This window comes from Saccopteryx bilineata, chromosome 1 (genome assembly GCF_036850765.1).
Source record: "Saccopteryx bilineata isolate mSacBil1 chromosome 1, mSacBil1_pri_phased_curated, whole genome shotgun sequence".
Taxonomy (NCBI): domain Eukaryota; kingdom Metazoa; phylum Chordata; class Mammalia; order Chiroptera; family Emballonuridae; genus Saccopteryx; species Saccopteryx bilineata.
In genome coordinates, this window is record NC_089490.1 from 2,865,334 (window position 1) to 3,004,643 (window position 139,310).

Sequence of the window (139,310 nt, forward strand, 5' to 3'; positions counted from 1 at the left end):
AGTGTAGAAATCAAAACCTTAATCCAATATACAAAATAGGGAAGTCTCTGATACAGTCGCTTATCTGAGGCATAACTGGATTGCACCACCCCATATCAAAAAGGGTGGGAAAGGCTTAGTCCTAAAACCAAACCCCAGGCTACAAGGATCCTGCCTGCCCACAGCCCGCAGAGACACACATTAATATCACCTGGGCAACGGCCTCCACATGAGCAGCGCCATCTTTAACAAAGTGAGCATAATACATTTTATCTGCCCAACAGTCCCCATCGTAGGAGTTCAGAAAACTCACTCCTCCAGTCCTCTTGGAAGCTAGGGCACAACTATGGGATCTAAGTTCCACCAACCAAACTCATCTCAATTCAAAACTGACGAGGAGGAGGAGAAAGAGGAAGAGGAAGAAAAAGAGAACAGCAGCTTGCAGAAGCGTGGGACAGCTGCGACGTGGGTGATCAGACCTGTGGGGGAGGGACCACCTTATTCTGTTTGTAATAAACAGCCCGTCTGTTGTCCCAGCCTCTCCACTCTAGACGCCTGTTGGTCAAATAAGTTTGTAAACATGATATATATGTTTGCTCGCTTGTGACTTATAATGGGTGTGGGGGACAGGCTATAAGCAGGCCAGGTTGTTGTAGCCTGAGGTTTGGTTTTGGGACTAAGCTTTTCCCCACACCCTTGACTGATTGTATGATCTGGGTGGTGCACTCTCATGAGAAATCCAATTATGCCTTGGATAAGTGACTTTGTATCGGAGACTTCCTTGTTTGTATATTGGATTAAGGGATTTTGGTTTTCTACACTATAAAGTGGGACAGACCAGGAGCTCAGACACACAGTTCCTGCTATCACAATTGCAGGGGCTCCCCTGATCCCTTGCCCTTCATGGGAAGAGCTGGTTTTCTGCTTTTCCCTTGTCTTCTTTTGTGGTTTGCCTGTCTTGGTGAGACACCAATAAATAGGATGGCCCCCCATCCTCTGACTCCGCCATTTCTTTATCGCCTGCCCGAATCCAATGGGAACCTGCATGTGAATGGTCACGATGACGGCTCCTGGCCTTACAATGCCTAATTCTGAGAGAAACGGCATTTGTTAAGACTCCTCAACGTTTTATCAGGCCAGTTAACCAGTAAGACTACAAAAGACTTGATTTCAAAGAGTGGTTGCCACACGAAGATGTCGGTAGTCAGGAGAAATTGCTAACTCAGACATTCAGAATGACGACTGCCCTACAGGGCAATAAAATCACAACCTTGGCGTTATCTTCTTTCCCCGAGTAGAAGCGAAGCCACCACACCCTATCAGCTCTCTGCACGCTAACCTCTAACAGGGCAGGGCCAGCCGGTTCTGTCTATTCAAGTCCGAATCCCTAACACGCTCAGGTTCTGATTAGGCAGGGCTCTGAAAAACAAAGATGGTCAAGTGTGGTGTTACATAACCAGGCAACCACAATTCTGCCTATTGACAATTTTTAGAATATTTTTCCTACACAATTCCTGCCCCTAGGATACAGAATTGACCAAACAAGATTTTTTTTCATTTTTTTTCTTTTTTTTTAAATTTTATTTTTTTAATGGGGCGACATCAATAAATCAGGATACATATATTCAAAGATAACAAGTCCAGGTTATCTTGTCGTTCAATTATGTTGCATACCCATCACCCAAAGTCAGATTGTCCTCTGTCACCTTCTATCTTGTTTTCTTTGTGCCCCTCCCCCTCCCCCTTTCCCTCTCCCATTCCCCCCCCCCCCATGTAACCACCACCACACTCTTATCAATGTCTCTTAGTTTCACTTTTATGTCCCACCTACGTATGGAATAATGCAGTTCCTGGTTTTTTCTGATTTACTTATTTTGCTTCGTATCATGTTATCAAGATCCCACCATTTTGCTGTAAATGTTCCGATGTCATCATTTCTTATGGCTGAGTAGTATTCCATAGTGTATATGTGCCACATCTTCTTTATCCAGTCATCTATTGACGGGATTTTTGGTTGTTTCCATGTCCTGGCCACTGTGAACAATGCTGCAATAAACATGGGGCTGCATGTGTCTTTATGTATCAATGTTTCTGAGTTTTTGGGGTATATACCCAGTAGAGGGATTGCTGGGTCATAAGGTAGTTCCATTTTCAGTTTTTTGAGGAACCACCATACTTTCTTCCATAATGGTTGTACTACTTTACATTCCCACCAACAGTGGATGAGGGTACCTTTTTCTCCACAACCTCTCCAACATTTGCTATTACCTGTCTTGTTAATAATAGCTAATCGAACAGGTGTGAGGTGGTATCTCATTGCCGTTTTGATTTGCATTTCTCTAATAGCTAAAGAAGATGAGCATCTTTTCATATATCTGTTGGCTATTTGTATTTCTTCCTGGGAGAAGTGTCTGTTCATATCCTCTTCCCATTTTTTTATTGGATTGTTTGTTTGTTTGTTGTTGAGTTTTATGAGTTCTTTGTATATTTTGGATATTAGGCCCTTATCTGAGCTGTTGTTTGAAAATATCATTTCCCATTTAGTTGGCTTTCTGTTTATTTTGCTATCAGTTTCTCTTGCTGAGCAAAAACTTCTTAGTCTGATGTAGTCCCATTCATTAATTTTTGCCTTCACTTCTCTTGCCTGTGGAGTCAAATTCATAAAATGCTCTTTAAAACCCAGGTCCATGAGTTGAGTACCTATGTCTTCTTCTATGTACTTTATTGTTTCAGGTCTTATGTTTAGATCTTTGATCCATTTTGAGTTAATTTTTGTACAGGGGGAGAGACTGTAGTCCAGTTTCATTCTTTTGCATGTGGCTTTCCAGTTTTCCCAGCACCATTTATTGAAGAGGCTTTCTTTTCTCCATTGTGTGTTGTTGGCCCCTTTATCAAAAATTATTTGATATATATATGTGGTTTTATTTCTGGACTTTCTATTCTGTTCCATTGGTCTGAGTGTCTATTTTTCTGCCAATGCCATGTTGTTTTGATTGTCGTGGCCCTATAATAGAGTTTGAAGTCAGGTATTGTAATGCCCCCAGCTTCATTCTTTTTCTTTAGGATTGCTTTGGCTATTCGGGGCTTTTTATAGTTCCATATAAATCTGATGATTTTTTGCTCTATTTCTTTAAAAATGTCATTGGAAGTTTGATAGGAATTGCATTAAATTTGTATATTGCTTTGGGTAATATAGCCATCTTGATCATATTTATTCTTCCTAGCCAAGAACAAGGTATATTCTTCCATCTTTTTCGATTTCCCTTAACAATGGTTTATACTTTTCATTATTTAAGTCCTTTACATTCTTTGTTATGTTTATTCCTAAGTATTTTTTTTTGTTGTTGCAATCGTGAAGGGGATTATTCTTTTGAGTTCGTTCTCAATTGTTTCATTGTTGGCATATAGAAAGGCTATTGAGTCTTTCTGTATCAATGTTTCTGAGTTTTGGGGGTATATACCCAGTAGAGGGATTGCTGGGTCATAAGGTAGTTCCATTTTCAGTTTTTTGAGGAACCACCATACTTTCTTCCATAATGGTTGTACTACTTTACATTCCCACCAACAGTGTATGAGGGTTCCTTTTTCTCCACAGCCTCTCCAACATTTGCTATTACCTGTCTTGCTAATAATGGCTAATCGAACAGGTGTGAGGTGGTATCTCATTGCCGTTTTGATTTGCATTTCTCTAATAGCTAAAGAAGATCAGCATCTTTTCATATATCTGTTGGCCATTTGGATTTCTTCCTGGGAGAAGTGCAGCCCCATGTTTATTGCAGCATTGTTCACAGTGGCCAGGACATGGAAACAACCAAAAATCCCGTCAATAGATGACTGGATAAAGAAGATGTGGCACATATACACTATGGAATACTACTCAGCCATAAGAAATGATGACATCGGAACATTTACAGCAAAATGGTGGGATCTTGATAACATGATACGAAGCAAAATAAGTAAATCAGAAAAAACCAGGAACTGCATTATTCCATACGTAGGTGGGACATAAAAGTGAAACTAAGAGACATTGATAAGAGTGTGGTGGTGGTTACGGGGGGGAGGGGAGAATGGGAGAGGGAAAGGGGGAGGGGGAGGGGCACAAAGAAAATAAGACAGAAGGTGACAGAGGACAATCTGACTTTGGGTGATGGGTATGCAACATAATTGAACGACAAGGATAACCTGGACTTGTTATCTTTGAATATATGTATCCTGATTTATTGATGTCACCCCATTAAAAAAATAAAATTATTTAAAAAAAAAAAAAAGAAAGGCTATTGACTTCTGTATGTTAATTTTGTATCCTGCGACCTTACTGTATTGGCTTATTGTTTCTAGTAGTCTTTTTGTGGATTCTTTGGGGTTTTCGATGTATAGGATCATATCATCTGCAAAAAGTGATACCTTTACTTCTTCTTTTCCGATATGGATGCCTTTTATTTCTTTGTCTTGTCTGATTGCTCTGTCTAGAACCTCTAGTACCACATTAAATAAGAGTGGAGAGAGTGGACAACCCTGTCTTGTTCCTGATTTAAGGGGGAAAGCCTTCAGTTTAGTGCCATTTAATATGATGTTAGCTGATGGTTTATCATATATGGCCTTTATCATGTTGAGATATTTTTCTTCTATACCCATTTTGTTGAGAGTCTTAAACATAAAATTGTGTTGTATTTTATCAAAAGCCTTTTCTGCGTCTATTGATAAGATCATGTGGTTTTTGTTCTTTGTTTTGTTGATATGGTGTATTACGTTAACCGTTTTACGTATGTTGAACCATCCTTGAGATTCTGGGATGAATCCCACTTGATCATGATGTATTATTTTTTTAATATGTTGTTGTATTTGATTTACTAGTATTTTGTTTAGTATTTTAGCATCTGTATTCATTAGAGATATTGGTCTGTAGTTTTCTTTTTTTGTGCCATCCTTGCCTGGTTTTGGTATGAGGGTTATGTTGGCCTCATAAAATGTGTTCGGAAGTATTGCTTCTTCTTCAATTTTTTGGAAGACTTTCAGTAGAATAGGAACCAAGTCTTCTTTGAATGTTTGGTAAAATTCGCTGGTATAGCCATCAGGGCCTGGACTTTTATTTTTGGGGAGGTTTTTAATGATTTTTTCTATTTCTTCTCTACTGATAGGTCTGTTTAGGCTTTCTGCTTCTTCTTGACTCAGTCTAGGAAGGTTGTATTGTTCTAGGAATTTATCCATTTCTTCTAGGTTGTTGAATTTAGTGGCATAAAGTATTTCGTAGTATTCTACAATAATTCTTTGTATATCTACGGTGTCTGTGGTGATTTCTCCTCTTTCATTTTGGATTTTGTTTATATGAGTTCTTTCTCTTTTTTCCTTGGTAAGTCTTGCCAAGGGTTTGTCAATTTTGTTGATCTTTTCAAAGAACCAGCTCCTTGTTCTATTAATTTTTTCTATAGTTTTTCTGTTCTCTAATTCATTTATTTCTGCTCTTATTTTTATTATCTCCTTTCTTCAGCTGGTTTTGGGTTTTCTTTGTTCTTCTTTTTTCTAGTTCCTTAAGGTGGGAAGTTAAGTGGTTCACTTGGGCTCTCTCTTGTTTGTTCATATATGCCTGAAGTGATATGAACTTCCCTCTTATCACTGCTTTTGCTGCATCTCATAGATTCTGATTTGTCGTATTGTCATTTTCATTAGTCTGTATATATATCTTTTGATCTCTGCACTTATTTCTTCTTTGACCCATTCATTTTTTAAAAGTATGTTGTTTAGTTTCCACATTTTTGTGGGATTTTTTTCCTCTTTTTTGCAGTTGAAATCTAGTTTCAAGGCTTTATGATCAGAAAATATGCTTGGCACAACTTCAATTTTTCTGAATTTGCTGATGTTGTTTTTGTGGCCCAACATATGGTCAATTCTTGAGAATGACCCATGTATACTGGAGAAAAATGTATACTCAGTCACATTGGGATGAAATGTCCTGTAGATGTCTATCATATCCAGGTGCTCTAGTGTTTTGTTTAAGGCCACTATGTCTTTGTTGATTCTCTGTTTGGATGACCGATCTAGAGCCATCAGCGGTGTATTGAGGTCTCCAAGTATGATTGTATTTTTGTCAGTTTTTGTTTTAAGATCAATAAGTAGCTGTCTTATATATTTTGGTGCTCCTTGGTGGTGCATATATATTAAGAATTGTTATGTCTTCTTGATTCAGTGTCCCCTTAGCCATTATGAAATGGCCATTTTTGTCTCTGAGTACTTTTCCTGTCTTGTAGTCAGCATTATCAGATATGAGTATTGTTATACCTGATTTTTTTGGATGTTATTTGCTTGGAGTATTGTTTTCCAGCCTTTCACTTTGAATTTGTTTTTATCCTTGTTACTTAGATGAGTTTCCTGTAGGCAGCATACAGTTGGATTTTCTTTTTTAATCCATTCTGCTACTCTGTGCCTTTTTATTGGTGAGTTTAATCCGTTTACATTTAGTGTAATTATTGACACTTGTGAGTTCCCTATTGCCATTTTATATCTTGCTTTCTGTTAGTTTTGTGTCTTGTTTGATCCTTCTCTTTCGTTTTTCTATCTTTTGTTTTTATTTGGTTGTATTCCATACATCTTTCCTCTGTTGCTATCCCTTTTATCTCATGTGCTTCTGTGGTGGTTTTTTCAATGGTGGTTACCTTTGAGTAATGAAAAGGGTCCCTACCCTGTTCATTGTAGCGAACTATTTTGTGAGTACTTTTGCACTCCATCGTCCTTTGCTACTGTTAATCTCCATCTTCTCCCCCTCTTTCTTTTTGTTGTTGTCACAGTTTAAATTTGGTTTTATTGTGTTCTTCTTGGAGCTTTTACTTGTGGCTCTGTTTTTTTTTTGTTCTTTGTATCTGATTGGAGAACCCCCTTTAGTAATTCCTGGAGTGGGGGTTTTCTGGTGATAAATTCCCTCATCTTCTCTGTATCTGTGAATGTTTTTAATTCTCCTTCATATTTGAAGGATAGCTTTGATGGGTATAGTATTCGTGGCTGAAAGTTCCTCTCTTTCAGGCCTTTAAATATTGGGGTCTACTCTCTTCTAGCTTGGAGAGTTTCTGCTGAGAAATCTGATGATAATCTAATGGGCCTTCCTTTATATGTTGTATTCTTCTTTTCCCTGGCTGCCTTGAGAATTTTTTCTTTGCTGTTGGTTTGTGTCAATTTCATTATGATATGCCTTGGAGTAGGTTTGTTGGGGTTAAGAAAACTCGGAGTTCTGTTTGCTTCTTGAACTTGAGGCTTTAGTTCTTTCCACAGGCTTGGGAAGTTCTCATCTATTATTTGTTTGAGTATGTTCTCCATTCCATTTTCTCTCTCTTCTCCCTCTGATATACCTATTATTCTTATGTTATTCTTTTTGATGGAGTCAGATAATTCTTGTAGGGCTATCTCATTTTTTTTAATTTTTGAGTCTCTTTCTTCTTCTCTCTGTTGTGCCTCAAGTTGCTTGTCTTCTATTTCACTAATCCTCTCTTCTATCTGACCTGTTCTATTAGCTAAGCTTGTTACTTCATTTTTCAGCTCGTGAATTGAGTTTTTCATCTCTGTTTGATTTGTTTTTATAGTTTCAATTTCCTTGGACATATATTCTTTGTGTTCATTGAGTTGTTTTCTGAGCTCCCTAAATTGCCTTTCTGTGTTTTCTTGTATATCTCAGAGGATTTTTAGGATTTCTATCTTGAATTCTCTGTCATTTAACTCCAAGGTTTCCAATATATTAAATTTTTTCTCCATAGATTTTTCCTCATCTAGCTGTGTTACCTCTCTTTCTTTTGTATCCATGATATTTGATTTTCTCTTCCTTAATGGCATCTGAGGGTGGTTTTGTTGATAGTATTAATGAGATTTAATAAAGAATAAAAAGTTAAAAAAAATAAAAAAATTAAAAATCGAAAAGAGTTGTTTTTTTAAAAAAAATTAATAATGAAATAAAGAAAAATAAAATAAAATAAAAATTTTTAAAAAAAGGAAATTATTCCCCCCCTCCTTTTTTCCTCTCCTCTCCTCTCCCCTCTTTCTTGAGAAAATCTTGTGGTGAGCTGTGAATTATAACAAACAATGCCTGTGATGGAGGGCCTGAATTGGGGAAAAGTAATAAAGGGGCAAAAAAAAAAGAAGAAGAAAAAAAAAAAGAAAAAAAGAAGGGGGTATGGACCCACAAAAAGCAAATAAGGAAAAAATTTGGGTCAAGAATAAAATGATTTGCTTTTAGGTGTTGGTTGTCTAAGAGTTATGATGAGAGGAATAAGAGGAAAACAGAAAAATGGGGGACAAATTAAAAAATTACTATTGTATTTAGTGGAACAAGAACTAGATAAAATGGAGAGCCAGGGATGGGAGCACTGCTAGTGAGTTAAAAAGGTGAATTAAAAACCCCCCAAAATGCCACAAACATAAGTTTGAGTCCCAGATAAGATAATTTGTTTGTGATTGAGGTTTGAATGAGAGGACATGTAAAGGAGAAAGGAAGAAACTAATATAGAGGGAGAAAAGAAAGAGAGAAAGAGAAAAAAAGAGGGAACCACTAAAAGAAGAAAAAAGAAAGGAGAGAGAGAGAGTTAAGGGTTTTGGAGTGCAACCCTCATAGAGAGAAAGGAAGAGGAGAGCAAAGATAATGGGAGATGTAACACTTATGGGTGTGTAGTTCAAGGAGAGGAGAGAGTAAGACCGGCAGAGAGTTAATCAGCCAAATTGGAGGAGGAAAAAAGTATCAAGAATGAAGATAAGAGAAAGAAATGAACAAATATAATAAAATGGGATAGGTTATAAAGTCTGCAGATTATTCTTGATTTTGAGAGGTTATCTTCTTGCTTTTTCTTTTCTCTCCCTCTTCCTGGTCGGTGACTCTGTACCCCGGGTTCTGCCCCTTTGGCACGCTCAGGTAGAGGTTTGCAGTTGATAAGTCTCTATGGCAATGTCATGTATTGTGCTTTAGTCTCGTTGGCAGTTGAGGCTCATTAGCATTTATAGGCTCCGACAGTGAGAGAGTCCGTGTTCCTGGAGCCTCTTTCCTAGTCTTTCCTTCCTCAATTAGTAGCCTGATAATCCAGCTATGGGGTTGCTGCTGCCTCTGCCTGGATACTACAAGGCTCAAAGAGCTGGCAACTCCCCACTCTATTTCCACTCAGCACAGGGCTCTGGGTAAGGCTCAGTCAGTCAGAGCTGCTAGCATAATCAGGCGGGGTTTCCGCCCACTCAAAGACCTCTGGCTCTGCCACTCTGTCCAGTAACACAGGCAGGCGCCCACTTCCGGGGTGCTTGGAGGAAACTCTCACTCACTGTCTGTGCCCGCAGACCAGGATATCCGGCCAGCAGTCTCACGCTCTGAGTGAAACCCCCAACCGCATGGAAAAGTTGCAGCGTTGGAATTGGCTCTCGCTCCGTCCCCGTGCGCAGCTTTTGCAAGGTGCTGGGGCAGCCCGAGATTCCGCTTTGGCCCACACAAAGGCCCCTGACTCTGCCCCTTTGTGCGATAACATGGGCGCGCACTGCCGAGTCACTCAGAGTAATCTCTCACTCCCTATCTGCGCGCGCAGACCAGGATATGAGGCCAGCTGCGTTTCCCTCTGAGTGAAACCCCCACCAGCACGGAAAATTTCCACCGTTGGATTTAGTTCTCGCTCCCTCCCGTGCGCTGCTTTCCCAGGGCGCTGGGGCTTCCCAGAGATTCTGCTTTCGGCCCACAGAAAGGCCTCTTACTCTGCCTCTCTGTGGGGTAACACGGGCACCCACTCCCGGGGCTTAGGAAGAAATCTCTCGCCCACTAACTACGCACCGACCAGGAGATCGGGTAAAATGGCTGCCCCGCTTGTCTTTCTTTCTTTGGGTTTGGCACGAGTGTTAGCTTGTATTGCCCGGGTTGCCACAGGATCAGTTTTTCCTCGGCTTGGATCTCCGTGCCACAGCCTGGTTCAGCCGTTTGTGCCGCGGCCTGGATCTATTCACCCCCCTTGCCCGCCTCAGTTTCTATATTCACAGTTACCAGAGAAAGCCGCCCTGTTTAGGTTAGTGAGGAAGGCGGAACATTTCTTACTCCCTATTTCCTTCGGGGTTTGGTTATATATTTAGCCAATTTTTCACTTGACCATACCTTCGGGTGTATTGCGAAGCATCTGGAGGCTCCAAGTATAGGTTTTTCTGTTTCTGGTTGAAGATCTTGTTGAGTTTTGGGGGAGATTTATTGATATCGCTTCCTACCCCGCCATTACTCTGACGTCATCCCCAAATAAGATTTTTTTTGTAAAGAAATGTTCTAATTCAGTATCATTAATTGGATAGTCTCTTTTTATGTGGCCTGTTTTAGGATTAGGACATAAATACCTCCTTGTTGTGTGGCTAACAAAACAAAGGTCTCACTGTATTCAGGCTAGAGAGTTCGCATCTGTCTGGAAGGGTTTAGCCCATAAGGTCATAATTATTTTTATTATTTTTTTTTTAGCAAGAGAGAGAGAGAGAGAGGGAGGGAGGGAGGGAGGGAGGGAGGGAGGGAGGGAGGGAGGGACAGATCTGAGAAGCATCAGCTCATAGTTGCGGCATCTTAGTTGTTCATTGATCTCTTTCTCTTTTATTTTTTAGCAAGAGTATAAGATCATAATTTTAATCTCTTCTATTATAACCAGAAATGTTTATCTTGCCATTCATCAGCTCATTTATTCTGAGAACTGCCACGACCTGCGTGACAAGTATACTCGGCGGTGCCAAGCAGGAATGGTATGGAATTGATGAAAATAGACATAAGGAATTAAGACATGTCATATATATAAGATGGGCTCAGGGGGGGCTCCACAGTTCTCTGCTAGCTTTTCTAGCAGGAAGAGATGGCCGCTCCAGAGAACACCTGTTCCTTTAATACAGTGGTGGTCAACCTGGTCCCTACCGCCCACTAGGGGGTGTTCCTGCTTTCATGGTGGGCGGTAGCGGAGCAACCAAAGTATTATATAAATAAAAAGATGGATTTAACAATAGTAAGTTGTTTTATAAAGATTTATTCTGTCAAACTCAGCGAAAATCCGACATAAAGTATTTGGTAAGTAATTATTATTGTATGCTTTAACTTGCTGTAACTCTGCTTTATAAATTTTATAAAGTAAAGTGACTTCCCTACTTTATAAATCACCATGACTGTGGAACCGGTGGGCAGTTAGAAAATGTTACTACTAACAGAGATACAAAAGTGGGCAGTAGGTATAAAAAGGCTGACTACCCCTGCTTTAATATATAGGGCAATGTGGGCCATTAGCAAATCAATTAGGTTTCCAAGGCAACTCAAGACAACGCCCATCATACTAGTCAACCTAGCTTCACACCAAGAAGAAACATGCTTCCAGTCCTTCTGGGGAACATGGGCGGGCAGGAAGAGCATTGAGGCACAACCCCCCACAACTCAATCGGGCAGGTGAGGTGGGGGTTGGGCCCAACACCTCTGTCCCCCAGATATCCAAACTGCAAAATAATACCCTGTTGGCTTTTTTGGTGCCCGACAGGGAACCCTCCCTCAACTCACCTCTGCAGAGTTCTGCTTGCAGTGACCACACCTGTGGATGAAAGCCCACTTTCTCTGAGACGCCCAAAGTCCACCAGTGATCCTGGCTGCTGGGAAGTAGCGACCTTTCCCACCGGTCAGGTGGGGACTTGAACCATCAACCATATGCTGGGAGAACTCTGTAAGCCTTGTTTCCACATACGCCTGCTGTCCTTTTACGAACTGCAAGTCCTTAAACAGTGACTTGTCATACCCAACTGAATAAGATTTTTCTTAAAAGGTGATATTTCTGGCATGATCACGGTCCCAATTGGGAGCTAGAATGTTGAACCACTGCCCATCACAACACTGACATAAAACCTAAAGCCACCCGCAGCAGCACTTTGCAGAGTATTTGCAGAAAAGAACTATATACTGTATTCTCTACAGAATCATTGTACATTCTACCAGTGACACCGTCTACGAAAACGTTTGATTGTTTATAGATGTGCGGTAGTCCTAAAAAGCAAAATTTCACTGAAGGCCCCTTCACAAAGAATAACTGGGATTTTCTTAGCTTAAACAACTGTAGAAATATTTCTCAGAATTCCTATTAACAGGGTCATCGTCATCTGTAATTTCTCCTGTTATTCACGCTTTGTGATCTATATTAAGATTTACTATAGGATATTTTTTCCTGAATTCTGAGGTTCCATTGGGGGGGGAAAAAAAGACGCCATTCGAAGAACATCTGGTTTCAGTTTCCACAAGCATAGGCCAAAGTTGAGGGTTATGGATAGACAAATCAAGATGAACACTAGGCCCTAGCTGGATAGCTTGGTTGGTTCGAGCATTGTCCCAAAGCACAGAGGTTGCCGGTTCGATCCCTGGTCAGGGCACATACAGCAGCAGATGGGTGTTCCTGTCTCTCTCCTGCTCTCTCCTTTCTTCTCTCTAAAATCAATAAAACAAACATTTAAAAAAAAACAAATTATTTTTTAAAAAAGAAGAAAATTAGTTTTCCCATTTGCTTATCAAAAAATAAAGCATTTAAAACAATATTCTTTAAAAACTTATTATTGTTAATTATTAGATAACAATCTTTTCCTGTCTTACCTCTTATTCCGCTGATTTGGGGCTAACAGATGCTTCTGTCCCGAGAGGTCTATGAATCCCAATGCTTAACCTGGGAACCTGGCTCTCGTGATTCTCCTCCCGGAAATAACCCTAGCAGAGTCATTTTTGCTGAGCCTTTGAGATTGTCCTTTTCTATTATTTCTCTCAGAAAGCCCAATTTTTTTTTATTTTATTGTATTTTTCTGAAGTTGGAAACAGGGAGGCAGTCAGACAGACTCCCGCATGCGCCCGACCAGGATCCACCCGGCATGCCCACCAGGGGGCGATGCTCTGCCCATCTGGGCCGTCACACTGTTGCATCCAGAGCCACTCTAGCGCCTGGGGCAGAGGCCATGGAGCCATCCCCAGCGCCCGGGCCAACTTTGCTCCAATGGAGCCTTGGCTGCGGGAGGGGAAGAGAGAGACAGAGAGGAAGGAGAGGGGGAGGGGTGGAGAAGCAGATGGGCGCTTCTCCTGTGTGCCCTGGTTGGGATCGAACCCGGGACTCCCGCACGCCAGGCCGACGCTCTACCACTGAGCTAACCGGCCAGGGCCAGAAAACCCAATTTTTGATGATAGCTGGGGCAGAGGCCCCGGGCAGGCAGGAGAGAACCAGAAGACCTCTCCCTGCTCGGAACAAGACTGGACGGCACTGTGTCCTCCATCGCAGTTCCCCACGATATCCAAACGAAGGGTAGGGTCTTCCACGCACCGCTGTTTCACAGGCCGACGCCGAAGGTCAGCACACGTTCCCAACCGTGAGGAAGGACACTGACCGCCGCCCACAGCCATACAACCGTCCTGTGAAATAGTATTAGGAATCCTGCTCATTCCTGCCAATTCTGGGTATCTTCAACCCAGAAACACATCTTCTCAAAAATGAGTGTGTTAACACCCAATTTGGAATGTGAACAAGAGTAGGCTTTTACCTGTTCTGAAACATTTAGTCAAATATTTTTAACTGGACAAAGTTAACCAAGGCAAGTGTGTGTGTGTGTGTGAGCTTTCTCCACATTGTGGGTTTGATACACAAGGTAGCTCTGTTGAGAGTATAGAATTCATTTAAAATATACAAAACATGCCAAGTCACTTAATTACTTCTAGCCCCTTTCATTTTATAAGATTAGCCTAAAAATAAAAGCCTCTCAAAGTGAGAGGCAACAAGCACTCAGCTGAGGTCAGTAAGGATAGCTAGTCAGGATGCACCGATTCCGGCGGAAGCCCAGACAGTCTCCCAGTCAGGAGACAAAGGCCCCGGGTATTGATGAGAAGGGAAGGGGAATAATTATACCAGTAGCAGGAAGGCATTTCTATGGGTGCAGTCAAGCTGACTTACTGATGTTAACCCTACACAGTGTTTGAAGTCCCACAGACCTCATTCTGGTCAAAATATCTGCTTTCCTGCTGTCTTTGCAAACCGTCCTCTGGGAAACAATGTTGCTCTAGGGGGAGTATTATTTTGCCCTGGTTTTTTTTGTTTTTTGTTTTTGTTGGGTTTTTTTTTGTATTTTTCTGAAGCTGGAAACGGGGAGAGACAGTCAGACAGACTCCCGCATGCGCCCGACCGGGATCCACCCGGCACGCCCACCAGGGGGCGATGCTCTGCCCCTCCGGGGCGTTGCTCTGCCGCGACCAGAGCCACTCTAGTGCCTGGGGCAGAGGCCAAGGAGCCATCCCCAGTGCCCGGGCCATCTTTGCTCCAATGGAGCCTTGGCTGCGGGAGGGGAAGAGAGAGACAGAGAGGAAGGAGGGGGCGGGGTGGAGAAGCAAATGGGCGCTTCTCCTATGTGTCCTGGCCGGGAATCGAACCCGGGTCCCCCGCACGCCAGGCCGACGCTCTACCGTTGAGCCAACTGGCCAGGGACTATTTTGCCCTGTTTTAACACTCCAAAGGTTGGAGGCATAAGACAGGTGTGCGAGGCCTCTGGGGTGGCAGGTCCAGCTCCATTTTGAAATGGCTCCATTAATATGTATATTTTTTACAAGGTGAAAGATCAAGCCTCTGGTGCTCCCTAGTGGTCAAGTGAGTAGTGACGGCCTAGTGGTGAGATAAAAACAAAGGGTATTTCTGTGTGTGTGTTTAAGAGTAAAAGATAGCGTGATGAACATAATCCACAGTTCAGATGCTATAGAAATATTTGCCTGAAAGCTGTGTAAACTTATTGATCAATGTCACCCTGTTAAATTTAATTTTCTAAATAAAAATTTTGAAACGTTTTTTTCCTTAAATTTCAGTCGTAATTTAGAATCTAGTATTATCATAAGTAAAGAAACAGTCATCTGAACTTCAAGAATTCTTTTGGGTTATTTTGTATTTTCCTATTCAAGTGAAAATGAATCTTTCATTCCATTTGCTTGTATCTATCTGTATATCTGGCTTTCATTAGACATAGGCTTAGGAAGACGGCTGGAATAATAATCACCCCTTAAAACAATGAGAATAACCCCATAATAGTTGTTTCTCGGTGGAGAAATGCAAGATGCGTGTTCCCTCTTATCTTGGTACTCGCTCTGTATTGATTGAATTTTTGGTAACAAGTGGATATCACTTTTTATAAAAGCACCACATTGTTTCAAAAATTAAATTCAGGCCTGACCTGTGTTGGCACAATAGATAAAGCATTCACCTGGAACCCTGAGGTTGCCAGTTTGAAACCCTGAGCTTGCCTGGTCAAAGCACATACTGTACCTGTTTCTCTTTCTTTTTCTCTCCCTCCTCTCTCTAAACTCAATAAATTAAATAAATAAATATTAAATTCAATAGTTTGAATTAGGATTAAGGACATTGTGAGTAACTAGGTGGAACTCCTAAGTGGTGGGAAGAAAGGGGGAATTGGAAATTCAAAAGGATGAAAAGAAGAGAGGAATTTTCCCTGAGTGAAATCACTGACAAGTTGTGGCCCACAGGTGTCAGCACAGACCCAGCCCAGGGTGAGAAAACGGTTGCCGCGGAAGTAGCGTTCACATCTCACTCTGTGTTCCTCCCCCCTCCGTGTCTTCACCTGGGCCCTAGGTTCTTACAGAGTCCAACACGGACCCAAAGCAAATGCTTCCTTTTTTTCAACCTACTTACTGAAGATATTTTTGTTTTCTGACTTTTTTTCAGTTTGTTGACCAGTTCTGGCAGTCTAATTTGGTCTTTTTTTCTGAAGTACTTTTTGTCTGTGACATATGATGAACACTTTTCTTTCTTTCTTTATTAATTTTTTTTCCTGAAGTTAGAAGCAGGGAGGCAGTCAGACTCCCCACATGTGCCCGACCGGGATCCACCCATCATGCCCACCAGGGGGCGATACTCTGCCCATCTGGACCGCTGTTCCATTGCAATCGGAGCCATTCTAGTGCCTGAAGTGGAGGCCATGGAGCCGTCCTCAGTGCCTGGGCCAACTTTGCTCCAATGGAGCCTTGGCTGCGGGAGGGGAAGAGAGAGACAGAGAGGAAGGAGAGGGGGAGGGGTGGAGAAGCAGATGGGTGCTTCTCCTGTGTGCCCTGGCCGGGAATCAAACATGGGACTTCCACACACCAGGTCGACGCTCCACCGCAGAGCCAACCGGCCAGGGTGATGCAGCACTTTTCTTACTGGCGTGTGTGTGCATGTGCCACACGGAGCACACAAAGGACCCTTTGGAGTGTGGGAAGAAAATATCAGAAATTCCATTTCTACTTATTAGGCGACATTTAAACTTTATATTTGTGTGCATTATAGCATGTACAATCAAATCATATTACAGTCACAAGCATAATGTAGGATAATTTATAAATAAATAGGCATGTGTTGTATAAGTGCTCAAATATGCTTTGCTGGGAGAGCTGACTTATTTCATTCAAGCTGTGAAAACTAAATGCCAGAGGCCGGGTGGCTTAGAAACACCAGACACTTATTTCTCCCAGCTCTGGAGGCTGGGGGTCCAAGATCAAGGCGCCAGCGTGGTCTCATTCTCAAGAGGGCGCTCGGTGAGGGGGGTCTCTTTCATGAGAGCACTAGTCCCTATGAGCCCTCCACCCTCAGGACCTAAGCTAAGTACCTGCCAAAGGCCCACCTCCTAACACCATCGCGTTAGGCACTAGGGTTTCAACATAGGGATTCGGGGGAGAAACGCAAATATTTAGACCATAGCAAAGGTTTTGCCTTTTTTTTTTTTTTTTTTTTTTTTTTTTGGGAAAAGTTTGAACACTACAGTTCAAATGGGTGTTTAGTCCTTTGTCTACATAATGGGAGTATCTGCTCTTCCGAGGGATGGCGGTGCCCTGCCTCTCTTACTCTGCCCAAAGGTCCCTGGAGTCCAGGTGTCAATAAGTGTTTATCGAACTCCGCTGACTTACAGTTCAGCTCCTCAGACCGTTGGTCTTCGGGCTACCCTTTGAACACGCTTTGGAAACATTTTCATTTAAGTCAAGGATGTCTAAGAAATGTTTAATTAAAAGTTAAAACTAAAAGGGGAAAAAGAGATGTTTTTCTTTGCACCAGCATGAAAAAAAAAAGGACTTTGTGAAAAATAAACTTGAATAGCAAATGGAAAAGGTACAAATTTCCAGTTACAAACTGAGTAAGTCACAGGGATGTGACGCACAGCGTGGCAGCGGTAGTTAACAGCGCTGGATTGCGTCTTTGAAAGTGGCTAAAAGAGTCATTTTACAGGTCCTCATCACAAGGAAAAAGATTGTAACTACGTGTGGTAGCGGATATTAACCAGGCTTATTGTGATGACCATTTCATGATATATATATATATATCAATGTCAAATCATTATATGCGCCTGACCTGTGGTAGCGCAGTGGATAAAGCGTCGACCTGGAAATGCTAAGGTCGCCGGTTCGAAACCCTGGGCTTGCCTGGTCAAGGCACATATGGGAGTTGATGCTTCCTGCTCCTCCCCCCTTCTCTCTCTCTGTCTCTCCTCTCTCCCCCTCTCTCTCTCCTCTCTAAAAATGAATAAATAAAAAAATAAACTTAAAAAAAATTATATGCTATACCTGAAACTAATATAATGTGTGTCAATTATACCTCAATTAAAAAAATAAAAACAAAACAGTAAATGTAGCAGTGATGCTGAGAGATAGCAGAGCAGCTGGGAAGTGTTCTGTAAAGTCATCATCAGCATCCTCAAACCAAGGAAATGTCCAATTACCCGTGTTAATACACATTTGGTGTAATTTTTCCTTGATAAGAATAACTCCTAATTAATACACCTCGCTTACCTGTGCTTTGTGAACCTTGGTGTACGTAAGAATCACTAAGAGTAGGATTAACTGTAAATTCTCGGGCTCCAGCCCAGGGATTCTAACTCAGCAGGTCTAGGGAGTCCAGAGGTCAGCATGTTCGAATGCTGGTTACCTGTGACAAGCAGGTTCTATCTTGCTACGGGCCATGAGAACTTGACCACAGAACCAGATCTAAGAGCCCATGTAAGCCCTGGCCAGTTGACTTAGTGGTAGAGCATAGGCCTGGCATGTGGATGTCCCAGGTTCAATTCCTGGTCAGGGCACAGAGGAGAAATGACTTCTGCTTCTCCACCCCACCCCTTGCCTTTCTCTCTCTCTCTCTCTCTCTCTCTCTCTCTCTCTCTCTCTCTCTCTCTCTCTCTTTCTCTTTTTCTCCCACAGCCATGGCTGGATTGGTTTGATGAGTTGGCCTTGGACACTAAGGATGACTCCATGGTTTTGCCTCAGGCGATAAAATGGCTCAGTTGCTGAGGAACGGAACAGTGGCCTCAGATGAACAGAACATCAGCCCCAGACAGGGGTTGCCAGGTGGATTCCCGTTGGGAAGCATGCTGGAGTCTATCTCTCCGCTTCCCTGTCTCTCACTTGATTTTTTTTTAAAAAAATCAATACCTTTTTAAATTGCTTAAAAATGAAATATTTAGGTGAAAATCATTTGTTTTTCTTTTTTGTGAGAGACAGACAGACAGACAGGAAAGGAGAGAAATGAAAAGCATCAACTCATAGTTGTGGCACCTTAGTTGTTCATTGGTTGTTTCTCATACGTGCCTTGACTGGGGGTTACAGCCAAACCAGTGACCCTTTGCTCAAGCCAGTAACCTTGGACTCAAACCGGTGACCTTGGGCTTCATGCCAGCAACCCTTTGGGCTCAAGCCAACAACCATGGGATCATGTCAATGATCTCATACTCAAGATAGTGACTCTGCACTCAAGCCGGCAACCTCAGGGTTTCAAACCTGGGTCCTCAGCATCTCAGGCTGATGATCCATCCACTGCGCTCCCAGGCTTAGGTGTCAATCTATCAAAACATTTGCTTGCACTGGCCAGTTCACTCAGCAGTAAAGCGTCGGCCTGGCATGTGGAAGTGCCAGGTTCAATTTCCCACCAGGGCACAAGGAGAAGCACCCATCTGCTTCTCCACGCTTCCCCCTCTCCTTCCTCTTTGTCTCTCTCTCCCCCTCCAGTTGGCCTGGACGCTGAGGATGGCTCCATGGCCTCTTCCTCAGGCGCTGGAATGGCTCTGGCTGCAACAGAGCCACGGCCCAGATGGGCAGAGCATCGCCCCCTGGTGGGCATGCTGGGTGGATCCTAGTCCAGCACTTGCGAGAGTGTCTGACTGCCTCCCCGCTTCTCACTTCAGAAAAAATCCCCCCCCCAAAAAAATCCAACAAACATTTGCTAACCCTGTATGCTGAAAACTACACACTGCTGATAAAGGAAATGAAAGAATATCTAAATAAATGAATACATGTCACGTTCATGGATTAGACTCCACATAGCAGAGCTGCCGATTCTCCCCAGATTGATATGCAAGTTCAATGCAATTCCTATTGAAATCCCAGCAAGATTTTTTTTACATAGCTAGAAAATAACATTGCAAATTTTATATGGAAAGGCAAAAGGAATCACTGAAAAAAATCTTGAGAAAGGGTAAAGCAGGAAGATTCAGTCCATCTGATTTCATTTTTATTGACTTTAATTTATTATGTTTACATAGATTCTAGTGTTACCCCCAATGCATCCCCTCTCCCCAAAATTCCTATCAACATCGCCCTTGCCTCCTCCCCCTGCACCTTCCCCACTTCCCTTCAGGTTTATCCCATCCTCTCATCCCCTTTCCCTCTGTCCTCTTTCCCTCTGGTCCCTTTGATCCCTCTTCTGCCTCAATTCCGTTCCTCAGTTCACATTGTTCATTGGATTCCTCAAATGAGTGAGGTCATATGATGTTTTTATTTTTCTGCCTGGCTTGTTTCACTTACATAATAGTTTCCAGGTCCATCTATGCATTTCTCTAATGATTAGTGATGTTGAGCATTTTTTCATCTGTCTATTGGCCATCTGTATGTCCTCTTTGGAGAAGACATTTCTATTCATTTCTTTTGCGCATTTTTGATTGGATTGTTTATCTTCCTAGTGTTGAGTTTTACAAGTTCTTTATAAATTTTGGTTATTAACCCCTTATCAGATGTATTGTCGAATATGTTCTCCCATTGTGTAGTTTGTCTTTATATTCTATTCTTATTATCTTTAGCTGCACAAAAGCTTTTTAGTTTGACATAGTCCCATTTGTTTATCCTGTCTTAATTCACTTGCCCGTGGAGACAAATCAGCAAATATATTGCTCCGAGAGATGTCGGAGAGCTTACTGGCTATGTTTTCTTCTAAGATGCTTATGGTTTCACAGCTTACATTTAAGTCTTTTATCCAATTTGAGTTTATTTTTGTGAATGGTGTAAGTTTGTGGTCTAGTTTCATTTTTTTTGCAGGTAGCTGTCCAATTTTCCCAACACCATTTGTTAAAAAGGCTTTCTTTACTCCATTGTATGCTCTTACCTCCTTTGTCAAATATCAGTTGTCCATAGAGCTGTGGGTTTATTTCTGGGTTCTTTGTTTTGTTCCATTGATCTATATATGCCTGTTCTTATGCCAGTAACAGGCTGTTTTGAGTACAATGGTCTTGTAGTATAACTTGATATCCAGAAGTGTGATACCTCCCACTTTATTCTTTCTTTTCAAGATTGCTGAGGCTATTCATGTTCTTTTTTGGTTCCAAATAAATTTTTCGAATATATGTTCTATATCTTTGAAGTATGTCATTGGTATTTTAATTGGTATTGCATTGAATTTATAAATTGCTTTAGGTAATATAGACATTTTAATGATGTTTATTCTTCCTAACCATGAGCACAGTATATGCTTCCATTTGTTTGTATCTTCCTTGATTTCTTTTATCAATGTTTTGTCATTTTCTGAATATAAGTCTTTAACCTCCTTGGTTAAATTTACTCCTAGGTACTTTATTTTTTTGGTTGCAATAGTGAAGGGGATTGTTTCCTTAATTTCTCTTTCTGACAGTTCATTGTTGGTGTATAAAAATGCCTAGTTTTTTAATAACTGTTTTGATCTCATTTGTTGTAATCAGTCTGTTTAGGTTTTCTGATTCTTCCAGATTGATTTTTAAAATATTATATGTTTCAAGGAATTTGTCCATTTCATCTAGGTTGTCTAATTTTTTGGCATACAGTTCTTCATAGTATTTTCTTATGATCCTTTGTATTTCTGTTGTGTCAGTTGTTATTTCTCCACTCTTATTTCTAATTTTATTTATTTGAGTCCTCTCTCTTTTTTTCTTAGTGAGTCTGGCTAAATCAGGGGTCGGGAACCTATGGCTCATGAGCCAGATGTGGTTCTTTTAATAGGTGCATCTGGCTCACAGACAAATCTTTAATATAAAAAAATATTAACATTAAAAATATAAAACATTCTCATGTATTACAATCCATTTATTTCCTACTGCTCATGTTCATGGTTGCGGGTGGCTGGAGCCAATCATAGCTGTCCTCCGGGACAACACCAAATTTTTATTGGATAATGTGTAACGTACATGGGTCATTATGAGGTCAGGAAGTAAAATTTCCTTTTTTTAATCAAGTAGTCAGTTAGCTAATTGCAGAAACCCTTTCGACAAAGAAGATGGCTAAAAGGAAAAAAGATGAGGAGTATTGTACTTTTTAGCAGGAATGGACAGAGGAATTCGCTTTGTGGAGAAAGCAGGTTCTGCAGTGTGTCTCATATGCAATGATAAAATTGCATCAATGAAACGGTCAAATATAAAGCAGAACTTCGACACACACCATACTAGATTTCATCAAAATATCCAGCGGGGGACAGCAAGAAGAAAGCATGTCAAGACTACTGTGCAGAGTGCAAGCTAGTCAGCAGCAACTCCGTGTTTGGACCCAACAAGGTGACTGGAATTCAGCTAGCTTTGCTGGTGCTTTAGCAATTGTGAGAAACAGAAAGCCATTCACAGAAGGGAGTATGCCAAAACATTCATGCTTGATGTTGCCAATGAACTTTTTGACGACCTTTTGGATAAAGACAAGATAATCAAATGAATAAAAGACATGCCTCTGTCGGCAAGAACTGTTCACAGTCGTACCATCATGATGGCAAATCAAATTGAGGCGACACAAGTGAAGGACATAAATGCAGCACCATTCTTTTCCCTCACTTTGGATGAGTCAACAGACATAAGCCATTTGTCCCAGTTAAGCATGATTGCAAAGTATGCTGTCGGTGACACACTACATGAGGAAAGTCTTGCTGTTTTGCCTATGAAAGAGACAGCAAGAGGGGAGGATTTATGCAAGTCTTTCACTGAGTTCACTAAAGAAAAAAATCTACCAATGGATAAACTTATTTCAGTGTGTACTGATGGTGCTCCATGCACGGTGGAGAAAAACAGAGGATTCGTGGTGCTTCTTCGAGAACATGAAAAGAGACCCACCCTAAGTTTTCACTGCATCCTACACCAGGAGGCACTTTGTGCTCAGATTGTGGTGAGCAGCTTGATGAGGAGATATCGCTGGTCATTCAGGTGGTCAACTTTATTGTTGCCCAAGCTTTAAATGATCACCAGTTTAAAACACTGCTGGATGAAGTTGAGAATAATTTATCCTGGTCTGCTTCTGCACAGCAATGTGCATTGGTTGTCAAGAGGAAAGGTGCTCAGCCATTTTGTGACTTGTCTGAGCAAAATCTGGACTTTTCTTGAAGTGAAAAAGGTTGAGCATCCTGAGTTAGCTAACACTGAGTGGCTCCTGAAGTTCTACTATCTCGTGGACATGACTGAACATCTGAACCAGCTCAATGTGAAAATGGAAGATGTTGGAAATACAGTCTTATCCCTTCAACAAGCAGTGTTTGCATTTGAAAACAAGCTGGAACTCTTCATGGCTGACATTGAAACAGGTCATTTACTACACTTTGAAAAACTGGGAGAATTTAAAGATGCATGCACAGCAAGTGACCCTGCTCAAAATCTTGATCTCCAGCAGCTAGCGGGCTTCACATCTAATCTCCTACAGTCATTCAAAGTGCACTTTGGAGAATTTTGTGAGCGCACTCATCTTTTTAAGTTCATCACCCATCCACACGAGTGTGCAGTGGACAGCACTGACCTGAGTTACATCCCCAGTGTCTCCATCAGAGATTTTGAGCTACTAGCTGCTGACCTGAAGGCCTCAAATATGTGGGTGAATAAGTTCAAGTCACTGAATGAAGATTTGAAAAGACTTGCACAACAGCAAGCAGAGTTGGCGAGCAAACACAAGTGGGGAGAAATAAAAAAACTTCAACCTGCGGACCAGCTGATTGTCAAAACTTGGAATGTGCTTCCCGTCACATACCACACAATGCAGTGTGTGAGTATTGCTGTACTGACAATGTTTGGCTCTACGTATGCATGTGAGCAGTCTTTCTCACATCTGAAGAATGTTAAGACCAACCTACAGTCATGTTTAACAGATGGAAATCTCAATGCTGCATGAAGCTTAACCACACCACGTATTAACCAGACTACAAAGCCATCAGCAAAACTATGCAACCAGAAGTTGCATTAATGGTAAGAAGTACTTTATTCATCATTGGTTAGCAACAGCATAACAATGTTATTTTAAAAATTCAGAGATTTATTGTACTTTAAAAGTGTTGGTCTTACATAAAATGCACACATTTACTTGTATTTAGTGTTGTATGGCTCTGATGGAATTACATTTTAAAATATGTTGCGTTCATAACTCTCTCAGTAAAAAAGGTTCCCAACCCTTGAGCTAAAGGTTTATCGATCTTGTTTACCTTTTCAAAGAACCAGGTCCTTATTTCATTGATCCTCTATATTGTTTCTTTAGCCTCTCTGTCATTTATTTCCACTCTGATCTTTATTATTTCCTTCCTTCTACTACTTTTGGGCTTAACTTGCTGTTCTTTTTCTAGTTCTTTTAGATGCAGGGTTAAGTTGTTTATCTGAGCTTTTTCTACCTTCTTAAGGTATGCCTGTAATGCTATAAACTTCCCTCTCAGTATTGCTTTTGTGGTGTCCCATAAATTTTGAGTTGTTGTATGCTCATCATTATTCATTTCTAGGAATTTTTTTATTTCTTCTTTGATCTCATTGTGAACCCACTCGTTATTTAATAACATGCTATTTAGTTTTCAAGTGTTTGAGTATTTTCCAGTTTTTTTGTTGTGGTTAATTTCTAGTTTCATGCCACTGTGATCAGAGAAAATGCTTGATATTATTTCAATCTTCTTAAATTTGTTGAGACCACTTTTGTGCCCTAACATGTGGTCTATCCTAGAGAATGTACCATGAGCACTTGAAAAGAATGTATATTCTGCTGATTTAGGGTGAAAGGTTCTAAAGATATCTATTAAATCCAGTTGATCCAGTGTGTCCTTTAAGTCTGCTGTTTCTTTGTTAGTTTTCTTTCTTGAGATCTATCTAGTGATGTTAGTGGGGTTTTGAAATCCTCTACTATTATGGTATTGCGATTGATCTCACCCTTTATATCCATCAAAGTCTGCTTTACGCCTGACCTGTGGTGGCACCGTGGATAAAGCATCAACCTGGAAATACTGAGGTTGCCAGTTCAAAACCCTGGGCTTGCCTGGTCAAGGCACATATGGGAGTTGATGCTTCCTGCTCCTCCCCCCCCCTTCTCTATAATAAATAAATAAAATCTTAAAAATATATATATATTTATAAAAAAAAAAGTCTGCTTTACATATTTAGGTGCTCCTATATTAGGTGTGTAGATATTTATAATGATTATATCTTCCTGTTGGATTGCTTCCTTTATCATTATGTAGTGACCTTCTTTATCTCTTACTATAGACTGTTTTAAAGTCCATTTTATCTGATATAAGTATTGCTACCTCAGCTTTTTTTTCATTTCCATTTGCATGAAATATTTTTTTCCATCCTTTTACCTTCAGTCTACGTGCATCTTTTGTTTTAAGCTATGTCTCTTGTAGACAGCATATGTATGGGTTCTCTTTTTTTATCCACACAGCTACCCTATGTCTTTTGATTGGATCATTTGATCCATTTACATTTAAGGTTATTATTGATATGTAGTTGATTATTGCCATTTTATTCTTAAGCTTTTTTTTTTTTTTTTGTATTTTTTCTGAAGCTGGAAACAGGGAGAGACAGTCAGACAGACTCCCGCATGCACCCGACTGGGATCCACCCGGCACGCCCACCAGGGGCAACGCTCTGCCCACCAGGGGGCGATGCTCTGCCCCTCCGGGGCGTCGCTCTGCCGCGACCAGAGCCACTCCAGCACCTGAGGCAGAGGCCAAGGAGCCATCCCCAGCGCCCAGGCCATCCCCACTCCAATGGAGCCCTGACTGCGGGAGGGGAAGAGAAAGACAGAGAGGAAGGAGGGGGGGTGGAGAAGCAAATGGGCGCTTCTCCTATGTGCCCTGGCCAGGAATCAAACCTGGGTCCCCCACACGCCAGGCCGACGCTCTACCACTGAGCCAACCAGCCAGGGCCTGCCATTTTATTCTTTAAAGTTGTATTCCTCTTTTGCAATATTTTTCCCCCTTTGATCTGTTTACAACAGGCCCCTTAACATTTCTTGCAGCATTGGTTTGGTTTTAGTGAATTCCTTGAGTTTTTTTGTCTGGGAAACTTTTTATTTCTCCTTCAATTTTAAATAATAGCCTTGCTGGATAAAGTAGTCTTGGGTGTAGGGTGTAGGCTCTTGTTCTGCATTACTTTGAATATTTCTTGCCATTTTCTTCTGGCCTCAAGTGTTTCTGTTGAGAAGTCAGATGTCATTCTTATGGGGGTTTCTTTGTAGGTGATAGCCTTTTTTTCTCTAGCAGCTTTTAGTATTTTCTCTTTATCACTTAGCTTTGGTATTTTAATTATGATGTGTCTTGGTGTAGATTTCTTTGGGTTTCTCTTTAATGAAGTTCTCTGTGCTTCTTGAACTTGTGAGAGTTTTTCCTGCCTTAATTAAGGGAAGTTTTCAGCTATGATATGATTGAACAAAGTTTCTATCCCTTGTTCTTTCTCTTCTTCTTCAGGAATCCCTATGATGTGGGTGTTATTTCTCTTCATGTTGTCACAGAGCTCTCTTAGAGTTTCCTCAGACTTTTTGAGTCTCTTTTCTTTTTTTCTACTCTGCTTTTGTGCCTTCATTTATCTTGTCCTCTAACTTGCTGATTTGATCCTCAGCTTCATCCATCCTGCTTTTAATTCCTTCCATTGTGGTCTTCATTTCTGATATTGTATTTTTTATTTTTGACTGATTATTTTTTATTATTTCAATGTTATTTTTTATATTTGCTATCTATTTATTTAGGTGTTTGTAATGACTATCTATTGTTGTTCTAAGATCTTTGAGCATCCTAACAATCATTATTTTAAACTCTACATCTGGTCATTTGGTTATATCTGACTTATTCAGGTCCTTTTCTGGGGATTTCTCTTGATTCATTTAGGTTGCATTTCTCTGCCTTCTCATTTTCTCTGTGTATAAGAAGATCTTGGCCACTGGAGTCCAATAGGTGTGGCCTTTGTGTTCCCTAGATGTGGTCTGTCTTCAAGCCCACCACCCCCTCTGCCACTGCCTAGGGCTTTTGGGCATGGGCCTTACCCTCGCTGGCCTCCACGGGAGAGGTTCTGTTCACATGCCCAGTCTATAAGCCTCGGTGGCCTTGCCCTCTGCCCTGCCCCTGAGGGTCAGTTTATGCTCCCTGCCTGGGCCACAAGCCTCAGCACTGAGGAAGGGCTGAGCATTTTTGCTTAGCAGCAGGTCTCCACAGGTTCCCGGACTCCCACCCTTTCCCTGTAGTCTGGAATGCAGGTGGGCTGCAGCTGGGCCAGACTGCTATCATGCATCCCTTCCTCCCCTGCCGGGCAAGACTGAGCTTATGCCCGGGCTTCAGTCATGGCTGACCGGCTTCTACCCTCACCAATGGAACCGCACTTCCACCTCCCACTGCCACCTGCCTTCCAGCAAGCCCTCAGCCATGTGGTTGGGGGCGCTGCAGCTCAGACCCCAGCACTCAATATTGTATTCCTGAAAGCTCCCTCCTTCTAAGCAACTCTGCTCTGAGTGCCGCAGGAGAGCTTGTTTGGCTGGTGTCCTGCTTCCCTTTGCTGGTATTGCTGTTTCCAGGGGAAATATTCTCTTCAGATTTGAGGAGTGACTCAGCCCAGAGGTTAGGATGGCTGTCCCTCAAAGTGTTTCTTCTGCCTGTGCCTCCTGGATTACACTCTCTTTCTGCTGCACCAGTCCTCTCCTCTCTCCCCATCCCCAGAGCACCAGGTAAGTGGTTGTGAAAGAGGCTTTCTGCGTGGTCCCTTTAAGAAGAATCCTGGGTCTGAGAAACCTTTTTCTCACAAACAGTATCCTGACTTGTTTTGCAGCTAAATACTGTCCATAAACTTCTTCTAGGCTCTGGGGCTGCAGGCTGGGGCTTTGTTTGTGGGGCTCAAGACCCTCCCCTCTCTGCTAAACTCACTTCCCGCCACGCAAGTCTCTCCGGGCTCCCCTTCGCTCCCGGGAGCTGGGCACCCTCTCTGTGTTTCCACTTTTCCTACTAGTCTCGGTGTGGCTTCTTCAGTGTTCCTTGGTTGAAGAGTACTCTTAGTTTAGTCCAAAGTTGGTTTTTCCAGATGATGGTTCTTAAAATTAAGTTGTAATCCACTTTGGTTCTGGGAGGTGGAAGTTGGTACATCCTCCTACTCCATCGCCATCTTGCTGCTCCTCCGTACATCTGATTTTAAAATACATTCATACCTACAGTAATCAATACAGTGTGGTATTGGTGAAAGGACAGGCACATAGATCAATGGAACAAAATAAAGAATCAATCCAAAGTAGATCCAAGCAAATGTTCCCAACTGATGTGACAGAGGTGCAAAAGTAACTCAATGGCCCTGGCCAGCTAGCTAATCGGTAGAGCATTGGCCCAGCATGTGGAAGTCCCAGGTTCAATTCCCGGCCAAGGCACACAGGAGAAGTGCCCATCTGCTTCTCTACCTCTCTCCCTCTCCTTTCTATTTCTCTCTTCCCCTCCTGCAGTCAAGGCTTCATTGGAGCAATGTTGGCCCAGGCACTGAGGATGGCTCCATGGCCTCCGTGTCAGGCACGAGAATGGCTCCCAGTGGCAGCAGAGCAACGGCCCAGATGAACAGAGCATCGCCCCCTGGTGGGCATGTTGGGTGGATCCCTGTTGGGTGCATGCTGGAGTCTGTCGCTCTGCCTCCCCGCTTCTCACTTCAGAAAAATACAAAAACAAACAAACAAAAAAGAAGCAACTTAATGGAAGAAAGACTGCCTTTTCACCCAACTGAGCTGGAACAACTGAGAATTAATTTGCATAGAAGGAGGAAGAAGAAGAGGAGGAGGAAGACAGCTCCACTTACGAGAGACCATGGACTTAAATGTACATCGTAAACATTTTTCAAACAGAAGAAAATCCCCAGGATGTAAATAAAGCTAGGCAAAGAATTCTTAATGTTGACACCAAACACATTATTCATGAGAAGAAAACCATCAAGTTTGACTTCATCAAAATTAAAACCTTTTGCCCTGTGAAAGGCCTATGAAGAGGACAAAAAGACAAGCTACGTGGTGGACAGATGTTTGCAAGCCATGTATCCAACAAGAACTCTGTAGTATCTGAGACATACAGAAAACTCTCAAAACTCAACAGCAAGAGGCCTTGGCAGGTTGGCTCAGTGGTAGAGCGTCGGCCTGGTGTGCGGGAGTCCCGTGTTCGATTCCTGGCCAGGGCACACAGAAGAAGCGCCCATCTGCTTCTCCACCCCTCCCCCTCTCCTTCCTCTCTGTCTCTCTCTTCCCCTCCCGCAGTCAAAGCTCCATTGGAGCAAGGTTTGCCCCCGCTCTGAGGATAGCTCCGTGGCCTCTGCCTCAGGTGCTAGAATGGCTCTGATTGCGGCAGAGCAACGCCCCAGATGGGCGGAGCACCGCCCCCTGGTGTGCATGCGGGAGTCTGTCTGGCTGCCTCCCTGTTTCCAACCTCAGAGGAATACACACACACAAAAAAAAAACTCAACAGCAAGAAAAACACCCTAATTAGAAAATAGGAAAAAGAAACAAAGAGATATTTTCACGGAATAAAGTACATAGATGGCGCATAAGCACATGGAGAGATGTTTGTTAACAGCCTTTGGGTTCATGGAAATCAGAACAGCAATGGCATGTCACCACAAGCCTTTTAGGAGGGCAAAAATCCAAATACTGACAACACCAAGTGCTGGTGAGGATGCAGGAAAGAGCCGGGTCGCTCGCGCATGACTGGTACAGCCAGTCTGTAAAACAGTGCGGCGGTTTCTTTCACAAACTAAGCACGCAGCCAGCTACCAACACAATTCATCAATTACATTACTGGGCATTTATCTCAGGGAAATGAAGACTTATGTCCACATGAAAACCTGTTCATAGATGTCTGTAGCGGCTTTGTTCGTATTAGCTAAAACCTGGAAACACCCCCGGTATCCTTCCCCCAGCTGGGCTGTATCGCACCCGGGACTACAACTCAGCCATGAGGAAGTATATACATATATGCTACAGCCTCGTGCAATCCCCAGAGAAATCCGCTGAGAGCGGGGAAAAAACCCAAGGTTTTTCTAAAAGGTTATATACTGTGTGTTTCCATTTATAAAGTATTATTGAAATGACAAAATGACAGAAGTGAAAAACAGATTCGCTACTGCCAGAGGTTAAGGAGGTGTGGGGCATGGTTCGGGAGTATGGCTATAAGAAGGCAGTGTGAGGGACACTTGTGATGATAAAAGTGTTCTGTCGTTTGTATCAGTTTATCCTGATGGTGATATTGTACAGTCTTGCAAGATGTCACCATCACGGGAGACTGGGTAAGGGATACGGGGGATCTGTTCATACTGATTCTACAACGGCAGGCGAGTCCATGACCACCGCAAATTAAAAGTTTACTTACAATAATTCTGCAGCAAACATTGCAGTTCACGCAGAGCATGTAGTTGTGTTTCCTTCGACACGGAAAGGAAACACAACTCGTTGTCACTGCTGCTGATTAACACAGCGCTGCCGTGAAAAGGGAGAGTAAGCAAGAGTCTTGAGGATTAGAAAGCAATGTTTTCAGTGTTTGCTGATATTATTATCTACCTAGATAAGGAGAGAGAGAAAATGAGAGAAAGAGTGAGAGAAAAGAGAAGAGAAGGAGACAGATTATCCAAAACAAATAAACCACCAAAATCAGAGAACCCAGCAGAGTTGCCCCGTATGTGACCAACCGGCAAAACACTGGTTCGTTTCTAATGCCTGCGAATAATACATCTCGTAAGGGGTTAGTATTTAACATAGTTAAAGAACCTCCACAACTCAACAACAAATAAGACTGCACACATACAAAAAAAAATGTTAATAGGCAAAGGACTTGAATAGACATTTCTCCAAAGATGATATAAAAATGACCAACGAGCACATGGAAAGACGCTCAAGATCACTGTTCACTAGAGAAATGCAAATAAAAACCACAGTCATGTATCACTTCATAGCCATTAGGTGGCTACTATATATATATATATATGCAAAGCAGGGACTTGCCCTGGCCAGTTGGCTCAGTGGTAGAGCATTGGCCTGGTGTGTGGAAGTCTTGGGTTTGATTCCTGGTCAGGGCACACAGGAGAAGCGCCCATCTGCTTCTCTACCCTTCCCCAGCTCCTTCCTCTCTGTCTCTCTCTTCCCCTCCCGCAGCCAAGGCTCCATTGGAGCAAAGTTGGCCCAGGCACTGAGCATGGCTCCATGGCCTCCACCTCAGGCGCTAGAGTGGCTCCGGTTGCAGCAGAGCAACGCCCTAGATGGGCAGAGCATAGCTCCCTAGTGGACATGCCGGGTGGATCCCGGTCGGGCGCATGCAGGAGTCTGTCTGACTGCCTCCCTGCTTCTAACTTCAGAAAAATACAAAACAAACGAACAATCAGGGACTTGAAGACGTGTTTGCACACCCATATTTATAGCAGCACTATTCACAATAGCCAAGAGGCGGAAGCAGCCCAAGTGTCTATAGATGGATTACTGGATAAAGAAAATGTGGAACATACATAAATCGCAATGTTATTCAGCTTTAAGAAAGGAAAGCGATCCTGTCAGATGCTACAATGTGGATAAACTTCAAGGATATTATACTAAGTAAAATGAGCCAGTCACCGGAAAAGAAACACTGTAAGATTACACTTCTCTGAAGTAAGTCAAGTCAAGTTCATAGAAACAGAGGGTAGCGTGGTGGTTGCTGGGGGCTGGGGAGATGGGATGGGGAGACATTTCCTGGGCACAGAGCTCAGTTTTGCACGATGAAAAGGTTTGGGAGATCTGCTGCACAGCAATGTGGGTGTCCTTACCGCTACTAAAATGCATATTCAAAAATGATTAAGATGGTAACTCTAAGTTATGTGGCTTTTACCACAATGTTGAAACATTGGTTACATTTTTAAAAATTGATTCCATTTCTATATATCAGAAATAACTGATTTGAAAGTAAAAATACAATGATATCAATCAAAATAGCAGCAAAAGCTATAAAATGTCTAAAAATTAACTGAGTATACATAGGACCTCAGTGGAAAAGTGAATTTTAAAAAGCTTAATAAAGCCCTGGCCAGATGGCTCAGTTGGTTAGAGCACTGTCCTGATACACAAAGGTTGCTGGTTCAATCCCTGGTCAGGCACATACAGGAACAAATTAATGTTCCTGTCTCTCTCTCTCTCTCCTTAAAAAAAAAAAATAGCTTAATAAAGAGCAAACACAATGGGCCCTGGCCGATTGGCTCAGTAGTAGACCCGGCGTGTGGAAGTCCCAGGTTCAATGCCTGGTCAGGGCACACGGAGAAGCACCCATCTGCTTCTCCACCCCTCCCCCTTTTCTCTCTCTTTCTCTCTCCCATCCTCCCCTCCTGCATCCAAGGTTCATTTGGAGCAATTTGGCCCCAGGCACTGAGGTGGTTCCCTGGCCTCTGCCTCAGGTGCTAAGAAGAGCTCAGTTGCCCCAGATAGGCAAAGCATCGCCCCCTGGTAGGCATGCCAGGTGGATCCTGGTCCAGTGCATGCGGGAGTCTGTCTGTCTCTGCCTTCCCTCCTCTCACTAAATTTAAAGGAAGGGAGGAAGGGGAAGGAAGGAAGGGAGGAAGGAAGGAGGGAGGGAGGGAGGGAGGGAAGGAAGGAAGGACACAATGCGTTACACGAACCTGGGGGGGTGGGGAGAACCAGAAACGTGTCCTCCCAGGCCAGCAGCAGAAAGTCTCCTGCCACTGAGGTCTCGTCCTTGTCCAAGGCCAAAGGAAGCCCACATTTTGTATCCTTTCCTCCGACCTTGGTTTCTTTCCTTCATATTGCAAATGTGCCAACTGTCCTCCAGCCGTCCTTCCGGATGCACTCTCCTCCGCCCCGGTGACTGCCCGGTGCTGGCCTGAAGGACACCACCGCCCCCGAGCGCCTTGCTTCAGCATAGAGGAGGGCAAGGTCAGGGTTTCTGTTCCCTTGGCTCCCCGCCTGTGAGGTCACCTTGGACTGGCTGTGTCCCTGGGCTGAAGGGACTCGCTGTGGCAAGGGGCTGAGTCTGTAGAGCTTGCTGCCCTGCTGAGCAGATGACCCCTCCAGCCCCTTGTCCCTTCAGGTGGTGGGGCCGTGGGAGCCCAGCTGCTGCCGCAGGTCACGGAACCAGCCGTCACCCGTCCCTGTAGACCAGGGGTCCCCAAACCTTTTACACAGGGGGCCACTTCACTGTCCCTCAGACCATGGGAGGGCCGGACTATAAAAAAAAAACTATGAACAAATCCTTATGCACACTGCACATATCTTATTTTAAAGTAAAAAAACAAAACAGGAACAAATACAATATTTAAAATAAAAGAACAAGTAAATTTAAATCAACAAACTGACCAGTATTTCAATGGTAACTATGCTCCTCTCACTGACCACCAATGAAAGAGGTGCCCCTTCCGGAAGTGTGGCGGGGGGCCGGATAAATGGCCTCAGGGGGCCGCATGCGGCCCGTGGGCCGTAGTTTGGGGACCCCTGCTGTAGACACTTTCTCGTCAATGGACTCTCCTTGAGCCGGTCTTACATGCCTGTGGGTGCCCTCTTTTCTGTTGTGGTCCTGATACAATGAAAGCCATTTATTTCTTCATCAGTTACTGGCCCAGACCAGTCTGGCCAGGGGTTCTGGGAAAGCCTCAGATGAGATGGAGAAGTGAGACAGGAAGGCTCGGGAGGGCCAGTGAGCGCTCTGTGGGTCTGGGGCCTCTCCGCTCTCTGCAGCCCCCGGGGACTGGTCTGGCTGAGGGGTGGCAGGCAGCCCCAGGCGGTGTGAGGGCTCTCGGGGATGACAGGCTCTCTGCTCAAAACCAAAGTGGGGATGGTGTTAGACTCCACACTCGTCTGTCACCCAAATATAATTTTCCTAAATAAACATTGAGATTAAGTGCCAACCCTGTCTCTGTCTCTCACACGAATGTGTACGTGAGTGTGGAAGCGGGGAGAACCTGGACACAGGAGTGTGCTCCCCCCCAGGAAACACGCTGAGGGCCCGCCCTCGCTGGACGGGTGGGCTTTGTCCCCCATTGCTTTTTAAAGGTGCAAAGAAAAACCCCAAACTTGAAGTCAACACATTTCTCTAAAGCAGGGGTATCGCTCCCAGGGTTAAAGATTCTCCCTGCACTGTGCGTGCTCCCGGACACACAGCCAGTTCTTCTACACGTGGGGAGCGGGGGACATGACCTTCAAAGTCAACTCCAGCTCCAAGGCCAGCTTTCAAAACAAGCAAGACATTGAAGGGAGAGGACTGTGTGTTGTGCCACATGGATTAGATAGCCCCAAACCCAACTCTCTCTCTCTCTGACACACACACACACACACACACACACACACACACACACGCCCCTTTCTGGCATTTCGTTATGGTCCACATTCTCCTGTCCCCACGCAGCCCTGGAGCTGGCCGCTGTTACCCCTCCTCCTCCTCCCTACCAGGCACCGGTCACTCCCCTGTGTAATGACACGTGCACCCTCCTTTTTCTCCCCGTTGTATCATCTGGCATCCTGGGTCCCTGGAAACCTACGGGGCACTGTTTCCTGCCCCCCATCTGGATGGGGACAGCCTTTCCTATCAAGCAAAACTCTCAAGGTGCGGGCAGAGGAAAGCCTGCACGGGAGGGAGTCTCCGGAGGAAATTGTCCACTTAGCTGACCCTCTGCTTCTGTCCCCTGGGGAGTCCCACCGCTTGGCTTCCCACTGCTGTGACCAGATCCAACCCTTCCGATGTGCAGCTTCCTCAAAACCAGCCAGGCACAGACGAGACCAGAGCCCCACCCCCGGACTAGACCAGAATTTCAGACGGAATTTGCTTTGTCAAACAAACAAAAACAAGAACAGTGAGTGGAAAATGGAAAATGAAACAACATGACAAGACTTCAGACAGGAAGTTATTCGAGAACACCCAGAGTCGTTTACATGATGCCCAAACTAATTAAGGAAATGCTATATAAAAACTTAAAATGAAACATAAAACTGACACAGTTTATGGAGACAAATTTCTGAGCCTCCATTTCCCGATGAGCTCTGCAGGGGCCCAGAGAATACCCGTTTTGAGTTCAGGAGCACTTTTTCGACCCGCTGACTTCTTCAGGAAACGCTATTCAGACCTGAAGCCCCGAGCACAAGGGTCTTTCTGGGGGAAACTGTGGGTGTGGAGGTCAAGGCACTGGCTGGACAGACACTGGGCACTTATTTCGGACACCAAGTCAGTGTGAACGTTGCTACACCCTCTCCTTTGCAGGCCCCCAACAGCATAGAAACTGTTCAAGGGTGAAGGGACCTAGCCCCCATGACCACCCCTCCCACTCACCCTCCCACCCACAATAGTGGACAGCAGCACACAGAAGGATCCCACAGCCTCCTGACCCTTTCCCGAATTAATCAGATTCTGATCCTATGTGTTCCTATATAGATACCCCCACCAAAACATCCTCCGTCAACCGTGTCCTCCCTCCAAAGTACTCTGTTAGCCTAAGTTCCTCTCTCACTTGTCATCATTTCTGGGTGTTTGTTTGTTTGTTTGTTTGTTTGTTTTTTAAGTGAGAGGAGGGGAGATAGAGAGACAGACTCCTGTATACGTTCTCAACCAGAATCCACTCAGCAACCTCATCTAGGGCTGATGCTCAAATCAACCGAGCTATTTTTAGTGCCTGAGGCCAATGCCTGGATCAGCAGCCATCCTCAGTATCCAGGACTGACGCTGAAACCAGTCAAGCCACTGGCTGCAAGAGGGAAGTGAGAAAGAAGAGAGAGGAAGAGGCGGGGAGAGAGAAGCAGATGGTTGCTTCTCATGTGTGCCCTGACGGGGGATCAAACCCAGGACGCTCTACCATCGAGCCAACAGGCCAGGGCCGCCCATTTCTGTTTCTTTCTTTCTTTTCTTTTCTTTTCTTTTCTTTTTTTTTTTTTTTTGCCTGAATTCCAGAAGCCAACTGTAATTCCAAGAACAGTTCCACAGCCCAGCGTTCTCTGTCCAGCAGGTGTCGCCCTTCCCTGGACACAGACAGCACCGGGCTTCTGCAGTTTGAAGTTGCTCCAACAGTGGCTGTCCCTTGGGTTTGGGGTAGAAAGATCCTGTGGGTGCTCACCAGCACGCGGGGGGGGGGGGGCTTAGAATAGAGCCAGCTAGTGATGTCTGGCTCAGGTAGACAAACACCCTGTAAAGAATGTGTTCTTTGGACTTGGACAAGTTATCGAACCTGTCTGACCCTCACTGGCTCCGTGTGTGCGAGGTGGAGAGGTGGAGGGAGACAGTCTGTTCCTGGCGCGATACAAGCATAAAGGTCTCAGCGCAGGGCTGGGTCCTCATGGGCACTCCGGCTACGTACCCTTCTTTCCCCACTTAGGCCGAGGGAGAAGCCACCGGCCAGAACTGAGATCTGAACTTAAGCTCCGCCCCCTGGATCCTGACTCTCCGAGCGTCTGTGTCAGGGTCGTGGTGAGAACCTCCAATGAAATAACGCACCTAAAGCACCTGGTACGACTCCTGGCCCAGAAAGGTGACTGATAATCATGTCAGTCTTGCGGCTTGCTTTTGTGTCAGGCCATGTTCTTAGCTATTATTTACAAGTATGCGCTCCTGTCGTCCTCAGGGGTTCCATTATGAAGTAAGTGAGATAGGCTGTTAGTCCCTGACCCTACCTTGCTCTGTGAATCCCTCCCACCACAGAGTAAGGTATAAATTTAAACCTGCCCCAAATCCTGTCTTTCTCGATGGAGAAATGGGAGAGGACTCCTTCCACTCAAGTAGGAGAGAGGCAGTCCCCGCCCCCCACCCTGCCCACAGTCCCTCCCCGGCGCCCCAGGAAAAGGCCGGAAGGCAGTACTTCCACCAGAGTTTATTCCTCAGAGATGTCACCAGGGACTCACTGACCTCCCTCTGTGTCACAGTGGGGCCCCAGGAGTGCCTTCGGCCTTCCTCCCCAGATGACGTTCGCCAGGGCAATGAGGCCTTGGACAATCACGTGGTTAGGGAATATTCCCGGAAATGAGTCCCCCAAATTCCTAAGGTTTCCACGGGGAGGAGAAGTGGACGGAGAACCCCCAGAGTCCACGAAGCACTGGAGGGTGTGAGGACGTTGGAGGGCACAGCGGCGTTACTCGGAGTCTGCCTCTCCTTCTCCCCTGGAGGGAAGTTGTAGAACCGTGCCTCTAGGACACGTGCTGACCTGCAGAAGAAATGAAAAGGAGATAACAGGGCTTCAAACCAACTCGACCCGTCACTTGCCTCTCTAACCTTCATGCCACAGCCCTGAATACAGTGATATGGAAAATTCTGGAGCCGCCTGCAGCCTCCTCCCTGTGTAGACACTCATTGGGTCGAAGGCAGTGTGTGTGTGGGGGGGGGGGGGGGGAGTATTCCTCTTTCTTGCTCCTATCCCAGCAATAGTGTCATAAATCATGCTCTTGGCCCCATCCTAGTGGAAGCTCATCCCTCCAATGAGCACCATTAGCTGAAACCCAGGACCAGTAGGCAAACAGACCAACACAGAGGTTACCTGCTGGATAAGTGGACCCAGGGAGGGCAGTATAACCTAGGAAAGGAAAATATTTGATTAGTTTTTGTGGGGGGAGGGGAAGCTGGCATTAATCACAGCAAGCGAGGTGGCGAGGTAGCGATGGGAGAAGCAATCACAGACAGAAAGGGGGCGGAGCCTGGAGCTGAGAGTGCCGCCAGCCGCTCAGGACGGTCACTCACCAGAGGAGCCAGCTCTCCGCCTGCTGAGCAAACCGAGGAAGAGGATGAAGAAGCCCAGGCCCAGAGTCGCTACAGACACAGACACCTTCACTGTCTGCACCCGGGACAGCCCAGGTGCTGCAAAAAAAAAACAAAAAAAAACAGAGACTCCCTGGAACCCATCTCTGCTGCTCCCTCCAAGAGCAACGTACTTACTTCCGCCTCTACCTAGCAGACTCAACGGTGCTTTATCCCAACCCCGAGGGTCTAGTTCGCACCAACTCACTCCTCAGAACTCCCACCCTGTGAATCTCTATTCCTAGAGCAACCCCGGGGGGCCCCCTGGAGTTAGCACCCCAGCTTCCAGTTCCTCTAGTACGATGGGGCCTCGCAAGGCACCCTACTTTCTTTCTTCACCCCAAAAGCACCCTCACCAAAGCATAAAGGGCTCCTCATCGCCGTCTTCAATGATTGACCCCCTGGTGACAATGTTTGCTCCCTTCCTCGCTCTGTTTGAGTTTTTCCTCCTATTGAGACGTCTTTCCGCCTTTCCTAACTTCCGGTGGCTCTAGTCCATGATTATGTGTCTCTTCCCTGTCCACATCCAGACTGTCCGTGCGTGCGCCCAGATCCCGTCTGCACCCCACTTCACAACCTTAGAGCTGACCCTGCTCTAGACCCTGTCCCTCCTGGATTCCGTGAAGGAGACACACTGGGTGGGCTGTGGAGGGAGACTTCCCCCAGAGAGCTCAGCTGAGCCTGTGGGTTCCGCTCTCTGCTCCTCACGCCCTTCCCAGCCTCCCAGCAGGACACACGCTCCCCACAGGGGGACGGCTGGTCTGAGCAGCCCAGTCTGGGATCCTGCTCCCTGGCCCTGTGTAGACACCCTTCCCCTTCCTCATTTCTTCCTCTTCTCTTTCCCAAGAATCCCCAAGTCTGTGTGTTAACTTCTCTCAGTTCTCTTAACTGCTTTCCATCCTGGGGTTTGAGCAATCATGCTAGGTCACTTGTTCATTACCCGCCAGGCCTGCACGCCCACGCGTCGGCCAGCCATGGATTTTCCTCCCTGACTGGCAGAGCAGCCCAAATTCAGCATTGCCCCCCGCCAGGAGAGAGTCCTCTCTCTTCCATAACCTTCTTCGTTTTCTCGGGTTCCCATTCCTGACCTGACGACACCAGAGTTGAAATCTGAGGACCCTCGAATATTGTATCATGACTTGGGGTTCTGAAATCTACATCCTCTTTTCAGGACAGTCATGCTCCCCTCCCACCCCCGGACAGGCACGGCATCAACCGCACCACCATTGCAACAACGACAAGAGCTCACTTTCCCTTCCTGCGCCCATCGCCCCATCTCCAGTCAGACACCCTCCAGACCCACTTCTCATTCGGGGCATCTCCCTCTCTACCTGCACCACCACGGGCCTCTCCACACCCCACTCCCTCTGCCGAAATATCTGAAATATCTGCGTTCCTTTCCAACCACCGGCTTGCAAGTAGCTCTCGGCCTGGACGCTGCTTCCTCCCTCGCGCCACGCACTTACTCCAGTCCTCACGGATGGGCTCAGGAGACCCAGCGTGCTCCACCTCACAGGTGTAGGTGTCCCCGAAGGAGGGGGTGGTGGCCAGATAGGACCGGGCCTGGTATGTCCAGTCTCCATTGGGCTGGGCGATCTTGTGGGCACTGCCATGAGGGGGGAGGAGCTGCCCGTTCCTCCTCCACGTGATGGTCACCTCCGCTGGGTAGAAGCCCCACACGTAGCAGGCCAGCATCACGGACTCCCTCGTGTTAAAAGGAGCAGTTTTGGCCACCTGCACAGACGGTGGCCCTGCATAGAGGAAAACGTGGTCACGAGGGAGGGAGGGCCTTTTTTCCACCCTGGTTTCCTTCCTTCTTTGATTCTTCCTGAATTTTGACGGATCGCCACCCTCCCTACTCCCACTCCAGGTCAATGCACATCCCTTTGAAAATGAGGAACCAGAATGTACTCCTGAGGCTCTCTTTCTTTTCTCTCACTCCTTCACGGCCCCTTCTTTTTTTCTTCTTCTCCAAAATTATGCTTGACCATGGTAAGTAGAAGCTGGGTGTGAGCTGCAGGCTGTCTCAGCAGTCACTGTATTTCCCCCAGCACACAGGCTAACAGCTGTCCAGAGTGGTCAGCTGGGGTTTATGGAAAGGTAGAAAAAGACTTCCATCCTCAAACCTCACATAAGAAATTAATTTGCTAAATAAAGCCCTTAAGGGAATAAGCCTAACTCAGGACCCTCTTAAACTTGGATAAGTAGACTCTAGTCATTGGCTCAGTGGATAGAGCATTGGCGTGTTGTATGGATGTCCCAGGTTCGATCCCTGGTCAGGACACACATGAGAAGGGACCATCTACTTCTCCACCCCTCCTTCTTCCTTTTCTCTCCCCCACCACTCCTCGCAGCCATGGCTCAATTGGTTCAAGTGTGGTCCCAGGCACTGAAGATAGCACCATTGGAGTGCACCAGCCTCAGGCACTAAAAATAGCTTGGTACTTGAGCATCGGCCCCAGATGGGGTTGCCAGGCAGATCTCAGTCAAGGCATATACAGGAGTCTGTCTCACTACCTCCCTTCCCCTCACCTAAAAATTAATTGGATAAGTATAGTTCAAATTAATGAGATTGTTAATGTTACTTTTTCTTTTACTAGTTTATTCTCCTAGGTGACCCTCCTACTAGTATGCTTCCATCTTGATGCTTTTTAAACAAAATCCAAGAACTTGTGTAAAAATGCAGATTCCCTAGCCTGCATCCCCAGATATTTTCAGTCCGTGGGTCGGCAGGGCTGTCAAGGGTTCCCCAGGCAATTCTAAGAAAGGTGGGTCAGGAACCACACCGCACCTCAGGACACAACACTCCGTCCTGGGAAGATCAAGTTTCCTTCTACCAACCTCAAGTCATTCTCAATGCAAGGGACTAAGGGTGAGAGGAGCCTACATCGTCGGAGGCTTTCCAAGCATCCCCACGCCTGGGTCCATCCCAGACCCAGACCATCAGCTCCTGGGACCGGAGGCACCTGGGCTCGGGAAAGCGGTTCCGGTTATTTGGACACACCCCCTGGTGGGAGGGGCCTCTGCCTCCTGAGGTGCGTGTCTAGGAGCAAGCCTGCAGACTGGCCCCGCAAGAGGTCCTTGCAGGCTCAAACATCACCTTCTCTCCTGTATTCCGCTCCACCCCTCCCAACCACCTAACGCCCCCTTTAGGGCCAATGCTCCCTCTCTCTACAGCTAGGTCCGCACATTTTCTGCCTTTTTTTTTCTGCCCCATTCTCAAACCGCTGGCCTGCTGAGGGATCCCCCTGGCCTCCTCTCCTCACGGTGCTTCCTGACAGCCCCTCCGCACCCCTCTCTCCTTACGTGTCCTGTGGGTCAGCTGACTCCAAAAGGGCTGTGTGAGTTTGGCACAGTTGTTGAGCCCGTCAGACAAGCGCTGGACCAGCTCATTCTGGTTGTTGAGGTAACTTGAGAGGTAAACAGCCAAGCCATTCAGCGCCCCAAATTCACAAGGGGCCATTGCTCTCTGCTGTGGATCCCAGCAGGTCAGCAAATCTTTGTTGAAGGAGATACAATACGTGAAATCCTGGGGAGTCCCGTCATCGTCCAGCACACAGGTGCTTTCCACGTGGGCCACAAAGCCACCTGCAGGAGCCAGAGAAAGGGGGCAGGTCGGGGGACCAGGCTCAGGGACACCCAGGGAGCCGGGCACAGGTTTCCAGCCTCAGGTAGCATCTACTGACCAAGCTCAGGTCCTGGAGTCCCCGGGAGCCCCGATTAAGGGACGAGATGGTAGTAGCAGAGATGTCTTTAGAACCCCTTTCTTCTCTATGGGAGACTAAGTATGGGGACAGGAGTGGCTCAAGATTATTGGCATGTTCAAAAACGACGATTTATAAAAGACTTTCCGCAAGGCACGTTATTAAGTGAGAAGAGGGGTCCAGGGAAAAAGAGTCAGCCTTGTCCTGTGCAGGCTGTTATTAAATAGTCACTCCGTGCACGTTTAGGAAGCGCTGGCTGTGTGCCAGGCTCCGTGGGACGGGGCGGGGACGCAGCAGACAAGACGGATGTGGTCCCTGCCTGCATTCCAGCAGAGCAGCTATATCATACAAATAGTTACACAGCTTAACTACAGTACCCTTAAAATTGCTACAGAGGGACAGGGCGAGTGTTATTGAAGCATATAACAGGGAGACAACCTAGTCTGGGGTGCCCACATTCAGTAATAAACCTGAACCCCCTCCCCCGGAAAGAGAGCAGAGAAAGCAGGTCCCAGGAAGGAGTGTCCTTACCTGCTCCGGTGCAGCCCAGGCTGAGACCCAGCAACAGCCGCAGAAGTGTGGTCATGATCGGCTCTGGGGAGGCCCAGGGCATTTGGACCCCTGGACCAGCTCTTCCAGGGGCCTTGAGTCTTCACCTGCCCCAGAAACCCCAGCCTGGGCCGCTGATCTCCAGACCCTGAGCAGAATACGATATTGCTCAGGCCCCTGGATCCCGGCTGATAAGCGATAGACACTGTAGATACTAACTTGTTCCTACCAGCTCATCCAAGTCGCGTCCCAAATTGAGGGCCGTCTGATTGGCTAGGCAGCCAGGAGCGAACGTGGAGACCAATCCGTGAGTGCTTCAGCCTAGCGTCATCAGTTACCAGGTAAGTCTTACCCTGCGCTAGGCTCTAAACAACTCCTGGTCTCTTTCTTTTTCTTTTTTTTAATTTTTTTTTTTTTAGACTTTATTTATTCATTATAGAGAGGAGAGAGAGAGAGAGAGAGAGAGAGAGAGAGAGAGAGAGAGAGAAGGGGGAGGAGCAGGAAGCATCAACTCCCATATGCGCCTTGACCAGGCAAGCCCAGGGTTTCGAACTGGCAACCTCAGTGTTTCCAGGTTGACACTTTATCCACTGCGCCACCATCTTTTTCTTTTTTTTAAATTTATTGTGTTTACATAGATTCAAGTGTCCCACCGAATATACCTCCCCCCACGCCGTGTTCCCCTTGGCCCCCCCTTTGCCCCCTCCCCCCAATGCCTTCCACCCTTCCCTCCAGGATTTGCTGTCCTGTTTTCTACAATGCTGTGTTATGTATATATAATTTCACTAATCTCTTTCCCTTCTCTGATCCCATCCTCTCATCCACTTTCCCTCTGACCCCTTTCCCTCTGGTCCCTTTGATCCCGCCTCTGCCTCTGTTCCATTCCTCAGTTCACATTGTTCATTGGTTTCCTCAACTGAGTGAAGTCATATGACATTTTTCTTTCTCTGCCTGGCTTCTTTCACTTAGCGTGATAGTTTCCATGTCCATCCATGTTGTCACAAAGGGTAAGATTTCCTTCTTTTTCATGTCCCCGTAGTATTCCATTGTGTATATGTACCACAGCTTTTTCCTCCACTCGTTCACTGAGGGACACTTGGGCTGTTTCCAGATCTTGGCTATTGTAGACAATGCTGCCATAAACTCGGGGGTGCATTTCTTCTTTTGAATCAGTGATGTGGTGGTCTTGGGGTATATTCCTAAAAGTGCATCTCTTTCTTAGTGACTCTTCCTGTGGAACAAGCAGCCTGCAGGTGGCTCTCTCCCTGGGTCAGTGGAGAGAGTACCCCCAGTATTCCCAGGACACATGTGGCCCATCCTGGCCACCGATGGAACTGTTTCCTCTCAATGTCCTCCCCAAACACGGGCTGCAGAACCTCTTTTGTTCCTTCACGGACGGTCACTTGGGAAGATATGCCGTAACCCCTGGTCTGCCCTGTCACCCAGCAGATGAAGGTCAAGGGCCCTTCTAGGGCAGGTGGCACAGGCAGGGCCGCTCCACCTAGGGCCAGGGACACCGGCCTGCAAGTCCCGCCCTGGGCCTGCAGTCTTCTGTTGTCCAGCCAGAGAGTCTCACTTCCTCCCTTCTGCTCTCTGGAGCAGAAGACCCGCTCCTCCTACGCTCTGACCCATCTCCGGCAGACCGCAGCCGAACTCCACTTAAACCGCTTGGCAAATAGTTGGTGATGGGGCCCCGTGCCCAAAGCCCACCTGTCTCCCCCAAGTTCAAAACCCCCATGTGTGTTTTCCCCCCTGGTCCTATGGGAGCTGGGGAAGATCCCTGAATTATAAAACCACAGGGAAAGTAAGATAAACCTTCCCTAGTTTTTTCTTCCACTGGAAAAAAACAGATTTTATTTATTATTTATTGTTTTTTGTTTTATGTTTTTAAATCTTTTAAAAATAAGAGAAGGATAGATAGATCCCCGCATGTACCCCGACTGAGATCCACCAGGCAAACCCCACCTGGGGCCGATTCTCTGTCCATCTTGGGCCATGCTCACAGTCGGAGCTACTTTTAGCGCCTGAGGCAGAGGCTCCAAGGAGCCATCCTCAGTGCCAGGGCTGATGTGCTTGAACCAACGAGGCACAGTTTCGAGGGGGAGGAGGGTGGGAAGAAGCAGATGGTCACTTCTCCTGTGTGCCCTGACTGGGAATTGAACCCGAGATGTCCGTACACCCAGCAGACAGTCTATCACTGAGCTAACCAGCCAGGGCTGAAAAAGACAGATTTTAGAAAAGCAATCCTTTCGCCTATCCCATTGTAAACTATATGCCATTGGTGGCTTTTACCCTCACAAATTTACAACCCTAACTTAGTTTGTCTCTGCTCCTCAATAGTTTTCAGGGCTGCCTCCTCTCACCTTGGTTTCTGAAAGTCCTTGGGTTTGGCCTCACCTGTGGTGGCGCAGTGGATAGAGCCCGGACCTGGAACGCTGAGGTTGCTGGTTCGAAACCCTGGGCTTGCCCAGTCAAGGTCCATACAACAAGCGAGCAACAAACAACTAAAGTGATGCAACTCTGCTTCTCGCTTACCCCCCCCTCCACTCCGTGAAATCAATAAATAAAATCCTTTTTTTAAAAAAAAGCTCTTGGATTTGATTTAATAGTGAATTAAATGAAAGAGGATTAGTGAGGAGCACCATCACCACACATGTCTGTCCTCCCCCAAAGTCCCTGACTCCAAGAAATGTCTGACATTTGTGAAGAGAAAAATAGCATGCACCAAACATAATACTAAGATGAACGAATATCAGCAACAAAAGACTTGTTTCATATAACTGAGCTTCACGGAAGGCGGGCTCATATTCCCCGCCGCCCACACTCCTGTCCTCACCCTGGTGAGGAGACTGTTCCAGGCCCTGGCCGGGTGGTTCAGTGGTACAGCATCGGCCAGTTGTGTGTCCGTCCCATGTTTGATCCCTGCTCAGGGCACACAGGAGAAGTGACCATCTGGTTCTCTTCCGCCCCCTCTTCCCTTTCTCTCTCTCTCTTCCCCTCCCGCAGCCAGTGGCTCAGCTGGGTCCAGTGTCAGCCCTGGCGCTGAGGACAGCTCGGTTGATTCGAGCATGGGCCCCAGATGGGGGTTGCTGGGTGGATCCTGGTCAGGACACATGTGGAAATCTATCTCTCTTTCATTCATTTAAAAAAAAAAAAAAAGGAAAAGGAAAAGAATGTTCTAGACTCTAACTCCTCTAGTGAACCATCAAGTGTGTTGGAGTGGGCAGAAAATGGGGTGTGGAGTCCAAAATCTGTTGAGCTTCTACTTTGCGACAGATACGATCCTAGGCAGACCTTTTACGTGCTGCCCCGTTTAATCTTTTTCTTTCCTTTTTATTGAATCTATTGGGGTGACATCGGTGAACAAAATTATACAGGCTTCCGGTGCACAATCCCACAACACGTCATCTGTACGCTGTGTTGTGTGTTCACCGCCCCAAGTCTTCTCTCCTTCATCACCACTTGTCTCTCCATCCCCTTCTCCACGTCCCCTACCCCCCAGTCAACACACTCTTGTCCATATCCACGAGTTTCTTTATTTTTTGCTCAATCCCTCTCCCCCGCCAGCTCTCTAACACGCCCCTCCCCCACCAGCTGTGGGCCTGCTCTTTCTCTGAGTCTGTCTCTAACTTGCTGTTGGTTCATTTTATTCATTAGATTCCACATGTGAGTGAAATTGTCTTATTTAATCCTAAAAGACCTGTTCATTGTCGTCATCTTACAGTTTTGGAAATAGGTCCAAAGAGACACACACCTAAGGCCTAGATGTACACACACACACACACACACACACACACACACACACACACTGCCTCCTGGGACTGAGACAGCCCAAATAACTAGTGGCGGCCTCCGCTGAGAAAGGGAGAAAAGGAAGAGCCACGGGATCCACCCAAATCTTGTCCTTCCTGTTCTCAGAATTCTTCGGCTCCTAGAACTAGCGCCTCTTCCACTTTCTCTTTTAAGGGTTTCAAAATGGGTGAGTTCTCCCACACACGCACACATCTCCCTGATCTCCTCCCCGCCCTCTGGGTAGGAGGGAGCCTAACGTTGCAGGCACTAGGTCTTGAGATCCTTTTCATTGTTGACTAAGCTTGGCCTGGCGCGGGAACTGCTCGCTGTGTGTGGTCCTGCGGCCGCACCTGAGTGGCTCTCCGCCCGCTGGGCCCCGCGCACGCGCACTGAGGCCAGGCGGAGTTCCCTCCCGTGCCTCGGTCCCTGCCCCGGCGGCTAAAGAAGATGTGAAACCTTAAGGCGGCCGCAAGCACAGTAGATTTCACTTCTCCATTAATGAGAAGACAGAGGGTGCTTTTTATAATAAAGAAAGAAAAACCCATGGACCTGTGCTCAGCGAAGCAGTTTCTTCCTTCCACTCTTCCTCTCAACCCTGTTTTGTTTTTTTACAGACATACTTCTGTCCCTCACCTCTAGTCAACACCCCCCCCAAAAAAATTTCAACTTCCCTGGCCATTGTTGGTGATTTGATAACTATGTATGCAGCACGAGGCCTGGGGGGGGGGGGGGGGGGGGGAAGAGCACCGGTTACAGACTAGGGGCGAGTTATATAGTGTTTGGGAGAGTGTTGGTCAAATAAGTTTGTAAATATGATATATATGTTTGCTCGCTTGTGACTTATATTGGGTGTGGGGGACAGGCTGTAAGCAGGCCAGGTCGTTGTAGCCTAAGGTTTGGTTTTGGGACTAAGCTTTTCCCCACACCCTTGACTGATTGTATGATCTGGGTGGTGCACTCTCATGAGGAATCCAAGAATGCCTTGGATAAGTGACTTTGTATCAGAGACTTCCTTGTTTGTATATTGGATTAAGGGATTATGGTTTTCTACACTATAAAGTGGGACAGACCAGGAGCTTGGACACACAGTTCCTGCTATCACAATTGCAGGGGCTTCCCTGATCCCTGGCCCTTCATGGGAAGAGCTGGTTTTCTGCTTTTCCCTTGTCTTCTTTTGTGGTTTGCCTGTCTTGGTGAGACACCAATAAATAGGATGGCCCCCCATCCTCTGACTCCGCCATTTCTTTATCGTCTGCCCGAATCCAATGGGAACCTGCATGTGAATGGCCACGATGGCGGCTCCTGGCCTTAAAGTCACCTTAGTTAAAGTGAGCATGCAACAAGGCCAGTGGACTTAAAAGAGAAAAGAGACTCCATCATTGTGGCACCCTCCCCGTCGAGGGGGCCTGCAGGTGAGCCTGGAATATGGGCTGGGGTCTCGTCAGAGAAGAGGAGGCCGCGGCTCTCGGTCCTGGCGGCATAGCTGCATGAGCCTGGCCGAGTTATGAGAGGCTGTCCGGAGTCTGCCAGGAGCCCGGGCGGCTTCCACGCAAATGAGCTACCACGACGTCACGGGCGCTGCACGTTGAGGGAAGCCACAAACGCGGTCTCAGGCTCTTCCTGCGAGTATGGCCATGGCAAGAGATCTCTGCTGGGTACTTCCTAACGTCACTCCCGCGAAGTTCTCAGGTTTCTCTTTTGGACAGATGGTTTTAACTCAAACCTCTGCTTTATGAACTCAAAAGTTGCTCAACCCACCAATCATTTGTAACCTAAAACCAATAGCAGGAGACTAGTTGTGTGACTTCCTTCCATGTCTTTTCTTTTTTTCTTCTACTTTTCCAGGTGAGAGGAGGAGAGCTTGAGAGATAGACTCCCACGTGTGCCCGCAACAGGAATCCACCCGTTGGCAACCCCCATATGAAGGCAATGCTCTGCCCACCTGGGACCATGCTCACAACAGAGATATTTTTAGTGCCTGAGGGAGAGGCTCCACAGAGCCATGCCTGGGGCAATGCACTGGAACCAATCAAGCCATTGCTGCAGGAGGGGAAGAAAGAAAGAGAGAAGAGGAGCAGGAGGGGTGGAGAAGCAATGGGCACTTCTTCTGTGTGCCCTGACCGGGAATAAAACCCGGAACATCCACACACCTGGCCAAGGTTCTACCACTAAGCCAACCAGCCAATGCCATCCAATGTCTTTTCAAAACGATACACATCTGCACCCTGCCAGGATTACATGTGTTGGGCAGATAAAATGTATTATGCTCACTTTGTTAAAGATAACAAGAGGAGGCCGTCGCCCAGGTGATATTAGTGTGTGTTGGGGTGGGCTAAAGGCAGGTAGAATCCTTGTAGCCTGGGGCTTGGTTTTGGGATTAAGCCTTTCCTACCCTTTTTGATGTGGGCGGTACAATCCAATCATGCCTCAGAGAAGTGATTTTGTATTAGAGACTTCCCTATTTTATATATTGGATTAGAGGTTGTGAAGCTACACTATAAAATGAGGGTAGAACAAGAGCTTATGCGCGCTCTTGGTTCCTGAGATTATCATTAGAAGAGAGAGCAGAGGAGAGCAGCGGAAGGAGGCCACGTGGAGGAGGCCAGGAGAAGCAGCCAAGATGGTGGAGTGCTGAGTGAGATGCCAGTTTGTGTAGAGTTTGTATTTGGGATAAGGAAGGAGATGGGGAACTGAGGAGAATAAGTCTGGTGAGCTAGAAACCTTTGATTCTAGGAAACTCGGATAAGTCAGTGGCTTTGTGAGCACTGAATGTGACTGGGTTTTGGAGCCCAGTGTGTATTTTTACTTGCCCGCCGGGTGCAAGCTAGAATTAAAGACTATGGCCCATCAGTTTTTGGCTCCGCTGTTTCTTTAACGACTGTCCGAATCCAATGCGAACCTGCATGGGCCGGGTGGCGGCTGTGATGGTGGCCCTGGCCTTGGCTCCTGGCTTTACAACATGACTCCTGGTCTGCCCAACTTCATCCGCTCCTCCTCCCTCTCCCTCTTCCCTATCAGGGTTCGTGCTCTAAAGCCTGACCTTAGGGTTATAGTTGCTGTAACTAGTTCATCATCTTTCCATTCTGCAGCCAAAGTACTTGAACTACTAGAGAATATTCTATCTCATTTGTCACTGCAAATGTTATCTCCATTTTAACTATAAAAAAACAGAAGTAGAAGGAGATTACTGTTGCCCAGATTTACCTAGATCCTCAGGATTTATTATTATTATTATTATTATTATTATTATTGAGAGACAGAGACAGACAGACAAACAGGAAGGAAAGAGATGAGGAATACAAGCTCATAGTTGTGACACTTTAGTTGTTCTTGGATTGCTTTCTCATACATGCTTTGTCCAGGGGGCTCTACCTGAGCCAGTGACCTTGCTCAAGCCAGTAACCTAGGGCTCAAGTCAGTGACCTTTCGGCTCAAGTCAGCAACCATGGGGTCATGTCTATGATCTCACACTCAAGCTAGCAATCCCGCACTCAAGCCAGCAAACATGGGGTTTTGAACCTGGGTCCTCAGTGTCACAAGTTGCTCCATTCACTGCTCCACCACTTGGTTGGGCAGGATTTATGATTCTAAATCTTGCACTCCTAATAATCAATTTAAATAATTGAAAAATGCCAACAGTTTATAATAATAATAATAATAAATATATATCTAGAAATTAACATAAAACTATCAGAACTTTACAGGGGGAAACCTTTATTAAATTACATAAATGATGACTTCAAGAAGTAAAGAGACATACCTTTTTCATGGATGGGGCATCCTAACATAATGAAAAAGTCTATTTCCCTCATATCTCTAGCTGAAATAATGTCCCAACCAAAATCATAGCAAGATTTGGGGAGAACTTGACAAACTGATCCAAGAGTGTAAATGGAAATAAAGTTCATGATTATTTTAGACAATTTTGGTAAAGAAGAGCACATTTAAAACAATATGACAAACCATGGCCAGTTGGCTCAGTGGTAGAGCATCAGCCAGGTGTGTGGAAGTCCCGGGTTTGATTCCCAGCCAGGGAACACAAGAGAAGCAACCATCTGCTTCTCCACCCCTCTCCCTCTCTCTTCTCTCTTTCTATCTGTCTCTTCCTCTCCCACAGCCATGGCTCCATTGGAGCAAAGTTGGCCCAGGTGCTGAGGATGACTCCATGGCCTCTGCCTCAGGTGCTAAAACAGCTCAGTTGCCAAAAGAGCAACACCCTAGATCAGGCATGGCCAACATACAGCCCGCGTAATGAGTTTATGCGGCCCGCGATTACATTTTTAATATTCTCTGCACGATGCACTGTGGAAATGAAATAGGTGGTACTTTTAAATCGTTATACATAAACTACAATATCTTCAGTAATCTTCAGCTCAACTTATATTTGTGAACAAACTTTTTCTTTAATGAATCTAAATAAAAGTACAACAAGATCAAGATTGAATGATTTACATTCGGAGGCTGTGTTAAGAATAGCTACTACAAGTATAGAGCCAGATATTTAAAAAATAATAGGCGATGCAAAGCGCCTCAATACATCACATTAGTTTTTTTGTTAATTTATTGTACTAAATTACTTACATTTCTTCATAAACAAATTACATAATAAAATTTTGTTTACTTAAATGAATCATTTTTGTATTTAACATTTTTTAATTTTAATATTTTGTCTGGCCAGTGAAAAAAGTTTTCTTTCTAATCTGGCCCGGGGGCAGAAACTGTTGGCCACGCCTCCCCTAGATGAACAGGGCACCATCCAGTAAGGGGCTTGGCAGGTGGATCCTGGTCAGGGCGCATGTGGGAGTCTGTCTGCCTCCTCTCCTCCTACCGAAAAAAAATGTTTTTTTTCATAAAAAGAATTAGAATAAAATTGTCTTATGAAATGTGAGAGTGGAAACAGAAATATGCCTACATTAATATATTACATAATAAAATGTGATTTTAAATTTGTCAGTTGGTAACTAAATAAAGGTAGTTTGACTATTGCCTTATAACTTCTGTATCTCAAATTTTATATATTGAAATTTGTTCAAAATTTTAAAAATTATTCTCATTGAGAAAATGAAGTATTATTACCTTATCACTTTATATTCCAGAAAAAAATTTGTAACTTTACTGCTTGTGGCTGGGAAGGATTTCTCAAGGTTGTAAAAGCAGAAATCATATGGATTCTGAAGGTCAAAATTAAATCTATTCAAGGAAAAAAAATGTGTATACAGCCCTGGCCAGTTGGCTCAGTGGTAGAGCGTCGGCCTGGCGTGTAGAAGTCCCGGGTTTGATTCACGGCCAGGGCACACAGGAGAAGCGCCCATCTGCTTCTCTACCCCTCCCCCTCTCCTTCCTCTCTGTCTCTCTCTTCCCCTCCTGCAGCCGGGGTTCCATTGGAGCAAAGATGGCCCAGGCGCTGGGGATGGCTCCTTGGCCTCTGCCCCAGGCGCTAGAGTGGCTCTGGTCGCAACAGAGCGACGCCCTGGAGGGGCAGAGCATCGCCCCCTGGTGGGCAGAGCGTCACCCCTGGTGGGCGTGCCGGGTGGATCCCGGTCGGGCGCATGCGGGAGTCTGTCTGACTGTCTCTCCCCGTTTCTAGCTTCAGAAAAATACAAAAAAAAAAAAAAAAGTGTATACATTTAACTGATGAGCAGCAAATGGAAGGCCTTTGCAGTATTTATAATGACATAAGATTATCACACAGACTATATTAGAAGTCCCCGCAGATTCACAAGGAAGACAAGAACATACAATTTTTTAAAAAAAGAGAGAAGATGTGAATCGGCAACGCACAGAGTGAGAACCCTATGGAGAGACGCCAGTCTCACTAGTAATGAGAGAAAAGCACATTAAAACCAGGTACCCCTTGACACATGCTGTAGTGCCAACACCTGAGAGTCAGGTAAGTCCAGGAAAATGAGAACCGCCTTGCTCTGTTGGTGGGAGCATAAACTCTTCATGATCCCTGAATTATACAAATGTACAAATTAGTTGGGTGGGAAAAAATGTTAACATAAGCACTGAGGCAGGGTATCTTCGAGAGGAAAACCTGGGGGGAGTGCTTCCAAAGCTGGAGGACTCAGACCTGGAAGAGTTCATTCAATAGAGACCAATCAGGGCTGCAGGATTAGGAGAGGGTCATGGGCGAGGTCGAACTCGGGCTGGATCTATAGTGTTGGGTAAGGTTGGCTCAGTGGTAGAGCGTCGGCCTGGCGTGCAGGAGTCCCCGGTTCGATTCCCGGCCAGGGCACACAGGAGAAGCGCCCATCTGCTTCTCCACCCCTCCCCCTCTCCTTCCTCTCTTCCCCTCCTGCAGCCGAGGCTCCATTGGAGCAAAGTTGGCCCGAGCACTAAGGATGGCTCTGTGGCCTCTGCCTCAGGCACTAGAATGGCTCTGGTTGCAACAGAGAGACACCCCCCCCCCCCCGTGGGCAGAGCATCGCCCCCTGGTGGGCGTGCGGGGTGGATCCCGGTTGGGCGCATGCGGGAGTCTGTCTGACTGCCTCCCCGTTTCCAGCTTCAGAAAAATACAAATAATAAAAAAAAAAGGATAGGAACAGGCGGAACAGAAAAAGGAAAGTATCACAGAGGGAGGAGAAAGTCTGCCCAATGCCCTAAATTTAACGAAGACAGAGTGATATTGTCAAGGAAGAGGGAGAAAATGCATTCGTTGAATAGCGTTGATTCCTGCTGGGAAGAGTGGCTGATATATTTTATTATTAAAAGAGGGACCCTGAGTAGAGAAGGTCTTGAATGATTTTTGAGTAGTATGGTAAGTGACCGTCTAACAGACAAAAAGAAAAAGAAAGAAAAGTGTCAGTGTAACAGAATGCTTGCTGGGAAAGCACCCAGCCTAAGCCCGTCTTGTTCCAGATGAGGAATTTGAGGCCCAGAGAGAGGATGTGACTTGTGTAAGGTCACACAGCGTAACAAAAGCAGCTTTAAGGTTTGACTGGCAGGAATTTCTGCAAACGTTTACAAAAAAAAAGATAGAAATGCGGAAGGAGTAGAAAGCAATAACGGCAGATGTAGAATGGTGAAGTGAAAAGAAAAGCATCTCAAAGGGAGAAAGTACAGTCCTTGGAGGTAGATTCAAAGTAGGTTCCGGAAAAGAGAAGGCGGTCAATGCTGCTGCTGAGAACCCTGTAAACATCCTTGCTCAGTTATTGAGCACCTTGTCAACACGCCACTGTTCTTCGCAGCCAACAGGTAGTCACATATTTAAACTTCACAACAACCCTGTTAAGGCGGGCACTACTGTTATCAGCGTCTTTTACGGAAAATAATACCAAGGCACAGAGAGGTTAAGTAACCTGCCCCAGGGCACACGGCCAAAATTTGATGGCCATGGTTGAATTCCCAGCAGCTGGGTTCCAGAGCTGTACGCTCCACCAGTACACGTGCTGCTCTTAGAAGTCAGTTGGTTTCAGAGAAGATAGAGCCCCCGGAAAGAATTGGTATCTTCCCGTAGGTTGGATTCTGGTACAATCCGAAGAACAAAGAGTCCTCTCCAAAACCAAAGTAATTTCACTCTCAACCTTAATTCCACCCTTCCCCCTTCTCCAGAGCAACTGTATCCTGGCCCCACTATCCGCCCAGGACAGCACCATCAGCTCTGCTTGGACCAGCCACTCGGGCCAAAGAACAGCCCGTTGGGACGGACGCGTGAATTCTGGGCCCCTTCCAGGCTGCTCAAACTTCGCTCCAGGAATCGGATTATACCGTTTCCAGCAGAACGATAAGGTGAAGTGAGAACAGCGTCTGAAGTCTCCTTTCACCCCCCTCCTGCACTCCCGCTTCCCGACTGTGGCGAAGGTGGAAGGAAATTGCACACTTCTCAGGGCAGCGAAATGCAGAAATACCCACAAGCAACGACTCCACCGCTTCGTGGGCTGATGACCAGGAAGGCGCTCCGCCTTCATTCTCGCAGTTAGCGCGCCCTGGCGGGCGTGCAGCGGTCGCGTGGTGCTGACACAGGGAACCGCACGCCGCCTGGAGTCACACCAGAACCCTCTGACCTGTACTCCTGCATCGTGACTCACGAGATTGATGGCTACACGGCAATTGACTATTGGGGTGAGACCCGCCCCCCAGAAGCCCTGTTCACTCGGGGACCATAAGGGGCAGACGCACGGGAGAGCCTTCTTTCCCTGCCTGGACCTGGTTTGGTCCATGCTCCCTCTGAGCCAGCCTCAGCCTTCCGTGCCCCGGTGTCCTCCTGGTCATCCCAGACAGCCCGTCATTCCCCAGGGTGGGGGCTCCCCATTTCCTGTCCTGAGGAGGACAAGCTGTGTCAGGGTGAGGCACGCTGCATTTGAAGTGTCAGGTCACTCAAGTCAAGCTATCCAGAAATGAACATCATGGGTTTAAAAAAAAAAAAAAAAAAAAAGCCACACCAATAAAAAGTAGTAAGATTTATTGCCTTGAAGTAGGAAAGGTTTGGGTCCTCATAGAAAGGTCGCTCCGGGTTCCCCTGGGCGCAAGCCGAGGGATAGCACAGCCCCCAGAGGAGAAACCTGTACACACACACACACACACACACACACACGCACACGCACGCACATACACAGAGGCATGCACGCACACCGCCCGCGGGAGACCAGGCCCTCCTGCTCGGAGAAGGAGCAGTCCTGAAGGAGCAGTCCTGGGCAGCATGTGTGAAACCCAAGCGGCTCCTGCTGGGGTGGCTGAAATTGCTGGCACCGGACTCCGGTCAGGAAGACTCAGTCTGGGGAGAGAGAAGGATACAGGAAAGCCATTAGGGGGATCTCCTTCCTCCCCAAAGGCCCCTCCCGGCTGGCAGTACACCCTTCAGAAGTTGATCTCTGCTTGTCCCCAAATCATCTCCAAGCACCTTCCAACAGCACCCCAAATCACTCCTCTCCCACTCAGAGCCACGCCTGCCGGGCGTGGGCGCCGGGACCCCAGGGAGGCAGACGCCCCCAGTGCCCGATACCGCCTCCCCACCCAAGGGCCTGAGGCCCACTCTACGTCCTTCTCGTGCCTGTGGCTATCCTGGCACGCCCACGCATGCGCCACGGCGTGGCTGTGGCTCCGGGAGCCCGCCAGCGCCCCAGAGGCGCGGCCCTACCGTCTGAGCAAGGCTTCCGGAAGCGGGTGATGAGGACCAGGCCGACGAGGACGCCCAGCACACCCAGACCGAAGGCCACGCCGCACAGCACGTTCTCCAGAAGATCCGAGGGCAGCGCGTTGCGGGGTACTGGGGACAAGGGGCGCAGTGGGTGGGGAGTTCTGGGTGGGGAGCCCCCGCCCTGGGGAATGACCAGGAGGACACCGGGGCACGGAAGGCTGAGGCTGGCTCAGAGGGAGCATGGACCAAACCAGGTCCAGGCAGGGAAAGAAGGCTCTCCCGTGGGTCTGCCCCTTATGGTCCCCGAGTGAACAGGGCTTCTGGGGGGCGGGTCTCACCCCAATAGTCAATTGCCGTGTAGCCATCAATCTCGTGAGTCACGATGCAGGAGTACAGGTCAGAGGGTTCTGGTGTGACGTTTAAGTAAGAAAAGGCCTGGAAGGTGAGTCCATCAACGGCTGAGACAAACGTGGGCCGGGTGCCTTCCACGGGGGCCGAGCCATGCTGCCAGGTCACCGTCAGCGTGGGCGGGAAGAGGTTGCTCACAGAACAGACCAGCGTGTTGGGCTTGCCGAACTCCAGGGGCCTCAGGGTGAACACCTCCGGGATCGGAAACCCTGGTGGGGTGCGGTGTGAAGGGAAGAGGGACTTGGTTAGATGGCACCCAGTGTCACACAGAGGGGTGGGCAGAGAGAGTCCAAGGGACCGGATGGGCTCGGGGGGCTGACATGAGGGAGCGGCTGGGGCCCTGAGGGGGTCTTCTAGGCAAGAACCAGAGCTGGACCGAGAGCCAGGGCCAGCGCCAGCCCGCTCCGCACGGGTCCACCCTGACTTCCTGCAGCACTTCCTGTCCAGACCTCACCCCGGCGGCTGACCACGAGCTGTCTTCTCATTTAAACACCGGCATACCCATCTGGCACGCCCACTCTGCTCTTCTATCTCGCTGAGCTCTGTGACAACGCAGGCACTGACACTCACTAGCCCTCAGCTGCTCCCTGCTGACTTTATCAAGTTCCCTAAATAGTAGCCCTGAAGGCCTCTTCATCCTAAGCACCCGCTTCTGACTGGTAGAAAACTGAAGGCCCCAAGGGAACACCGGGACAGGGGGCAGGGGTGGGGGCGGGTGTGAAGGGGACCAATCATTCAGTGTACAGATTCCTGAGGTTAGGAATCCAGTCCGCATCCCCCCCCCACAGAAGGTCCTGACCTCTGGACACTGGGATTTGCCCCTCAAGTTGTGGGCCTAGCTTCTGGATCATATCTTGGCAGAACCCTTTGTCAAAGAAAATGGCGGAAATATCTTCAGACTGCTGAGCCCAGTCTGCAAATTCAGGCAGGCGAGGCACCCGGGTGCTCTGGGTAAAGTCGAAGGAGAAAAGCTGGTCCCCATCGTAGGTCTCGGACAGCGCCACGTTGGGACTCCAGTCCTGACAGTACATCGTGTGCTGGAACGTGTGGTTCTGCAGGTCGTCCCGCCACGCTGCAGCAGGGGTGCAAAGCAGACGGCACGCGGTTCAGGGGACGCCTCCTCCTCCTCTACCACCAGAGGGGGAGGGCTGGGGCAGACCCCCTTCTCGGGTCGGTCATTTGGGCTCTCCCACCCAGTGGGGGTGAAAAATTACGGATCTCTCCCCACTACCCTTGCCCAGGAAGGAGGTGGCTGGAGGCTGAACGTCAGCCTGTACTCTGCTCACCACGCCTGCGTCCTGGCACAGAGCTGCGTCCTCCCAAAGAGCAGAACTTTGTCTAGTTCACAGGCCCCCCGTATCGACATGTGGAGGACCTGGAGGGGCTCCCCAGTCTTAGAAGGGAGGGTAGCCTCCCCAAGCTATGGATGACACTGTGCCCAGACACGCATGGTAAACTGAAAAACCAGGTTCCGGCTTCTTTTCAGCCACTCCACTGAAATCAGGGCTCTGTGAAAACAACTTCCCCTCCGTCCCTCGACCGTCCAGCCCTGTGATGCCACGATGGGGAAGTGACTCCCTGGCTGCAAGATCCCTATTTTTTTTTTAAACTCTGGCAGGAAGCCCCGTAGCCAGCAGGAAACCTTCTACCCAATACCTAGAATACAGGGCCTTTAGTGTGAGAGGGAGCTTCCAGCTTACTCTTCCATTCTGCCCCATCCTTTTCAGAGAAGGAAATTAAGGACAAGTACAAGAATCGCAAGGTGAGTCCATGACAGAGTTTAGCGTGACTCTGGAGCGGAACAGTGGAAGTATCATACATTTCCTTTGTTCGAATCCCAGCTCTACTGCTTCTCAGCGTGTGAACTGGCACGACTTAGCTAAACTCTGAGCCTCGTTGGCTCCCATATGGAAAATGCATATTATAATTTGTGCCTCAAGAGACAATGTGCCTTAAATAGGACAATGCTTGCCATCCATCCATCTGTAGTAGTAGCCCCCCCATCCTGCTCGTCTCCACTCCCCCACAGTACTTCCCACCACTCACAACGCACGGGGCTCTTCTCCCAGGGCTCTCTGGGGCAGCTCCCTAGGTTCCAGACCCGACGGGACTGAAGCAAAGAGGAGGTGCTGGCATACCTTGAGAGGCGGTCCAGGAGTGGGGCAGCAGCCACAGAAGGTGTAGCAGCCGCAGCAGCGCAGGTCCGGGGCCCTGCTCAGGACCCATCGCTTCAGCCACACTGCGGGGCTAGGAGCGGCTCCGCAGCTCCCCCATTCCCTCCCCCGATCCTGTTCCGCCAGCGCCCTGCCGACCAAAGCTGGCCAGGTAGGCTGAGCCAATCACAGAAGTGAAGGCTTCCACATCACCAGTTGCTGGGGAGAGAGGCCTGGGGCCGCAGCCTCCAGAAGACGGCTCTTGCCCCAGGCCAGACTGGTGTGTGTCCCCGGCTGGGCTAGTAGGCGTGCAGGAATGTCTGCCTCCTGGTGGGGAGCCCTCTCACTGTCGGCGGTCAGCCTGACCCACGGCTCAGCGCCGCCCCGCGCGGGAATGCCGCAATGGGGAAGCTGCTCTTCCCACAGCAACCCAGGCTCTTCAGACCCCGCGCTCTCTCTCCCTGGAACCCCCTCCTCTTTCTCAGAGAGGGATTCTCCCTCCATCGTCAGCTCCCGTTCCTCCCGCAGTGCTAGAAAATAGAGGTGAATAAAGCATATCCCTGCCTTCAAAGAACTTACAGTCTAGTGGGGGTGGGGGGCGTCCATGCATACGCACCCAACAATGTAACGTGTTTAAGAACGTGCCAAGTGGTTTGGAAGTAGTAATTTTACAAAGTCGAAGGAATAAGTAACACATATCAGGAAGGTTTCTAAGAGTCTTGAAGAAAAAACAATTTGACCAACAGAACATGAGAGAAGAGGAAATGCATTCCCCACCTAGGGATAGGCCAGCGTGGAGAAGTCAAAGGCACTCCAAGCTCCTTCCTTGGGAGACCTCCGTGAGGCTGGATGTGAGTGTTGTGGAGCCTGCTCCTGTGTCCCTATTCCGTCCTGGGGAGTGTCGAGATGAGCTGGACAAGAGCCGCCAGATCACAGAAGCCCTCTTATTCCACAGGAAGGGTCTGGCGTTTACTTAGCAGATGATGGAGATATTAAAACGGTGGATGCCCTGGCCGTTTGGCTCAGTGTTAAGAGCATTGGCCCAGCATGTGGAAGTCCTGGTTTCGATTCCCGGTCAGGGCACACAGGAGAAGCCTGCATCTGCTTCTCCACCCTTCCCCCTCTCCTTTCTCTCTATCCCTCTCTTCCCCTCCTGCAGCCAAGGCTCCACTGGAGCAAAGTTGTTTCGGGCGCTGAGGATGGCTCCATGGCCTCTGCCTCAGGCGCTAGAAAGGCTCTGGCCACAACAGGAGCAACGCCCCAGATGTCAGAGCATCGCCCCCTGGTGGGCATGCTGGGTACATTCTGGTTGGGCGCATGCGGGAGTCTGACTGCCTCCCTCTCTCCCAGCTTCTCACTTCAGAAAAATACGAGGAAAAAAAAACCCCTGCGAAATGCATAATTATTTCAACATTAAAAAAAATTGTTCAAATATTTCAAACAACAGACTGCAGCTTAGAAAGAATTGAGGCAAAACCGGTGATCACGAGACTGTAGTATATGACACACATATACTACAAAAGCGTAAAATAAAAAATTTGTCTCCCCACACACACACTGCCCTCTTGTAGCAATACAGCAACAATTTAGGTGATAAATGGTAAGATCCTGTGTTGGGGACCGAAAATCCAACAGGGTTTTGCAGTGTAGATTTCTGGGGTACAGAGGTGTGGGGAACTGGTTGTAAGCTGACAGTCTGCCCAACCCCCCACCTCACTTGCCTGAATAGGTTGCAAAAGGCTGTGAAGCTGTGGTGCTGGATTGTTTACACTCATCCTACCTCCCATGTCCCCCAGAAAGACTGGAGGCAAGTTTCGTTTCTTTTCTTTCTTTTTTTTTTTTTTTTTGTGACAGAGACAGAGAGGAATAGACAGACCGGAAGGGAGAGCGATGAGAAGCATCAATTCTTTGTGGCGGCACCTTAGTTTCTCAGTGATTGCTTTCTCACATGTGCCTTGACCGTGGGGCTACAGCAGACTGAGTGACCCTTTGCTCAAGCCAGTGACCTTGGATTCAAGCTGGTGAGCTTTGCTCAAACCAGATGAGCCCGCGCTCAAACTGGCGACCTCGGGGTCTCAAACCTGGGTCCTCCGTGTCCCGGTCTGATGCTCTATCCACTGCGCCACCACCTGGTCAGGCGAGGCAAGTTTCTTCTATCCTTTGTTTTGTGTAAAGTTAAGATGTTATGTATGGTGGGAGTTTTCTGCACTTGGTAGAATTCTTGGGTTGCCTTGGAAACGTGATCAGAGATCTCTGATTTCTTAATGGCCTCACTTTGCCCTATAAATAAAGCAAGAAGTGGGTGTGGAGCATGCTCTGTGCTTGCCACCAGCAACTGCAAGGCCCTCCTGAGCCCATCCTCTTACTTGAAGCCTGTATTCTTCATTCCACACTGTTCCCACTCAGGACCTGGAATTACTAGCCATGCTGGTTCATGGCAACCCTGCCCTGGCCAAATAAATCGGTTGCTGGTTCAATCCCCAGTCAGGGCACATACAGGAACAGATGGTTCTGTCTCTCTCTTGTTCTCTCCCTTCCTTTCTCTAAATTCAACAAAATTAACATTTTTTAGGGGAGAGATGGGGGGCTAGGGAGGCACATTCCTGCATGCACCCAGATGGGGATGCACCCAGCAACTCTATCTGGAGCCGATGCTCATTACTGAGCTATTTTTAGCACCAGAAGCTGATATGCTAGGACCAACCAAACTATCCTCAGTGCCCAGGGCCACGCTAAACTATTGAGTTTGGCTGTGGGAGGGGAAGAGAGAGAGAGAAGGGGAAGAGGGAAGGGAAGAGAAGAAGATGGTTGTTTCTCCTGTGTGCCCTGACCGGGGGATCAAACCTGGGACTTCTACATGCCAGGCCTATAGTCTGCCTACTGAGCCACCAGCCAGGGCCTCAATAAAATAAATATTAAAAAAAATTTAAGATCCTAAGTTAAGTCATGAAGAGAGGAGATTGAGGGATTCAAATATTGAGATCATTAGGAAGTAAAATCTAATGGCTCTTGGCTACTGATTGGATGTGGGAAGGTGAGGTGGAGGGTCAGGGACAAACAGCTGGGTTTCTAGGTTGGGATGGGAGGTGGGGTGAGTAATCAACAACTAACTGAATCAAAACCGGGAGGGGAATGCATAGAAGCAGGTTTGATGCAGAAGAGAATGAATTCAGTTGTGTTCATTTTGAATTTGAGATGCCAGTGGAACAGCCATGCAGGAGGCCTGAGATAAATGAGTGCGGATTCCGGCTATGGGCCGAAGAACCTTCGTTTGAGAGTCATTGACACAAAGGTTGAAGCCGACGTGGAGGAAGAGATCACCCAAGCGAACTGTGCAGAGGTGAGGGGGAGCGACACCAGGACACAGTCGGGGTGCGACAATCTAACAGGAAGCCAACTGGTCAGTCCACACCTGCCAGACTCCAGGGCGGAGCAGTCCAGAGCGCACGCAGCGCGGGAGGCTGCGCCGGCCACGGACACTGCGTGAGCGCCGGTCCACGGAAACGCACTAGCTCGCGAGAACCTGGTGGCAGCAGGAGCAGCAGAGGGCTGGAGGAGCAAGGAACAGGCAGATAGAAAAATAAATAGAGGTGTTCCGTGAAGAAGGGCGAGGGCAGCGTTATCGAGTGCCGCTCAGAAATCAAGGAAAGAGTGGCAAGTGTCCTTTGATTGGGTCACTCCGTGACGGCTGACAAGTCTATGGAGAGCCGCTTGCTGCAGAGTTGCAGCGGGAGGGACTCCAGATGGCGGTGGGCTGCGGAGTGGGAGGTGAGGAAGAAACTAACAGCGTAGAGCTGCATGTTTCACAGAGAAAGGAGAAAGGCAGACGGGGCGGGGGAAGGAACAACTACCGTGGCGATTAAGCGAGCTCAGAAATCAATCCCTGTGAATGTGGTCCGTCCACGTTTCCGAGACTTTCAATAGCTACACTCCCTTTTAGAAAAGCGAAGAACAGCCCCAAGCAGAAACAACCCCACGACCTCCTGGAAGAGTCTGCGACGTGAGCGCGCACGCGCGCGTGCTGGGGGCGGGGCAGGCACAGGGCCAAGGTCGGAGAAGGGTTGTGAAATAACTGTGTTGCACTCCACAAACAGAACGTTCTCCCAACGCCCGTCCCACGTTAGTCGCGGTGGTGGGAAGATTCAGGCCCGTCGGAAAGTAGGAAGCCTGTGACATCACCAAGCCTGGGGAGGGGAGAAGATTGGGCACACGGCCACCAGGGGTGTCAGCAGACCTTTGCCGTGAAGAACCCGATAGGAAGTATTTGAGGCCTGTGGGCCACTCTGTCCCGGGCCTGAATTCGCCCCGGCTCGCAAAGAGCCCCAGACAACTCGGGAATGGCAGAGGAGGCTGCGCGGTTTCCTCCTGCTTCTCCACTCCTTGGCTTCATCCTTCCGGCTCCTTCCTGGACTTCTCTCTTTCAGCTATTCTTTAAAAATATATATCCGTGTCTCTGGAATTTTGTTCCTAACCTTCTTTTTACTTACGGACATTGGAATTTAAATTTAATATAACTTTTGTGGCTTACGAAATATATTATATTTTCCCAACCATTTGGAGGCTCGAAACCCGTTCTTAGTTCTTGGCACAGAAACAGGCGATGGGCTGGATTTTGCTCACAGGCCTCGGCTTGCTGAACACTGTTCTTCTGCGTGTGTGGTCAGAATTGGGATGAGGGTCCCAAAGTGAACCCATCCTCTCAAGAAGAGTCCACTGGCCCTTGAGGATGACCACTGGCTAATGGGCACATCGTCCCAGGTGTCATGGATTGTTTGGAAAGAAGTCCATGGGAAAATGGAAGAGGTCTGTGTGGGAAGGCTGGGAACACCTACAGCAGATGCTACAACTGCTCTGGTGGGAGGGATGAGGCAGAGGGGCCAACCTGTCCAGAGAGCCAAGAGGTCTGGGCCAGACCAGCGTGAGGAGAACTTGAACCCCCATCAGCAGGACAGTGTGAGGAGTGGTTAACTCCCCTCCCTCCTGGTGTACATGGTAACAAGTTCACACGTAACTCCCCTTCCCTCCGTGTAATCCTTCTGCCCTCCAACAACCGCCAACATAGATGATCTCCCAGAACGGTCTCTCGTCAGTCTGGGGAAGTGGTCATCTTGGGTGGGAGAGGAGCCCAGCGTCCCAGAAACTCTCCCCTTTGGTCTTCCGACATGAATGCCTCCGAGAATTGCAGCATGGCACTCTAAACCCAGCAGGTCGCGGCTTTCTGACATCCAGCTCTCCCCCTACGACTGCCCCCACCCCCCATTTTTTTCTGGGCAGCGCCAAAGTTTCTGAAAAAAGTCATGGCGCCTGACCAGGAGGTGGCGCAGTGGATAGAGCGTCGGACTGGGATGTGGAAGACCCAGGTTCAAGACCCCGAGGTTGCCAGCTTGAGCACGGGCTCATCTGGTTTGAGCAAAAGCTCACCAGCTTGAGCCCAAGGTCGCTGGCTCCAGCAGGGGGTTACTCGGTCTGCTGAAGGCCCGTGGTCAAGGCACATATGAGAAAGCAATCAATGAACAACTAAGGTGTTGCAACACGCAACGAAAAACTAATGATTGATGCTTCTCATCTCTCCGTTCCTGTCTGTCTGTCCCTGTCTATCCCTCTCTCTGACTCTCTCTCTGTCTCTGTATAAAAAATAAATAAACAATTAAAAAAAAAGTCATGGCAACCATCTCTCCACTTTCATCCTTGTCATTTAATCCTTAAACCTCCACAATGAAAGTATCTCACTAGTATTTTTGTGTTGCTAAATCAAGTGGACACTTTGCCGTCTGTGACACTTGACACTGTTGGCCAGGCCCTCCTTCCTACTCTTTGGGACCCTGGGTGGCACTCCCTCACGGTGGCTCCTCCCACCGCTCTCTGCTACCCTCTTCTCAGCCTCCTCTGCACACTCCTCCCTTCCAGCTACACTCTGCCAAGTGTTGGGGTTCCCTCCCTGGAGGTTTGTCCTGACCCTTTTCTCTTACACGACGCATGTCCTGGAAGGCGTTGGCTCCAGCGTGCCTTTCCCCACCACCGACTGTCTGACATAACCCAGATCTACCCTTCAGCTCGGCTCTCCTCTGCTCCCCACCCTCTTGTCCCCACGTGCCCGCAGGCGGCTGGCTCCATGTGGATGTGGTGACAGCAGTTCTCAAACCCATATTCCCCACAGAACTCATCCTCAAGAAACTTTTTTAAAGGTAATTTATTTCAACACAAAACATATTTATGCAATAATTGTTATGCAACAATGTATTCATTTAATAAGGCTATTTTGGGTGAAAGCAGTAGAAACCAATTGTTTTCGTTGTGTTTGTTGTTTGGCAGGAGAGGGACACAGACAGAGAGAAACACTGATTTGTTTTCCAGGGATTCAGCTTTTCGGTCTGTCCTCCCTTTTCTTCCCATTCCCACTGGTTCAGGCCGTCCTTGCTTTGTCCGCTGGACTCCTGTAACTTTCTTATCATTGGTCTCGGTCCCAATCTTATTCTTACTTTCCAGGGCTGCTAAAGGGATATTTTTATTATGCATAGTTGGTAAATTCTTCTTTTGATCTGGACCCTACTTAACCTACTTGCATATTCCTTTGAGACGAAATCTTCGCCTCCCTCAGGAAGCCTTCCTGGAACTGAATAGAGATTAGTGTGTAAGGCCCTCTGCCGGTTGGCTCAGTGGTAGAGTATCTGCCGGCTTGTGGAAGTCCTGGATTCAATTCCATTTCCAGTCAGGGCACACAGAAGTGATCACCTGCTTCTCCACCCCTCCCCCTTCCTCTTCTGTTTCTCTCTCTTCCCCTCTCGCAGCCATGGCTTTGGCTCAAGCAAGTCGGCCACCAACGCTGAGAGTGGCTCCATGGATGGCTCTGTGGCCTCCACCTCAAGCAATAATAAAAAAAAAAAGGCTTGGTTGCTGAGCAACGGAGCAAGCCCTAGAAAGGCAGAGCATCGCCCCCTAGTGGGCTTGTCGGCTGTCTGTCTTGGCCTCCCCTCCTCTTACTAAAAGAATAAAAACGATTAGTGTGAAGCCTCCTCAGTGTGCCTCCACTGCCCCCTTCGCCTCACTGCCTTCTCCGCACCCCACCGCTCTTCCCAGTCCATGTTAGGACCTTCCCACCTGGTGCTTTCTTCCTCGTCCCTGCCACCCCCTACGCCAGAGCTCATGCCCAGCCGCCCAGCTCTCGCACTTACCCTCACTCCCGGCTCAGTCTGTCTCTTCCCCATTCTCACCCTCTCCTTTCAGCTTCGCTACTAGGAGTGGCAATCCTCTCAGCTGCTCTACAAGGTTGGGCTTTATTATCCCCACTTGGTGGTACTGTGAGGGGATCTGAGGGGCGTGTCGGAGTGAGCCGGGCAGAGTGGGGAGAGGAGTGCACCCCGGAGGGGGCAGCAGCTGTAAGACCCCGAGGCCGGAGAGGGGCTGGCCCCTCCCAGGAAGTGAGGGCGGACCGCTGTGCACAGCTGGTGAGGAGGAGAGAACAGCAGCTGAGGCCGAAGGCAGCAGAAGCAAGGCCCTGCCTGTGGGACCTTGCGGACCCCAGTGTTGGGTCTCTAAGTGCAGCTACCTCCTTGCTGCGACTACTTTATTCCTTCTCGTCTCAGGCGTGAGTGTGGCTAAGGTTGGTAGCTGGGCCACCTCAGTGTCGCCACAGCCAACCCGTGGTGCTACTCTGGCCAAGTACGTCCTCCTACAAAGGTAGCTCTCACTTCCCTAATCCAAAAACCTAAACAGCCCCTTCCTTCCTATTATATTCATCCTTAATTATCTGGCCCAGGTCCCCCGTGCTCTTGAGTCCTATCCCCATGTGACAGAAACTGCTCTCCAATATCAGTAGTAAGCCCCGTACAGACTTCGCAAAATCTCTCTACAATTGCAGGAGTTGTTAGACCTGCCAATAAATTATTTTATTTAATGTATGAGTTAGGAAACGCATAGTATTGTTTTAACAAGAAAACGGCCTGACCAGGCGGTGGCGCAGTGGGTAGAGCATTGGACTGGGATGCAGAGGACCCAGGTTCGAGACCCTGAGGTCGCCAGCTTGAGCGCAGGCTCATCTGGTTTGAGCAAGGCTCAGCAGCTTGGACCCAAGATCGCTGGCTTGAGCAAGGGGTCACTCGGTCTGCTGTAGCCCCTCGGTCAAGGCACATATGACACGTATGAGAAAACAATCAATGAACAACTAAGGAGCTGCAATGAAGAATTGATGCTTTTCATTCTCTCCCTTGCTGTCTGTCCCTACCTGTCCCTCTCTCTCACTCTCTGTCTCTGTCCAAAAAACAAACAAAAAAACCCACAAGAAAACATTAAACTATCACACTTTTTTTAGTTTGATAACTGTACATTTTTTAATTCTTTTTTTAAACTGATTAATTGATTGATTTTATTAATGGGGGCGGGGGAAAACTCATAGTTCCTTCAATTTAGTTGCTCATTGGTTGCTTGTTGTATGTGGCTTGATCTGGGCAAGCCCAGGGTCTCGAACTGGCGACCTCAGCATTCCAGGTCGATGCTCTATCCACTGCAACACCACAGGCCAGGCTGATAATTGTATATATTTCTTAATTCATTACAAGTAGTATTGTCAGACAAAGTCCAAAGGTGCCACTAAACTGCCAAAGAAGTCCACAGCACAAACAAGCTTAAAAACTCACGCAGCACACCTGAAGTGCTCGTGGAGCCCTCCTGTTCTGCCTTACTCATATTACGTTCTGCTTTTCCTTCCTGTTTGGTGCTCTTCCGGTGGTTCCACTTCCTGTCCTCGCTTAACCCAAAGCTCAGTCCTTGATCCACAACTAAATTCTGTTTCATACCTTCTCCCTTATACATCTCACCTACCTACACGACAGTTGGTCAAATAAGTTTGTAAATATGATATATATGTTTGCTCGCTTATAGTTTGCATTGGGTGTGGGGACAGGCTGTAAGCAGGCAGGGTTCTTATAGCCTAAGGCTTAGTTTTTGTTTGTTTGCTTTTGTATTTTTCTGAAGCTGGAAATGGGGAGGCAGTCAGACAGACTCCCGTATGCGCCCGACCAGGATCCAACCGGCACGCCCACCAGGGGGAGATGCTCTGCCCATCCAGGGTATCGCTCTGTTGCAACTAGAGCCACTCTAGCGCCTGAGGCAGAGGCCACGGAGCCATCCCCAGCGCCCGGGCCATCTTTTGCTCCAATGGAGCCTTGGCTGCGGGAGGGGAAGAGAGAGAGAGAGAGAAGAAGGAGAGGGGGAAGGGTGGAGAAGCAGATGGGCGCCTCTCCTGTGTGCCCTGGCCGGGAATCGAACCCGGGACTCCTGCACGCCAGGCCGACGCTCTACCACTGAGCCAACCTGCCAGGGCACCTAAGACTTAGTTTCAAGACTAAGCTTTTCCCCACACCCTTGACTATTGCATGATAGGGGTGGTGCACTCTTATGAGGAATCCCACTTATGCCTTAGATAAGTGGCTTTGTATCAGAGACTTCATTTGTAGATTGGCTTAAAATGGGACAGGCTGGGAGCTTGCTCTCTCTCGGTTCTGGAGATTAGCATTAGAGAGGAGAGCAGAGAAAGGCCACTTGGAGGAGAGAAGCAGCCAAGATGGCGGAGTGCTGAAGGAGAAGAGTTTGTACAGAGAGAAGGAGATGGGGAACAGAGGTGAATAAGGCTGGTGAGGTACAAACCTTTGATTCTAGGAAAACTCGGATAAGTCAGTGGTTTTGGGAGCCCTGAATGGAAAGGGAAGTGTTTTCCCACTGTGTGTATTTCTTGCCCGCTGGGTGCAAGCTAGGATTAAAGGTAATGGCCCACCAGTTCTTGGCTCTGTTGTTTCATTACCGTCTGTCCGAATCCAATGCGAACCTGCACGGACCAGGCGGCTGTGATGGTGGCCGTGGCAACTGGTTTTACAACGACCCATTCAAACACTGCCTCCAAGATGACTCCCAAATCTACTCTCCTGGTCTTCTTATCCCCCAACTTCGACCTGAGATCTGAAACTACCTGCTGGGCTTAGCACCCAGAGTAATATATCAATAGAATCCAGGGGCAGCCAGCCTGGACTCAAGTCCCAGCCTTGGTCACTTACTAAGTGTGACCATGGCAAATTATTTCACATCTCTTGCTTCAGTTGCTTCATTTGAAAAATGGGGATGAGCCTGACCAGGTGGTGGCGCAGTGGATAGAGCATCGGACTGGGATGCACAGGTGTAAAGCCAGTAGGCACGGCCAGGGCCACCATCACAGCCGCCCGACCCATGCAGGTTCGCATTGGATTCGGACAGTCGGTAAAGAAACAATGGAGCCAAAAACTGATAGGCCATTTTCTTTCATTCTAGCTTGCACCTGGCGGGCAAGTAAAAACACACACTGGCCTCCAAAACCCAGTCACATTCAGTGCTCACAAAGCCACTGACTTATCCGAGTTCCCTAGAATCAACGGTTTCTAGCTCACCAGCCTTATTCTCCTCAGTTCCCCATCTCCTTCCTTATCCCAGATACAAACTCTGCACAAACTGGCATCTCACTCAGCACTCCGCCATCTTGGCTGCTTCTCCTGGCCTCCACATGGCCTCTTTCTGCTCTCTGCTCTGCTCTCTCCTCTAATGATAATCTCAGGAACCAAGAGGGCAAGCTCTCGTTCTGCCCCCATTTTATAGTGTAGAAATCCAAACCTTTAATCCAATATACAAAACAGGGAAGTCTCTAATACAAAGTCACTTCTCTGAGGCATGATTGGATTGTACCGCCCTACATCAAAGAGGGTGGGAAAGGCTTAATCCCAAAACCAAGCCCCAGGCTACAGGGATTCGGCCTGCCCACAACACACATTAATATCACCTGGGTAACAGCCTCCATATGGGCAGTGTCATCTTTAACAAAGTGAGCATAATACATTTTATCTGCCCAACAACAGGACCCAGGTTCGAAACCCTGAGGTCACCAGCTTGAGCACAGTCTCATCCAGCTTGAGCGCAGGGTCGCAGGCTTAAGCGTGGGGTCATAGACATGGCACCATGGTTGCTAGCGTGAGCCCAGAGGCCACTGGCCTGAGTCCAAGGTCGCTGGCTTGAGCAAGGGGTCACTCGGTCTGCTGTAGCCCCTCAGTAAAAGCACATATGAGACAGCAGTCAGTGAACAACTAAGGTGCTCCAACAAAGAACTGATGCTTCTCATCTCTGTCCCTTTCTGACTGTCCCTGTCTATGCCTCTATCTCTATCTCTCTCACAAAAAAAAAAAGAAAAGAAAAATGGGGATAATAAAAGTACCTATAGGGTTATAATGGTTAAGAGATTTTAATACAGGTAAAGGACTTAAAATAGACTCTGACATTTCAAGTACTCAATAAATTTAGTTATCACCAGTCTTCATCTCCTTCCAACCAACATTGCTTTTTAAAATAGATTTATTGACTTAATTGTGGTGATATTGGTCAATGAAAATTATATAGGTTTCAACAGTACAATTCTTTTTAAAATGTTTTCTTAAGTGAGAAGAAGTGAGACAGAGACTCCCACATGCACCTGACCCGAATCCACCCGGCATGCCCACTAGGGGGCGATGCTTTGCCCATCTGGGCATTGCTCTGCTACAACCAGAGCCATTTCAAAGCCTGAGGTGAGGCTATGGAGCCATCCTCGGTGCCCCGGCCAACTTTGCTCCAATGGAGCCTTGGCTGCAGGAAGGGAAGAGAGAGACAGAGAGGAAGGAGCGGGGGAAGGGTGGAGAAGCAGATGGGCACTTCTCCTGTGTGCCCTGGTCGGGAATTGAACCCGGAACATCCATACACTCAACCGATGCTCTACTGCTGAGCCAACCGGCCAGGGCCTCAGCAGTACAATTATTTATTTAACCCTTTATTCAGTGAGAGGAGGGGACGCAAAGAGACAGACTCCTGCATGTGCCCCCACTGGGATATGCCTCTACTGGCCACCACCCAGCAAGCCCACTAGGGAGTGATGCTCTGCACATTTGGGTGTTACTCTGTTGCTCAGCAACCAAGCTTCCCTAGCACCTGAGGTGGAGGCCATGGAGCCATCCTTAGTGCCCGGGCCAACTCACTCCAATCGAGCCATGGCTGCAGGAGTGCCATGGACCAGCAGCTAGGGATTCTGGGTTCTGAGGGAGAACGGTGCGGAATTAAGAAAATAGACTCACTGAGAAGAGAGGATGGGATCGGGAGACCTCTTCAATGCTGATGGCAATATCAGAGAGAGCGAGCCCCCGCTCTTTGCTTTATTATATAGCACAGACAATTAAAGCCTTTAATCCAATATACAAGTAGGAAGTCTCTGACACAAAGCCACTCATTTGAGGCATAAATGGGATTCCTCATAAGAGTGCACCACCCTACATCATGCAACAGTGAAGGGTGTGGAGAAAAGCTTAGTGTTGAAAAGATCTTAGTATTAAAAGATCTTAGTATTACAAGAGTGGGAAAGGCTCAGTCCCAAACCAAGCCTTAGGCTACAATGACCCCACCAGCCCACAGCCCGTCTCCCACACAGGAGGAGAAGAGAGAAGAGGGAGAGAGAGAGAAGAGAGGGGTGCTTCACCTGCGTGCCCTGACTGGAGATCGCACCCAGGACATCCCCACACTGGGCCGATGCTCTACCGCTGAGCCAACGGGCCAGGGCCAGTACAATTCTATAATACATCACCTGTATATTGTACTGTGCATTCATCACCCAAAGTTAAGTCTCCCATTATCACTCACTCCCCCTTTACCCTCTCCATTTTGTGTTTGTTGACAGGTGTAGTGCTAGTGACTACAGATATAGAGTCCCTATCCTGTGACATAACCCTGATCAAGTCATTGCTTAAAAACTTCAGTGGCTCCCCACTAAGTCCAAACTCACAGCCCTAGCAATCCCTCCTCGCATTGCCTCAAATAAACTTACCTTTCGGTCTTCTCTCCTACCACTTTACTTCTTCTTCTTCTTTTTTTTTTTTTACAGGGACAGAGTCAGAGAGAGGGATAGACAGGGACAGACAGACAGGAACGGAGAGAGATGAGAAGCATCAATCATCAGTTTTTCGTGGCGAGACCTTAATTGTTCACCGATTGCTTTCTCATATGTGCCTTGACCACGGGCCTTCAGCAACCCCTTGCTTGAGCCAGCGACCTTGGGTCCAAGCTGGTGAGCTTTTGCTCAAACCAGATGAGCCCGCGCTCAAGCTGGCGACCTCGGGGTCTCGAACCTGGGTCCTCTGCGTCCCAGTCCGATGCTCTATCCACTGAGCCACCGCCTGGTCAGGCCCACTTTACTTCTTATAGTTTAATTCTCTGGCCAGACTGGACTGCATCTGTAAAAATGACCTATGCTTTGCTGCTTCTGTCTTACCTTATACCACCCCAGTGTCTAAAATACATATCTGGCAGCAATGACTGTCTTACGATGATTATTTCCTCAATACTGTGCACAGTACCCCGTAAACACATACATTACGGTCTTACCTAAGCCTCACACTTAAGCATCCATTTCCTTCAATATTTGCTCACTTTGTGAGCACTTCATACTGGCCAGGTACCATGCCAGGACCTGGGGATATATACTAGAGAAAAGAAAACAAACGAACACATGGCCCGACTCTCAAGATCAAAGTCTAATAAGGGAGGGAAACATGTAATTGCGTAAGTACCACGCACTGTGGAAGGTGCCGTCAGTCATAAGGACACCGAGGAGTGTGCAGTCAGCTCAATTTGGGAGGCAGGAGTAGGCTGTTCAGCGGCTCTGGGCGCTTACCAAGATTGGGGGGAAACCTAGCAGGTGTTAGACTGCAGTGTGAGTAAAATGCAAAGGCATCAACAATGGTGTGTCTAGGGAACCGTTTATTACAGCTGAGGGTAGGGCACAAGAGGAGGTGGCTAGACACGGGCTGAAGAGGGAAGCAGACCCGTCCTGCACAGGAATTTGGACTTGACCTCAAGGGCAATGAGGAATACAGGGTTTAAACAGCAGCACCTGGCCAGAGCCGTGCTTTGGAAACCTCACTCCTACCAGTACTGTGGCAGAGGCAGAGAGGAAAAAATCTAGCACAGCACTGCTCAACAGAACTTTCTGCAATGATGGACATGTTCTCTAATTTGTGCTGTCCAACGTGACAGCCATGAGCCACATGTGGCTAGTAAGAACTTGAAATGAGGCCAGTGCCACGGAGGGACTAAAGTTAAAATTGTATTTCACGTTAACTTAAATAGCCACATGCGGTTAGTGGTGACTGCCCTGGACGGCGGTTTCTTATTGCTTCAGCAATAAGAAAAATCAGGAAGCTGTTGCTATAGCTTAGGTGACAGGGCAAGGACAGAGTGTGACCCAATGGATGTTAGAGGCAGAACGACAAGTCTAGTGGATATGAAGTTGTGACATAAAGAAGGGGCTACCAGATCCTAGGCTTTGTGACTGAATAGCTGCCATCAGCCGGGATAGCTGCAAGCCTTGTGTACGGACAGATACAAATCAATTTTGAACATTGTTGAAATGTCTGGGGGTTATCCCAGCGGTAATATTTAGTAGCAAGTTAAGCAAAATGAACTAGAAGCAAACGGAAGCAGAATCCTGGCAAACATCAACGCACAGGAAGCAATAAAGGAGAGCCCATGAGGGGACTGGAGAGAAACAAGTGAGACTGGTCGCAGACATCAAGGGTGGAGAGAATTTCAGAAAGGAAGCACGATCAAGTGTCAAACACTTCAGAGAGGTCGAGTAAGGTAAGCGCTGAAAAGGGCTTCCTGCCTTTTGCCAATTCGGAGTCCTCGGTGACATTTCCCAGGAGTGTCAGTAGTGGAAGGGACAGAGGAAGTTTTAGGTAAGCTCAGGTCTTGATCGTGCAGGGGAACTGAGATAAATACAGGATTCTGTGAAGGAATAACTAGTGATGATGAGGTTATCTTCTTTCTCTCTGGACTGGGAAACTTGTAGAAGGAAGTTAAAAATGCCAATTTGCGGCTCACAATTTGGGACTGTAAAAAAAAAAAAAAAAAAAAAAAATGCCAATTTGCGGTAGAAAATGGAGGATAGCTTCGGAGTAATCATCGACCAGGTTGACCAGGTGAAAAGGGATTTTCTTACACAGAAGAGAGGGCTTCTAGCACCACGGTCACGGGATACAGACACGGCCCAGTTTACAGAAGGGCGAGGGGAGCTGAGAGTTCTTCTGCACGTTGGCCCTTCGGTTCCGTTACTGGCGGGGAGCGACGGGGCATGGATTACAGAGTGAACTTCTTTACTCTGAGGTCAAGGGAGAGATGACTGCCTACGAACAAGCAAGCAAAAGATCTGCTTCGGGTGGCAACTCAATGGCTGGAGCATTCCTACAGCAGCATTTCATGGGACTGATTCAAAATCGAAAGAGTCGAGTACAAAGCCTTAGGGGACCAAACTCTACGAAGAGTTTTCATTTCAGCGGTCGAGCACGAGATGAGTGAAAAAGCAAAAAGTGAGCGGAAGCAGGAAGTCCAGGGGGTAGCGGGTCTCGGTGAAGAAAGGACGTTTAGGCAGGTTCAGAGGAAATGCGTTGTAAAATGGCCTAAGACAAACGCACACACCTCGCGTCCGCACCGCACCGCACCGCACCTGCCCTCGCGCGGCCGGCACCGGGGGTGAGGGTGACTAAGTCCCTCTCCCGCGGGGGCACCACACGACCGCGTCGCGGGAGGGGTCCCGCCCTGCAAACTCTCCCATATCCGCACGCAGGCCCCATTCTCCTGCACCGACCACAGCCCCGTGGCTCGCATTTCCGTGGGCTCGGCTCAGGACGCGTGCAACTGCAACTCGCACCCCTCCAAAAAGGGATCGAGTCAGAGCGCCGCGCGAGGGCCCCGGCGTCCTGCAGGTGGCCGGGCCGCGGGGGTGCGGGGCCGCGGGGGGGAGGCAGGGAGCCCGCGCGCCGCGCCCGCTTCCGCCCCACCCACCGCGCGCGCTCCCGGACGCGCCGCGGGAGCTGCGGAGCCGGCCCGGGCGCCTGCGCTCTGCTGCTCTCCCCGCGGCCTCCGGCGCTCCTTTCCCCTCCCCCAACCGGGTCGCACCCTCGCGTCTGCGCAGTACACGTTCCCGGGCCGCGGCCGCCATGCTGAACCCGTAAGGAGGGACGCGGTGGGGACAAGGTCCCTGACAGCGGGATGGGAAGCCGGGGTTCTAGAAAAGCAGCAGCATTAGAGCCCGCGGAGTCTCTAGAAATAGGCCTGGGTTTTGCAGTTCCCTTGACCCCTTGTGCGACGACTAGGACTCTTCAGAAACCTGGCCCCCGTGGAGGGGGGAGGAGGGGGACAGCTGGCACATGACCCGGGCCAGCCAATCTGGGTGTCGCTGACGTGGCCGCGCGGCCCAGATGATTTCCCCACCCCCCCATGCTCGATCGGGAAGGGAGGGGCTGGGGGCTACGCCCCCTCCCCCAACACAGCTTCAGTTTCCGGGGTGGGGGGTGACACCCCGGATTACATCATACCCCCGCTTCCAGCCGAGGGGAACATTGGATCCCCCCTGGAAGGTTCCAGGATCCAGGTAAGAAGGGGCCCTTGGGCGGGGATATTGCCAGTCATTTACGTGCTTAACCAATTGTGGGGAGTCCGTGAGGGAGATTCTTGGGGTTCAGAGTAGGCTCCTGAGGGTGGGTTTGTCCTTCAGGTATTTCGCGGCCAGTTGGACCGTGAAGGGCGGGCGGGAGAGGGCACCTCTGATGGGGGAGGGGAATGGCCAACCTCGTGCCTCCCCAGCTACTGGAGGGGAAAGGGGCCCGGGGCGGTATTCCCTTCGTCCCCTGGGGGTGCAGCCCAGAGCCGGGGGAGGTTTCCTTTTGGGGAGCGCGGGCGGTGACCTAGTGGGCTGAGGAGTGGGGGTGGTGACTATAGTTCCTACTTGTGGCTGAGGGTTTAAAGTGGGCAGCCCGAAGTGTGAACTGATATGGTCCCAGGCTCCCCCGCCCTTTCTCCTGAGACCGAAAGGAGCATTTCTGTGCATCCTTTGTGTCAGCGGCCCGAACCTTGCAGCGACCACATGGCATGCTGGAGGTTACCCTTCCAGTTGCTTATCCAAGTTGTGCATTCACGTTGGACACGGCGGAGCCTTCTGCACACACCTCCGTTGCTTTTGTTGGGGTCTTCACTGAGCATTTGTCCACCCTAGGCTGGGGAGGGCTTGCAGGCTCAAAGCTCGGGGTCAGCTTGGGAGCAGAAACCAGGAGCCAGGTGGGTGCAGGGAGGGCAGTAGATAGCGTGGTCTGAAGCGGGTGGGAGTGAGGCTTAGGACCCGGGATGATTTCACAGCTCACAAGGTTTCGGGTTTCTCCAGGGTGGTGTCTTTTGCCTCCATCCCCTCCCCCACTCTTAACAGTTCTCTCCTTGTGTACTGCGGGGGAGGGAACGGGAAGGAGGGAAGAGTTAGTTTTCCAAATTACTGAGTAGCTGTAGCCTCCTCTGTGACTCAAGTGGGGGAAGGGATGGTTGGAAGGGATCGGAGAGCAGTGATTTTTCTGGAATGTAGGGAAATAAGCCAGAGTAATGTATGGCTGCCCTTTCGCTTTCTAAGGCCCAGTTTATTCTCGACCTAAATTTCTCTTTTCTGGCTGGCCTCTGTGCAGACTTGCAGGGCCCGGGTGGGGAAAAGCAGAATTGGGAGGCTGGGCCACACGGGGGGAGGGGAGAAGCCTTCTGCAAACTTGCTGTGTCATTGCTGTCCCTGCGGCAGCCGCCCGCGCTCCCGCCTGTACTTTTGGGGACGAGGCCCGATCCCTGGCGGGAGGGGGCGGGGCGCACTTCCCGCGGCGGGGTTTGCCCAATTCAGGAGGTCGTGAAGACAGGAGATTGACGGCCATTTTAGACGCACTCAGGAGGTTGGGGCTCAGGAGCTACTGTGGAGGGAGGGTGAGGTGGTTGGAGCTCAGGGACCTAGGCCTCGGAAGCGCTTCCGAGGTGGGGGGACTCTTGTATTCGCTGGCTTGCACTGATTACCTTTCTGATATGCCTAGTCTGCTTTCTTTCTTGGTATCCAGAAAAGGGGAAGTGTGGGGGGGTATTTTCCTGTAAGGGGACGGGGAGCCCCAGGAATGGCTTTAGAGGTCCTGAGCTTGTCGTGCTCTGGCTCTCGATTCATTCGTAGTCTAACCCTGTTTAGATAAGCAGATTGTGGGGAAGATTTAGATGAGTGGATCGTGGGGGAGGGGGCGAAACTGAGCTCCCAAAATGGCTCCTGCCCCTCCTCGGAGGCAGACGGCCCGGGGGGGAGGGGAGAAGGAGGGCGAGGGCTAGTGAGCCGCGGCCGCCGCCGCCTCCGCTCACCCTCCTCCCGGGCGCTGACCGGTGGACCGGCCGCTCCGTGGGGAGGACTCCGGACCCGGGTGGGGGATGGGGGAGCCCTTCCGCCCCTACGGGGGAGGGACCCTAAGGGAGGTGCGGTCATGCCCTCGGGATGGGGGAGGCGGGGAGCGTGGGGAAGAGTCCGAGCTCTCCGCAGGGGAGGGTGTTCACCCTGGTTCGCCCCTCTAAGGACTGTTTTTCTCCGCCGAGCCCGACACCGGAATGAAGCTTGGGGAGGAGGTGGGTTTCCTATCCAGGTGTGTTTGCAGATTTTTGCTCCCACTTGAGGACTGCTGAGGTTTTGTCGAGCGGGCAGGTATTTGTAGCGAAAACAAAGTATGAGTGTGGGTTGGGGTCGGAGACGTGCTTGGGGTGCAAGGTTTGGGGGCGTACGCTAGGTTTGGTTATCTTGCTGATAGAAGTTTTGAGGCGTTCAGGGGTAGGTTTTCAGGGGGTGTTTTGCCTTTGTCTTTCGGTTGTGTGGCCTGGGGAATGGCAGGGAGGGTTGTAAGACTCGGGCAAGCCTCTGCTTCTTATTGTGCGACATGGGACCTTACAGCCCGTCTTCGCTTCTTTCGGGAGCCCTGCGCTGTTGTGCCAACAGGACCAGGCCGTGGCTTTTAAGATGGCGTCTTCTTCCTCGTTTCAGGTTCTTCACTGCGGCCGTCTCGGTGGAGCCCCAGCACCCGCCCAGGTCCTGCGGCCACGCCCATGCCGTCCGCACCGGCCCTGCGGGTCTGGCCTATGGAGGAGCTACGAACGGCCCTTCCGGCCGGAGGCTGGCAGTCGCCGGTCCCCCCGGGCCGGGACGCCCGGGAAGGCTGTTGGCAGGAGAGGTGGGGAGCGGGTGCTGCACCCTGCCAGCCTGCCTCCCGGGAGGCCCCGCAGCACCGCACAGCCAATGGTCTCCGCGCCCAGGCTGGGGGCCGCTTCGGCTCTATGCGGCACGGCTCTCTGCCTGGTGACTGACACTTGGAAGGTGAGGCTTATGATGTCATCGCAGCAGCGGACCAATAGAAAATGCTCCCGCGGCGAGGCACTCCTTCCCCTTCGCCTGGATTGATTCACGCGCGTGAGCGAGCGGGCGCGCGCAGAGGAGGCGGAGGAAAGCTCGAGCACGGTGGCGCGCATGAGCGGCGGAGCTCCGCCCCCCCGCCTATATATAAAGGGCTGGCGCGGGGCTCGCAGGCGCCATTTCGCGCTGGAGTGGAGCAACCTCTAGAACGGCCTGGAGGATTCCGCCGACCCAGACGGAGCCTTCGAGTCGCCGGGGCCCGCCATTCCAATCCACGTCCATCCGCTTGGAAATGGCCTTCGTCTCGGCCTATGACCGGTCCCGGCGGACAGTACAGACCCCATAGAAGCCCCCGAAGCGCCCCTTTTTCGAGCCCCGCCCAGTCCTCGGAATCTGTCCACCCCCCTCTACTCCGCCCTCAAGAGGATTTTCAAAGATGGAGGCGGCGGCTCCCTAAATCATTTTTCCGTGTTTCATCCGCCTCCATCGAGATCGAAAGAGGACCTCGTCCGCCCGCGGACAGTCCCCCGCGGGAAGAGGGGATCCTTGCAGACCGACAGCGGGCCATATTGAACGACTGTGTCCGGGATCGGGGGGCCTTCCTGGGGTTTGAAGAGGCCGTCTCTCTCGGCTCGCCTGCCTCGGTGGAGGCCGCCGCCATTTTCTCGCTATTGGCCTCCCGCGGAGCGCGCCGAGCTGCGGGAGCTGCCCGTGAAGCCGCGGAGGAGACCTGCCTGCGCGCCCGCCCGCCCGGCGGGGCGGGGTGGGAGGGTTGTCACCTGGCAGGCGAGGGCAGCGGCCCGCACCCCTGCTCCCCGGGTTATGCTGGCCCGGGCGGTCGGGGGCACGGAGGCCGCCCGGACTTGACGCGGCTGGGTGCAGCGCCGGTTCCCCGCGGTCAAGATGCTGCAGAACGTGACTCCCCACGCCAAGTACGTGCCCGCGAGCGCGGAGGGGACGTTGGGGGGAGCGGGGCGCGCGCCGAGGGGGTTGAGCGGCGGTTGGGGGACCGTGGGAGGACGGTCGCAGGCGCTGCGCACGGCGGCCGCGCAGGCTGTCACTGCGGTCATCCCGACGGTGGTCGGGCCGGTCGGGCTGGGTTGTCGGCGGCGGGTCCTGCGGGCGGTGGGCCTGGTGGTGGTGTAGCGACGGTTTGTCACAGTCCTTCCTCGGGGCGTTCGTGGCCGCGTCGAGGGCTTGCCCAGGGTTGCCATGGTGACAGCTTCAGGGACTGGCCGCGGGGAATCCCAGAGTAGGGTAGAGGGATTATTGTTTTAATCTGTGGGGTTTTGGTGTTTCGGCTAGCTAGGTCATTAAACCGCTGCTTGTCTGCAAGTGATCGGGTCGTTTTTGGGGGGCTGGGTGTGTGTGTTTTGGGTGGAGGGTCGTTTTTGATAGCCTTGAGTTTCTGCAAGGCGGGAGGGTGGAGTTAGGGATTGTCTTCGGGTGTCAACAGTGAGATCTTGGGGGGTGGTTTCCATTGGCCCCAGAGAAACAGCTGGTTCCCAGGAGCACCAGAGGGGATGGAAGCTTGCACCACTGCCGCTTTTCATCTCCGGTAGTTGACGCTATATTGGGAGCTGTTGGTGGAATCGTGGTTTCTTAGCAAGTTGGGGGTGGGGGTGGTCTCTTCCTCTAAGGAGAGGGAACTGGGTGACCTTGACTGGGCAGCTCTGTATTTTGAGTCCCTTGGAGAGAGAAGGCTGGATTTGCTAAGAATTCCTGGGGCCTGGCAGCTGGGTCTCCAGGCTGTGAAGTCGGACAAATGCTCCTCGTCTGTTTTGAGAGTTGGTACGGTTTCCCACTAGATTTCTTGTCCATTTTCTGCTTTGAAGTGAACTGGGCAGAGCTTGTGGAGGAAGTTGATCTCTTCTACCCAGGTGAATTCTGAGCTGTCTTGCCAGCAGTTTATGAAATCCTCTGTTTAGTTCCCTTTCGCTTTTCACACGCTTCTCTGGCTCAGCCATGGCAACCACCAAGCAAGCCCTCGAGCTTTGGGGCTGGAGTTTCTAGGCTCCACCCATTATGCTTAAGTCTCTTCCCAGCAAGCCTGTGGTTCTCAGTTGTTATACGAGAAAGCATTTAGGGGCTTAAGGAAGCAAAAAAGGTTGGAGGGGAGACGAGAACAGAGTCTCCAAGGATGTTGAGTAGTGGTTGTTAAGCTCTCACTAGGTCCCAGGTCTGCGTTTATTGGGTGTAGGGAGTGAATTGCGCTCCGTCTAGGTTCTGTGAGATGACCACCTCTAACTTGTTTCCCGTTTTCACAGGCTCCCTGGGGAGGGGAATGCAGGGTTGCTGGGGCTGGGCCCAGAGGCTGCGGCACCAGGGAAAAGGATTCGAAAGCCCTCCCTGTTGTACGAGGGGTTTGAAAGCCCCACGATGGCTTCAGTGCCAGCTTTACAACTGACTCCTGCCAACCCACCGCCCCCGGAGGTGTCTAATCCCAAAAAGCCAGGACGGGTTACCAACCAGTTGCAATACCTGCACAAGGTGGTGATGAAGGCTCTGTGGAAACACCAGTTTGCATGGCCTTTCCGGCAGCCTGTGGATGCCGTCAAACTGGGTCTGCCGGTGAGTGGAGTGCTCGGAGTGGAGAGGTGGGACTGGACGAGTGCGTGTGAGTGTGGGTGGGCTGTCTAGGCAGGCACTGCGGCCCCCAGGGTCTCCCATCTCCCCTCAGGCAGCTAGCCACCGCCCTCCGGGATTGTGGGCCTTTGTGATTGCTCCATCTGTTTGCTGTCTTGGCATCTCTTGTTCTGCCCTCCACATGTCCTTCCTTAACTTTTGTGCCCTGGCTCCATTTTACAGATTCCCACCCCGGGTTGGGAGAGGACCACGGTGGCCAAAATTCTTAGCTTCTTCCTCTCCCTCACGCAGCCCATGGATAGCCAGCCCCAGAGGTAATGTCACGGGTGGGAGCCTGCCAGGGGGCGGGAGGCGGGGGCTAGAGAGAGAGCCAGGCCTCCTGGGTGTAAGAATCCTGCTCCATTTTTCCTGTCCTAGTGTAACTGGGGCCGCAGTGAGGGGGGTGTGTGTGTGTGCGCGCATGTGTGTGTTGGGGCCAGTAGTTTCCTAGGAGAACTGGCATGGGTTGTTTCCAGTAGCTCTGACCCAGGTTTTTGTTATTTCTTTTAGGATTATCATAAAATCATCAAGCAGCCTATGGACATGGGTACTATTAAGAGGAGACTTGAAAACAACTACTATTGGGCTGCTTCAGAGTGCATGCAGGATTTTAATACCATGTTCACCAACTGTTACATTTACAACAAAGTGAGTTTTTCTCTGCGTCCATAAGTAGATGGGGAGAGGTGATACTGTTTTGCTAGATGTCTTGTGTACACCAAGCTTAAGTCTTACCATATTCCCGGTGTCAGGATCTGGGAAGTCTGAGCTCCAGAGGAAGCCACTACACTCAGTGGGGCTCAAGTCCAATTGAGGTTTATTTAAGTAGAACGCTTTTAATGTTTGGGCGTGGTGGCCCTGGTTTTTAGAAATTTCCAGAGAGCAGAGTACAGCAGGATCTATTCTTTGCCATATCTCTTTCCCTTAATTTGAACTTCTCTCTTTGTTCTATTTTGAAGGACAGTTGGGAGAGAAAGTGGGAATCAGTGGCCAGTGTCAGTCATTTCTAGTATTCAGTGACAGTGCAGGGTGTGGTGGGTGCTTGTGGCTAGGAATTCCTTTGAGGAAAGTAGTTGGCGGGCATTTGAACCTGTTTGTTTTCTGTAGCCCACTGATGATATTGTCCTGATGGCACAAACGCTGGAAAAGATCTTCCTACAGAAGGTGGCGTCGATGCCTCAAGAGGAGCAGGAGCTAGTGGTGACCATCCCCAAGAACAGCCACAAGAAGGGGGCCAAGCTGGCAGGTAGGGAGAGGGGAGCTTTGGTGTGCAGCCCGGGAGCTGGGCAAGGTGACTGGACTAACCTCCTCTTTCCTTTTCTCTGTTCAGCGCTCCAGGGCAGCGTCACCAGTGCCCATCAGGTGCCTGCCGTCTCTTCTGTGTCGCACACGACCCTGTACTCACCACCTCCGGAGATCCCCACCACCGTCCTCAACATCCCCCACCCTTCCGTCATCTCCTCTCCCCTCCTGAAGTCCCTGCACTCGGCCGGAGCCCCGCTCCTCACCGTCTCCGCAGCGCCCCCTGCCCAGCCCCTGGCCAAGGTATCTGTCTGCACTTCTTTTGGACGATGGGGGGAAGCTGAATGAAGTGGACGTGCGCTAAACGGCTCCCGTCGTTTCTCTTTGCAGAAGAAGGGGGTGAAGCGGAAAGCGGATACCACCACCCCAACCCCGACAGCCATCCTGGCTCCCGGCTCCCCGGCCAGCCCCCCTGGGGGTCTCGAGCCCAAGGCTGCGCGGCTGCCCCCAGTGCGGAGAGAAAGCGGCCGTCCCATCAAGCCTCCGCGCAAAGACTTGCCTGACTCCCAGCAGCAACACCAGAGCTCCAAGAAAGGGAAGCTGTCCGAACAGTTGAAACATTGCAATGGCATTCTGAAGGAGTTACTCTCCAAGAAGCATGCTGCCTATGCCTGGCCTTTCTATAAACCAGTGGACGCTTCTGCCCTCGGCCTGCATGATTACCATGACATCATCAAGCACCCCATGGACCTCAGCACTGTCAAGGTACCCACTGCATGGGGCAGATGGGTCACTCGAGCAGTGATTAGAGCCCAGGGATGAATGAAAATGATCAGGAACTTCTTAGGGGCATGCAGCAATCTTTGTTCTTGGTATATTGCTTATGCAAAACAGTCATGAGGCGTTGGTCAAGTACTTGATGCATGCAAATTTCTAGTTTCTAGAGGTGGAACTGCTGTGGGTTTTGTCTTCAGAGCAACACTTACACACAGTTAAGCCCTATTTGTTGGGGGCGTTCACTTAGTGGAATTGAGAGGTGAAGGGTAGCCCCAGTCCAGCGACCCTCTCCTGTGACTTAGAAATGGTTTTCTTCCTAGACAGACATTACCTCAGCCCCCCAGTCCTTTAACCTCAGGCTTGGGCTCCAGGGCAGAGATGGTTAGTCCTGCAGTGCTCTGGCGGGCTGCCCTGTGATGGCCGAGGCTGGCAGGGAAAGAGCTTGCCGGCCGGGCAGCCCCTGACGCCGCCCCTTCCGCAGCGGAAGATGGAGAGCCGGGAGTACCGGGACGCCCAGGAGTTCGCCGCCGACGTGCGGCTGATGTTCTCCAACTGCTACAAGTACAACCCCCCCGACCACGACGTGGTGGCCATGGCCAGGAAGCTGCAGGCGAGTGGCTGGTGGGCCTCGGGGCGTCTATGGGTCTCCCCTGTGCTGCGGAACCAGCGTGAGAACCTCCCGGTCCTTAGAGTGTGAACTGGGGCTCTGTCCCCAGGTGGGGGTGGGTACGCGGGGCACTGTCCCCAGGCGTGGTGTTGAGTGTCCCTGTCCTCCTAGGATGTCTTTGAGTTCCGGTACGCCAAGATGCCGGACGAGCCCCTGGAGCCCGGGCCTCTGCCCGTCTCAGCAGCGTTGCCTGCTGGCTTGACCCAGTCCTCTTCGGAGTCCTCGAGCGAGGAGAGCAGCAGCGAGAGCTCTTCTGAGGAGGAGGACGACGAGGAGGAGGAGGAGAGTGAGAGCTCGGACTCTGAGGAGGAAAGGGCCCACCGCCTGGCTGAACTGCAGGAGCAGGTGTTTGTCACTGTCAGTGGACTGGGACGTTCAGGCCCTGGTTTTGCCCTTTCTTGTTTTTTTAATCTATGGTGTTAGCCTACGAACCGTCTTGCTCACTGCGCACCCTGCGTGTTCCTCTGCAGCTCCGGGCAGTGCACGAACAGCTGGCGGCCCTGTCCCAGGGCCCGATCTCCAAGCCCAAGCGGAAGCGGGAGAAGAAGGAGAAGAAGAAGAAGCGGAAGGCGGAGAAGCACCGCGGCCGGTCCGGGCTGGACGAGGACGACAAGGGGCCGCGGGCTCCCCGCCTCGCTCAGCCCAAGAAATCCAAGAAGGCGGGCGGCGCCATGGGCGGCGGAGCAGCCGCACTCGGGCTTCCCGGCTTCGGGCCTGCTGGGGGAGGTGGCCCCAAGTGAGTGACAGGCGGGTGCTCTCCCGTAAGCGGGGTCCGCAGACCTGTGGGGGGCCAGGTGACGGGGCCTCGGGGTCTCAGGGACTCGGGCCTGCCCCTGCGGTGCAGGTGGGACTGGGAACACAGGCTCCGATAAGACTGTTGACAAGAGCAAGTGGCAGCCGTGTATTTGGCCCTGGTCCAGTTTGCTCCCCTCTCTCCAGCAGTGAGACCTGATTGTTCTTGTTTTCCGTGCAGGGGTGGGTTGGTGCTTAGGGGATAGAACGGTGTACTCCTGTGCACCTGTGTCTGGTCCTCTGAGCCCCAAGTGTACAGCTCGGGCTGCTTCCCCGAGTCAGTCCCACAGCGCCCACCTCCCACTGCTTCGCCGGCCTGAGTGGAGGGCCGGGCTGCACCCCCGGCGGGAAGCCCCGTCTGGGTGAACAGTGGGAACGCCGTAGGTCAGGGGTGCTTGTCTTAGGGAGACTTTCTCTTGCCCACAGACTGCCCAAAAAGGGCACGAAGATGGCCCCGCCCGCCCTGCCCGCAGGCTACGACTCAGAGGAGGAGGAGGAGAGCAGGCCCATGAGCTACGACGAGAAGCGGCAGCTCAGCCTGGACATCAACAAGCTGCCCGGGGAGAAGCTGGGCCGCGTGGTGCACATCATCCAGGCCCGGGAGCCCTCGTTGCGGGACTCGAACCCGGAGGAGATCGAGATTGACTTTGAAACTCTCAAGCCGTCCACACTTCGAGAGCTGGAGCGCTACGTCCTCTCCTGCCTTCGGAAGAAGCCCCGGAAGCCCTACAGTGAGTAGTATGCGAGGTCCTGAGGCTGCCTGGTCAGGGCAGCGGGCAGTGTGTCCTCACTGCAGTGCCGCCTGCCCCTCCCAGGACGTGGGGCGTACAGAGCACAGGGCAGCCCCGGGAACAGGAGAACTGGGCGTGGGCTGCGGTCTCACTGGTCCTGGTGTTTCTGCCCGCAGCCATTAAAAAGCCTGTGGGGAAGACAAAGGAGGAGCTGGCTTTGGAGAAGAAGCGGGAGCTAGAGAAGCGCTTACAAGATGTCAGTGGGCAGCTCAACTCCACCAAGAAGCCCCCCAAGAAAGGTGAGTGTCCTGTGACCACCGCAGGACTGCGCCTGCCCCCGTCTGCCTCGCGAGTGGGGTCAGACCCCTCTCTGACCCACCCCCTGTCCCACAGCGAGCGGCGAGAAGGCCGAGGCCTCGTCCGCCCAGCAGGTGGCCGTGTCCCGCCTCAGCGCCTCCAGCTCCAGCTCAGACTCCAGCTCCTCCTCCTCCTCCTCCTCCTCCTCGGACACCAGTGACTCGGACTCGGGCTGAGGGCCAGGCCCACGGGCAGGAGGGGCAGGAGGCTCCGCAGGCCCGGACCGTACACCGCCCCGCCCTGCCCTGCCCCTCGTTGTGACCCTCCTCACCTCCCCCCTGCAGGAGAGCGGGCTCTGCGGGGGGTGCAGGGACATGACTGCAGGGGACACCATGGACAAGACGGGGTTCAGTTCCAGCCCCCCGAGAGACCTGACACAGGGCAGAGGCCACAGCTGCCCTGGTCAGTTCCGAAGGCCCACTGGGGTTGGATTCTAATTTATTTTAAGATAAGTGAGGCTGGGGTGTGGTCGTGGTCCCCTGACCTCCACGGGGAGGGAAGAAGGGGGAGCTCATTTTTTACGTTGACATTTTTCTACTCTGTTTGCCCTTTTCCTCCTCCCTTGGGGCCCCTGGGGGTTTCGGTCATCTCCCCACTGGGTCCCTGGATTGTGTTCTTTGTCTGTTGATTCTAACTTGTAAATAAAGAAAGTATTATTCAAGTTTTGAGTTCATCTTAACAGTTGTTTGTGTGGTGCTTCAAAGGGAGCGCGGTAGAACTGGGGGAGAATTCTGAGAAGGGTGTTGGGGTGGGAGGAGCCGGAGCTCAGGCAGCTGTGCGGGGGGGGGGGGGGGGGGGGGGGGGGGGGGGGGCGTGGGCGGAGCCGCGGGGATGGAGGCCACGCCTCTGCCTGGGAAGGCCGACTTCCCAGAAGCCTTGAGCCCCAGGGCAGGTGGGCTCTGGTTCAGGTGGAGGGGGGAACCTGGAGCCTCAGTCAGTCGTCAGGACGGGCGGGCTCTGGGGTTCTCAGAGTTGCTGGACCTGCGGGCTGTCCCCAAAACCAGAAGTCGGGAATGGGAGAAGGCCCTCCTGGCACCGGGCCTCTGGCTGACAGCGGTTGTCTGCCGCTTGGGCTTCAAAGTGCAGGCTGTCAACACCCTGCACAGATGATTAACATTGACGTAAAATTATGCAGGAGTTACATCACCGGCTGTTTTTCTGTAATTGAGTATGAAAATGAAACTAAGTAAACTTAAATATACTTTATTTTTATACATAATGTATCTAAGTGAAACTGTACATATCTGCTACATATTATATACATACTATTTTAGTAACTTTTTTAGTGTATGCTGTATAGCCATCACCTATGTGTAATGGTAGCATCATGTTTTGCAAATATATGTGGTTTCCCTGCGCTTTCCTTTTGAAACACACTTTAGACCAGGGGTCGGGAACCTTTTTGGCTGAGAGAGCCATGAACGCCACATTTTAAAATGTAATTCCAATTCTGTGAGAGCCATACAAAGACCTGTGTATGTTACGCATTATCCAGTGAAAATTGGGTGGTGTCCCGGAGGCTCCAGCCACCAGCAACCATGAACATGAGCGGTAGGAAATGAATGGATTGTATGTAATACATGAGAATGTTTTATATTTTAAGATTTTTTTTTAATTAAAAATTTGCGAGCCAGATGCAGCCATCAAAAGAGCCACATCTGGCTCGTAAGCCATAGGTTCCCGACCCCTGCTTTAGACGTTCTAGTTGGATTTTCCTTATACCAGTGACTATTTTTTCTAAAACATCTTTTATTGCCCTGAAAGCCTAAAAGGTGAGTCGATGTGAGGAGCTCTTTTAGAAGTACCAGAAGTGTTAGGTTCCCTAGCTACTTTGAGTAGAATTTTTATGTATTTTGTCAACTGTAATTACAGTAAATTTTGAATGCATTGAATAAAGTGCAATTGACCAGAAAGTCACAAATAACAATAATCCTATATTTCCCTGAGTTTCAAAAATTGAAATAGCTAATGCAAGTGCAAACACGAGTTAACTCGTGAGCAGTCAGCAATGTGTTAATAGAATGCCAATACAGAGCAATAATACAGCAATTCTTACCCAAATTCCCATCACACACCACCAGTCTAACCCCTTCTGCTCTAAGTGGAGAGGGGCTGAGGAGTTCAGGGAGCTGGGACATCTGGGTTTGGGGAATTGGTGCTTACAGACTTTCAAGTCAGACATTGACCTTAGTTAGTTCAAAGGGCCGTAGTAGAAAACCTGAATTTTGAAATGAAAGGCTGTGAATTGGGAATGTCAAGCAAATGGTTTCTCTGTCACGAACGCTGTGGGAAGAAACAAGGCATAGAGCGCCGCCTAGTGGAGGTGGTGGTGACAGCCGTGAGAGGAGTGATTCTCCAAGCCTCACTGTAGATGAGGACCCCTCTCCTTCCCCGGAGCTTTATAGGCTATGCAGTTATTTCTGGATTCTGTGTTTACGAATTCTCAGCCAACTGGAGCCTGCCAACAATTTTCAAAAGCTCTGGATGTAATGTGAAGTCCGGATTGACAAGTACTTACAGTTTTCAAAGCCTTTCACTTGGTTTTAAAGGGGAGGAGACCGGATTACGCTTTTTGGCCAACTGAAATGTGGAGCTCAGTGCGCTCTGCTCCGTTCCGGTCCTTTTGAGGGATAGAAAAGGTTTTGAGAACTAGAGGCCTTTTATAGAGTTATGTTGGGTTACTGGGATAGGAATTAAAAACCTTAGAAATGAATATTGAGTTTACATTTTCATTTAGATGTATGTCTAGATATAACAGGCGTATTATGACAAGGCAAAGTTTTTTTGTTCTTTTTTCTTTTTTGAGGTTAAGGCAGAGTGCTTTGGGAAGAAAAAATCCCCTAGAAAAAGAAGACCCAAGTGTGAGATGAAGGGACCCCCACGAAAGAAGCCACAGGCCTGAGTCTATAGGAGCTGAGGGCAGGACAGGGTGGGCATGGCTCACAGGGCGCCAGGAGTCAGCTGATCAGAGGGCAGGGATCATTGCAGAAGGGATTTCAGGTTCGGGTTGGATTCGTTTGGAAAGGAGGCTAGCTATAGAATCTTAAGGCAGACCGGCTGTATCATGTTAATGTTCATATACTCCAGATTTCTTAAATTGTAGTTTGGGATATGAAAACTTTTTTTTCGTCTTTTTCTGAAGTGAGAAGCAGGGAGGCAGAGAGACAGACTCCAGCATGCTCCTGGGATCCATCCAGCATGCCCACCAGGGGGCGATGCTCTGCCCATTTAGGGTATTACTCTGTTGCAACTGGAGTCATTCTAGTGCCTGAGGTGGAGGCCACAGAGCCATCCTCAGTGCCCGGGCCAACTTTGCTCCAATGGAGCCTTGGCTGTGGGAGGGGAAGAGAGAGACAGAGAGGAAGGAGAGGGGGAGGGGTGGAGAAGCAGATGGGTGCTTTTCCTGTGCCCTGGCCAGGAATCAGACCTGGGACTTCCACATGCCCGGCTGACGCTCTGCCACTGAGCCAACTGGCCGGGACAAAACATTTCAACTATCAAAATGGTGTTTCTGACGTACCTTTGGAGGCAGCTTAGTGTGGGTTCCTGTGACCTGACCTGAGAACCGCCTGATGCTGTGAGGGAGGAGGCCTGGCTCGTCCCCTGGTCAGCGGACAGGCTGAGCCTGGGGGCGTGGCCCAGGACCCGAGGAGCACAGCCTGGGTGTCCTGACTGTCAGCCTCCGTGGGAGTTTCTGCCCTGTTCCCTGACCCTGCGGTTTCGGTCTGAGCCAGTCTGCCCTTTGATTGGCTTTCTCCCTCAGTCCGAGCCCCAGCGCACGCTCTCCCACCCCCTCCGGACACTGTGACAGTGTCAGGAGGCGGACTGACTACCATCTTAGACGGATAATTGTCTTCCACGGGAACTGATCTAAGTACTAGTTGAAGGACCGCTCTGGTGTCCTGCCGTGGGCCTAGGGCTCTGCGGCCGCAGAAGTTTCAATGTTTGTTGACTGACTGCGTGCCACCTGGCTGAGTGGCAGGTGTGAAGGACGCTCCACGCCCTGCCCAACACTTGTCATCGTATGCCAACGCCTCTGCTTGGTTTTCTTCATCTCGTGCCATTTGCTCCTCTTGAATGTTTCCATAGGAAGCATTGGCTCCGTCAACATATTGTTTCTTCGGTGGCTTTTTATTTTTCATCCAGCTTTGCTGAGTTGGGGTGTGGGGATGAAGGTAGAAGACAAGGCCCTGTACTCGAGAAGCTTGCTCTAGCAAGAGTTGTTATTGATCCTGAAACAGTTGTGTTGATTGGCTGCAGATAAAGGCGTGACCGTATCTTCCCAGACTATTCATCCTACTGAACCTGTCTGTGGATCCCCGTCTCGGCCCTCAAACCTTGCTCTTAGGTTCGCTCAGGACTCTCCTGATCGGCCAGCCTGGCTTCCCTGAGGGACCCAGCGAGAGGGACGCCCAGGACTAGGACCAGACATTCTCCGGGGCTTGCCCAAAGTAACCTTCAGGGAGGTCTCCCGAGCCGCGGGAAGGGGACTGCAATGGAGCTGTGGAAATGGTAGGAGGGGACTGGTCTGAGGTTCCCGTGACCTCACATCCTCACACCTTCACTCCTTGTCCTTTCCTGGGTCACCTTGGGTCAAGCTCTTCCCAAGTTCCCAGTAGCTGGTCTCCAGCCCCAGGACAGACAGCTGCTGCCCGTGTTCCTGTGCTGGGGGGGGGGGGGGGGGCAACGTCAGGCAACTGCAGGGTCGCATTTTGTTTTGTTTTGTTACTTTTTTTAATTATAGTGATCTTGCAGCAAAGTATGTGAAGATCTATAAAGAATTTATAAGCCCTGGCCGGATAGCTCAGTTGGTTACAGCGTCATCCCAAAACCCAGAGGTCGCTGATTTGATCCCCGGTCAGGGTACCTGCAGGAGCAGACTGATGTTCCTGTCTCTCTCTAAAATCAATAAAATAAACATAAAGAAACGAACTTATGAGGTAGGGTTTGGATCCGCGACATGGCCCATCTGCAATCTGCTCTGGTCTGTTCGGCTCTCAGGAGGGGGTAGGTCTGACTGTGTCAGCAGGAGGCGGAGTGACCCTGGTCAGCAGAAGGGACAGGGAAGGAAGATTCCCGAGCGCAGGCGGAGCTGAAGCCGCAGGAACGGAAGGGTGACCTCTCGGAGAAGGCCGGAAGGTCGGACAAACCACAATAAGGACTGGACGTTTTACCCCAAAGACTTTAACAATAGCTCGCATTTACTGAGCACTTACTCTGCCGAACACCGTCCTAGAAAAACAAACAGACAAAACCCCACAACACTGCAAACTCACTGCGTCCTGAGCATCGCTCTGTGGGGTGGGTCTCATTTCTCTCCGTGTAACAGACGAGGACACGAGGCACAGAGAGGTTAGGGAACCCGCCCCAAGCGGCAGCGCAGCCCGTGAGCCCCGGGGGCGGGGCCTGAACCGCCATCGCGTCCCGGAGCCTGGCGGGTGGGCAGCGGAGAATCACGGGGCTGGGGGTGTCAGGAAGGGGCAGAGGGGTAGTTTAGAGAGCAAGGGCCCCTCCGTCCCAGCAGGCGAGGACAGGGGTTCGGGATGGAGAGCGGCGACACGGAAGCAGAGACACGGAGGGGCCGAGCTCGGCGTCCTGGAAGTCTGAGCATCTACGACCGGTGAGCGCCCCCCGGCCGAGGGGCAGGTGCGCAGGACACTCCAGCAGGGCTGGGAGCAAAGGCGGCTCTGAGACACTCGGTGTGACGCCACCCGGGGTCTTTGCTGCCACCTGGTGAACACATGCGTGACCCTGACGTCCTCCTGACTCTCCGGGCGTGTCCGCGCACCCTCCACCCCTGGGCTGTTTCCTCGCCTTCTCGCCTCCCTGTGCTCCACCCACTCGGGAACACGAGCTTCCTCTCCTGTGACCTGAGGCATCGTCCGTGCTCCCCGGCCCCTGGGACACCTCTGTCCTCTCCTCCTCATCTGCACGCTGTTTCCCGGCGACCTCACCCCCTCCTCCCGAGGGGACAGCTGCACCCAGACGACCTGTCCGTCCAGACCTCACTCCAAAGTCCCAGCCTGTCTCCAGCTGCCAAGGACAACGTCCCGCAGGCCCCTGGCACCCAGTGCACATCCAGGAAGGGACCTGTCTTTCCCCAAACGTGTCCCTCTGCGACTTCTCTGTTTGTGTCACAAGCACTCACCCGGAACCCGCGAATGTGCCGGACGCAGACGAGGGAGGTGGTCGTCACCCTGTACAGATGAGGAAACTGAGGCTCAGAGACCCTCGGTAAGGGCTTTACGGTAAACCAGTGGGGGCAGCGCCAGGGTGTTGAAGTATTGCCCTTCTCTGGGTCCTCTGAGCCAGAGCCCTGTGACCTGCCGGGTCTCTGCCCCTTGCTCCCTCCTCACTGCTCCCCCGTGGGGCCCCTTAGCCTTCCTCCGTCCGTCTCTCCCGTAGGGTCCCCAGCGGGCTGCGCTGTCAAATGCGCTTCTCACTCATCTTCCCTCCAGTCTCAGTTCTGTCTGATTCATCCACCCCACACTGCAGCTGCCAGGGAGACTCTTTATATTATTACAGTGAGAAACAGGGAGGCAGACAGACTCCCACATGCGCTGGACGGGGATCCACCCAGCCTGCCCACCAGGAGCGATGCTCTGCCCATCTGGGCTATTGCTCCATTGTGGCTGGAGCCATTCTAGCGCCTGAGGTGGAGGCCATGGAGCCATCCTCAGTGCCCTGGACCAACTTTGCTCCAACAGAGCTTTGGCTGCAGAAGGGGAAGAGAGAGACAGAGAGGGGGAAGGGTAGAGAAGCAGATGGGCATTTCTCCTGTGTGCCCTGGATGGGAATTGAACCCGGGACATCCACATGCTGGGCTGACACTCTACTGCCACAATCAGCTTGGCAAGGGGGTGCCCGCTGCAGGACTTAAGAAAAAACACACAAGACACAACATAGAGAAAAGATGGGTCCAGGAGACTCCCAGCCTCTAGGACTGAGAGCCCAGATCTCTGCAGCCTCATTGTATTTATTGGTCTTGACTCACCAAGCAGGTTAGCAGAGCCTGGGTTCAGGTGCAGAGAAGGGTGATTAACTAATAGCTTTCAGGTGTGTGAGGAAACGACCACAGGGATCAGCTGCCTTCTATAAACACTCTTACCAGTGCTTGAAGGGACAGCGTTCTGCCCCCACAGGACTTGGCGTTCCAAAGTCCACACCACAGACTTGTCTCAGGACCACAGCCTAATTCCCAGCCATTTTCCTACACTCTACCACTGAGCAAACCAGCTGGGGCCGAGAGATTCTTTAGAAAATAATTTTGATCGTGTTGCTCATTACCCTTAAGGTTTAGAGTCCTGTGCAAGGTCTACAAGACCCCTGTAGAGCCCTTGTTACCTCTGCAAGGTTACCTCCTTCACTCACCCTACCTTGAACTCTGTGCTCAACTTAGAGCTAAAGATGGACCTTCACAGACTCTCCCATGGTGCCCTCACCACGGGGCCTTGGCACATGCTGTCCTCTCTGCCCAGAATATCCTCGTTCTCCCACCAGCAAATCCTACAGAATCTCCAGGAATGTGTTACCTCCCCTATACAGTCCTTCCATCCCCTGTGACACACACATGCACACACACACAGACACACGCACACTCACCTTTCACGAGACCTCCCTGAGCTAACTGCGCTGGGCCCTCTCCACTCAACCGCTCTGGTCTCCTGCGTCTCAGCGTGGCCTCTCCATCACGCCGTTCTGCTCATGGGCCTCGGGCACTCTCCCAGTGGGCAGCCAGGCTGAGGACTCCCAGCCTCAGTTCACCCTGAAGCACCTCCTTCCTGCTCAGTGTCGCCCCCTGGTGCACACCTGTGTCCCCCAGCTCCCTAGTGAGGCAAGGACTGCGTCTGGTTCTTTACAGCCTTAACCCGCCCGGCGACCTGGGAAGCAGCTGAAATACACGCACAAACAATGATTACACCGCCTCCTGGCGCTTGTGTTCACCCAGGAACCCAGCACAGATTCTGACAGCCGGCTCCCCTGCCCTGCCCTGGGGGCTGGCAGGCCCAGGAGCTGAGGTTTGGAAGGGTCGTCATCAGGTGTGCTAAATGTAGGTAACTAACCATTCCTGGTTTTCCCAGGGCTGAGGCGCTTCCAGGACATGGGACTTGTAGCAGTACAGCTGGGGAAATCCCAGGAAAGTGGGACGAGGGGTCGCGCCAGGAATGGGAGACATCATCATCCCGCTGGCCGTGCAGGGGACAGTGGAGCTAGCCTACCCCAGACAGTGACCACTGCCAGGTCCCCGTGCCTGCCGCCTCACACACGTCACCTTGTGGTTCTCACCACATCTAGTTCCTGGTCATTAGGAGCTATGACACCCACTAATAGAAAACAGAAGTTCACAGACGTATATGAACTTGGCCTGAATCATTGGTTCCAGGGTCCATTTTTTCATGCTCTGCATGTTGTCTCTGGGGTCCACCACCAGCTCCCTCCCACCTGGCCCCGCCCCTCTGGCCAGCAGACCTCCCTCCCCGAGGACCAGGACTGTCCCCTCAGCCTAAGGTGGCCAAGAGAATAGCTTCTTGTGCCAGTGAGATGAACCGATCATCCTTGGCAGATCTCACGTGTTTTTGTGTTCTTGTATACCAAGTCTGTGTTCAAATGTAATATTTCTCACGTGTGTTTGCTACATGAGGGCATCACTAATCTTGCCAGTTAAAGTGATATTTGGCCCTGGCTGGTTAGCTCAGTCGATTAAGAGCTGGAAACAGCACGTTGTTTCGTCTGGAAACAACATAGTTGCAGGTTCAACTCCAGGTCAGGGCACACATGGGAAGTAACCAATGCATGCACGACTGTGTGGAACAACAAATGAATGCTTCCCTTCCCCCTCCCCTCTCTCTCCCTTCCTCTCTCTGTCTCTCTAAAAATCAATCAATAAATTAAAGCAGTTAAGCCCTGGCTGGGTCGCTGGGTTGATTGGAGCATTGTGCCCAAGTGTGGAGGTTGCCGGTTCGATTCCCTGGAGCAGCTCAATGTTCCTCTCTCTCTCTCTCTCTCTCTCTTCCTCTCTCAAAAAAAATTTAAAAATAAATAAATAAATAAATAACAAAAAAACTAATATTTGATTTGAGGTTGGAAGAGAAAATGGATTCTCCAGGAATAAGAATGTTTGTCAGATGCTCATTTGAAAAAGAAAAATAGTGTTTCTAAAGAGATTCTCTCTCAGCGGCCACTGTCAGACCTCAGAGTCCGTTGCTGCGGTAATTCCTGAAACACTGTGAACAGGTAGTCAATAAATACTTTCTCCTTTCGGCACCTGCCACGTGTGCGTGGGAACCGGCTTCCCCACGGAGGCAGGTGGTGGAGACACTGAGCTTCTCCGCAGGGGGCGGTGACCCGGCCTCCCGCCCCGTCCGCACGTCTCAGCCTGAGATGCTGCAAAAAGGAGAGAGTTTCACAACATCCCTCATCTTTCTTCTTCTCCCTCTCTCTCCTCTCTCTCTCTCTCTCTCTCTCTCTCTCTCTCTCTCTCCTCTCTCTTCTCTCTCTCTCTCTCTCTCTGTCTCTCGCAGTTTTCCCGGTTTTCCGGGCTTGTTTGTATGTTTTTCGCTCCCAGTGAGCCCAGGGAAATGAGCGCTGAGAGGTTCCTCGCAGAGTGATACAATAGTTACAGAGGCCGGAAGTCCTCGTGCAGAGTGAACCTCGGCGCTCTGATGGAAGGGAGAACCATGGCTGTGCTTCTAGGTTCTTGATTTGAGAAGAAACAACGTTGCCCAACCCCCGGGCTCCTGTATCAGATTTCCGGCTGCGCCCCCTGCCTTCCCTAAGGGACTCTCCTGTGTGGCCCCAGTTCCCCAGGGTCTGGTCAGTGACCTGCTGCTGAGACTGGCCAGGAACCTGTGCTCAGACTCCCTTAAACTTCTGCCTCCTGTTCTGGACCTGATCCCACCCCGGGGCCCCAGACCCCCGGTCTGCTGTCCTTGAGTCCGTCTCCTGCCCCGCGAGCTGAGCCCCGGGGTCCGGCTCTTCCGTCCCTGGCGCTGGGCGCACACGGACCCGCAGAGCCCCGCGGAGACTCCACCAGCGCTGTGCCCAGGAGGAGAGACTGAGCGCGGGAAGGACTGATGGGCGGCTGAGGGGGGACCTGGGCGGGGAGGCTGGTTCAGAGCGCAGCCGAGAGTGGGAGCGGAGGTGTGGGCTCACGTTAGAGTCCACGCAGACCAAACACAGGGACCTTGTTTCCACGGAGCCGGGGAAGCCGAGGGAGAGGGAGAAAGCCGGGCCGGACCCTGGCGCTGGCCGAGCTCCTGCTCGCCGCCAGGGGGTTTGAGGGGCACTTCTTAGGCTCCTCTCTGTCAGCCCACACAGCACGCCCACTGCACAGGCGTGGCTGTCCCTGTGTGAGAAACGAGGACACTCTCACAGGGTGCGGAAGGTCCTAGACCCGGTGAGACAGGATGGGGCTGACTTCGAAGTTTTCTTCTTTCTCTACCACAAGTTTTGGGCTATGTTCTAGATATAAGCAAGAAAAGAATTCAGCTATGAAACTTAAAAAAAAATCCAGATATGGTTAACTTAAGGTGACCAATCATCCTACTTTTTGATATTGGGAGACTAATTTGTAAATGTCTGTATTCAATTGATGCAGAGTCGATCCATTGTGTGTGATGTGATGTATTTGTATTTGAAATGACGATTCTTCAAGGGTCAGTACAGTGCGGGGAGACGATTGAGACGCACGCGCTCGGCATGGGAGACCTTGAGAGAGCGCGTGATATACCAAGCGCGCAAATGGCTTTGTGTACTTCTTACTGAAACATGACATGGCACATACAACATTGTGGAATCACAATTATTTTTTTATCAGTGAATATTCAATCATAGACAGGTAAGCACAATTCATGTTTTATTAATTCATTATCTATTTAATAACTTCCAAATACGTATAATTTTATTTACAAGTATTTTCCCAAAATTTGAGTTTTAAAGTGGATAGCTAACCTCAAACTATATCTATTAAAAATGCATTTTGACTAAATAGTTGCATAAAACAGATGTTTTTAATTAGAAAATGATAATAAATACACCCAACTATCACTCCAAATTAGTGGTTTTGTTTGATATTTAGTTTTACTATATGAGTACTTTTTTCTTACAATTATTATTGAAAATTAATAGGCATGTAAGCATAATTACAATATAAAATACTACAAATGTTTTTATGTATTTATCATATAATAGTGTATTATTGTTGCAATGAATGTTTCTTTTATTTACAATATTGTTTTCTTCAATTTATTTTTGTCTTCTTTTTCATTGTAAAAAAGTTGGTCACCTTAGTTAACTCCACCAATCTGGACTGAAGAATAAGGCTGGACACACACACACACACACGCACACGTGCACATCATGAAGATTCTCAACATACAGGAAAACTGAAAAAATACAAACACCTGAATCCCCGCGGCATAGATTCACCCCGTCAAGATCCTGCCTATTCGTTTCAGCGCTGAGTTTGTGTATCTGAACGCGTTTCAAAACACACACATCACGTCATTTCATCTCTAATACTTCAGCATAACCATGTCCTGCTACATAACCACAGCACCATAACCACACTGAACAAAACTGGGGAAACTATTCCTAGTATCATTTCCCAGTTCATATTTATTTATTTATTTATTTATTTTTTATTTTTTTCATTTTTCTGAAGCTGGAAACAGGGAGAAACAGTCAGACAGACTCCCGCATGCGCCCGACCGGGATCCACCCGGCACGCCCACCAGGGGCGACGCTCTGCCCACCAGGGGGCGATGCTCTGCCCATCCTGGGCGTCGCCATATTGCGACCAGAGCCACTCTAGCGCCTGAGGCAGAGGCCACAGAGCCATCCCCAGCGCCCGGGCCATCTTTGCTCCAATGGAGCCTTGGCTGCGGGAGGGGAAGAGAGAGACAGAGAGGAAAGCGCGGCGGAGGGGTGGAGAAGCAAATGGGCGCTTCTCCTGTGTGCCCTGGCCGGGAATCGAACCCGGGTCCTCCGCACGCTAGGCCGACGCTCTACCGCTGAGCCAACCGGCCAGGGCCCCAGTTCATATTTAAATGTTCCTGGTTGGCTCAAATACTGTCTTTTTTTTTCTTTTTTTTGTATTTTTCTGAAGCTGGAAACGGGGAGAGACAGTCAGACAGACTCCCGCATGCGCCCGACCGGGATCCACCCCACACGCCCACCAGGGGCAACGCTCTGCCCACGAGGGGGCGATGCTCTGCCCATCCTGGGCGTCGCCATATTGCGACCAGAGCCACTCTAGCGCCTGGGGCAGAGGCCACAGAGCCATCCCCAGCGCCCGGGCCATCTTTGCTCCAATGGAGCCTTGGCTGCGGGAGGGGAAGAGAGAGACAGAGAGGAAGGAGGGGGTGGGGGTGGAGAAGCAAATGGGCCCTTCTCCTATGTGCCCTGGCCGGGAATCGAACCAGGGTCCCCCACACTCCAGGCCGATGCTCTACCGCTGAGCCAACTGGCCAGGGCCTCAAATACTGTCTTTATACCTGTGTTCTCCCGAAGATGTTGCCAGAAATCACCACTAATTGGATTGTACTGTGTCTTATGTCCCTTTTAACCTCTCCCCACACAACCATTTCTTATACTGCCTTTTTATTATTTATTTATTTATTGCACATGAGAGAGAGATGAGAAGAGAGAGAGATGAGAAGCATCAACTTGGAGCTGTGGCACCTTGGTTGTTCACTGATTGCTTCGCATATGTGCAGAGCCTTGGCTGCGGGAGGGGAAGAGAGAGACAGAGAGGAAGGAGAGGGGGAGGGGTGGAGAAGCAGATGGGCGCTTCTCCTGTGTGCCCTGGCCAGGAATCGAACCCAGGACTCCTGCACGCCAGGCTAACGCTCTACCACTGAGCCAACCGGCCAGGGCTACACTGCCCTTTGAAAGAGGCCAGGCCCACTCTCTCATACAATATCCCACATTCTGAATCTGTGTGATGTTTCTAATGGTCTCACTGGACTTATTCCTCGATCTCAGGTGTTCTGTATGAACTAGAACTGTGACTACAGGCCCGATCAGATTCAGATGAGAGGCTCCAACAATAACTTCACGGGTGATGTGTGGACTTCACCTCCATCTCCCCCGGAAGTGTGTGCTGACTGTCCTGTTGTCCCATTATTGATGAGCCCAAGATGATCACTAAGTTGAGGTGGTGACAACCAGGTCTCTCTTCTCTGTGAAGATATTTTTCTCTCTTTTGTCAACAGCAAACAATTTCAGGGCATGAGACTTGGGCATAATGAGTTCCCTGGTTTCCCATTATCTGTTCTCTTAATGGTTCTAAGATCTACAATGCCTCCCCTGACCATGATCACATTAGAGTGCATTTATTAGCAAAGGGAAGAACTTTTCATGGGAACTTATAGTCCCTTCTGAATAGTCAATATATTTTATATATGTATATATGCTTGGTTTCATTTTTTTCTTTCTTTTTTTTTTTTAATTCAGTGAGAGGAGGGGAGGGAGAGACAGATTCCTGCATGATCCACCCAGTAAGCCCATTAGGGAGCGATGCTCTGCCCATCAAGCTCTTCTTAGCACCTGAGGTGGAGGCCTCAGTGCCCGGGGCTAACTTGCTCCACTTGAGCCATGGCTGCGGGAGGGGAAGAGAGAGAGAGAGACAGAGGAAGGAGAGGGGGAGGGTGGAGAAGCAGATGGGCGCTTCTCCTGTGTGCCCTGACCTGGAGTCAAACCAGGGACAACTGTACAATGGGCGGGTGAACTACCACTGAGCCAACTGGCCAGGGCCTAAATAAAATTAAAAAAATAAAAAAGGACACCATGCAAACATTGGTAATGAATTTACTGCTGTTAGCCAGAGCTTGGGGTAAAGCAAGAAATGTGTGTATACATGTATGTGAGTGCACAGGTGTGTATATGTGTATGTGTCCGTGTGTGTGCACATACATGTGCGTGTGTGTGTTGGGGCAGGAAGGGCTGCCAGACGGTGCCCACAAGTCCTGCCCTGAGTACTGGGGACAGAAAGGAGGAGGCCTGTGGGACAGAGGTTGACCCCATTCAAAGTCAGCCCAGGGACGTACTAGGACTGTGGCAGGGAGCACGCAAGGGCCGCCGGAAACGCGGAGGAATCCGTAGTCTGTCTCCCACGGTCCGTCCCTCTCAGAAGGGTCACTGCCTGAAGGAGGAAGAAACCATAGGGCCAAGGCTGTTTAAGCTCACAGTCCTGGGATCCCATCTCTGGCCGCCACCTCCCCTCCCCTCCCCTCCTCTCCCCTCACCTCTGCTCATCTGTCCCCCCCCCCCCCTCTACGAGGCCATGTCTCCTCCCCGACCCCATTCCTCCCAGAGAATGTCTGGCTCTCCACCCTCATGCTGTTCAGCCTCTTCCGCTTCCCTCCCGCAGACCCGGGCTCTGCACCTGGGGGCGCTGGACACACACGTGCCCGTGACCATGAGGACGAGACCTGCCAGGAAGCCCACCAGGCCGAGGCCCAGGCCCAGGGCCCAGACCAGGGTCTCCGTGGTGTCCGGCAGCGGGCTGGGCAGCTGGGGATCTGGGCGAGAGAGTGGGGTCAGGCGCTGCGGAGGATTCTAGAGGAGCGGCTATGGCCACACGGCGCGGGCGGAGTGGGCACAGGGGGCTGCGTACCCCAGAGCCGCAGGAGCGGCCCGGCCAGGCCCCAGTGCTCCACCCGGCAGCTGTAGATGTCGTCTGCTGTGGGCACGAAGGGCAGGTAGTGGAACCGCAGGAACGAATGGTCCGGCCGGGAATGGAAGCTGGTCTGGGCCACCCCCTCGGTGACGGCGTGACCGTTGCGCAGCCAGGTGACGTTGATCACAGGGGGGAAGATGTTGTCCACGATGCAGATGAGGACGTTGGGCTGGCCCAGCTCCACGCGGGACTTGGGGAGCACGGTCACCCTCGGCGGCACTAGGAGAAACGAGGCCCCGAGTCTTACAGGGTCGGCCCTGCAGCCGGGCCTCAGTGGGACTGCGGCTGAGGGACTTTCCTCCTCGTCGGCCAGCTGCGGGCAGGTAGCCGCTGGGGCAGGAAGGGACAGGGACAGAGGGAGAGGAGACTGGGGAGGGGGCGCCGGGCTCCTGTATCTGAGGGACCCTGAAGGGGTGTCCAGGTGGGAGGGTCCTTCCTCAAGAAGGAAGGGGTTAGCGCTGGCCGGTTGGCTCAGTGGTAGAGCGTCGGCCTGGCGTGCAGGAGTCCCGGGTTCGATTCCCGGCCAGGGCACACAGGAGAAGCGCCCATCTGCTTCTCCACCCCTCCCCCTCTCCTTCCTCTCTGTCTCTCTCTTCCCCTCCTGCAGCCGAGGCTCCATTGGAGCAAAGTTGGCCCGGGTGCTGAGGATGGCTCCATGGCCTCTGCCCCAGGCGCTGGAGTGGCTCTGGTCGCAGCAGACGACGCCCCGGAGGGGCAGAGCATCGCCCCCTGGTGGGCAGAGTGTCACCCCTGGTGGGCGTGCTGGGTGGATCCCGGTCGGGCGCATGCGGGAGTCTGTCTGTCTCTCCCTGTTTCCAGCTTCAGAAAAATACAAAAAAATAAAATAAAAAAATATATAAAAAAAAAACCCCAAAAAACAAGGAAGGGGTTGCCGAGGGGTCTGGAGAGTCCACAGCCTCCTGGGAAGGGAAGGGCCCAGAACCACAGCCGCAGGTCCTGAGAGCCGTGTGCCCCAGCGGACAGGGACCTGTCGGGCGGGACGAGGCCTCTCTGGGCCGCCCCTGCCTGGGGAGGAGAGGGCTCGGTACCGCTGGTGGCTCTGGTGCGGTTGGAGCGCTCCACCATGACTCCCAGGTGGGCTCGGATCACCGCAATGCTGGCCAGCCCCCCCTGCGGGTCAAAGCGGGTGAGGTCCCCAAACTCTGGCAGGCGCCACGCAGCCTCCCTATTCTTCAGCTCCACGGAGAACAGCTGGTCCCCATCGAACTCATAGGCGAACTGGCCCGAGGCTCCGTAGGACTGGTAGAAGGCCGGTCCGTAGGAGCCCATGTGGTCCGCTGTGTGGGGTGAGGTCAGGGACGGAGAGAGAAAAAACCACGTGTCAGTCTCATCTGTGACCTATGCTAGGCTGAGTCTGTGAGCCAGTGCCCCATCCTGGGTCTCAGGGGACAAGCCCTGATCTGACCTGAGCTGGTCCTTGGAGAGCGGAAGGGTTGTGAGGGTGGAGGAAAGGGACAGAGGACAGGGCACCTGGCCGGCACCCTGGACAGCACAGACACACAGGTGCAGCCGGCACACCAGGCTGGGAAGAGGGGAGGCAGCCCTAACCCTTCCTGGGGATGCCCGAGGCTACATCCCGGCGGTGTGACGGTGTGACCACCCGCTCTGCCTGTGCTGGCCTGTCCTGTGCGTGAGATGGGGGGTGGGGGTGGGGGTGGGGGGAGGAGACGGCCAAGGACAGGAGCACACGTGGGGTTCTGGGCACAGAGGCAGCATGGGTGGGTGTGTGGGACAAGAGGCGGTGGTGGCAGAAGTAAGATTGTGATGGAAACCAAGAGGCTAGGACAGGCAGCCGAGGTGTTGCTGAGAGCTCCGGAGGAGGAGTCAGAGGTTCGAGTCCCTGCCCCAGCTCTCCCGTCTCAGCGCATTAGGACTGAGTGTGTCTCCCAGAGCTGAAGTTGAGTTTTCTGGAAATCAGAGCTGAGCTTTTCATTGATAATATTCCTTTATTTTTTACCCTATTTTTTCTTTTAGGATGTTGCAACCTCTGCTTGACTTTTATTTCTTTGCTTATTATAGTCAACATTATTTTGGCCCTAGTCGATTGGCTCAGCAGTAGAGTGTCAGCCTGGCATGTGGAAGTCCCAGGTTCGATTCCCATCAGATCACACAGGAGAATTACCCATCTGCTTCCCCACTCTTCCCCCTCTCCTTTCCCTACCTCTCTCTTCCCCTCCCACAGCCAAGGCTGCATTGGAGCAAAGTTGGCCTGGGCACTGAGAATGGCCCCATGGCCTCTGCCTCAGGTGCTAGAATGGCTCCAGTTGCAAAGGAGCAATGCCCCAGATGGGCAAAGCATCGCCCCCTGGTGGGCATGTTGGGTGGATCCCGGTTGGGTGCATGCAGGAGCCTGTCCCTGCCTCCCTGCTTTTTTTTTTCTCCTCCCTGCTTTTCACTTCAGAAAAATACAAAAAAAAAAAAACAAAAAAAAAAAAACCTAAAAAAACCATAAACCCCAAAACAACGAAACATTATTTTGTATTGCTTTCAGGTGTACAGCCCAGTGGTTAGACAATCATACACTTTACAAACTTTCCCCCGATATTTCCAGTACCCACTGACACCACACAGTTATCGCGATATTGACTGTATTCCCTATGCTGTACTTTACATCCCGGGACTATTTTATAACTACCTGTTAGTACTTCTTAATCCCTTCACCTTTCTCTCCCTTCCCCTCCCCCACCCTCCTTCACTCAGTCTGTTCTCTGTGTCTGGTAAGATTCCTTGAAACTCTAGGAAATTGTTCAGCGGTCACTGAGGGACTACCGTGTGCCCAGCCCGACGTCAGGGACACACAGACCAACCAGCTGTGGACCCCACACGGGAGGGGTCCCGTCTGGAGCAGGGTAAAGACAGACTAACAGCTGGCCAGTGACGTGTGATGCTCACTGCAGTGGAACCGGACCTGAACAGGCTCCTCTCCCAGCCGATAAGTGGTAGAGAAACCGGGGTGCTGGGAGGCGGGAGGACGGAGGTGTGGGAAGGAACTGGGGGCACTGGAACCTGAAAAGGCCCGAGCCACGCACCAGCACTGCGGACGGGACGGGTGAGCGGGACTGGGGCTCTCCGGGAACGGACGTCGCCCGCTAACCGCGGGGGCAGGAACAAGCCCTGCTCTGCGCTGTCTCTCTGGAAGCTGACACACTCAATCGCCCATCCTCACCTGGGCGCCTCAGCACTCACCTTCGATGGCCCCAGCTGGCTGGGGGCCCAGGAGGGTCATCAGGGTGTGGAGTCCCAGGACCATCCCTCCACAGAGGACCATTGCCCTCTGGTGCTTTAACCAAATAAGGCTCAGCTGGGTGTGGGGGTCAAGAAACAACGCAGAAGAAGAAAGCAGATTCTAGGATGGGAGGGTGGGGTGGCTGCTCTAGTCAGCCAATCAGAGAAGTCCGTTGTGCTGACGCTACTGTTGCTGGGGAAGGAAGGAAAGAACCCGGGTCAGAAGAGGAAGGATTAGCTGGGTCCCTGCGCACCTGGGAGGCTCGGTCCTCAGGGGAGTCAAACAGAAGTTTCTGTTTGGGGGAGTAGGCGGGGCTTAGATCACTGTTGCTACATCCTCCAAGAAGAAACACTTTGAAGTGGAGAAAACACTTTGAGCTCGGACAAATGCTCCCTCAGCCTTGACCCTGGGCGCAGAGAATCGTACATACTCTCCCTGTAAGTTTCTGCAGACAGATTCGGAGTGGAAACATCAATCATACTAAGAAACTTGAAAGGGAAGTCGGGGGATATTCAGTAGAACAAAAAGGCTTTGAACTTGAAGTCATTTCAGAAGATTATTTCATTGCATGAGAGAAACAACGGGGTGATTGTTAGGGACGGCTGGACTACGGAAGAGCAGGAAGGAGCCTCGGTGGGCTGTGCAGAGGGGGCGGAGGTGCGGAGGGGCCTTCCCGTGTCCCCGCAGGTTCCTGGGCACCTTCTCCAGGCTGCCTGGGGCTGACCCGAATCGTCACCTTGCCTCAGGCTTCCTGTTGGGCTCAGCCTATACGGGAGGCATTGGCAGAATTTCGTCCAGTATAAAAAACTCTATAGCGCCTGACCAGGCGGTGGCGCAGTGGATAGAGCATCGGACAGGGACGTGGAGGAACAAGGTTGGAAGCCTGTGATCCTCAGCTTCAGCACAGGCTCATCCGGCTTCAGCCCGGGCTCACCAGCTTGAGTGTGTGGTCGCTGGCTTGAGTGTTGGATCATAAACATGACCCCATGGTCACTGGTTTGAGCACCAAAGACCGCTGGTTTGAGCCCAAGGTTGCTGGCTTGAGCAAGGGGTCACTCGCTCTGCTGTAGCTCCCCCCCCCCATCAATGAACAATTAAGGTGCTGCAATGAAAAATTAATGCTTTTTATCTCTCTTCCTGTCTGTCCCTCTCTTTGCCCCCCCCTCTCTGTCTCTGTCAAAAAAAAGAAACAAAAGAAAGACTGAACTCTTGTACATTCTCTAAGACCCCCTTCTCCTCCAACACCCCACCCCACAATCAGGGGGTCAAAAAAAGATCCACACACTGGAACTAAGATGCACCACCCCAAACCTCCTCATCTTCATCGACAGAGCCCAAGTGAGAGCCCCAGACCCCTGCCCCTCCCACCTCCCTCTCTCACACTCACCACCATCTGCCCTGAATCCACCAGGACTGACCTCATTCTCTTCTTTCCCCTGTCTGTCTCAGTCACCCCTGGTCCCCCAAACATCCTGCACACTCATCTACACAGGCTCCGTGCACCCCTACTCTGCCTCCCCTCACACCCCCTCCCCAGCTCCTGAAACCTTCCCACTGTGTCCCCTGGAGGTCTCAGCCCAGGATCAGCCAAATCCACACAGTCCTCCCAGGGTGTTCCTGCACCTGCAGCTCTGACAGGGACCTGGGTCTCCCTGAGGACACAGCTCCCTCTGAAGTCCTGCCATGGGGGTGTCTCCCCTCCCACAGACCTTGTACCCTGGGCCTGGAGGTGGGTGGGGTCCTTCTCCTCAACTGTTTTGACTTTTCCCTTCTCTCCTCCCTAACATCCCCTAATCCATCATCAGATTGGAGCCCCCACTCCCCTCATTGTAGGTAATCCCTGGGGACCCCCAGGCCATCACCTCATTTCTTTTAGCTCCTGGCTCACTGTCACCTCCCCAGAGTGCCACCTCCTTGACCTCAGTGATTTCAACATAATCAGATGTGGAAGGATGAACTGTGGTCCCCAAAAGTGTGCAGCCTGAATCCTTCCAGCTTGTGGACAGGCTTCCTTACATGACAAAGGGACTTGGTGATGTAATGAAGGTTAAGGACCTTAGGACAGGGAGACCATCCTGGATCACCTGGCTGGGCCCAATCACGTCACATAAACCTAAAAGCAGAGAGGTTTCTCTGGCTGGAGTCAGAGATGCTGCAGGAGAGATGAGGGTGAGGGGAGGCAGAGAGGTTCCACGTGGGGGAAGGATAGTGTGTGCTGTGGGGGCCATGTTCCAGGACTGAAGACATCCTCTGGGAGCTCAGGGTGACTCCAGCTGACACCCAGCAAGGAAACAGGGACTCAGTCTCACATCTACAAGAATCTGAGTTCAGACAACACAGTGAATGAGCTTGGCAGTGGATTCTTCCAGAGCCCCAGTGAGGGGCAGAGACCTGCTGACCCCTTATTTGTAGCCCAGTGAGGACATGTCAAACCAGTAATTTACTCAACTGTCAGATAATAAAGAGTTGCTGTTTAAAAAATGCTATTGCTGACTTATTTTGTCGGGGGCACTGACCTCTTTTCCCCTAAAGTGTCAAATGAAGAATGGCAACAGCCAACACAACAACAGCAATCCATCCAGTGTGAATGATCAAAATTACACGTATTTTTTTGGTAAGATTCGCAAAAAATATACTTTTTGGTGTACTGCAACATTTTAGTAATTAATTTATGTGTGCTATGAGATGAAAATGATTGAAACTTGTTGCGTTAATACTTTCTCAACTGTTGAACTAGCCTTGCACACCTGAAACAGATCCCACGTGGCTGTGATGGACAGTTCTCCTTATACACTGCGGGCTTGATGTGCTGATATTCTGTTGAGGATGTTTATGCCTGTGTTGATGACAGATATCAGTCTGTAGTTTTCCTGTAATGTGTGTCTGGTGTTGGTATTAGGACAATGCTGCCCTCACAGAATGAAGTGGGAGGTATTCCCCTCCCATCTTCTGAAGGAGACTGTGGAGAATTGGTATACTTTCTCCCCCGGACGTTTGGTGGAATTCACCAGTGAACCCACTGGGGCTTGAGCTTTCTGTTAGGAATGTTACTCACTAGTGATTCAATTTCTGTCTTTTTTTCTTTTTCTTTCTTTCTTTCCTTCTTTCTTTTTTTTTTTTTTTTTTAAATTTTTTCTTTATTTTTTATTTATTCATTTTAGACAGGAGAGAGGGAGAGACAGAGAGAGAGGAGAGACAGAGAGAGAGAAGAGGGGAGGAGCTGGAAGCATCAACTCCCATATGTGCCTTGACCAGGCAAGCCCAGGGTTTCGAACCGGCAACCTCAGCATTTCCAGGTCGACAATTTATCCACTGCGCCACCACAGGTCAGGCCCCTTCTTTCTTTTTTGACAGAGACAGAGAGAGAGTAAGAGAGAGGGATAGCTGGGGAAAGATAGACAGGAAGGGAGAGAGATGAGAAACATCAATTTTTGTCATGGCATATTAGTTTTTCAATGATTGCTTTCTCATATGTGCCTTGACTGGGGGCTACAGCAGAATGAGTGACCCCTTGCTTAAACCAGTGACCTTGGCCTCAAGCCAGAGACTATGGGGTCATGTCTACGATCCCACACTCAAGCCAGCAACATCGGGGTTTTGAACCTGGGTCCTCCATGTCCCAGTCTGATGTTCTATCCACTGCGCCACCGCCTGGTCAGGCAGTGATTCAATTACTTTCATAAATATTATTCTATTTGAATTGTCTATTTCATTTCACTTTTGCAAAGTATTTTTGAGTAATGTTCGATTTACCAGAAGTTGTACAGGTAGAAAACAGAGCTCCCATGTGTCCATCACTCAGCTTCCCTTAATGTTAACATGTAACAGAGTCATGCTGAGACTAAGAAACTCAGTGATTGAACATTGAACACTACTGTCAGCTTAACTACAGACTTTATTTGAATGTCATCATTTTTCCAGTAATGGTCTTTTTCTGTTTTGGGATCAAATCTGGGCACCTTAATGCATTAAGTTGTGTTTCCTTAGTCTCCTCTGATCTGCTAAATGGTTTTCCCCATTCTCATGACCTTGAAAGATTTGAAGGATCCCGAGCAGATGATTTGCAGAACGTCTTTCATTGTAGGTTTGTTTGATGTTTGTCATGATTAGGTTGGGGATGTAGGTTTGGAGAGGAACTCCATAAGGACAAGTGTCTTCCTCATTACATCATGTCAGGGGATGCATGATATTAACATCATGTGATTACGGTGATTCCTACAGAGTTCCTCCCTGTAAATACAGTTGATCTTTGAACAACATGGGTGGTAGGGTCACCATTCACTCTGCTCGGTAGAAAATGTGTATAACTTTTGACTTGCCGAAAACTTAACCACTAGTAGGCCAGACGCCTTCTCGTCTACAAAAGGTGTGGTCCAGCATTTCTTCCCTTTTCCTCTCTTGTCATTTTTTGCTCCACTAGGTCACGTGGCAGCATGAGAATGCACACCCAGACCTCAGCCTGAGGGAGCATAACTGACCGATGGCCCCGCTGCTGTGCTCTCAAATCTGCTGCTCCATTTGCTCTGGGGCCTTGCTTCTCACAGGCTCCTTCCTGTCAAAGATTGAGAGCAGCAGGGAAACTGAGGCAGGGTCATTGCCCCTCTGAAGGCTGACTTAGGCTCCAGGCTCCCTGACACCCTCTCTGAACTCTCCTTACTCTGCCCTGGGTCTGGGACGCCTCCAGCCAACCTTTTTTCTCTCTTTCCATTATTTGGATGACTGCATTGAGCATTTGTAATTTCTAGGATGTACATGCTCCTGTTGAAATGCACAGTGACACACGGCTTCCCTGGGCTTCTCTGTATTGAGGATACGGGGGACTCCTAAACTGAACGCTACTGAGTGAAGATCATCCTACAATGTAACAATCCCGAGTCACAGACACACTCTGTGGGAAGTAGAATTCAGGAGCTTTGTGAGTCTGACTGCAGTGCTGATTAGACACATTTCTGTACAAGGGACTAAAATCACTTCTTTACAATCAGCTTCTTGATGTTCAGGGTTTCCAAGACTGTGCTCCCCACTGGGGTTCACAGACAACAGGGAGACTGGTCCCTGAGAATCTCCATCCCTGTGTTTTCAGACACAGCTCCTCCAGGGTTAAGAGAAACCCTGTCCCTCCACCTCCATTCCCAGGGCGAGCTCACTCTCTGACATTAGGTTACCTGAAGTGACATTTCTTCTAGAAGAGTGGGGGAGGGGGGGAGATAAGGGGTGGGAGGCAGGGAGTCCATTTCAGGGGGAGGAATTCCAGGAAGAGAGGAGGAGGAAGGGGCGGTTCCCAGCTTGGGGGTCTCTCCCTGGAGTCCTCACACAGCCCCTGGGCCAGGACTCAGGGAGACTGGGTGACAAAGCGCTCTCTGAGCCAGAGGAGGAGGGGTCAGGACACAGTCCCGGGTCACCAGGCCTGGCTCTCAGGGTCTCAGCGCGAGGGCGGAGTCTGGGCGGGAAGGTCAGTGTTGGGAAGTTCCTGTCACCCCGGGTTTCACTACTGCTTCTGACCACCTGTGTCGGGTCCTCCTTTCTGGATACTCATGACGCAGCACCAGCTTTCACTCCCATTGGGTGCCCGGTTTCTAGAGAAGCCAATCAGCGTTCCCGAGGTCCCCGGTTATAACGTCCGGCGGACCGCCGAACTCAGATTGTCCGCAGATTCGGAGTATTCGGGTCATGGGGTCCCCAACCCTCCTCCTGCTATTCTCCGTGGCCCTGGTCCTTCTCCCAACGTGGGCGGGTGAGTGCGGGTCCTTAAGGAACGGCCTCTGCGAAGAGGAGCGAGGGGACTCGGCGGGGGCGCAGGACCCCGGGGAGGGCGCGTGTCCACCGCCCCGTCCTGACCTGTGCTCTGTTCCGGCCCCTTTTCCGTCTCTCGGGCTCGGGACCCGCACAAGGCGGGTGATCACGGGTCTCAGCCCCTCCTCACCCCCAGGTTCGCACTCGCTGAGATTCTTAGACACCGCCGTGTCCCGGCCCGGCCGCGGGGAACCCCGCTTCTTCTCCGTCGGCTACGTGGACAACACGGAGTTCGTGAGGTTCGACAGCGACGCCGCGAACCCGAGGATGGAGCCGCGGGCGCCGTGGATGGAGCAGCCGTGGGTGGAGCTGGAGCGCCCGCAGTATTGGGACGAGCAGACGCAGACCTTCAAGCGCATCGCACAGATTTACCACATAAGCCTGAACACCCTGCGCGGCCACTACAACCAGAGCGAGGACGGTGAGCCACGCGGGCGGGTTCCGGACGCGACCCCATCCCCACGATGTGCCTGGGTCGCCCGAGTGTCCGGGTCCGAGCTCCACCCGAGACTTCTGGACCTCCCACCCCCCGGGAGGAGCCCAGGGGACTTTGACCCGGTTTCATTTTCGATTTAGGTTTAATCCCCGCGGTCGGGGCGGGGGCGGGGCCGAGTGGGCGGGGCTGACCGCGGGGCGGGGTCAGAGTCTCACACCCTCCAGAAGATGCTCGGCTGCGAAATGGGGCCCGACGGGCGCCTCCTCCGGGGGTACAGCCAGGACGCCTACGACGGTACCGACTACATCACCCTGAACGAGGACCTGTGCTCCTGGACCGCGGCGGACGCGGCGGCTCAGATCACCCGGCGCAAGTGGGAGGAGTCCGGTGTGGCAGCGTATATGAGGAGCTACCTGGAGGGGGAGTGCGTGGAGTGGCTCCGCCTTTACCTGGAAAAGGGGAAGGAGACGCTGCAGCGCGCAGGTACCAGGGCCTCGGGGCGGCTTCTACGGGGAGACAGGAAATGGACCGTAGTCAGAACGACCTCTTGTGGGTCGGGACATTGAGTCCCCTGGGTTTTCAGATCCGGGACCAGACAGTGACTCCCCCTTCATTCAGGGACAATTAGGTGCAGTCTCTCTGGAATGGAGGGAAAACCAACCCTGAAACCACCCATCAGCGGTTCCCCTTGACCCTGGCAGTGTCCCTGGGACCCATGGGGACTTTCTCCCTCAGGCCTTGTTCTCTGTCCCCCACCCAGTGTGTCTGAGGTCTGACCTGCTTTTCTGAATCATTTGGCCTCCACCCAGGTCGGGACCAGAAACCCCTTTTCTCCCCTCAGAGACCTGCCTCGTACCCTGGGCTGTGTCCCTGTGACTCTAGAACTTTCCAAAGACTAGGAGATCATCCCAGGTCCCTCTGTATGGGCTGTTCTCTGGGTTCTGTGCTCCCTCCCCCACCCCAGCTGTCCTGTCCACTCTCAGGATGGTCACAGGAGTGCTGCTGGAGTGGCCCATTACAGAAGCAAAGTTCCTGGATTTCTCACCCTTCTCCTCAGACCCCCCAAAGGCACACGTGACCCACCACCCCATCTCTGACCATGAGGTCACCCTGAGGTGCTGGGCCCTGGGCTTCTACCCTGCGGAGATCACCCTGACCTGGCAGCGTGACGGGCAGGATCTGAGCCAGGACATGGAGTTTGTGGAGACCAGGCCTGCGGGGGACGGGAGCTTCCAGAAGTGGGTGGCCGTGGGGGTGCCCCCTGGAGAGGAGCAGAGCTACACGTGCCATGTGCAGCACGAGGGGCTGCCTGAGCCCCTGGCCCTGAGATGGGGTGAGGAGGGGACGTGAGCACAGAGCCTCTTCTCAGGGAGCAGGGGCCTCTGGAGGACTTCAGCAGGGTCAGGGCTGTGGCCGGGGGTCAGGGCCCTCACCTTCCCTTCCCTTCCCAGAGCCTCCTCAGGCCACCATCCCCACCGTGGTCACCGTTGCTGTCCTGGTCCTCCTTGAAGCTGTGGTCACTGGAGCTGTGGTGGGAGCTGTGATGTGGAGGAGGAGGCGCTCAGGTAGGGAAGGGTGGGGTCTGAGTTTCTTGTCCCACAGGGGGTTTCAAGCCCAGGAAGAAGTGTGTTTGCTTCATTAATGGGAAGTACTGTCCCCACACGTGTGCTTGCCCAGTCTGGGGCTGTTTGCTAACACTGACTCTTCAGTAAGGCCCGTGTGAACATGAGGGACAGATTTATCACCTTGAGAGTCAGGTGGTGGAGACCTGGTTCCCAACAGTCACAGGTCAGACGGGAGAGTCCTGCTGAGGACAGACCTTCAGAAGGATAGTTAGTCCAGTCCCCACACATGTACTTACCTTGCGTTTCCTGATGCTGCCCTGGGTCTGTACTCACAGTTCTAGAAACTTCTCAAGGGCCCAGGACTAGGGGTTCCTTTAGGACCTCATGGCCCTGCCTCCTCCCTGGTCTCTCACAGGATGTTTGCTTCCTGCAGTTGTGAAAGGAGGGAAGTGAGTATGCTGCCATACTCAGGCTGCCAGTGAGTATGGAGGGGTGACCCCTGAGACCTTCTGTCTGTGTAGACAGGAGCCATGGGGGACCCCACCCCCCATAGTTCCTCCTTTAGTCTCCTGACCTGGGGGCTCTGACCACATCCTGTTGTGTTCTACCCCAGGCAGTGACAGTGCCCAGGGCTCTGATGTGTCTCTCTTGGCTTCTAAAGGTGAGACCCTGATGTGGGGAGGGGTTGGGGCAGAGGGGACAGGACTGGGTGATGGGGATTCTCTGGAACATATTCAGCATGTCGTGAGCTATTGAGAATGTCACCACTTACAGTGACTGACCTGAATTTGTTTGTGATTATTTTCTTCTACAGCGTGAGACAGCTGCCTTGTTGGGGACTGAGTGACAGAAGATGCTTCACACTCACTCACCCGCCAGCCCTGTTTGTGACTTCAGGAACATATTAGTTCTTTCTCTGCAAAGGGCATCTGAATATGTCTGCATTCCTATCAGCATAATGTGAGGAGGTGGGAGGCTGACCCACCCCTGTCTCCCAGGTCCCCTCCCCACACTTCCCTGTCCAGCAGAGGGGGCTGGGCCCTCCCCATCCCTGTCTGTACTTCGTGGAGCACTGAGCTGCAGCTTCTTACTCCCTCATTGAAATAAGACTCTGGGTGTGAATTTGTGTTTTCAGTTCTTGCCATGAGGGGCTGTTGTGTTAATTAAAAGAGAAGACCCTAAAGTTTGAGAGGAAATAAATGGAAGCACCGAGAACTTTCCAGAACCTGTGTGTCTGCTGTGCTGAGTCTGTTGCAGGGACAGAGAGGCTGTGAGGACCGAGCGTGGTTGGAGCCTGTGCCCAGTCGGTGCTCAGTGCACTGGGGACTTTGACGTGGTCACTCCGCAGCTGGGTCACCTCTCTGCCTCTTTGTCCTTATGTGTTCAGTAGAACCTTGTCCCACCAGGCCTTGTGATCACGGGGACTCAGATGTCACCCAGGCCTTGTAAATTGTCCCAATAAAGAATCCTTTCGTGTCTGTGAGCTCCGATGGCATCATATGATTGGTCAGCTGAGGCTCAGGCCTGGGTTCGCCTATCTGCCCCCGTCTCCTGGGTCTTTATTTGTTGTTTCTTTGTTTCTGTGGAGCAATATGACTGTTTTTATTCTTGTTGGGAGTTCCAGTCTCATTCTCCTCTGGGTGTCCCTGTCTGATAGCACTAGGTGATGACTTGTCTGTCATTGTCCCACAGAGCTAAGGGGGTCCCTGCACACAGGTCTGGAATTGAGAGAAGAATTTTCAGACACATCCTGCTCTTTCCTCCTTTTGTGGCTTGATGGTTTTTTCCATCTTTTCCAAAGCTCAGAAACAAGAAATAAAACAACAGGTTTTGGGATCAGCAGAGAAGAGGGATTCCTCACCTTAGAGAAGTCCCTGCTGGAATTCTCTCTGTCCGCCCGCCCTCCCCTGCCCTGCGCTCCAGGGCTGGCTCAGTGCAGACTCCGGGACATGCAGAGCGGGGTCCACTGTAGATTTAGGGGGAGCAGCCTGGGAAAGTGCAGGTGCATAGCGGTCAGTGTGAGGGCACCTTGTGCTGCAGCTGCCACAGGACAGCTGTGGTCTGAGGCCCCATCAATAGAGACGCGTCTCTAGCGCAGGGAGCTGCCCCCCACGGACAACTCAGGAGCCACGACTGGGTGTGTGCAGACGTGTGGCACTGTTGTTCACGTGGGGACATCACTGAAGTCAGATCAGGAACACTGGTGGCCTTGGGAGCCTGTGTCGTGTGGGGAGAGACAGGTGTGTATGAGCGCAGTGAACAGGGAGGTGTCTGTGTCAGAAGGGGGAGGTGTCCTGGGAAAACGCAGTGGGGAAGGCAACCCCGAGTGTGGGCTGTGGGGACAGGAAGATGGCTGTGTGATTTGGGGGGTCAGTGTGGTCTCACTGGGAAGGTGGCCTTGAGGAAAGGTGTGAAGGACATGAAGAATTGTCCACAAGGATGTGTGGAGGAATTCTGTCCAGGCAGGAACGTCCAGTGCTAATGGAGGCCTGCGTGGGAATCCACAGAGGCCCGGCCACACCCCGTGGGCCTGAGGACGTTAGAGGACACGGGCTGTGCTCTGAGGTGGGAGCCGTGCTTTGTAGCAGGAGAAGGACATGGTCTGATGTCCCCTTTATTTTTACTTTATTTTATTACTTTTTAGTGAAATAGGATGGACAGTCAGGAAGAGAGAGAGAGATGAGAAGCATCAACTCATAGTAGCGGCACCTTAGTTATTTATTGATTGTTTTCTCACATGTGCCTTGACTGGGAGGGAGGGGCTCTAGAGGAGCCAGTGTCACCTTGCTCAAGCTGGGGACCTTGGGCTTCAAGTCAGTGACCTTTGGGCTCAGCCCAGTGACCACGGGTCCTGTCTATTATCTCACGTTCAAGCACAACGAGCCCAGGCTCAAACCGCTGGCCTCTGGGTTTCTTTTATTTTCTCTTTTTTTAAAAGGTGTTTTGAATATATGATTACTGAAAGGTCATTCACCATTTTCAGGAGAACAGGGTTTTTTTTCGTTTGTTTTTTTTTAAATTTTATTTATTTATTTATTTTACAGAGACAGACAGTCCAAGAGAAGGACAGGCAGGGAAAGACAGGAACGGAGAGAGATGAGAAGCATCAATCATCAGTTTTTCATTGCGACACCTTAGTTGTTCATTGATTGCTTTCTCATATGTGCCTTGACCGTGGGCCTTCAGCAGACCGAGTGACCCCTTGCTCAAGCCAGCAACCTTGAGTCCAAGCTGGTGAGCTCTGCTCAAACCAGATGAGCCTGCGCTCAAGCTGGTGACCTCAGGGTCTGGACCTGGGTCCTCTGCGTCCCAGTCCGACGCTCTATCCACTGTGCCACCGCCTGGTCAGAAGATCTCTGGGTTTCGAACTTGGATCCTTAGAGTCCCAGGCTGACACTCTCTCCCCTGCACCACCACCTGGTCAGGTGGACGTCCCCTTTGAAGGGTCGCTGTGGCTGCTGTGCTGACAACAGATGTGGGGGCGAGGGGGACAGTGGGGAGCAGTAGGTTCTGTGCAGGCTCCAGGCTGGAGGTGCTTCCACGGGGTGAGCAGTGGACGTAGTGGGCGTGGTGGGATCTGGTCCCTTCTGTAGATGGACTTTACACAATGGTGGGATTCAGCCCGTTCACACCAGTTCTGCAGAACTGATACCTAATTTTTTGTTGAGTTCCGTGGACCAGTTGTTAAAATGGCACTTGTCATCAAGGTTCCCTCTAAGGTGGGTGCCTGGGCAGCCGCCCCTGTGGAAATCACAAATTTACAATCCTCACTCTTCTTTAACATTCATCTTGTGCAACAGTGCCTTCTAAGCACCCATTGTAATAGTCATTCCATTCATAGGTGAAAAAATTTTGACAGAACTATGCTGTAATATGTGTCTATTGATTGCATAAAACTCAATATACCTTTGATGAAATACTGTATTTTAATTCCCTCACGTCTGTTACTTCAGTAAGCAAGCATATAACATAAAGAGACAAAGTGCCAAACAACCAGGGGTGACAAGTTGTCATTTGTTTCAGCTTTGTGTTGTGCCCCAATTCCCCCGAGATACTATAAGCGTGCTCGTGTTCCCTGATCAAGAAGCAATATGAAAATATCTTAGGTAACAGTTTTATTGATTTTTTTTAGTGTTATTTAATATTTCTTCACTAATATTTCAAAAACTCTGACAGTCTAGTTTTGTGTACCTCTTTTATCATTCTTATTTAAGTATTAAATGCATGAAATAATAAACTGCCTTTCAGTATATTGTTTTTTAATACTTAAAACAATCACTAGGGCAGAAAAGCAGTTGTTAAATTATTTGAATCCCACCAGTGACTTTACAGCTTCCTAACGGGTTGATCTGGGGTGTGAGAGAGAGGAGTCAAGGTCCCCAAACATTTCAGGACACAAGTAGACAGATGCTGTTAGTGGAGATGGGGAGGCTCTGGAAGGAGCATATCTGAGGGGGCATCACAGGTGTTCATTGTAGCAGATGTTGGAACTGAGACGTCTGTTAGAAATACAAGGGAGCCTGACCAGGAGGTGGCGCAGTGGGTGGAGTGGAGAATCCAGGTTCGAAACCCTGAGGTTTCTGCCTTGAGTGTGGGCTCACCAGCTTGAGCCCAGGGGTCGCTGGCTTGAGCAGGCTGTTACTCTCTCTGCTGCAGCCCCCTGGTGTGGGCACATGTGGGAGGGCAATCAATGAACAACTAAGGAGACTAAGGAGCTGCAACAAAGAATTAATGCTTCTCATCTCACTCCCTTCCTGTCTGTCTGTCCCTATCTGTCCCTCTCTCTGTCTCTGTCACAAAAAATAATAAAAAGAAAGAAATACAAGAGAGTCGTCCGATTGGCAGTTGGACAGATAAAGCCGGAGATGAGGGAAGATGCCTGCCAGCTGGAGAAATTGATGTCAATGACAGAGACTGCGAAGAAAGAAGGCACGGCAGTTGTAAACATTCATCTTCCCTCCAGCCACACCCAGTCTTCTACAGGGAGTCCACTGAACCCTCCCGGAAGACTCCTGCTCTTCTGCACAGTATTCAGGAGAATGAGGGTACACAGGGAAAGCCAAACAACTCATTTATTAGGAACGAATAACATCGATCCTAACTCCAGTTAAGGAAGAAATGAAGAAAAAAATAGGAAAATCATATTTAAGAAAGCAGATGTGAAAATCCTGAGAAAATTCAACAGACTGTATCTATCAATGTACTTTGAAGCAAATATCTTGACCAAGTTAGGTATCCCAGGAATATAAGAGTATTTAAACTTGAAATGTCTTAATGAAATGCACCACTTCATTAAGACTAAAGAAGACAGGGTTGATGGTATCTTACTGTGTAGAAATCACTACAGATGAAATCAGTGCTCCTCTGACCCACACTTCTTAGTCATGTTCACATTTTTTTTTTTTTTTTGTATTTTTCTGAAGCTGGAAATGGGGAGAGACAGTCAGACAGACTCCCACATGCGCCCACCGGGATCCATCTGGCACGCCCACCAGGGGGCGATGCTCTGCCCCTCCGGGGCGTCGCTCTGCTGCAACCAGAGCCACTCTAGCGCCTGGGGCAGAGGCCAAGGAGCCATCCCCAGCGCCCGGGCCATCTTTGCTCCAATGGAGCCTTGGCTGCGGGAGGGGAAGAGAGAGACAGAGAGGAAGGTGAGGGGGAGGGGTGGAGAAGCAGATGGGCGCTTCTCCTGTGTGCCCTGGCCGGGAATCAAACCCGGGACTTCTGCACGCCAGGCCGACGCTCTACCACTGAGCCAACCGGCCAGGGCAAAAAGTCCTCATTTATTTTTTAAATTTTTATTTTATTTATTCATTTTAGAGAGGAGAGAGAGAGAGAGAGAGAGAAGAGAGAGACAGGGGGGAGGAGTTGGAAGCATCAACTCCCATATGTGCCTCGACCAGGCAAGCCCAGGGTTTTGAACCGGCAACCTCAGCATTTCCATTTCCAAGTCGATGCTTTATCCACTGCGCCACCACAGGTCAGGCTGTCATGTTCACATTTAAGGACCCAGGAGACTCAAGTAGCCCCTTCCTGCTAGCAGGATAATCTCTTATTCCAAGGTCATGCCTTTAATATCACCCTCAAAGTCCCTCTTGCTGAGCATGGTGACAGTCACAGGCTCCAGGGATTAGGCTTGGATGTATTTGTGTGGCCGTTATTCTGCGACCACAGCTGCATGGTGACTGAATGAGGAGGTTTAACATGAGTCTGGTTCAAGTCCAGAGGTGAGAAGAGAGCACATGGAGGGGGCACGGTGTGGGGAGACTACGGCTCAGGATTAAGGACACATTGCAGAGATCCACACAGACTCATGTTTCACTGGAGCATCAGACACAGAGACAGATGCTGACCTTAAAGTAGCCACAGAAGGAAACAGGTCACCTGGAAGGAACTACAGGTAGAAGGTGGCTCAGTCCCCCTGTCAGGAGTGGCGGTCAGAGGACAGGGCAATGTGGTCACCATAGACTGAGGGACAACCACTATCAAAGTAGGAATTTGAGATGGAAAATTGACCTTTCAAGTACAGGAGTAAAAAGAGATGTTTTCAAATAAGTATAACTGTACATATTAGCAAAATACCTGCTCTAAATATATTGACAATGTCATAGAAATGTTTAAGAAGGAAGGAAAGCAGAAAAAACAATTGGTAATGATAGATCCATATAAATTAACACTGTCTTTATACAATATTAATAATGTCGAGTTCAAAACATATACAAAGGTAAACAAAATACCATGCTGTGCTGTAGTTATTTCCCTGTCCTCCAACCACACCCAGGGGTTGTCATCCTGTCCTCGACAGCTGAGAGAGCTTGATAGTTTTATTCAGATGCCACTCCTTATACACAGCACCCAGAATAAAGTGAGTACTTAGTCAATGTTACCAAATGAATGCATTACCTGGATGTCCTTAAAAGACCAAGAATTGTGATGCACAAGTACAACTTTAAATAGGCTGAAGGGAGTGACCTCAGAGAAAATGGTGGCCTAGAAAACTTCAAAGGTCCATCTTTACTCAGAACAATGGAAAAACTAACAAAAACTCTCAGAATCAACTTGTTCAAAAGTATGAAAAATTTAGTGTTTATAGCTACCAAGAAAATGTTAAAAACAGAAGAAAGCAACAGGAATTGAAGAGGACAGCCGTGTGTTGTCTTGTTACCCTTGGCTCATCCCCGCCTCCCCAGCTGAGCTGTAACCTTGAAGGCATTGCCACCAGGGTGAGTGGGTTCTTGGTGACAGAGGAATCAGAGTGGACACTGTCAAAGAATTGTGATTTTCTGTTAGGACCTGTCAGATGGCTTCTTCCAGGATGGGTGTAAATACCTTATCTTTATTTTTTCTAACTCAGAACTCTCTCAGGGTAGACAATGAACTAAGGCAAAGACCATGTGCAAAAACTAGTTCATGTCAAGGAACCAGCAGCTGTCTCTGGGCTAAAACATCAGCTGGGGCAAATAATGGACGTGGAGAAGAGCCTGGGAGACAGAGCAGGGGAGGGAGGAACCACAGGCAGGAAGTGTTGTGAGGACTCTCACATCTTCCTGGGGGTCCTGAGGGCCATGAGCACGTCCAGCTCGGGGCATGTGATCAGGAAAGACCCGAGAAGGCCGTGAGGTCACCGCAGGCTGACCTCCATCTCTACCTGAACAGGAAGTAATGGGAAAGGCAAGAGTTGTAAATGGCACAGATGAGTGTTGAAGGCTTGTCCCAACTCACACACACAGATCCCAGCTCCAAAATCTGGGAGATGTTGTCCATTTTTCTTTTGTCTCCAGACATTCAATTATATCTCTGTTAAATCACTACCCGACCCCTACACTCACAGAATAGAGACTTCAGTGAACACAAAGAATACAGTCTATATAAAAATAGTTTAGGTAAGTCACCAAATGCTAGACCAGGCGGTGGCACAGTGGATACAGGGTCGGACTGGGATGTGGAGGACCCAGGTTCAAGACCCCGAGGTTGCTAGCTTGAGCATGGGCTCATCTGGTTTGAGCAAGGCTCACCATCTTAAGCCCAAGGTCGCTGGCTTGAGCCAAAGGGTCACTTGGTCTGCTGTAGCCCCTCCAAGTCAAGGCACATATGATAAATCAATCAATGAACAACTAAAGAACTGCAATGAAGAATTGATGTTTCTCATCTCCTCCCTTCCTATCTGTCCCTCTCTCTGACTCTTCCTGTCTCTGCCTCAAAAAAAATTTTTTTTTTTTTTTTTAAATAAAAGTCACTAAATAATCAACCATAACCTACAATGAACAGGAAAACCCATGGCCAGTGAAGAGGGACAAATCTGGGTTTTAGAGTGATCACATAATATTGTTTTAAATATGTAGTTTTTAACAAAAATCATGAGGCATTCAATGAATCCAGAAAGCTTGGCTCATTGACAGGCAAAAAAAGAAACTGACAAATTATTCCTGAGGAGGCCCAGATTTTGGGCTTACTGGAGTAAGTATTCAAATCAACTTTCTTAAATGTATTCAAAGAGATAAAGGAAACCAAGAATATAAAAGTAAAGGAAGCCAGGAGGCATATGTTTAACCACATAGAGAGTATCAATAAAGAAATAGAAATTTCAAAAAGAAATAAAGAATTCATGGAGCTGAAAAGTACAATAACCAAAATAAAAGTTTACCAAAGGATTTCAACATCAGGTTTGAATATGCAGAAAGAGAATCAGCACACTTGAAGGTAAGCCCATTGAAAAATTATACAGTTTGAGGAGCAGAAAGAAAAAAGAATAAATAAAAATGACAGAGCCTTAGAAACCTGTGAGCTATCACCAAACATACCAACATACGTATCATGGGAATCCCCAAAGGAGGAGAGAAGAGAAAGCATTAGAAAAAGTGTATAAAAAATAATGGCTAAAACCCTCCAAATCTAATGAAATTAACAAATCTACATACATATCCAATTAGCTCAAGAATCTCCGAGCAGAATTATGTCAAAATATAATCCACCCTGAGACACATTCTAGGTACACTGTCAGTGTCCAAACACAATCTTGAAAGCAGCAAGAGAGAAGTAAGTAGTCACATATAAAGGAAACTCAATAAGATTAACAGCCAATTTCCCAGAAGAAATGATAGATTCTAAAAGGCAGTGGGATGAAAAGTTCAGTCTGATAAAAACTCAACCGAAAATGTCTATCTCTGGCAAATGTATCCTTTAGAAATAAAGGAGAGACTTCCAGTCAAGAAGGCACAGTAGGGAAATGCTGTATGTACCTCCTCCCACAACCACATCAACATGACCACAAAACCACAAGGAAACCATCATTGAGAAACACCTGAAATCTATCTGAACAGAAATCCTATAAATAAGAATATGAAAAAGAAGTAATATCAGGACTGGTTGGAAGAGACACAAATGAGATGCCCCCACACCATGTGAGAAATTTGAGGCTTGAAATGGGTAAGTCAGTTGGGAAGGTCCCCACTAATGAGTAAGGGATCCCAGTCCAACATCAGCCTTCTCAGCCCAGAGTTCCAGAAGGGAAGTCCCCATAACTTCTGGCTGTGAAAACCAATGATTATGTTTCAGTGAGACAGAGGGCTTCTGGGGTCCCAGTGTTCCTCTTATTTGCTAATAGATTCACGATGACCTTCAGCTCTGGGGAGGAACTTAATTGTTGGCTTCAGAGCAAGGGTTAGAGGGGCAGCTTTCTCCCAGACAGAAGTGCTGGCAGGAGTCATTGTTCCTTTGTTGAGCCCCAACCTTGCAGGCTCATATGGGGACCATAGCTGAGCGTCCATCAACCTGGCTAACACAGTAACATTCGATTGAGTCAACAGAAGATTAGACGAAGAGAGAATGAAATCAACAATTGGGAATAAAAGTCAGTAAAAAACGATATAATCAGAACAGCAAAAAGAATTTTGAAAAATGAGGATAGTTTAAGGGACCTTTGAGACATCATCAAGCATAACAACATTCACATCATTGGTGTACTTGAAGGAAGAGAAAGACAGACAGACAGAGAAAGGGAGAGAAACAGGAAGGCATTGAACAGCCCATTTGAAGAAATAATGACTGAACACTTTCTTAATCTGGTGAAGAAAACAGACATACAATCCAGGAAGCCCATAGAGTTCCAAACAAGATAAACCCAGAGAGGTCCACACACACACGTCATAATTAAAATGCCAAAAGTGAAAGACAAAGAGAATCTTAAAAGCAGCTAGAGAAAGACAATAATTTACAAGGAAGCCCCATAAGATTATCAGCTGATTTTGCAACAATAACTTTGCAGGTCAGAAAGCTTGGCATGAAATAGTCAAAGTCATGAAAGCAAGGACCAACAGCCAAGACTACTTGACCCAGCAAAGCTATCATTAGACTCAAATGACAGATAAAGAGCTTTCCCGAATAGAAAAAGCTTAAAGAAAAAGCTAATGGAGTTTATCATCAGCAAACTGTTTTACAAGAAATGTTAAAAGGACTTCTTTAAGAAAATGCAAGAAAAATGAATATATGTATGAATAATAAAGTGACAATAACTATGTACTTATCAATAATGGCTTCAAATGTAAAATTAAATGCTCCAATTGAAAGAAATATGGTAGCTGAATGGATAAGAAAAAAAAACTCATATATATTCTGTTTACCAGAGAAAGTCACTTCAGATCAAAAGACACACAGAGAGTGAAAGAAAAGGGATGGAAAATGGTATTTCATAAAAATGAAAATGTAAAGAAAACGCTGGGGTAGCGATCCTAATATCAGAGAAAATAGACTTTAAAACAAAGGCTACGAACAGGAGACAGAGAAGGACCCAGCAATCCCACCTCTGGGTGTGTATCTGAGGAAACACAAAACACCGATTCAGAAAGACATACCCATCCATGTGTTCACTGAAGCATTATTTAGAATTGCCAGGATATGGAAGCGACCTAGGCAGTGTCCATCAGTAGATGAATGGATAAAGAAATGGTGGTGTAACCATAAAATGGAATACGATGTGAACATTTAAACAATGAAGTACTCATTGATACTACAGCATGGATGAACCTTGAAGACACTGTGATAGTGAAAGAAGCCAGACACAAAAGCTCCGTGTGGTCTGACTCCATTGACATCAAATATCCAGAAGAGGCAAAGGGAGACAGAAAGCAGATCAGTGACTCCATGGACGGGGCAGTGGGGATGGGGGTGACTGATTACTGGGTAAGTGACTTCCTTCTTGGGGGACAAAATTGCTTTGAGACTAAATCATTCCTTTGTGATGGTTGCATAACACTGTCTGTGCACTAAATGCCATTGAATTGTACACTTTAAAATGGTAAAAAAAAAAGTGGTAAATTTTATGTTATGTCTATTTTATATTAATTTTCTAAAGGCTTGGAAATACATTGCAAACACTTCTGTGTGGTAACCTGAGGTGGCTTCAGCTCTGCCCGTCTGTCCTCTCCCATCAGGACTCATCTGCTCCTCAGAGCTGCCCTTGGTCTTCCGCCTGTGGGACCCCGTCCTTCAGAGCCCCCTCTGGGTCAGCAAGGTCCAAACCCCAAACCACCTCCTGCCTGGAATCCAAACCCTCAGGTGCAAGTCCGGGGGTAATTTTCAGGGGGCGTTAGGAGACTGTCTTTTTTTTTTTTAATTATCAGTATTATTTAAGACCTTTACGAACAGATGCTTGCAGTTTGTTGACTTTCTAGATAAAATCAAGTTATATATTTTTATTACAATATAAAAATGAGGTTCTTAAAAATCTCAGCTTGACCAGATATGAAACAATTAAAAAATTTTTTAAAGCATATTGAGAATATTAAGGCGTTTTCTTTTTTCATTTTTTTTAAAAGCACGTTTGTCATGACCAAAAGAGACAGAACGACAAAACCCCCGTGCTGCGTAGACGATGCAGGTGGTTCTAGTTATCTGGCGGAGGGACACAAAGCCAGCCCTCAGGTCTCCAGCTCCAATCCTCTGCTCCTTTCTTGTTGCTGGGACTCCGTGTCCATGTCTCCTTGCTGCTGACTGACCCGATGAGGCAGAGAAGGTCAGCCCGCACTCACTCAGCCGCCCTGCTCGGCCCCAGAGCAGGGAGTTCTCAGCTGGTGGACAGGCTGCTTCTGTCTCCCTGCCGCCTTGTGGTCTAGGGCTTTCTGGGCGTCTGTGTTGGTCATTGAAGTCGCCCCGGCACCGATGTGGAGGTGGCTGCCGACCTTGGGTCTCCTCTCCTTGATTTTCCTTGTCTTCGGCGTCCCCGGCCTCTCCAGGCTCTGTGGTGAGGGGGGCCCCTGCAGAAACGTGGTCATAGCCCCGATACCCACTCTGCTCACTGGTCCCCCTGCTCTCCTGCCCTGTGGTTGTCAGCGCCCTGCATCCCCTCTCCCTGCACGGGGACCGAGTACTGAGATCCATGCCCACCGGGTGCTGCATGGGGTAGGTGGGAACCGTCTCCTGTGGGAGGTTCGGTGCTGTTGGGCCTGGCCTTCAGCCCATTCTCTGGTGTCTCATGCTTTTCCCCTGCCCACCATTCTGGTCATTCTGCAGGTGACGGAGCGGAGGACCCCAGCCACATGGACAGCATCTGTAATGGGTTTGATCTGCAGCACGATTCCTGCCTTGCGCTGCACGCCGGGGGGTGGGGGGGCTGTGACATGTGCGGCCTCCGTATCCTTTACTCCTTCACCAGCATCGAGCTCCCCAGTCTGTCCATCTCCTACCCCGGGGTCACTTCTACCCATGGTGGCGCTCCCTGAGGTCGCTCTCCTTCACTGCAGTCTGCTGTGCAAATGCATCTTCCTTGGTCGCATTCCTGCTGATGAGACCATACCCGTTCTTTACACTGAACCATTTAACTGTTCCCAAAACCTCCCTTGTGGTGACCTTCCTACCCCCCTCAACAGGTGCCCCCATGTGACGTCACCGCTCCCCTCAGCTCCCAGTGGTGTCTGGCCTGGTACCTGCAGGGCTGTGGGTGGCTGCAGCCAGTGTTTGCTGGGTCCTGGCCTCGCTGTCTATGATTGTGGTGAGGTGATGGGGACAGGGCCAGCTGGGCGGCGGCGGCTCCTCCTGGGGTGCGACCACTACGAGGCCAGCGGCACTTGGGGGACCACTCAGGGCTCCCTGGGGTGTGCCCTCTGCTCCAGCTACTGACCAACTCGATTGTCTTATTAACAAGAGTCCCTGCGGATGGCAGTGATTGGCCTTAATGTGAGTGTGTCCTGCTCACACTGAACGTGTCATTTGGTTTGTGCAGGTGGGCTCAGCGGGGACCAGAGGTGGCTCTAGGAACACCCGGCACCTGCCCCTCGCTGGAGGCTGAGTGACCACCCAGCTGCCCCCACACTGAAGAAAGGCGGGCGCTCTCACCTCAGCCCCCCCCCTTCGGCTGTGTCCCACTGGTGGGGACACCGTGAGTGAGACCCATCCTGGGGTCTCACTGCTCCGCCCACTGTTGTGGAGCCTCCGTCCACATGGCTCAGGCTGGGGCAGCTCCACAGAGGGCTGAGTGTCCTTGACTTCTCCAGGACAACATTCTCTGTGCCCCCAGGACCACCAGGCCTTCTGTGCATTGATGACATTCTCCAGCTGGCGAGGTGGGTGAGGGTGCGAGGGGGTGACAGAGACCAGGACACAGGCAAGGCAGAAGGCGAGGGTGCGCAGAGGGGTTTCACTGGCGGCCTGTTTCCTTGCCGGGCATCTAGACCGGCATGGGAGAGCTTCCTGTGGAGAGAAGGAGTTAGCTCCAGCCCTCCAGGGTATCAGGGGTGCGGTGTTGTCTGTGTTGTGGGAGATCCACGGGGGAAAGAGGTAGGACCGTGTTTGTGTGTGGGGGGTTCCTACTCCGGGGCGGGGGAGCAAGGCAACTCGGGTGTTTTGGACATGAAACCAGAACACACACCCGTGCACACAGGCGTCTATTGTCCCCCTCCTGCCCCGCAGCCAGGCGTCCAGCACGGAGAGGGGCGTCCCTACCGGGATGAAACCCTGGAATAAATGTCCATCTGCCAGGACGCGCTGTGTGAGGTCACAGCCTAAGTCCAGAACGCGGGGCCCTTTCTAAACGCACTCCCTGTCCGAGGCCTGTGCCCCTCACTGTCCCCGTGCTGGAGTTTACATCAGGTCCAGAGTCCCTGTCCCTGAGCGTCTGCAGCGGGCGGACAGGAGCCTGACCCTGGGTCTGTTCTGCGTGGAGCAAGGTGCCGGCCGCATCTCAGGCTCTGAGCTGGGGCTTCGCTTCCTGCAGCGAGACCTTCCTGCGTCTGGGAGCAAGGACGGTCAGGACGCCTGGGAGGGGGGCGGGGTGTGTCCATCTCCTGACCACTCCCCTGTCTCACATAGGGGACAGACACGGGACGGCAATGCCCCAGACAGCCGGAGGCCACTGCAATCAGACAGAGCGGAGACAAGACGGCCTTAGGGAGGGGGAGTACCCAGGGGGACCCTTATCCCAGCGAGTCACACGGGGTCTCCAGGGACTCGGGCTCGTGCAGGGGTCACTCAGTGCTGGACTGGTCTTCACACCGCTCCCGACTGAAGTCCCAGTGACAGGATCCCAGGATGGAGAAGTTCATGTCACTGTCTGAGGTGCTTTTAGTGGCTGAATACATCCTCTTTCCTCCTTTCCTTTCCGTTCCGTGGGGATTTTGAGAAACAGGGACTACTCCAGCCTTGTTCTTCCTGAGTGGGGGGTGGCAGAGGGATGAAACCCCTTCCTTGGGCTATGACTCCGAGGCCCCTGCTGGGAAGAGCCTCAGGCCTGAGCTGGCTCTCACCCTCTGCCCCTGGGGGTGGGGGGAGGGGACAGCAGACGCTGTGCCCTGTGAAGGAGGCCTGGGGACCCCGTTCTCATCAGGGGGATGCAGTCTCTCACCGCCATTTTTCGTTCCGTGGACTTGGAGGAACACGGGTCAGCAACTAGACTAAGTGTTTCTTGTTCCTCCACAGGCTCCTGGTCTGACCCGAAACCATGTGTGTCTGGGAACAAGGGTTTCTCTGTGTTTCTTCAGTCCCAGAGGGTGGTTCTGAGACAGACCCAGAGTCCCTGGAGGATCTTGGTGCCGGGATTCGCGGGGAACTAGTTCCATCATCCTTCTCTCTGTTCCTGTCTGCAGTTCTCTCACGGGTCCTCCCTCCCAGCTCCCTTCCCTTTAACTCCAAGGACATGGAATCTCAGTGTCCTCGTCTGCTTCTCCTAAGACTGTGCACCCCATCATCTCCGTGTCGCCTTTCGTTTCTGAGGATTTTGGTAAACGCTGGGACTCAATGAAGAAGCTCACTGTGGTTTATTCATAGACAAGAAGGGAACAGGGGGTCTCCCAGCTACTGGGGAGGGGGCACCTGGACAGGGCCTCCCTGAACCTACTATGTGTCAGTGGGCTGGCCCGGGGGCTTGTTTGCTGCCTTCACCCAAGGAGCGAGATCGGGGACAGTTGTTCTCGGTTATTCGAGGATGAGCAGACTGTGATTCTGGACTATCCAACCCGTTTTCACACAGCCCTGATTCAACATGTTACTTATTAGAGCATGTTGTTTCCATTACCATTTAGAAATCACATCCAGGTCAGAATTTTAAAAATTAGAAATGTCATATAATAAATGTAAATCCTGTTCTTTTCATACAATAATAAACAGGCCTGGACCAAAACTAAAAAGCTAAGCCTTTTTTTTTTTCTTTCTATTTTTCTGAAATGAAATCAAGGAGGAAGTCAGACAGACTCCTGCATGTGCCCAACCGGTTTCCACCCAGCCTGCCCACCAGGGGGAGATGCTCTACCCCTCTGGGGCGTTGCTCTGTTGCAACCAGAGCCATTCTAGCACCTGGGGCGGAGGCCATGAAGTCTTCCTCTGTGCCCAGGCCCACTTTGCTCCAATGGAGCCTTGGCTACTGGAGGTGAAGAGAGAGACAGAGAGAAGAGAGGAGGAAGGGGGAAGAAGCAGATGGGCACGTCTCCTCTGTGTCCTAGCCAGGAATCGAACTCAGGACTTCCACATGCCAGGCCAATGCTCTACCACTGAGCCAACCGGCCAAGGCCTAAAAAGCAAACTTTTTGAACGCATCAACACATAGAAGAGACAGACGTATCCTCTAGGTCTGCATTCATCTGGCCGCCCAGCCCCCCATCCTAGGGACACAGGGTGGGACAGGCGTGCCTCTGGTTAGAAAGGCTCACAGCCACACACACAGCTCTCCTTCTCACAGGCGGCCCTGCTCCTACCGTCCACACTGACGGCGGGTGGTGTGTTCTGAGGCAAATTATTGTGAAGGTGAAGAGAGGGTCTAATTTTGGTCTAATTGTTCATTTTACATAAAGTATAGAGCAGCTATTTTCAATGGGTCTGAAACAAGAATTTTTCAAACGTGCAATTACTATTTTGTCAGGGGCACTGACCTCTTTTCCTCTAAATTGTCAAATAAAAAATGACAACAACAATAGCAATCCATCAAGTGTGAATGAATTAAAATTAAACATATTCTTTTGGTCAGATTGGCAAAAAATATAGTTCTTGGTGTACCGCAAAATTTTAGTAATTAGTTTATGTCTGTTATGAGATAAAAATGATTGAAAATGGCTGCATTAATTCTTTTTGTTTTGTTTTGTTTTTTATTTTTAGATTTTATTTATTCATTTTGAAGAGAGGAGAGAAAGAAACAGAGAGAGAGAAGGGGGGAGGAGCAGGAAGCATCAACTCCCATATGTGCCTTGACCAGGCAAGCCCAGGGTTTTGAACCGGCAACCTCAGCATTCCAGGTTGACGGTTTTATCCACTGCGCCACCACAGACCAGGAGGCTGCATTAATTCTTGTTCAACTGTTGAACTAGCCTTGCACACCTGGGATAGATCCCATGTGGCTGTGATGGACAGTTCTCCGTATACACTGAGGGCTTGATGTGCTGATATTCTGTTGAGGATGTTTATGCCTGTGTTGATGACAGATATCAGTCTGTAGTTTTCCTGTAATGTGTGTCTGGTGTTGGTATTAGGACAATGCTGACCTCACAGAATGAAGTGGGAGGTACTCCCCTCCCATCTTCTGAAGGAGACTGTGGAGAATTGGTATAATTTCTCCCCCGGATGTTTGGTGGAATTCACCAGTGACTCCATTGGGGCTTGGTGCTTTCTGTTTTGGGATGTTACTCATTTTCATTCCATTTCTTTCTTCCTTCCTTCCTTTCTCTCTTTTTTCTTCCTTTCTTTCTTTTTTGACAGAGACAGAGAGAGAGTCAGAGAAAGGAAAAGCTACGGATAAAAGGACAGGAAAAGAGAGAGACGAGAAGCATCAACTCTTCATGTCATACACTACTTGTTAAATGATTGATTTCTCATATGTGCTTTGACCGGGGGACCACAGCAGAATGAGCGACCCCTTGATGAAGCCAGTGACCTTGGGCTTCAAAGCAGCACCCTATGGACTCAACGAAGCATGAGTGGGGTCATGTGTATGGTCCCACCCTCAAGCTGGCAACATAGGGGGCGCCACCTGCTAGTTAGGGAGTGATTCAATTTCTTTCATAAATATGGCTCTATTTGGAATGTCTGTTTCATTTCATTTTTGAAAATTATTTTTGAGTAATGTTCAATTTATACAGGAGTTGTAAAGGTAGAAAACAGAGCTCCCGTGTGCCCGTCACTCAGCTTCCCTTAATGTTAACATGTAACAGAGCCATGCTGAGACTAAGAAACTCAGCTATTTAACATTGGACACACTGTCAGCTGAGCTACAGACTTTCTTTGAATGTCACCACTTTTTCCAGTAAAGTTCTTTTTCTGTTCAGGGATCAAATCTGAGAACCTTAATGCATTAAACTGTTGTGTCTCCTCTGATCTGCTGAATTATTTTCCCTGTGTTCATGACCTTGAAAGATTTGAAGGATCCTGAGCAGATAATTAGCAGAATGTCTCTCATTGTAGGTTTGTTTGATGTTTGTCATGATTACGTTGGGGATGTGGGTTTGGGGAGGAATTCCATAAGGACAAGTGTCTCCTCATCACATCATGTCAGGGGATGCGTGATATTAACATCACTTTTCCACATGATTATGGTGATTTCTACATCATTTCTCCATGTAAAATACAGGTGATCTTTGAACAACATGGTTAGTAGGGTCACATTTACTCTACTCTGTAGAAAATCTGTGTATAACTTTTGACTTGCCAAAAACTTAACTACTAGTAGACCTTACACATAACATAGTTTATATATTATATAGCATTATATACTATAATCTTACAGTAAAATAACTAGAGTAAGGGAAACGTTGATCATAAAATCTTATAGAAGAGAAAATACATTTACAACACTGTATATATTTATTAAAATAATTCTGTGTGGGCCCTGGCTGGTTGGCTCAGCAGTAGAGCGTCGGCCTGGCGTGCAGGAGTCCCAGGTTCAATTCCCGGCCAGGGCACACAGGAGAAGCGCCCATCTGCTTCTCCACTCCTCCCCCTCTCCTTCCTCTCTGTCTCTCTCTTCCCCTCCCGCAGACGAGGCTCCATTGGAGCAAAGATGGCCTGGGTGCTGGGGATGGCTCTGTGGCCTCTGCCTCAGGTGCTAGAATGGCTCTGGATGCAACAGAGCGATGCCCCAGAGGGGCAGAACATCGCCCCCTGGTCGGCATGCCGGGTGGATCCCAGTCGGACGCATGCAGGAGTCTGTCTGTCTGCCTCCCCGTTTCCAGCTTCGGAAAAATGAAAAAAAAAATTAAAATAAAAAATAATGCCGTGTGTAAGTGGACCGGCACAGCTTAAAGCAGTGTTCTTCAGTGGTTGGTTGTTGTTGAGTTACAGTTAGTCACTTTTCACTTTCCATGGTCTATATTTTGGAAGCAGGTCACCAAGTCCAGCCCACATTCAAGGGGAGGAATTAAGCTCCACCTGCTGGAAGGGGATTCTCTTCATGTGGAACTTGGAAATCTAAGAAAGTCTTGCCCTCAGAGAAGTCTCAGTCACTCACAGGAGCATGCACTCATGGGTCCCTGCTGTGTATGTGGGCTACAATTTCTCATCGTGTCACGTGTGCTCACACTGTCCCCACTGTGCTCACAGCAGCTCTTCCAGGTTGACCCCGATGTCCCTTGACATGCTGCACATGTGGGGTACACCCCCTCCCTGGCACTGCAAGATGTTCCCAGCTCATCTTGTATTTATTCTGTCTTAGCCCTAATATTAGCCATTTTACTAGGAAGCCCTGGTTCTTTCTATTGTGGAATGGTATTTAGAGACCAAAATCTGTCCATCACTGATGTGTCTCTGCCCCCAGGTTCCGTCCCCCTCAGTCCTGAGTCCACAGTCAGGAAGTTCCCTGCCCACAACCAGGAAAGTCTGCTGTTGGCAGATGGTGAGACTAATGCTCAGCCTCCCACAGTGTGACTGCCCACACCAACCACTTCAGTCACCACAACCTGGGGAACCCTGGGTTCAGCAACAGCAGAGATGATGGGGGCTTCCCACATCCACTTCCCCATCTTTACTTCCTCCCTCCTCTCCTGGTCTTCCTCCACACAGCAGTGCCCCCTGCCCCCAGTTCCAGGACTTCTAACACCCAGGGCAGGAAGGAGAGACCATGGACCCCAGTGATCCCTGCAGAAGTCTGCCCGTGTGTGCCCACCTCTGTGCCCACTGCGGTTTTACCACCTGCCCCGTGCAGAGTCCTGGGTACGTGCAGAGGGCGATCCAGGAATGTCTTCCATCAAATTTCTGCATGGCTCAGTTTCTCAAGTGTGTTCAATAGTCACCTCAGTGGGACCCACTCTGACCACCTTATTTAAAAGTGCCACATTGGGGTTCTGGTCAACATGGCAGAGCAAGTAGACAGTGTGCTGGCCTCCTCCCATGATCGCATCAATATCACAGATGAATTAAAGAACAATCAATCTGGAGAACCATGTGAAGTCCGCCTGAGCAGGAGTCCTATAACTGAGGGCATAAAGAAGGAGCCATGTTGAGACAGGATGGAGGGTGGAGACAGGAAATGGGCTGGCCCTGCACCCACATGTGGCAATTGAGGATCAGGAGAGAGATCTCAGCTGCAGAGGTTCCCCCAGAATAGTGAGGGGTCCCAGTTCCACACGAGGCTCCCCAGCCCGGAGCATCAGCACTAGGAAGAGGAGCCCCCTCAACACCTGGCTGTGAAAATCAGGGATTCCATCTGACTGGGTGAGACAGAGGCGGCTGGAGCCCCAGGCGTTCCTCTTAAAGGGCCAGCACAGGGAGCTACCAGCCACGGATCACTGTAGCTCCTCCCGGGTAGTGTTGGACCTTTGCCTGCACTGCAGCCCCTCCTAAGAGGCCCCAGAACCAACACAGTCAGTGGCCAGCTTCAGACACAACACAGCACCACCCTATTAGCTCCACAAGCAGAACAAGCACAGGGCAGTTTCAGCAGACACCAGGCTGCTGTGCTGAGTCTTATTTTATTAGGTCAGCCCCCAAAGAGCAGCTCTTATGCTGTGGTTGTGGCCAGTACTCACAGCCAGTCAGCCTGAGGGTCAACCCCACCCACAGATGTGCCAACACCAATCAAGGTTCAACAGCAGGGCACATGGAACCCCTACAAGGGTCATTCGTGGAACACCCAGCTCAGGGGACCAGGCGACTGCACCCCTGGGCCCCCAGGACACCTCCTACATCAGGCCACCCTGCCAAGACTGGGAATCAGAGCAGATTCATCTAATATGTAAAAGCAAAGGCAGAGAGGCAGCTGAGATGAGGAGACAGAGAAACAGGAGCCAAATGAAGGAGCAAAACCAAAGTGCAGAAACAGAACTGAACAGAATGGAGACCAGCGTCCACTAGAGGCGAGTCCACAGCACTGGTGTGAGGGGCTCACGGAGCTCAGTGAGGACTTCAACCAGAGAGGAGAGGGAGAGAAGGGACACAGGAACCACTTAGAGAATCCAGTCAAAGTGAAGAACACGTTAGATCAGTGGTCCCCAACCTTTTTAGGGCCACGAACCACTTTAATGTCAGAAAATATTTTCACGGACCTGCCTTTAGGGTGGGACGGATAAATGTATCACGTGACCGAGACAAGCATCAAGGCTGAGTCTTAGATGGATGTAACAAAGAGAATCTGGTCATTTAAAAAAAATAAAACATCGTTTAGACTTAAATATAAATAAAATGGAAATAATGTAAGTTATTTATTCTTTCTCTGCGGACATGTACCAAATGACCCATGGACCGGTACCGGCCCATGGCCTGGGGCTTAGGGATCACTGCGTTAGATGGAATCAACAGCAGAATAGATGAAGCAGATAACTGAATCAGCAATTTGGAAAATAAGGTATTAGAAAACACCCTCTCTGAACACACACACACACACACACACACACACACACACATGCACATCCAAAGAATGAGGAGAGTTTAAGGAATCTCTGGGACAAAATCGAGTGTAACAACATCTACATCATAGGGGAATCGGAAGAAGAGAGAAACAAGGCATTGAAAACCTGTATTAGGAAATAATGACTGAAAACTTCCCTAACTTGGGGAAGGAAACAGACACAGACGTCCAAGAACGACAGAGATTCCCAAACAGGATGAGCCCAAGGAAGCTGACACCAAGACATGTCACAACTAAAATGGCAAAGGTGACACACAAAGAACCTTTTTAAAAATTTTTATTTAGAAAATCAAATGTGCCTGACCAGGTGGTGGTGCAGTGGATAGAGTGTCGACTTGGATCAGAGGACTGAGGTTCCAGACCTCAAGGTTGCCAGCTTGAGCACAGGCTCATCTGGTTTGAGCAAAAAAAGAAGAAGAAGAAAAAAAAGCACACCAGCTTGGACCCAAGGTCGCTGGCTTGAGCAAGGGGTTCCTCGGTCTGCTGAAGGCCCCGGTCAAGGCACGTATGAGAAAGCAATCAATGAACAACTAAAGTACCACAATAAAAAACTGATGACTGATGCTTCTCATCTCTCTCTGTTCCTGTTTGTCTGACCCTATCTATCCCCCTCTCTGACTCTATCTCTGTCTCTGTAAAAAAAAAAAAAAAAAGAAAGAAAAGAAAAGAAAGAAAGAAAATCAAATGTAATGGGGTCACATTGATCAATAAGAGTACATGGGTTTCAGGTAAAAATTTCCTATGGTGTTTGAACTGTTGATTATGTTGTGTACCCATCACCCAGAGTCAGATCATTTTCCATTACTGAGTATTTGTTCCTCTTTAGTCTCCTCCCTCCACCCACTTTCCCACCACCTTCTTCCCCTGGAAAACTCTTCACTTTTCTCTATCTCCATGAGGCTCCATTTTATATCACACCTGTGTGTGAAATCACCCAGTGCTTAGCTTTTTCTGACTTACTTATTTCACTCAGTGTAATATGCTCAGGGTCCAGCCATGTTGTCCTAAATGGCAATGTGTCATCATTTCTCATGGCTGAGTGGTGTTCCAGTGTATATATGGACCACATCTTCTTTATCCAGTCCTCTCTCAAGGACACTTTGGTTGTTTCCATGTCTTGGCCACTGTGAATAATGCTGTGATGAACATGGCGGTGTGTGTGTCTTCGTGTACCAATTTTTTCAGTTTTTCTGGGTAGACACCCAGTAGAGAGATTGCTGGGTTATATGGTAGTTCAACTCTTCATTTCCTGAGGAACCACCATCCTTTCTTCCATACCAGTCTACATTCCCACCAGCAGGGAGTGAGGGTTCCTTCTTCTCCACAGCCTCTCCCACACTTGTTACCTGTCTTGTTGACAACAGCCAATCTAACAGGTGTGAGGTGGTATCTCATTGTAGTTTTGATTTGCATTTCTCTCAGAGCTAGAGAAGATGAGCATCTTTTCATATATCTGTTGGCCTGACACAGGAGGGGTCCCCTCCGCGTTCAAGGCTGTGTTCTGTGCTGAGAGCAGAGGGAGACCCCAGGGAGCCCCCGCTGAGCAGCAGAAAGGGAAACTGGTCTTCCATCCTCAGCGCTGTGACCACACGGGGGCGCCCCATGCAGCCCCCAGACGCTGACTGCTCACTGGGAGGGTCTGGGCCGCAGTGGGTCAGGGGCAGCTGACCTGAGGCTGGGCCTCCCTGGGGGTGAAGAGGCTTCCGGGCGTCCTGGGCTCCGCAGGTGTCAGGGTCAGGGACGGGCAGGGACTGAGGGGGAGCAGCGCTCCGGGGCCCAGTGCCGTCTCCGAGGTGCCCCCCTGCCCACTGCGACCCCGCTCTCCAGCCCCGTGATGACCACACGACTCCCGGGAAACTGGAAAGAAACGTTTCCTCTGCTCTATGTTTACAGCGCTCCTTCTCGATGTGCAACAGTAACAGCACTTGTGTGAGATTCTCTCAGGAAGGACACACGGAAACGGTCACGTGCTTATCCCTGTCGGGACACCTGGGAGCCTGGGGCTGCGCAGGGAGGGACACGTCCCGTTTCAACTCCTGGAAAGTCTGCAGTGACCTTTGCAAAATGTGTTACATTTGCAAGACCCTTTCTAGGCGGGCTCAGGGGACAGAGCAGAGGCTGTGAGAGGGCCCCCCTAGGTCCCCGGTGTTCCTCCTGCACAGGTGCCCAGGGTGCCCACACCTCAGAGCCCTTGCTGAGGCCCAGGGCCGAGGACCTGTCACCAGGCAGCACCTCCCTCCCTGACCGTCTCCCCAGGTCCTCCTGAGGGGCCTCCCTGCCCTGCCCTGCCCGGGTCACCTCAGCCTCCCTCTTCCCTCGCTGCTGGGCTTTTGTTCACACCCAGGTCACTAGCACACTTTACACTGTATCTATTTGTTACTGTCTGTCCCTTCCTGAGACCGTAAGCTCTGTGAGGACAGGGACAGGGATGTGATGTCCACAGCTGCATTCCCACTGCCCTGAAATGCCCCGTTGTTGTTGTGTGTTCAGTGAATGAATGAGTGAGTGCACTCAGACTGCCACACTCATGGCTGCTCACCAACACACTGAGTATACAACCGTGGCACACTCACACACAGCAACACACTCAAACACATGGACATGCTCTCACACACACAAACATGCTCACACACGTACACACTCACAGAGACACACACTGACATCCTCACACAAACGCTTAAAGCCTCATTTTCGTTCAACAGCATGTTGTGAATGTTTCCCATGTTATTATGCATCATTATTTAAAAATTTTCTCTAAGTTACTATGATATATTTCAAACATACCTAAAGTTTATAAAAACTTCATTTAATCACTTTAATATTTTGCTATGTTTTCTTTACATAATATGTTTCTATAATTTTTGTTAAACTATTTGAAAGTAACCTACTAACATCATGACCTTCACCCCTAAACATTTCAATATTAATTTCTTAAAAAATAACATTTTCTTTCAAATAATGTCATTGCTACACTGAAGAAAATAGCTGTAATTCCCTAATGGTGTAAATTGTCAAGGTCACACAAGGTCCTCTGTGTCATCCCCCCAGAGCCTCTCACCTGGAGAAGAGGAGCGCTCAGGGCCTTGTGCATCTCTGAGTGTCCACCCCTCCCGGCCACCCCTCTCTCTGTCCCCTTGATGGTAACACCAGGGAAAACTGAGAAGTAGAAACATTTCTTTCACTTGCTATTTCTCAGTTTTTTGAAACTTGGATTTTGAAATGAAATCATCTCTTATTTGGGAACAACATCTCAATGTCTACATAACCGTCCACAGTGTGGACATGCACATGGGGGCTCTGGGGCTCATAGCACAGCCTCCTGGGTCTTCTGTCTTCACATCAGGACAGAAAGGTCCCTTGTGTCAGGGTCACACCTGGTGCCCCGGTACCCACAGCTCCAGCACCAGGTGTCACACTGAGACCTGTGTGGGCACAGATCCCTCTGTCAGGGTCAGGAGTGAACTCCTGAACATCATTTAAGACTTCTTCTCTCCCACACTCCACTCCACAATCAGGGGTCAAGAAGGGTCCACACACTGGAACTAACACTGACCTCCCCAAACCTCCTCATCTCCATCGACAGAGCCCAAGTGAGAGCCCCAGACCCCTGCCCCTCCCACCTCCCTCTCTCACACTCACCACCATCTGCCCTGAATCCACCAGCATGAACCTCGTTCTCTCCTTTTCCCTGTCTGTCTCAGTCACCCCTGGTCCCCCAAACATCCTGCACGCTCATCTCCACAGGCTCCGTGCACCCCTACTCTGTCTCCCCTCACACCCCCTCCCCAGCTCCTGAAACCTTCCCACTGTGTCCCCCGGAGGTCTCAGCCCAGGATCAGCCAAATGCACACAGTCCTCCCAGGGTGTTCCTGCACCTGCAGCTCTGACAGGGACCTGGGTCTCCCTGAGGACACGGCTCCCTCTGAAGTCCTGCCATGGGGGTGTCTCCCCTCCCACAGATCTTGTGTCCTGGGCCTGGAGGTGGGTGGGTCCTTCTCCTCAACTGCTTTGACTTTTCCCCTCCCTCCTCCCTAACATCCCCTAATCCATCCTCAGATCAGACCCCTCACTCCACTCACTGTAATCCCTGAAGACCCCAAGGCCATTTCCCGATTACTTTTAGCTCCTGGCTCACTGTCACCCTCCCCAGAGTGCCACCTCCTTGATCTTGGTGATTTCAACCTAATCAGATGTGGAAGGCTGAACAGTGGTTCCCATAGATGTCCAGTCTGAATGTTTGGATACGTGGACAGTCTTCCTAACACGGCAAAGGAACTTGGTGATGTAATGAAGGTTAAGGACCTTAGGACAGGGAGACCATCCTGGATCACCTGGCTGAGCCCAATCACGTCACATAAACCTAAAAGCAGAGAGGTTTCTCTGGCTGGAGTCAGAGATGCTGCAGGAGAGATGAGGGTGAGGGGAGGCAGAGAGGTCCCACGTAGGGGAAGGTCTGTGTGTGCTGTGGGGACCATGCTCCAGGACTGAAGACATCCTCTGGGAGCTCAGGGTGGCTCCAGCTGACAGCCAGCAAGGAAACAGGGACTCAGTCCCACATCTGCAAGAATCTGAGTTCAGACAACCAAGTGAGTGAGCTTGGCAGTGGATTCCTCCAGAGCCCCAGTGAGGGGCAGGGACTTGCTGACCCCTTGTTCCTAGTCCAGTGAGGACATTACAAAGGTGTAACCTGCACAACTGTGAGATAATAAAGGGCTGTTGTTTAAAGCCACTCGGGTGTGGTCACTTTACAGCAGGGACAGAACACACACAGCAGAGGATGCTCAGTCCCTGGCTCCTCACTTCCCTGAGCTCCTCTCCTCCATGACCTTCTGCTCTGCTCTTCCTGGGCCCCCTCCCTTGTCATCCCCTAGACTTGTCATTGCCAATAACCCAGCCCTCCCACAGTCTCTACGCCATGCGTCCCACGCTCTGCCCTCCATCTCCCTACTCACCCCGCAGGGCGGCCTAAGCTCTGGAAACACTGGTGCGATTATTTGATCACATGTGTAATGTAATGTCAGCAAACCATTCATCACAAATGTGCCTGTTTCCCAGGCCAGAGTCCACCCTGTGCTACATCACCTCCCACAATCCTTTGTGCCCACTGGGATCCCAGGTTATTATCCTACCATCTAGTCACCGTCCCTCACCCCTCAATGTCCTCTCCTCCCTCCTCACTCATCTTCAATTCCATGAGACAACATTTCAATCCCTCCCTTGATCTCCCTTGCCTTGTCACCCTTGCTTGAAAAACTACACATTCAGGCAATTCTACTCTGCCCTCCCTGTACCTGCCCCGTGCAGCTACAGGAGGCTGGAGACAACACAGACACGTGGATGCTGTCACACTGAAGTCATGACTCAGACCACAAGGGGTCACACTGCTGCCCACAATCATCCTGTCCCTGCATGGCTCCCTCAGTCTCCCTCATCCTCTGCTCAAACATCCACCCTCCTTCCCCATCTCATTACTGCCAGTGACCTTGTTTCCTGCTTCACTGAGAAAACTGAACACATTAGAAGATGGTTATAACAGATTTCCAACACTGTCTACTTGGAGACGTCACCACAGGTGAGCTGTCCACACTCCCAGCCAGAGCCGTCCCTGTGCTGGTGCTCGAGGCCTCATCCCTTCTCATCTACGTAAAGGTGCTGGTCCAGCAGTTCTTCCCTTTTCCTCTCTTGTCATTCTTTCCTCCACTAGGTCACGTGGCAGCGTGAGAATGCACACCCAGAGCTCAGCCTGAGGGAACATAACTGACCGATGGCCCCGCTACTGTGCTCTCAAATCTGCTGCTCTGTTCACTCTGGGACCTTGTGTCTCACTGGCTTAATCCCATCAAAGATTGAGAACAGCAGGGAAACTGAGGCAGGACCATTGCCTCTCTGAAGGCTGACTTAGGCTCCAGGCTCCCTGACACCCTCTCTGAACTTTCCTTACTCTGCCCTGGGTCTGGGACGCCTCCAACCAACCACCCTTTTCTCTCTCCATCACTGGGATGACCGCATTGAGCACTTGTAACTTCTAGGATGTACAGGCTCCTGTTGAAATGCACAGTGACACACGGCTTCCCTGGGCTTCTCTGTATTGAGAACATGAGGGACTCTCAGACAAACACAGGGCTACTGAATGAAGATCATTTCACAATGTAACAATCCCGAGTCACAGACACACTGTGTGGGAAGTAGAATTCAGGAGCTTTGTGAGTCTGACTGCAGTGCTGGTTAGACACATTTCTGTACCAAGGAGCCAAAATCACTTCTTTACAGATCAGCTTCCTGATGTTCAGGGTTCCCAAGACTGTGCTCCCCACTGGGGTTCACAGACAACAGGGAGACTGGTCTCTGAGGATCTCCACCCAGTGTTTTCAGGCACAGCTCCTCCAGGGTTAAGAGAAACCCTGTCCCTCCACCTCCATTCCCAGGGCGAGCTCACTCTCTGACATCAAGTTCCCTGGGGTGAGTTTTCTACTAGAAGAGACAAGGGGGAGAGATAAGCGGGTGGGAGGCAGAGAGTCCATTTCAGGGGAAGGGGTTCTGGGAAGAGAAGAGGAGGAAGGGCCAGGCCCAGCCTTGGTGTCTCTTTTTGGTTTCCTCACAGCCCCTGGGCCAGGACTCAGGGAGACAGTGTGACAAAGAGCTCTCTGCGCAGGAGAAGGGTTCGGGGAACCGTCCGGGCCCCAGGTCTGACTCTCAGGGTCTCAGCCCAAGGGCGAAGTCTGGGCGGGGAAGGTCAGTGTTGGGGAGTCCCCATCTCCCAGGGTTTCACTTCTGCCTCTTACAGCCTTTGTGGGGTTCTCCTTCCTGGATACTCATGACGAGTCCCCAGCGGTCACTCCCATTGGGTGTACGGTTTCTAAAGAAGCCAATCAGCCTCTTCGCCGTCCCCGGTTATAAGGTCTCCGCCGACCCACTCGACTCAGATTGTCTCTGTACCTTGAGGGTGCTGGTGATGGGGTCCCCAACCCTCTTCCTGTTGTTCTCCGGGGCCCTGGTCCTGACCCCGACTTGGGCAGGTGAATGCGGGTCTGTGGGGAACGGCCTCTGCGGGGAGGAGCAAGGGGCCCATAGGGGACGCCGGACCCCGGGCGGGCGAGTGTCCACTATCCCCGGCTCTGACCTTCCACATGCCCCTTTTAGCCACTTTTCCGTCTCCTGGAACCCCTCTCCTCTTGTCCCGCGTACCGCGGGCACGAGACCCGCGCCGGGAAGGGTCGCCGGGTCTCAGCCCCTCTCTGCCCCCAGGCCCTCACGCCCTGAGATATTTCAGCACCGCCGTGTCCCGGCCCGGCCGCGGGGAGCCCCGCTTCATCACCGTCGGCTACGTGGACGACACGGAGATTTCGCTATTCGACAGCGACGCCGCGAGCCGGAGGGCGGAGCCACGAGCGCCGTGGATGGAGCAGCCGTGGGTAGAGCGGGAGCACCCGCAGTTTTGGGACCGCGAGACGCGGCGCGCCAAGGGCTACGCACAGAATTTCCGAGTGTATCTGAACACCCTGCGCGGCTACTACAACCAGAGCGAGGACGGTGAGCCACGCGGGCGGGTCCCGGTCACGACCCCATCCCCACGGACGGACCGAGATCGCCCGAGTGTCCGGGTCCGAAATCCACCCGTGACAGCAGGACCCCACATACCACCTGGGAGGAACCCATGGACTTTGACCCGGTTTCGTTTTGGGTTTAGGTTTAACACCTGAGGGGGGTGGGGGTGTGGGGGTGGGGGCGTGGCAGTCCAGGGGCGGGGCTAGGTGGGCGGGGCTGACCGCGGGGCGGGGTCAGGGTCTCACACACTCCAGGGGATGCTTGGCTGCGAAATGGACCCGGACGGGCGCTTCCTCCGCGGGTACAGTCAGTACGCCTATGACGGGACCGACTCTCTGGCCCTGAACGAGGACCTGCGCTCCTGGACCGCGAACGGCGCGGCGGCTGAGATCACCCGACGCAACTGGGAGCAGTTCGATTATGCCAAGCACTACAGGAACTACCTGGAGGGGGAGTGCGTGGAGTGGCTCCGCATTCAACTGGAAAGGGGGAAGGAGACGCTGCAGCGCGCAGGTACCAGGGCCGCGGGGCTCCCTCCTCTCCCTTCGGGCTGCGGCTCCTACACGGAGACAGGAAATGGACCACGTCAGAACACCCTCCTTTGGTCGGGACATTGAGTCCCCCTGGGCTTTCAGATCCGGGACCAGAGACCGACCCCCCTTTCTCTCAGGACACTTAGGTGCAGTCTCTCCGGGATGGAGGGGACACCAACCCTGAAATAACCCATCAGCGGTTCCCCTTGACCCTGGCAGTGGCCCTGGGACCCATGGGGACTTTCTCCCTCAGGCCTTGTTCTCTGTCCCCCACCCAGTGTGTCTGAGGTCTGACCAGGCTTTTCTGAGTCATTTGGCCTCCACCCAGGTCGGGACCAGAATTTTGTTTTCTCCTACCTTGGGCTGTGTCTCTCTGATTCTAGAACTTTTTGAACACTAAGAGATCATCCCAAGTGCCTGTATCCAGGCTGGTGTCTGGGTTTTGTGCCCCCTCCCCCAGCCCAGCTGTCCTGTCCACTCTCAGGATGGTCACAGGAGTGCTGCTGGAGTGGCCCATGAGGGATGAAAAGGTCCTGAATTTCTCACCCTTCTCCTCAGACCCCCCAAAGACACACATGACCCACCACCCCATCTCTGACCATGAGGTCACCCTGAGGTGCTGGGCCCTGAGTTTCTACCCTGCGGAGATCACCCTGACCTGGCAGCGTGATGGGCAGGACCTGACCCAGGAAACTGATCATGTGGAGACCAGGCCTGCGGGGGACGGGACCTTTCAGAAGTGGGTGGCCGTGGCGGTGCCCCCTGGAGAGGAGCAGAGCTACACGTGCCATGTGCAGCACGAGGGGCTGCCCGAGCCCCTGACCCTGAGATGGGGTGAGGAGGCGACGTGGGCACAGAGCCTCTTCTCAGGGAGTAGGGGCCTCTGGAGGACTTCAGC

At 50.2% G+C, this 139,310-nt stretch overlaps 6 protein-coding genes across 15 annotated transcripts in view; 3 read left to right on the forward strand and 3 right to left on the reverse strand.

The window, feature by feature from the left end:
• Positions 1 to 36,230: 36,230 nt before the first annotated feature.
• On the reverse strand, positions 36,231 to 41,659 carry LOC136321085 (HLA class II histocompatibility antigen, DM beta chain). Its single transcript, XM_066254163.1, has 6 exons — positions 41,396 to 41,659; positions 40,467 to 40,748; positions 38,627 to 38,911; positions 37,104 to 37,220; positions 36,904 to 36,939; positions 36,231 to 36,573 (listed from the first exon to the last, which is right to left on the reverse strand). Exons 1-6 carry the CDS (start codon positions 41,475 to 41,477, stop codon positions 36,557 to 36,559), a joined length of 819 nt encoding a protein of 272 aa, XP_066110260.1. The 5' UTR covers positions 41,478 to 41,659; the 3' UTR covers positions 36,231 to 36,556.
• An 11,945-nt stretch (positions 41,660 to 53,604) lies between these two features.
• LOC136319751 (HLA class II histocompatibility antigen, DM alpha chain) lies at positions 53,605 to 57,004 on the reverse strand. Its single transcript, XM_066252875.1, has 5 exons — positions 56,831 to 57,004; positions 55,492 to 55,764; positions 54,623 to 54,901; positions 54,285 to 54,413; positions 53,605 to 53,921 (listed from the first exon to the last, which is right to left on the reverse strand). Exons 1-5 carry the CDS (start codon positions 56,916 to 56,918, stop codon positions 53,917 to 53,919), a joined length of 774 nt encoding a protein of 257 aa, XP_066108972.1. The 5' UTR covers positions 56,919 to 57,004; the 3' UTR covers positions 53,605 to 53,916.
• Positions 57,005 to 73,172: 16,168 nt separating this feature from the next.
• Positions 73,173 to 83,982, forward strand: BRD2 (bromodomain containing 2). Of its 6 annotated transcripts, none has more exons than XM_066254166.1 (13): positions 73,173 to 73,307; positions 75,747 to 77,044; positions 78,380 to 78,683; positions 79,248 to 79,385; positions 79,845 to 79,983; positions 80,068 to 80,282; positions 80,370 to 80,744; positions 81,238 to 81,366; positions 81,535 to 81,768; positions 81,894 to 82,159; positions 82,642 to 82,946; positions 83,123 to 83,245; positions 83,340 to 83,982. In XM_066254166.1, the coding sequence occupies exons 2-13, from the start codon at positions 77,016 to 77,018 to the stop codon at positions 83,477 to 83,479; spliced, it is 2,397 nt and encodes a 798-aa protein (XP_066110263.1). In that variant the 5' UTR covers positions 73,173 to 73,307; positions 75,747 to 77,015; the 3' UTR covers positions 83,480 to 83,982. The 6 variants fall into 6 exon arrangements, with proteins under 6 accessions (XP_066110263.1, XP_066110265.1, XP_066110262.1 ...); XM_066254168.1 differs by lacking the exon at positions 73,173 to 73,307 and adding an exon at positions 74,519 to 74,634; XM_066254165.1 differs by lacking the exon at positions 73,173 to 73,307 and adding an exon at positions 74,752 to 75,413.
• A 13,125-nt stretch (positions 83,983 to 97,107) lies between these two features.
• On the reverse strand, positions 97,108 to 101,323 carry LOC136319752 (HLA class II histocompatibility antigen, DO alpha chain). Its single transcript, XM_066252876.1, has 5 exons — positions 101,191 to 101,323; positions 99,033 to 99,281; positions 97,921 to 98,202; positions 97,690 to 97,825; positions 97,108 to 97,446 (listed from the first exon to the last, which is right to left on the reverse strand). Exons 1-5 carry the CDS (start codon positions 101,270 to 101,272, stop codon positions 97,440 to 97,442), a joined length of 756 nt encoding a protein of 251 aa, XP_066108973.1. The 5' UTR covers positions 101,273 to 101,323; the 3' UTR covers positions 97,108 to 97,439.
• A 5,108-nt stretch (positions 101,324 to 106,431) lies between these two features.
• Positions 106,432 to 110,517, forward strand: LOC136321093 (saoe class I histocompatibility antigen, A alpha chain-like). Of its 3 annotated transcripts, XR_010728398.1 has the most exons (9): positions 106,432 to 106,964; positions 107,160 to 107,444; positions 107,667 to 107,942; positions 108,517 to 108,792; positions 108,911 to 109,024; positions 109,440 to 109,473; positions 109,638 to 109,685; positions 109,839 to 109,992; positions 110,160 to 110,517. XR_010728398.1 is itself a non-coding variant. In XM_066254183.1 (8 exons), the coding sequence occupies exons 1-7, from the start codon at positions 106,901 to 106,903 to the stop codon at positions 109,642 to 109,644; spliced, it is 1,056 nt and encodes a 351-aa protein (XP_066110280.1). In that variant the 5' UTR covers positions 106,432 to 106,900; the 3' UTR covers positions 109,645 to 109,685; positions 109,839 to 110,146. The 3 variants fall into 3 exon arrangements, 1 of the variants encoding a protein (XP_066110280.1); XM_066254183.1 differs by lacking the exon at positions 110,160 to 110,517 and having other exon boundaries at positions 109,839 to 110,146; XR_010728399.1 differs by lacking the exon at positions 110,160 to 110,517 and having other exon boundaries at positions 106,433 to 106,964; positions 109,440 to 109,502; positions 109,839 to 110,146.
• A 26,534-nt stretch (positions 110,518 to 137,051) lies between these two features.
• Positions 137,052 to 139,310, forward strand: part of LOC136321090 (patr class I histocompatibility antigen, A-126 alpha chain-like) — a 5,277-nt gene continuing 3,018 nt past the window's right edge. For all 3 annotated transcript variants that reach the window (XR_010728396.1, XM_066254177.1, XM_066254176.1), the window contains exons 1-4: positions 137,052 to 137,350; positions 137,580 to 137,864; positions 138,117 to 138,392; positions 138,971 to 139,246. Coding sequence is in view for 2 of the 3 variants with exons in the window: in XM_066254177.1 (XP_066110274.1) it covers positions 137,149 to 137,350; positions 137,580 to 137,864; positions 138,117 to 138,392; positions 138,971 to 139,246 (1,039 nt within the window). In the remaining variant the exon portion in view is untranslated. The remainder of the gene's footprint in view (positions 137,351 to 137,579; positions 137,865 to 138,116; positions 138,393 to 138,970; positions 139,247 to 139,310) is intronic.

Excerpts from the sequence above, each read along its gene's own strand:
- BRD2 (XM_066254166.1), top strand. The coding sequence starts at position 77,016 with ATGCTGCAGAACGTGACTCCCCACGCCAA. Across the intron at positions 81,367-81,534 it reads CCATGGCCAGGAAGCTGCAG|GATGTCTTTGAGTTCCGGTA; the intron begins GCGAGTGGCTGG and ends CTGTCCTCCTAG. Across the intron at positions 81,769-81,893 it reads TGGCTGAACTGCAGGAGCAG|CTCCGGGCAGTGCACGAACA; the intron begins GTGTTTGTCACT and ends GTTCCTCTGCAG.
- LOC136321093 (XM_066254183.1), top strand. The coding sequence starts at position 106,901 with ATGGGGTCCCCAACCCTCCTCCTGCTATTCTCCGTGGCCCTGGTCCTT. Across the intron at positions 106,965-107,159 it reads CCTTCTCCCAACGTGGGCGG|GTTCGCACTCGCTGAGATTC; the intron begins GTGAGTGCGGGT and ends CCTCACCCCCAG. Across the intron at positions 107,943-108,516 it reads GGAGACGCTGCAGCGCGCAG|ACCCCCCAAAGGCACACGTG; the intron begins GTACCAGGGCCT and ends CCTTCTCCTCAG.
- LOC136319751 (XM_066252875.1), bottom strand. The coding sequence starts at position 56,918 with ATGGGTCCTGAGCAGGGCCCCGGACCTGCGCTGCTGCGGCTGCTACAC. Across the intron at positions 55,765-56,830 it reads CTCCTGGACCGCCTCTCAAG|CGTGGCGGGACGACCTGCAG; the intron begins GTATGCCAGCAC and ends CCCCTGCTGCAG. Across the intron at positions 54,902-55,491 it reads GCAAATCCCAGTGTCCAGAG|GGTTTCCGATCCCGGAGGTG; the intron begins GTCAGGACCTTC and ends GCACCCCACCAG.
- LOC136321085 (XM_066254163.1), bottom strand. The coding sequence starts at position 41,477 with ATGCCCTGGGCCTCCCCAGAGCCGATCATGACCACACTTCTGCGGCTG. Across the intron at positions 38,912-40,466 it reads TCAGCTGACCCACAGGACAC|GGCCACCGTCTGTGCAGGTG; the intron begins GTAAGGAGAGAG and ends TCCTCTATGCAG. Across the intron at positions 37,221-38,626 it reads GCCCATCCGTGAGGACTGGA|CACCTGGGCTGTCCCGGGTG; the intron begins GTAAGTGCGTGG and ends TTTTTTTTGCAG.
- LOC136319752 (XM_066252876.1), bottom strand. The coding sequence starts at position 101,272 with ATGGTCCTCTGTGGAGGGATGGTCCTGGGACTCCACACCCTGATGACC. Across the intron at positions 98,203-99,032 it reads CCGCACCAGAGCCACCAGCG|TGCCGCCGAGGGTGACCGTG; the intron begins GTACCGAGCCCT and ends CGTTTCTCCTAG. Across the intron at positions 97,826-97,920 it reads GCCGCTCCTGCGGCTCTGGG|ATCCCCAGCTGCCCAGCCCG; the intron begins GTACGCAGCCCC and ends TCTCTCGCCCAG.